This window comes from Acanthaster planci, linkage group LG13 (assembly GCF_054643075.1).
Source record: "Acanthaster planci isolate LZ-2023a linkage group LG13, COTS_SCS, whole genome shotgun sequence".
Taxonomy (NCBI): domain Eukaryota; kingdom Metazoa; phylum Echinodermata; class Asteroidea; order Valvatida; family Acanthasteridae; genus Acanthaster; species Acanthaster planci.
The window spans coordinates 8,336,050-8,480,228 of NC_141789.1; the positions used below are offsets into that span (position 1 = coordinate 8,336,050).

Here is a 144,179-nt window from a genome sequence, read left to right on the forward strand (position 1 = left end):
GCAAATAAAATTGCCAGGCATCTGACGAAGGGTGCCTTACAACTTAACTAACGGATGCTCAGTAAAGTGAATGCTGTGTAAGCCAATCCTGAGAATTCCAAGGACCTGATGCAGATACGGGTAACCCGTCTAGAACACCCCCACCCTCAAACCCAAGTTTAACCATAGGTCTAACCGAGCTATCTAGATAGAGTTACAGCTGAGTATATCATAGAGCTGGGTTTGTGGCTCTATGGTTATATCTAACTCTATGCTAAGAACACTCCGTCGTCGAGAGCTCGTTGCGCGTTCATGCCGGTCATAAACCACTGGAACTGGAGGGTTGCATCAAGTTCTCTCAACCCCAAGGCAAATTCTCCACCGGGCGGAGGCGCTTAAAAAGTACCCCTACAGTTTCTTCTGAAAATAGGAGTTCATGTGGCTCGAGAAATTGTGGGATTGTGTTATTATGGCCCAGAATTAACTCTCTAGCTTCAGGGGCTCCCATTCGAGGGCAAACCGGCAGAGCTATTGAAAAATTGTCCCGGAAGAGCCTGAGAAAGCGGAGGGATGTCATTGGAGATGGCTACTGATAAACTTGGAAACGTTCACTTTTAGGGGGAGTGACTTCGTTTTTGGTGGACAATTAAAAATCTAATCGGTTAAGCTATAAAAGATTTGAAAATCAGTTGAAATCTGAAGGACCCCGACAACACATCGTTTTGTTCGTTTGTTTGTTTCATTTTTCTTTTTATTTGAGAGGGTTTCAGGGACTTTGGTTGGGGCTCCAAATTTTATCGATTTTACATCGCTCTTAATGGAGCTTGAATTAGTGCAGTGCAACCTGGTGGGTGAACCCTAGTAAACATGCCAATAGCCGTGTGCCGTGCTCATTAACAAAAGTTACATCTAAATGTTTTATATTAGAGAATTGTTAGAGCATTGAAATTGCACGGGAAATTGAAGAGATATTGAACTGAACCTCTGGCCTGGACTTGGAGCTTCTATAGTTCGAGCGATTTGGATGAAATCGTGTCTGAAAGTGGCACTATTTAGCCGTTTTTCAAGGCAGGTAAATTTTCTTTATTTTAGGGGTGCTCTGGTTTTGGTGAGAATTTCTCAAAAATTCTTCGGTCAACCCATCAATAGTTGAAAGGAAAATGAAAAAGGACATGCCAAACATCAATTTTGTTAGTGCAGCCTTAACACCTGTGAGAGTTGTATTTTTAAAAGAATTTGAAGTGTCGGGATTTATCACTGTCTATGGGAATTTACTTACAGGGGTGCACCCCGCTCCCTGAAATTTCATTCCGCGATCACGAACCTTAACGGACGAACTCTGATCCAAGGAAAGAAGGAAATAGGTTGCTTAAAAATAATTAAATGGTCATAAATTGCACAATATCACACCAGTGAGCATATAAAACCCAAATTTTCCGGGGCCCGTATTAGTAATCCGTATGTACTACATAGTAATCTGTACTTAAGAATTACATTGTTTTCTTACCGTATCCTAAATACACTTCCCTAAGAATCTACTGTTCGTAAATGTATACATGTATACAGAGAAAATGGAGAGTAGAATGTGCTGTTCCGATACGTACGGATTTCGTATGTACTTTGTACGTAGGCCTACGGTTTTGTAAATAATGATCCTGGGCACTGGTTGCATTCAGAATTCCGCCTTGAGCAGACTGAGCATCCCCTCATCGGTTGAAATGAGCAGAAGCGTATCCCTTCATGTGTTGAAACCTGAGAGCCATACTGGTGGGGAGTGTTTTTTTATTGGTAGGGCCGGACGCGTTCACAACGCATTTATCTCATTGTCATTCGGAAACCTGCAACTTGAAATGGAGTTCCTGAGGAGCCTTGGTCGCTAGGAAATCACACCCTCTCTTGTTGGCGCTCTGTCCCAATGAACTGAAGTTTAGTCATGCAATGCAACATGTGGACTTCTAATCCGTAAATAAGGTTTAGTGATCCGTACGTACGAAATAGTAACAGCGACTTCTGTAATGCCAGTTGCCAAGAGAATCTACTGTTAGTCAAAGAAATTTTTAACGGTGTAGCTTCAGGGTGGAATACTGGAATTACAAGTTTGACAAAGATGTTGGAGTCACGTGTTATTACTTTATTACAGTCAACGTAGGAGTTCTATCAAATTAATTCTCATATGAAACTAAACAAAGCGTCTGTATATATTTAGTTCCTTAACCCCGTCCTTGATGCTGTGAAGTGATGCTGTTTCTTCGAACTGAAGATATAAATTTATTGTGACACCTTTAATATTTCGTATTAAAGGTATATAGGCCTGCGTACAGCGCGAACACCACGTGACTGAATATCGGGCAAAGTCCCCGGTTATCTGACCAGCAGATATTGAAAGATCAGCAAAAATGAGTCGTGTCTTCAGCGCAACTACATGAATATGCATTTTGACGTCAAGATGACTCTCTGAATAATTAGGCTAACTTTCCCAGGCACGCGTTACGTTGTTAGAAAAATATGGAAGGGCTGCGTAGCACCGTGATCAGAACATCGACAAGAATATAATATCCAATTAGTACCCTGATTTGATATTATATTCTTGTCGATAAGCGTTACGTTGTTGTTTGGCGTTGGTCAATAATGTATGACAAATCCACCGATAGTGTAGTAGAAATGCGCTCGTTGACAGATTATCTATAAACCGACAATGTATCAGAAATCTAACATTAAAAGATCAGTATAGGGGAAGTATCAAAATAGGGGAGAGATGCAAATTGCGTGATATTGCGCATGCACACATTATTAGCGCAAGTATCTCAAAGTCTTCCAGTAGAAAGGAATAGTTACCTGGCACTGAACGTGCCTCAATGGTGGGTCAGGCTCTTGAAGACCATTTTTGGGTACAATCAAGATTGTGCTTTTTCAAAATATTGATGTTCTTTTCCAAGCAAACTTTGAATGATTAAGATGTCCTGTAACGACTAAATTTGATTCTTTACATTGGCATGCTAGCTTACTTCAGCGAGTCCGGGAATTATTTTGGCGCCGACCAGATCCTGAACATTTTTTGCGGGGGGGGGTGCTGTTTTGGGGGCCGAAAACTTGGACAGTAACCTTCAATCGTCTTTCTGAGGAGGGAGGCTACATTTTGGGGCTCTTTACGAAGGGGGCTTAAATATAACCCCCCCCCCAAAAAAAAATCATCTCTCTTCAAAAGGGACAGGTTCCTGTTGAGAACGGTCCCCCACCCGGATCAGCCTTTGCTTCGGTGGACTTATAATATATCCAGGTAACTTATGTGCTGGACCCACTTGTGCCGTGTGCCGCTAACGTGCTACTTTGTCTTCTTCTAAGGATGATCGAAACTCAAGGACTGACTAGTTCAGGGACCAAAATGTAGGGATTGGCAGGACGGACAGGACAGACAATGAGGCCTTTATTTACTGGTTTTTGGTGAGAATCATAGTATTTTTGTCTCTATATTTAGTCCAGACTTCAATAAAACAATAAGTGATGGACGTTACCTTCGTCACGGTTGGAGGACTGTATGTCTCAGCCAGACTTTCTGCCCTAATGTCACTCACTTCGGACAACTTTAAGTTGTGAAAGGTAGGACTCCTGGATGGGATGCCAGTACTACCAGCACGCTGATCAGCAGGCGTATTCCCCGAGGAATATTCAGCGGGTCCCTAATCCCATGCTTACTCCTAATAGTTCGGCACCTGCGCTGACTTACGTCCGTTCTGCTCACTGCTGAGTCTCGTCCCTAAACCAACGTCCGCTCCTGTCGACGAACCGATGAAGGTGTGCTCCACTAAAACGCCCCAGCTCAACGATATTTTGTGACCCTGAGGGTTATTTACAGTAAGAGGTGCCACAATCGGGACCGATCATAGAAATTGTTCTATAAATCACGAATTTGCGACCGTGGCTTTCATCTTGGGGTGGCTGCGTTGAGAGCTGAGCTCGTAGTTTTATTACTCTCTAAAGGCAAAAGAGTGAAAACCTCACTCTTAAAAAGTACTGCAATTTGTTTTAAAGAGTTGAAACTACTCCAACGAGTGATTTTGTGCTTTAGGCCCCTATATAGCTCCTCTTTTTGAGTAATTAACACTCTTTTAGAGTTGTTTTGACTCAGTACTCATTTTAGAGAGTTCTTTCATTCGTTTGAAGTTGTTTTATGCAGGGACTCACTCTTTTTGAGAGTGAAATTTGTCACTCTTTAGGGTATTTTCGGAGCAGGGCGAATAAAAAATTGCACGGCTAACCGTGATAAAATTGAAAAGAACGCTGAAGATCTGGCCATAATCTTGAGTTTCTTGTGAAAACGCGAAAGTCACCATGCATCGCTCTTCCCGATTTTGCACTGCTTTCTAGAGGATATATGCTGGCGTCTTGGAGGCTGTTCTTTGCAAGTATTTAACTGTAGTTACAATGAACGCACAACACGTTTACTCGAGCCTGATATCCTAGAGACAGAAAGAAATACCCTAGTGACGTCATTCACAAGGTAGGTAGGATCTGCTCTTTTGACGTTACAGGTGCCTACTAAACCATGGTTGGCCGTTTGTACAAAGGTTCACAAAGTAAAAACCCCACACAGCTGTTACAACACCAGAGCGTATTTTATGATTTTGAACGAATCGACAAACTCTGGCCTACCATACAAGTTGTAGGTGAAATGGCATGTATTTACGGGCATAAAAAAAAGAAATTTTAGGGTTGCAGTCTACTAATTCAAGTGAGAATTTCTTGCCAGCTCATTAGCATTAAAAGCCCCCCCACAGTATTTTTTGAAAAATGAGATTGTTTGGCTTCAAATGATGCGATTGTGTAAATCGTTGGCAGGATCAACTCCCTGGGTCTTTGAGATTTCATATGAGTGCAGAATGGCTAAAAATACGGTTGAAAAATGGTCCAAAGTGCCTGAGAAAGTTGAGGGTTGCCACTTGAAAAATGGCTGCAATCAGACTTCGGAAAAATCACTTTTGGGGGGTGATTTTTTTTGTGGGAATTTAGTTTGTGTTTCAGAAATATTAGGGATGCTGGTATGTATGTTATTGGTCCCTGAACAGTGCTGATTTACACTGTTTTCAACAGGGCTTGAATTAGTGGATTGTAGCAGGAGTGCCCAGCTTACCGACTGGGGGCGCTGCGTAAACTATCAGCAGGCTCGCTCGATTCACGTGGTGCTTTAAGTTCATGCATATTTACCACTAGCGTTCCCGTCTAGTTGTGCTCATATGTTACAGCGCCGAGAAGAACACGTACACAACCCCCAAATACCGTACGCGTACGGTGCATGTGACGTGGGACCCTGGGAACTGTAGCTGTACACATCTACTTTGTAGGTATATGTAGATTTCTTTCCCCTTAATAATTGTTAATTGCTGGTGCTGTTTCGCTTTTCTTAGTTTTAGTAGGCCTGATGTTGAACACGTTGATGGTTCAACATTGTTCACGTGGCGCTATGGACAGTGACATGCATCAGTAGTCAGTGTACATAACATGTACAGTACATGTACATGTACACTGTATATCACTCGGTCATGTCAGTATGTAGGTGTTGATACATGTATGCATACATACGACTACATGTAGGTAGCGTAGGCTAGGCCTGCGTTTACCATGGCTACATCGCTTCTGAAGGCTCCGATCATGGACCTAGGCTATAGCTCTAATGTAAGCCTACCTTTGCTGAAGCAATATTTTTACCTCAGCTTTGTACAGTTTACATGATGTGTGCACTAGACTAGTGCTGTTCATCATGTTCATGGCTAGGCTAGGGCCTATCTAGCCGAGGTGGACTCCCTGACCGTACTACGTTATGGAGGGAGTCCAGGGTATAAATGGTGCAAAATTGGGCAAAAATAACTTCGGCAATAACTAAAATTTGCAACACTTCTACCTTTTCCAAGGAACCAATTTCACGCCTGTAACTCCTATGCATCCTTATCTCCACATCTGGTGGGTTACAAAATTCGACACATCACCACCAAAGACAAAAACGGGAAAATAAAGTTGGACGTAACGTTAATTCTTGCCATTGTTGTGGACTGTTTTCAGCCGTTCTCCAGTGCAGTTCGTACAGTACACAGTACCGGTATGCATGTGCAACTATTCGGTGTACGAGATTCCGAGCAGTGTACACGTACATCGAAACTACATGTTCTGACTGGAACCACCGAAACTGAAGTCTAAACAAATCCTTTGGTTTTGAAAACGCTCACCGCATCGCACAACGGCACGGTGATTCTCAGCCACAAGTACCATTGATCTCCATGCCGAGTACACACAATCGGGCCAGGGGCGAGGCTGTGGCGTGCGTTGGTGACAAGTTGGCCTAGTTACCCGCACGGCGCAAGCTGAGTCTACTATGGCCATTAGGGGAAAGTTAAACTTCATGATTTGTACAAATTCTGGCCATTTTTGAGCATCTATTATATGTTAACAGGTGGACTTAAAATAGACAGACAAAAGGTGTCCAGAAAATTCGATAGAAGTTAAGGGACCCGGCAGTTCTGTGATGAAGGAAGGTTTTGGCACATTTCTGTTACTAGCAATTTACTAATAGGCATATCTGTTGATTTGTTCCATTTTAAAAGTCATACTGAATACATTTTGTAAGAGATGGAGAACTTTTCCAGAAAGCGCTTGCTAGATAAATTTGTTTAAAATAAACTAGACTGATCTGAGAGTCAAAAATGGCATTTAACAATCTCTTGGGCCTGAATTTAAAAATGAAAAATCACCTACTTTGAGGTTTAAAAACTTCAACACCGTCTAGCTAGTGTATATCTGTCCATTGCTCTAAAATCCAACTCGTCACTGCCAATTACCAATTCAGTCTGCTGAATAAAAAAAGGAAAGGCTGATCAACAGCACGATTTGTGTATGATCGCTACTTACCGCACGTGCGCGCGCCAGTACTGCCTCTGCATACTTTGTGCCCCAGCAATATAGCATCACTCTCGCCTGTTCATCACAACCATCATGCCCGCAATGTATTCCTCTTTTTATTCCTCATTTATCAAGATAAGTTACTATTTGATTTTAATAAAAATCAGATCTCTGCAATATTGTGTATTTATCCATCTTTAGCCAATAAATCTCTATGAACAAATTAAAGATGTTAAACACTTCAAAGAGAGATCGTTGATGAACTTCTTGCCGAACCCTACATATACAAAGCCTTCTACGCTAACCGAGGTTATTCTTACAAAATAGCAGCTTGTGTCACAAATTTATATTTATAAACCGAAATTTAAAGGAGAACAAAATCTGAACATTTTAGGGGTAATCGATAGTGGGTTAATTGGTCAGTCCGATGCCCCCGATCCGACAAAAACGGAACTGCATATTTTTATATCAGCTCGACGGCACGCGGGTTAAATCCGGGTACCAGTTACGGCCTCCGTGTAGCAGGTAAGCAACAGACCTTCACTGGAAATTGCGCACGTGTAGTGTGTGCACGCAGCTTGGATTCCTGTACTGTACGTATGTGCACTTTACAACTGCACTCGAGAATGGATGAATTAGGTCTGCAAAAGTAACGTTGTCTCTCACTTATTTTCCTCGATTTTGCAGTCCATGGTTCGTTTTATTATTCCTAAACCCCCAGACAGATAGATAAGGCCTCTAAGAACTTGTAAATGTGTAAACTTAGTTTCTTCAACAGGTAAACCAAGAGCAAATTAGAACCAAATTTGTGGTCGTTTTGCACACAACTTTTATACCCCGGACATTAGTCGTAATGAAATGAAGGCAATGTCCAGCCTGGGCTAGGGCCTTTCATGCCTATGGCCTAGGTGCATTTGTGCTAAAATTGCAGGCCTATATTAGCAATGGAATTCTATTTTGGCCTGATTGTCGAATTAGTTTTCAATCTGCTAAGTGTACTTTTGTTTTTAATTGTGAATCTTGTGCTCTTTAAGTTTGGTGGCTATGACCATTCGAAACTGTTCACTGAACATTACGCTGCTCTGGAAACAGACGTTGGCATGCTTTCTGTGAACTGGTGAATGGTTCGCAAGGCCGTGTTCTGTGACGTTGTCAATTAGACATCAACATACAGTTCAAATCTTGTCAACAAGAGTGTTTCAGATTTGAAGGGGAAATTTCTCTTTTCTTCCCATATGGCAGGTTCCTCAAAATATGGACCATTAGATAATATTCAACTTTGGGGTTCATATTTCCTGAAGTGAACAGCAGTGAATTAATTCCAAATGTCTGATGAAATGAGGAAAGTTTTGACTGTCTGGAACAATGATGACTGTGCCCATCTGTCAAATCAATTGGAATGGATTAATTAAAGTCTCGAACGTCAACATTTTTGAGTGAACAAACTGTTGAAATCCAAACCAATAAAAGTTACCAGGGAGTGATAATCCCCGCAGGTATTTTACACAATGGTGAAAGGTGATAATATTCACACAATGTACACTGACCAACTTGTACATGGTTTAGCTAACTTGTATGCCAAACAAGTTGTATGCCAACCAACTTGTACAGTGATCAACTCTTATGTCAAGCAAAATAGTCATTTACAAGTACCAACTGGTACATGTAAATGACAGAGTGACTACTAATACACTGTATGTGCTCAGTTGTTTGGTTCAATGAATTTTATTGTTTCATTGCTGGCTGTATAAAAATGTGCAACTGGATCACGTCAATGTACTTTGTTTAAAGAATTTTTACTAGGACTGTTGACAGTAATCGTGGAACTTTTCAAATATATGCCTTTTTGTTGCAGATTTTCTTTGAGACAAGTGACAGATTACAAAAAGCACATAAAGCATGCTGTCCAGATTGTGCAGAAGCTTACTGCAAACCACTTCAGTTTCATCTGTGGTCAGGTTACAGAGTGGTGCAGCAGTAACATCTCAACAGGTGTTTGACAGAGAAGCTCGTTATGGTGCACACAATTACCAGCCACTACCTGTGGCATTAAAGAAAGGCAAAGGTAATGTAATACACTGTACTATATTACGAGTTTTGCTGATCTAAAGCTACATGTATGATTATAACAGTTAAGGCCAGTTATGTGTATGCATAGAGTACATGCTGGCACAGCTTTTGTCATGGTTTCTGTAACTGACATTGGTAGTCATTCCAGTGTTCCATTTCATGAAATTGACCATGTACGTAATATCCATGTATCTACACGTAGACTTACATCAATCAGAAAGCATTACTACATGTAGTGTCTGCAGTGATCCAAAATTAGCATCGTCCAATGGAAACCTTATAGACAGTCCGTCTTGCTTTTGAACATGTATCGATATATGTACACTACATGTACAAATTACAGCAAGCATGTAGAGATTATTTTCTAACTCAATCATGCATGACCAAGTAAATACTGGTAGTTATTGATAATCACCAATTTGCACTTTGAGACTTACATGTATGTGTAGTGAATGATATCCATACTATGTGCAAACCTACATTGTAGCAGATAGATAAAACTCTACATAGGATGTCACAAGACCACTTAGACTGATGACCTACCCACTGTGCTTATTGTACATCTATTTGCTTATTGGACCTTTCTGGTGTGGAAAAGTTGCAGTTTGACTTTTTATAAATACCTCAGTCTGGTAACAGGTTTTTATATCGTGTCTTCAACTAAGATCAAAGCAATTTCATTATCATTACACCTGCTGGTTGGGGCCATGAAACATTCAGAATGCCATCTCAGCTCCCTGGGAAGTACATGTACATGTACATGCATACAGCTTGATGCAGCCATTTTGGTGCAAACCGGCCAACTCGGCCACAATTATTACAGTATCACTGCTCTCACAGGTACATGTACATGTACCCAGTTACTCTTGGATGGGGAGAAGCAATGGGTAAACAAAGTGCCCTGCCTAAGGGCATACATGTACATGTATGTGCCATGACCCATGGCTGGATTCAAACCCGCAACCTGTGACTTTACTGGCAGACTACAAATCCAATGCACTTTAACCATGAGGCCACAGCAATCTGCAGGTCAGCCCAGGGTGTCTGGTGTACCTCATATACCGGTAACTGCATTTTTGGCGAGCTGCAAAGCAAGTGCGAGCCTTCCGGTATGTAATACTGATATCCATCTTCTGTCCGTCCGTCCATAGGGGCGTGCGTCTGGCTGGCCGTCCATCTGAGTTTACATAAATGTTAAAGTTTTTCCTTGCAGGTCCATAGGAGTTAAAATGAGCCATTGAGTGCTTGTTTGCTTCTTGTTGAAATTCCATCAGTAGTTAAATAGTCTCATATGGCATTAATGCTTAGAAACTTATGAATTTAATGAAAAAGTTATAAAAGTTGAATGTTAAAGTTTTTAATTGTATTGTGTACTTGCCCTGTAGTACATACAGTACATATGTACTGAGCACTCCTGTTATGTACATGTATGTATGTATAGACAGTGTTCAGACACATACAAATCATACATGTACAGTATGTGGGGAAAATGTAAGGGATGGGGGGGACTCCAAGTGACAGATTAGGATGTTTGTTGGGGGAGGGGTTCCTGTAGGAGGAGGATCATGGGGACAAAGACACGTTTGTAGAAAGTGGATGAAATGCTGGATAAGGTTGGCGTAATGGTTGGGCTGGATTAGTGGGATGATGGGACAGCCAGAGTAAGAAGTGAAGGGTCGGAGTAGGGGATGAATGGGATGATGGGGAGGGTGCAGAGTAGGAGATGGATGGGATGAAGGGGAGGGGGTAGAGTAGGTAATGAATGGGATGATGGGGAGGAGGTGGATTAGAAAATGGATAGGATGATGGGGAGGGGGTGGAGTAGGTAATGAATGGGATGATGGGGAGGGGGCGGAGTAGGTAATGAATGGGATGATGGGGAGGAGGTGGATTAGAAAATGGATAGGATGATGGGGAGGGGGTGGAGTAGGTAATGAATGGGATGATGGGGAGGAGGTGGATTAGAAAATGGATAGGATGATGGGGAGGGGGTAGAGGAGAAGATGGATGGGATGATGGGGAGGGGGTGGAGTAGGAGATGGATGGGATGATGGGGGGGTGGAGTAGGTAATGAATGGGATGATGGGGAGGGGGTGGAGTAGGAGATAGATAGGATGATGGGGAGGGGGTGGAGTAGGAGATGGATGGGATGAAGGGGAGGGGGTGGAGTAGGAGATGGATAGGATGATGGGGAGGGGTGGAGTAAGATGGATAGGATGATGGGGAGGGGGTGGAGTAGGAGATGGATAGGATGATGGGGAGGGGTGGAGTAGGAGATGGATAGGATGATGGGGAGGGGGTGGAGTAGGAGATGGATAGGATGATGGGGGAGGGGGTGGAGTAGGAGATGGATAGGATGATGGGGAGGGGGTGGAGTAGGAGATGGATAGGATGATGGGGAGGGGGTGGAGTAGGAGATGGATAGGATGATGGGGAGGGGGTGGAATAAGATGGATAGGATGATGGGGAGGGGTGGAGTAGGAGATGGATAGGATGATGGGGAGGGGGTGGAGTAGGAGATGGATAGGATGATGGGAAGGGGTGGAGTAAGATGGATAGGATGATGGGGAGGGGTGGAATAGGAGATGGATGGGATGATGGGGAGGGGTGGAGTAAGATGGATAGGATGATGGGGAGGGGGTGGAGTAAGATGGATAGGATGATGGGGAGGGGGTGGAGTAAGATGGATAGGATGATGGGGAGGGGGTGGAGTAAGATGGATAGGATGATGGGGAGGGGGTGGAGTAGGAGATGGATAGGATGATGGGGAGGGTGCGGCGCAGGAGATGGATAGGATGAAGGGGAGGGGGTAGAGTAGGTAATGGATGGGATGATGGGGAGGAGGTGGATTAGAAAATGGATAGGATGATGGGCAGAACTCTACAGGCACCCAATACTTAAGAGGAATTTTAATTATGCACCATTTGTTAAACTCACAGATGCACTACTTACATGTATATAATCATCCAGGTCTAGTCTGACTGTACTAGCTGGACCCACATTTTATAGGCATTCCTCTCTCCTGTAAAGAACTGTGAAGCCTTTGTACCTGTATCTCCCTTGGTGGCAGTCTTTGTTGATTTACTTTTAAATGACAGGCGCCTTTCAAAACACAGTCTGCACACAGCACCGATTAGGTTTTTTTCCTAGAGTACAATGAATTGTATTGCTAAGGTCGATAAAAAGCTTGTACATGTACATCTGTATTGCAGTCGTCTGTCAACCAATCTTGTAAAAAATTTTGATGAAGTTTTGTTAGTATTTACTTGTTTGATTTAGTTACCATATTTGTATAACTTGGATGTCTCTTTCCTGTAATTACAAAAAGAAATTCAAATTCATAACAAGCAGTGAGCCATGGTGGCTTTGCCGTTCTAGTTTTCCCAGTCTGCCCATGTGTACAATTATAGCTGTCTCAAGAGTCTTTAACTTAATTTTGCCTTCTTTTGGATTCATTTGAGTCTGAGAATAAACTAGAAATAATGATGGGTTTTTATCAAAATGCATCCTCTAAACAAAATCTTTGATTAAAATTGACAGTGTCACTTGTAATATCATGTGCAGGCTGTCAGGGGCCAGGGTACCACAAGTACCATACGTTGCCCCTCAGAGAGGGGGTAATGCACTAATTGAAATCCTCATTAAACAAAAAATTAGAATCAGACCTCAAGACTTTCACAAAACAATAGCAACTCCTTACACTTTGGTATAGGAGACCCACAAGCCAGTAGTCATGGTAGTACTTCTAGTATCTTTGATTCTTGCAGTGACTTGTATCCATTGCATTGCAATGCCGTGGATGCGATGGAGTTCCTAGTGAAGTGTTCTTTTTTGTAGATGTCCTATGTCCAACAGACAAAGACCTGGTTGATTTAATGGAGTACTTGATGCAGAGATGGTTGAATGATTTACTGTGGAGTTCCTAGTGAAAGTGTTCCTTTTTGTAGATGTCTTATGTCCAACAGACAAAGACCTGGTTGATTTAATACAGTACTTGAGATGGTTGAATGATTTACTGTGGAGTAGGGTTGATAAACAGATTTTTAAATCTAAATCAGATTGTTTCCTGTCATTGAGAGAGCCCTATTTTCTGCTGACGTGGCCGAAGCAATACAATGGTGGAGCAGCTAAACTATTACAGTTTTTGCCAAAGATCAATAACCTACATGTAAGCACTTTGCACTCCAGGACAAATTTTAAAAATATGTTACAGTTGGGGATTTGTATTGAAGTTCGTTGGGCCAGCCAAAGAAGGATTGTCCTAAAAAGGTTGGGGAGGGGCTTTTTGATATTACCACTGCCTTTTTTCAGGAACTGAGCCTTCAGTAGTATTTAGAGTAATCTGAGAAGTCATTTGACACAAATTTTGTGAAAATTGAACATACCGTTCTTGCGCAGTGCCTATTTTTGCGAGACAGTTCAGCCGAAATTGTACATACATGTACTGGTACTACAATAGTATGTATTTTCACAAGCCTTTTGAAGGAAAGGAAATGAAATGGACAAAAAAATCACCATTCTCTCATTAAAAAAAAAAACACAAAAATTCTTGTCCTTTTATGCCCTCTTGCCTCCCATGATCCACCCTGTAATTGATTTGTCCCATTCCAACTTGATTGTTTTTTCTTTGTATAAGTTTTGGTTTGCTACCATGTGTTATTGCCAGATGAACTTTGTGATATTTCCACTCGTAACAAACACAATCTGGCTATACTTGGGCACAGCTTGATTAAAAAAGGTCAAGTGCCTCAACTCATCTCGGTGTCCTTGCTGTGGCTGCAAATATGTACATGTAGCTCCTCCATGTTTATATTTGAGGCCGTGGTAAGATGTATTGTACAGAAATGACTCTTGGGAGAAGTACTGTTGTAGTCTTATTTGGTTGTGCAGGTGTATCAAACATTTACTACGGCACTCTACCCTACCTTTTCTGAAAGTCAGAATTTCTGGCTGAAAATAATCCCAATAGTGGTTAAGAGCACAAAATCAGAGTGGAATTGCTCATAATCCTCGTCTTGTTTAGTGAAGATTTGAGAGATACGTTGTAGTGCTACTTCACTGATTTGTAAGAATCAGGTTAATGTACATGTACTGTATCTGATTCCCATTGGATGTTTGCATGTACCATGATACATGTACATGTATTTACCAGTATTTAATTTACACATGAACAATGTTTATGCATGCCACTAGCCTCAATCTACGTGTACAGTGTACATACATGCACATATCAGTAAATGTTCCATACATGTACATGTATGTAGTGTGTATGTACTTGTCCCTTACTGTTCAATTTTCTTTGTTTCAGGTGTATTTGTGTGGGATTGCGAAGGCAAACGCTACTATGATTTTCTGAGTGCATACAGTGCTGTTAACCAGGGCCACTGTCATCCCAAGATTGTGGATGCACTCCAGGAACAAGCAGCAGTTCTTACTCTAACATCACGTGCTTTCTATGCGGAATTGCTAGGGCAGTATGAGCAGTACATTACAACATTGTTTGGTTATGACAAGGTGCTGCCCATGAACACAGGTTTGTTATTTTCTCAGTGGATGTAATACAGTGTACCCGAGGTCATCTCTCATTTTTGTCATTTGGGTGTCATGTCTGTGAACAATAAGACAAGCTCAACATCAAGGACAATGAACACCAATATTTCCTCTATCATTGGGTTGGCATTTCAAGACTGTTACGGCTGTTAGGATTGATTTGTTTGAGCGATTTTTGAAAATGAAAGGTCTTTTCATTGTAACTTCGGTCTGATTAGATTATCTGCCTGAGTGAAGTTTCACACGTGTGGTACATGTACATGTAGGCATGAAGGTCATTGTACATTTAGATCAGCCAATATTCAAGTGATTCTGGCAAAGTTCACCGCAGACATCAACTCTTAATACATTTCTCTCAACCTGTCACCAGAGGGTGCTTGAGTATTTCATGATGTCACCGGTCAGAGTTTTGAGGAACAGTAATTGACCCCAGACTTAAAATACAATTGAAAGCAAATTTCTATTTTACCATTTTAAATAATAAGCACCTCTGGTTTCAACCAGAAGCAAGGGTCGGGTTAGGTGACTACTGGTGTGACAAAAAATGAAGACCTACATGTACATGTAATTACTCTATCGCTTGCTGCAAAAAGGAGGTCCTTGGAACTCTTGATGGATGTTGTATATACCCGGTATATGGATTTGTAAAAATTACGATGATCAAACTTCAGTTACTTGTAATTTCAGACCTAAGGATATCGTTATTATTATGTCATTGTTATGGAAAAATGCATTGCAGTCCTTGTTTGGCCAAATTTAAGGAAGATTTAAGATTGATAAGTGACCAAAGAGGCACCTTGGAAACTGTGCATAAAGTCACTGTGTTCAAGTGAATATTCAAAATGTTATAATAAATCATGGGATGTCATAATAACCTGTGTGTCTGTCTTTACCAAGGACCTTTGCCGTTTGTTCTTTGACTGTGTTTAGATTCAGTTTTGTATGACTTTGATTTTATGCCAGGAGTAGCTTACTGATGAAATTTGGGATATAAGACCAAAGCAGGGAAAAACAGGCACAAAAGTACAAAAACAAGACACCCTACTTACAGGTATTAATAATTGAGAACACCAAATGACAGAGAATTGTGAGTCAGTGGATGGTCATTTTGCTTTGGAATTCTTGTGTAGATGTATTCACTAACATATCCACAAATAACACACTGGTTTCTGCATATTATCATACTTGATAGGAGTAGAGGCAGGTGAAACTGCATGCAAATTAGCAAGGAAGTGGGGTTACTCAGTGAAAGGAGTTCCCCCCAATCAGGCCAAGATCATCTTTGCTGAAGGCAACTTCTGGGGTCGTACATTGGCTGCAATTTCATCTTCTACAGATCCTAGCAGCTACGAAGGTTTTGGTCCTTACATGCCAGGATTTGAGATCATTCCATATAATGACTTGGGAGCACTAGAGGTATGGTATGGTATTAGCCTCTCTATAAACTTTTCATCTTTAGATTGGCTTAATATTTTATTTGAATCTTTCAGCCAAATTAATTTAATGCCTCTGTGTCTGGTTACCTTCGTCATAGCAAATACATGTACCGGGGTAGTGCTAATAATAATCAATGGAAGGAGAGAAATTCAAATGTCGTCCCAAAGTCTTACATTTTTCTCCCGTTTGTTGAGGTTTCTATTTGTTTTCATATTTTGGCACTTGCGCACATATTATATTATATGGTTGGCAAGTGTGGCCGCCAACACTGTGGGTAGAGCAGGAGAGGTGCTCTAGCCATAACCTGGCGCGTTGAAGGTCAATCAAAGCTGTATTAGATCCTTCGTCCAATAATTCAGCCGGGTTTTCTCGAAACTAAGTGAAGTTTTCAATGCCCTGAGGTTGAAAAGCAACAGTTCCTTTGCCTTTAAGTTTGGCACTCATGTCAAACTATATTAGTACAGAAACGGCGTGTATGAGCTCATAGTTGCACCCGCATGGAGATTTATATTGTTACATCATAGATTTAAGCAACTTTGCCAACCAGTGGTAGTACTGCGCATGCGCCTGCCTTATTTGCATATTTCATGGGAAAGGTCCATTGTGATAGTCAACAAATGGCATTAAAACACATTTACCATCAGGATCCTTTCTGCTGGTAATTTGTTTAACTGCCATCATGTCATTTGTGAAGAGAAATGAACCAGAATCAAACCAAACTCTGTATACCCGATACCCAACAGTCTACTTTTAAATATACATATGTAAGTGTAGAAGGAAAAGCATCAGAATAAAGCTGATATTGTCAAGATGTCTCTTGTTTTCTCACTTTTTTCACCTTTTATTTATTTCAGAAATCGTTAGAGGATCCCAATGTGGTTGCCTTTATGGTAGAACCAATTCAGGGTGAGGCAGGTGTGGTTGTGCCAGATCCTGGCTATCTGCGTGGTGTAAAAGAGCTGTGCACCAGGAACAATGTTAGTATGCATGTGTATGCCAATACGGCCGTTTCACAAAAGTGCGCCACTAAGAGTTTGCAACGCATTGGCCAATCACAATGCGCAAAATTTGTCGACCCAGTGCGTGTTTGGAAAGGGTCGACAAATTTCGCGCGTTATGATCGGCCAACGTATTGCAAACTCTTGGTGGCGCTCTATTGTGAATCCCCGTATTACATGTCATCACTGAAATGTAAATTGTACCCACAGCAGTGTCAGTGATATTGAACAAGCACATGTACGTGTAGGTCAATTGGGCTAGCCATGCTATAAATTTGCTTGCCCAAACTGGATCAACACTTGCCCAAGATTTCTCAGAATCCACGATTATAATGGTTATTTAACTTAAGCCTACTGCACGCACACCGTCTTTAATTAGGCCCCCCAAATATTTGTGCTTCTGGTTACATGCCTCTCATAAATAGGTTTGGTTGGTTGGAAATTTTTTTCATGTCAATTTTTTTTGTGCTGATTCAATGGCATGAATGGGGACGACAGCTTCCAAAATTATCTCAAAAAGTAATGAAAACCTGTCATAATCTATGTAAAAATTTCTACAGTCCACAATTCACAAGAATTATGGACAATTCACCCAGTGCTACTCAGACAGTTCGGACAACAAACAGGCCAACAATGTCCGTGTGTCGCGTGGTAAGCATGTGTGATGCATTCAGACCGGCAGGTGATAAACATTGTGCTGCGGCAGGAAATTGTCGAAACACGCTCACTTCAAGTACGAGCAAAACAACCTCAAATTAAACTCATGAACACAGAAAATACATACACAGACAAGAGACCAAGTTCTGTGAATTAACTTGCAGAAATCCTATCGATGTTTTTTCGAACTGCAGCTTTAGGGTTGCGTGCGTGTACAGCCGATGTAGAGTAATCAACTGGAACATACAGTACATGTACATGTATAGACTGGTTGCCACATTTCCACCATGCTTTCTTTTGCATGGGCAAGGTGCGGTGGGAACCAGCGCAGTTTCGTTTAATGCTTTGTTCACCACCCCAACAGCAAAACGCAAATGTGAACTCGGAAGTTACTTTACAAAAATAGCAAATGTAAGTAGGAAAACATGAAAACAAGTGTTGTAACATGAGAAAAGGTCGTTAAAAGGCTGTTGCATTTTGTGAAGACAGAAAAGACATTAGGATTTGTTTTTTATGTATTTGTTTGGTTTTTTAATTTGTTTTTGTAACTTGCCGATAAAAATTTAGGGTTGCACTGAAAAATGAGGGTTGGTCTGAAACCCCAGTCAGCTGAGAGAAAATGGTGTGAATTGGCAGATGCACCTATTGGAATGTCGTACACATGCATGGGGTATTATGGGATAAAGTTGGCACTTACGACTGAAACATGACTGGAATACTTTTGCTCTTTTTTATCATATTGGAATTATAATTGATGTTCAAAGTTAAGCTTTAGCACATAAAGCAATTAGTTTACTAATAGAGGTAAGCTTTTACAAATTTGTTCGAATAGGCACAGACAGTTAGAATTTTAATTACCCGAATAAAAATTTGATAGCCCCGGGCTATCAAACAGGCGATTCGTCGCGGCCTGTAGATCAGCATGTATTCTATTTTTCTTTCAATTCCAATGTGTGATAAAATTTAATCTGACTTATTCTTGAAGTCCAGCTTTCCCATTACTGAATAAATCAACAGGAATAATAAAACCAATTTATTAAGAGAATTGCACCTGTTCATTGGTCTGTTGTTTTGTTTTTATATATAAGGTGTTGATGATTGCTGATGAAGTTCAGACAGGACTTTGCAGAACTGGTAAAAGGCTGTGTGCAGACCATGAAAATGTCCGTCCAGATCTGGTGCTGCTTGGCAAGGCTCTATCAGGTGGTGTATTCCCGGTGAGTAACAGGTTATTTCCAAAGAACTTTCTAATCCGGGCTCTGTCTATCCTATCCAATCACCTACTGGTTGTCAGGTGACAAACTTGGATTTTGATGAAACATTTTTGAATACCTCAAAGACATCATATGAGCAGAGGAAACATTGAGTCATTTTTGAGAAATGATCCTCTGTAAAATCCAGACTCTTAACAGCTTGTTTGAGATTGACATGGCACAGAAAGACTCACCAGTCCCTTTAACTTCCGTGGTGTTACCGGTTGTCTTCTTTCTTCAGTTATCACAACTTAAATAATTTGCAAGAAAGAAACATTTACATTGTGACATTTGTGATAATGACATAATTGAGTTTGATACAGAGATTTTTTTTACACGTATGTTGGTGTCCGCCTCCTTTGTTTGGAAAAGCCGATTTTGCTAAGGAGCAAAACCACACTTACAAAACTGATAAGGTAATACAAAACCCCAATCAGCAACTCCTTTGCATCGAAACAATTGGCAAACAACAGACGTGGCTACAGGTGACGCCTGTAAACGCTATGGACCTTTTGTATATGAACCGGTTGACATGCGTACACATGCCACAGTTTTTACCAGGGCAGTTGAAAAATGGGGAAACCTGAACTACTAATGCCTAAACTCAAGAGCTTTGGCTCCCTATGTACAGGTATTTCATGGGCGACGACTTCTACAGAACCAAGGAACAGAAATCATATCAGTCTCTAGGTTTTGATTTTGGACAATGCTTTGTTCATCAGCACATTTTGACAGAATTAGGTACCAGAGAAGCACATGTATTTCATTCATGCTGATTTTGTTCTGTAATGAATCAGGTTTCTGCTGTACTAGCCGATGATGAAATAATGCTGTCCATCAAACCAGGAGAACATGGCTCAACATATGGCGGTTGCCCAATAGCATGCAAGGTGGCTTTAGCTGCACTTGAGGTAAATATAGTTTTTTACTTACTTGGTACTCATCATTCTGAAGTACCTTTACTGGAGGGTATTTTGTATGTCACTATTATGTTCTATGTTCATAAATATCAAAAAGAGTACGAACACTCTGGCCTAGAAACCCAGACATGTCAACCCTCCAAATGTGGTCACATGCTGTATTCTCTGGGATTTTGGAAATATAATTTTGTGAAAAACAATGTTAGAGTTGAGTCCACGACCTCCAAGACCGAGCCACTACTATTCAAGAGTGAGGCCAAGGCCACAGTGTCCAAGGCCAAGGCCAGTTATTACAATGTGTATGTTACATAACTTTACACAATTAAAGATTGATTTCTCTCTAAAATATTTTTTAGTGCTAGTGGCTGGCTTATAAATTTTATCTAAATTTTAAAAAAGATTTATAAGGCACATAACAATATTTATCTTCTTGTTTTGACTAAAAAAAGGAAACCAAGTGCTATATTCCATTAATAAGCTACTTTCAATATACCGGTACATTATGATACTGGTAAACAAATTTGAATAGACATACATGTAATCATCTCTTGCTTGTCAGAGGTCAAAAAGCTTCATTTAATATATTCCTTGTAACAAAGTAAGAGGATAAGTTTATCCCTCACCACTACAAAAGAGAAAAACTGTAATAGCTAAAATGCATTCAATACATTAATACAGTACAGGCAATGTACAATAGTCGATGTTGATGTTGACCAATCACAATGCGCGAAATCTGTCGACCCTTTCCAAACGTGCATTAGGTGGACAGATTTCAGACTGTGATTGGTCTGGCTGTCTGTCTGTCCTAGCTCAATGACTATAATGAATCATGCTTTAAACTCTTGATTACTCACTAGTTTTAACAATACATATGGCATTATGGACCAATTGTTTGCAGTAACAACTCGTCACAGGATCATCTTATTGATGCAAAAATCAACGGGCATTTGGAGCAAAAATTGTTCCAAAATTTGGGACAATGTTGGCTTTCTTCTCAATAGGGGCGGCATGGCAAACAGTGCTCAACAAAACTCCCCAAAACATGGTTGCCCCTTGGCAACTGCTTTCATGAAAAGTGGCTGCTGAGTGAGTGTTTCAGCTTGGTAGCCCAGACGTGCACACACAATGGTTGAAGCCTTTTAATGTGCGTGTTAAAACACTAAGTTTTTGAAGACTACTAACTGCCTGTATATTCATGCACTTGAACTCATTGACGATGCTAATGTGGTAAACATTTGCACCATTTTATTAAGAAACACAAGGCTATATTATCATACGGTCCATTTTCCCAACTTTCTGATACTGTAGTTTAAATCTATTCCGGATAACAACTTTAAACAAGTGGGTGAACAGCAAAGTTTCTTCATGCAAAACAAATACATGTGTGGATGAATGAGCACAGGAATGGACAGACCTACTTGAGATATAAGCTAGAGTGATACAGTGAAAGGCGTTTTCCTCTTGATGATGTCAAGAAGGACTGCTTGCTTAGACTCTGTTAGTTTTGAATCAACCCGAAGTAAAATATAGCATATGGCAAGAGAAGCATTACAATAATCAATATTGTAATAGAAAAAGGAACAGTTATTTGATGGACAAGCAGTGGTATGATGGATGTGATGTTCATACATGTAAATGTACTGCACTTCTTTGTGTCTTTGTGCATATAGGTCTTGGAGGAAGAGAACCTTGCTGAGCATTCTGAGCGTTTAGGGGTCATCCTGAGAGAAGAACTCAACAAACTGGATAAAGACATAGTAACCTTGGTTAGAGGCAAAGGACTTCTCAATGCTATTGTCATACAGAGAACTGAAGGTAAATGTAGCTATCAAAACCTAATCTTTCTTCGTACATGTTGTTGAGAGGTTGGCAAAAGAGGGGATTACATTGCATGGACAGGTAAACTTTAATTACCTACATACACGCTTGTAATCAGCCATATACATGTACATATAGCCCCATTGCCAGCTTCAGGTATAAGGAGAAGACCACAGTACCAGTTGATGAGGGAATGGGAAGCTACAGGCCAGGGGCCTGGCAGTCTAGCCCTCCCTTCTTTGGTGATGGGCCCAGGAACACTCCTGGTAAGTGGGTAGATATGTGAATAAAATGGACATTTTAAAATCTTCAATATACATGTAAGATGGTTTTAAGATGTCTTGTTGCTTTGTTGGCTGATTAAAGGGAACAAATCAGTCAAGCTGCATCCATTAGGATAAAGGATAAAGTTATTTCTTGATATTTGGCTATTCGATAGTTCAGATGACTGGATTTAAATTTGCCTGTTCTATTTTTTGCCAAACATTTTGTTTTGGTATCGCCAGTAATGGTTCTGATGATCCTGTTGAGCCAAAAATTGTTTTACCAGAGAATTGGTGGAGAATCTGAAGGAGAACTTGGCGGAGATAATTTTTCCTTTGAATGTGTGTTGTAGGGGACAAGGTTGAAGGTTACTCGTTTTGGGCAGGTTTCAGAAGCTGTTGTGCAGGAGTAGTGCTGGACTGGACATTCTGTGGTCCAAAGGGGCATATGGACAGAAAATACATGTAATGCCATGTTGGTATCATCTCCACAGGATTCATGCTTTTGTTAGTATTTTCTCAACTGTCTGAAAGCTTTCTTGACATGCCCTCTTTATGAAATATTAAAAAAGTAATACTGGTAAAAAAGTGTTGTTTCTGAAACTTCACATTCCAGATAAACATCTGAAGTCACTTGCAGTTGTCAGTTGTATAGGGAATACTGTGTTTAACAAAAACCAGCTTGATGCCACTGATACGTCTAGGCTGATGTATGGGACAGGAAGCTGTCTGCTGAATGGAAACTTTGAATAGTACATTATTTGTCCAGATTTGTCCAGTATTTGTCGTTCTTTGAAGGAGATCAAAGCTGTGCCCATGACTTGGCAAGGTTGTGTTGAACAGGGTGTTGAAAGTGTTTGTGGTTGTGCTGTCTGTTTATTTACACAAAGGGCAATTTTTGACCCAAAACTCAGTGTCTTGCATAATGCTACTGTAGTCCATTTGGCATACGTGTACATGTATTTCTCTTTGCCACCTTGTTGTAATTAGGGTTGCATGAACCTGGCACTTTAGTTTGAGCTGTCATATTGTACAGGGAGCAAGGGTGGGGTGTATGGCAGCAAAATATCTTTCTCAAGTTGGCATATGACTTTGACATCTTAAGGGTTTAAGCAAAGGAGTTTTGAAATCTTTGCATCATTTCCAGGGGCTTGTGGTTACCTTTTTTGATGATTGAAACTACATGTATCTTCTGTCAGCTGGTCAGCTCAGTTGTGCATCTGATCATGCACAGGATTCTACTGTTTGTTCCTGTAATTTTATATATTGAGGGCTTTTGATGGTGACTTGATAAATTATTAAAAATTGAAGTCTTACTTGCAAGGCATCAGTAGCCAATATGGTTCATAGATTCATACATTGGTCTGTGAAGATGACCATGTAGACCATGTCTGCATAGAGGAAGGCTACAAAAGCTTGCTTGGCTGGATCATTACAATGAAAAATTCAAGTCTAAATTTAAATTCAAATTTATGATGTCCACATCATAAAAATATGAATAATTGTGTTCCATTTAGCAATTTAGTCACAAAAATCTTACATTAAAAACAACACAAAACATAAGACATATTAACCATATATACTGAAGAAGGATAAAATAAATTACTGAAAAAGGATAATTCTCTTAATTTACAGATTAAAACAAAATCGGAGCCCTATACTGAACCAGATTACTCCCCATGTGTGTTTACGTTATCTGCTGTGTAGTGGAAGACTTAAACCAGTTAATGGAGTTGGGAACAAAAGATTGACAAAAATGAAGAGTGCTTGTTTGTGGTGGGAGGTGTCTGATACTGGGTTGATTCAAAGCAAAACAGGAAAGTGGATGGCATGGATCTCTGATTGTTTCACTTTATTTAGCAGCAGTTAAGGTTATGCAGGGATAATGTATATGTATATGCACCTGTATTTGAATAATGTACATGTACAGTTTACTTGCACATACCAGTACACAGTATGAATATACATGTCCATAAATGTCACTAATACCCATCATTTTGGAACAGGAAGTAAACAGAAACTATCAATTCTGAAAGGAGTTGGATTTACCTGAAGAATGAATTTTTAGGGTGTTAGACAGTTTGTGTTCAGTGCAATCAGTGGTTTGTAGTTCATCATCTTAGCTGTTGGAGTGATAGTAGATCTCAGTGGATTGAGGTTGAGAGTGCTTCATAGGTCTCCAGGGTCAGCTGAATATAGTTAGTAGGTTACCATACTGGAATCAAGTGGTTTGATGAAGTAAACAGCTTGTGTGTCAGGTAGTGTTGAAACATTTGCCCAAACATGTATTTCATTAAGCTAGTGCATTTTTGCAGCTTCTACAAACTTATCAATTTCACCTTTTGTTTCTGCCTGCTGCTATGAATGACTCTGCATTTAAGACAAAACATTGAACTGTGAGGCTGCCCCATCAATGAAGATATATGTTGAACTTTAGGAAAGATGCTCTTCATGTCAGTGAGAATTTTGGAGAGGAAGCAGTTCACAGTTTGTCATGATCTTAAAGCAGTTGCTGATGACAACATATAACTGATCGCCTTCACCACTCCAAGCCATACCAGTGAACACAGAAATCTGCTTCTGGTGTCAGTGTGCTGATTGCACTTCGTCCTGATATTCTGTAAAATTTTCTGCAAAATTAGGGCTGAGTCAGTTTGAATAATTGACTATTCAACTATTCAGTATTCGACCTTCAGTTCAGTCGAAAATTTGTTTGTACTAGCGGGTAGACCGTTAATGAACAAACCATAAATCAGTCACAATAATGCTCACAATTTTACATTATGATAACTATAAAAGCTTCTATCTTTTATTTCAATTTCAAATACTGTCTTGAAGGTTTCATCATAATTTATTTCAAAAAAGTTTGCATCAATGCATCATTATTACAAAGACTACTATCTTGGCACCTTCATATTTTCTTTTTGAAAAGCTATTTCCATATTCTAGGACGGCTTCTCTGTTGGACTGTTGGGCGTATCAGCTATCTCAAAGTGTCTGGAATCTACATGTACTTAAAACAAGCCTCCATTGTGTGATTTTTCTCATTTAAAAAGGGAAATTCTCTCTTTTTTTAGAAATTTCGCATTTTAATATTCAAATTCAAAAAATAATTCAATATTTGTTAATCAATCGAATATTTGAATATTCGGTATAGCCCTATGCAAAATACATTGAAGTACAGCAACTATATTATCCTTTGCTTAATTGACCCTCTCTTCTTCAACCTCATTGCTCTGCTTATGTTCAACAAAACAATGAAAAAATTTAGGGAGGTCATTTTCCAACTCAGTGACCAGATCCTCAACAATGCCCTGCCTGATGACTTTAACCATTCTTCCCAACGTAGTCTTCCACTTTTGCCATTGGGCCTGCTTCAGTAGATTTTCCCCTGGAAGTTTTGCAAGAAGTTGGTGACAAAAGGATCAAGTTCACCACTTGCCATATAGTTGTCAGCCATGCAGTCATGTGCCTTAGCATCACAAACACACATCTCAGGAAAGTCACTTTAGTGTTAAAGTGAGAATACATGCACCTCTGTTACTTCCTTATATGCACTATACATGCGTTGTAGGTGCAGAATAAGATTATCCCCATATCGACACAGACATACATTTCTTGGGGTGTCACTTATTTTCACGAAGTTGTGGCCATAGCTCAGCAAATTTAGATTTGCAAATTTTCACATTTGGATTTTCCTCCTTGAAGCATTGGTAAACTTCTTGTATGGTCATTCCTTAGGAACACTTCTACATGTAAATTATTACATGAATCTTGTGCCCTTCTTTCATTTCATATTGGTTTATTAAAATCCATTTTCGAAGTAAAAAAAACTGAATTACAGTGGATTTAACAATCAAAATAAAAAAGATTAAACAATTAAAATAAGAATAAAAAAAAACAGAATTAAGTAGTTACAAAAATATTCAACATTTATCATTACAGTTTATACTCACAAAAAATAAACCATATAACATGACTAATGACCAACACTCATATAAGAACACTACTAAAACACGTCCGTTGCAATTTACACTTCAAAGATGAAATTATTGTGATCTTAAAAATTTCAGTCACATGTAACCTTTAAAATTTCACTCCCATATAAAAAAGGTGTAATAGAGGGCATTTCTTAAGAGGAGCACAATCCAAATATTTCTACTAAAAGAACTTATTAGAGGGGCATTCCTTCCCATATTTGTTATGCAAGCGGATTAAGGTAGGAAGCGCACTGGTGAAATAACGTTTTGTGCGGCAACAAATTTCAGGGATGAATGGTTTATTCTGCAACATTCTTGTATGTTGAGGCGGGAAGAATTCACGAAAAAGGTCAGTGTGGTCAAAGGATAATGATATTTGATTACGCCTGATTGCCAAAGAATCTAAATTGAAAAGCGATAAAGCTTGGGTGTATGACAAATACTCTACCCCAAGAATAATCTTCAAGGCACGTTTCTGTACTCTTTCAAGCCGAATCACCTGGTGCTAGGTAAGTGCTCTGTTCCACACAGCAGGAGCTGCATATTCCATCAATGGCCTGATTTTTTTAGGGAGTTATTGGTGAACGATGAAGTCATCCTTATACCTGGTGACTTCCTGGATATGTCATCTCTTTCATAAAATTCCTTGATGGTTGTTATTGTGTCTTGTCCAAAACTGTGGAGTGATTTACCTTAGCTTTTGGTATTATTTCATATTCTGCTTTTTAGCTAGTCTCAGGACTCAACCATTGTTTGCTTCTTGGGCTATTAGGTTGTGATCTCCTGACTCTGTTGACCACTTTTGCAAGCTTCTGTGGTTTTTTGATGATTTGGGGACATCTTGGAATGTGTTGTCTCCTGTATTTTTTTTCCTCTCCACATCATTATGTATGCTCTTGGTTCTTCGCTCTCTCTTCATGGTTTTACTTTGTGTCAACTTTCGCTCCTTTCTTGTATCTGTCTTTTTGAATGCCCTTTTTTTATAAGACATTGTCTTATTTTGTCCTTGTTCTTTTTGTCTATGAGCTTGAGTTTGTACCATTCTGATGTAAAAGATGACTAAGCAATAGACCAATTGCACCTGCTTAATCCCCAGACCTATAGTGGGTATCAACCCCATTTATGACTTTTTGAGATATGCATATAAAAATAGAGAAAGGAATGAATTTTCTGGTTATACCACATTTATACTTGTAGGCCATGCCACTCTGAAAATACGATGTGAAAAAGACGACGAGAAACATCCCTGTGGTCATCAAAAATACTTTTTCAGGAAAAATGGCTTTGAAAAAAGAGCACGTGCCAGTGCTGCAAACGTTAGCCACAAGGTGTTGTGTGACCTCCATAATCGTTCTTGATCTAAATAACCACAGCAACATTATATTTATAGGCATCTATTGCCATGACTTAACAAAGAAAACTGAAAAAATTTCTTCAAACATTGTTTCCTGGAAGTATCGATGTATACTGTTATTTTTTTGGGAAAAGGAGAAATGGCAGCGGAGTTTCAATTTCATGAATTTCTGTTGACATCAGACAGGCTTATGTTGACACTGCCTCCCAACTTTGTTTCTAGATTTCGGAACATTCCTTTTCATATTAAAATTGGTAGTACATGTACCTCTTAACATAGAGGAATAAGAAGTTAATGGAAGCTTATTCAGTCAAAAATCAACCTTCCTGTACTGACAAGTAAGAGTCATATTCTTTGCTAACCAAAAATTCTGGCACTTCAGAAAGCTGTCTTCCAGCCAACGTATCAGATCTTTGACAACACCAATCCTCAAGATACGAATCCGTGTGAAAAAGTGAATGAAATAGGCCGTACACCATCAAAATCACTTTTTCATTTAAAAAAAATTCCCACCCTAAATTTTTGAAGCAAAAACTTTAAAAGAAAAAAAGGATACTACTCACCTACCCAACCTTCATGTATTTTTTTCAATGTTCATATTGTCATGGTAATAGCAAGGACAACTGCTATTTTGTTTGACCTTAAGTTGTTTAATTTTCTTGAACACATATGGCGTACATGTATGGAAGCTACTTACTCCCCTAAACTGACAAATTCAGCTATCTAGGAGTGAAGGAGTACCAGACATTGAAGTTGGAGAGGAATGTATCTTTGCATGGCATACAGTGGACATGTGCATGTGAGTGCACTCTTGTTCATGTGCAGTGGCAACAGACAATTCATATGCTACAGAGAATAACATGGTCAGCATAAGAGAACCCTGACTTGAATCTTGGGATGAATCGTGAGCTACCTTGTACGTGTATGGGTGTACATGTGAAGCATCAATAAAAAAAGACAGCACCCCATGTGTGTGCTTGTTTGCCGAGTCTACATTTTCATTGTGTCAAAGAAAAAGATTCTTCAGGAGGAAGTGAGTGGATTCAATTCTTAAGACAATAACTTTACTTTTCTCGGCGATGAAGGAGGAGGACGCCATGGAACCTGTCTGCTTGTGGGGCTGTGGCGGTCCTAAGCTCTGTACAGCTCTGTACTCTGGCAGCTGCAACACAACACAACACAAGCAGTCAGTGAGGCTTGAAGATGCAAGAAATACGGAAGGGCTGCGTAGCACCGTGATCAGAATATCGATGAGAATCTAATCTCAAATCAGTGCTCTGAAATATGTGATTGCCAAGCTTGCCCTGAAGAAGGGTATTTAGTTACCGAAAGCTCGGCAATCACATATTTCAGAGCACTGATTTGATATTAGATTCTCGTCGATAGGCTTGAAGATGCATTGCTTTTCTAAATTTGAAGTGCTTCTGCGGACGCTGGAAATTTGTCTAGGCAATCTTCCAAAAATCCTTGGCATAGTACTTATTTATCTTTGACAACTGGGAAGATGTAAAATCTACCCTTACTGCGTTGTCCGCGAACACTCTGTCTGTTGGAGTGGATGTACATGTACATGTTCACGTAAATAGGAACAATTCATCCTCTATCCAGCGGTGTGCTAGAATGCCATTGTGAATATTCTTTGCACTCATTATTGGATCCATTAATATCCACTTCAGGTATAAATTATATGGAAGTTCCGATGCTGCACATGGTTCAAACATTGAACATGTCACTCATTTTTTTAAGAAAAGCTGCTACAAAAAGTTTTCTGTGGCAGGTATACTTCTTTATCATTGTACTGTCACAAGATGAGGGAGCTTTTCAGTTGCCCCATTATCTGTCATCTACTGGTAAATGGGAAAATACCATTGCCAAATGACAATACCCACTCTTGTCTTGATAGATCATAGATCATCATACAGATGGGTGACAAGCCTTGATGAAGGCGCTGTAGATGATACTGGTAACTGCATTGCCTTGTTTAGCTCTCTACCCTTTGCTTTGCTGGCTGGTTAAAATAAAACCCTCAAAGAGCTTGATGATTTTGGCCCTTCTCATAGCTGGAGCGGGGATGGTAGATTCTACCCCCTTAGAACTTGGCCTGGGCATATATGTAAATTTTAGGGAAATGTGCTAATGAATACTAGATCTTTATTTCTGCCATACATATATGTAAATTTTAGGGAAATGTGCTAATGAATACTAGATTTTTTTTTTCTGCCGTACATATATGTAAATTTTAGGGAAATGTGCTAATGAATACTAGATCTTTTTTTCTGCCATACATATATGTAAATTTTAGGGAAATGTGCTAATGAATACTAGATCTTTATTTCTGCCGTACATATATGTAAATTTTAGGGAAATGTGCTAATGAATACTAGATCTTTATTTCTGCCGTACATATATGTAAATTTTAGGGAAATGTCTAATGAATACTAGATCTTTTTTTTCTGCCATACATATATGTAAATTTTAGGGAAATGTGCAAATGAATACTAGATCTTTATTTCTGCCGTACATATATGTAAATTTATTTGACCTTTATTATTAGTGCCTCATAATATGAAATTGGTTATAGTTTTATTTGAAATTTTTTCACATCATAAGATTCTTTGATGGATATGCAAATCAATTGATCCTTCAATCAATCAATTGATCTATAAATCGATCAATCAATCAAACGATCAAATCCAGATGATTGGTCAGAAAATCATGCAGTTGTAATCCCAATCACCTAGAGTTTATGTAATGAATATCCTTTCTAGTGTAATATTGTTATTTTTCCCCCAGCATTTGATGCCTGGAAAGTGTGCTTGAAGCTTCGTGACAATGGACTATTGGCAAAGCCTACCCATGGTGACATCATCCGCTTTGCTCCCCCACTTGTCTTGACTGAAGAACAGCTTTATGAATGTTTGGACATCATCTGCAAAACAGTGTTATCATTTCAGTGAAATATTAACACTCATTGGACTTCCTGTTTAAACACTCCCTTAAACACAGAAGAAATGTTATATTTGATGGACCATGATCCTTTTTACAGGTAGAAGATGCTAGTCTGACAGTTTATGAGTAGGAACTTTGTAGGTGGAGTAGAATCTTGGCTCTCAATGATTTGGAAACCTTTTAGAAAATTTGAAAACATGTTTTGGTATGACAGGTAAATATCACACGTGTGTTGTTAAATACATTTCCTATCCCTAACAGTCCCAAATCCTCCAATTTCAATACGATTTTACGCACACCCTAAGGGGTTACAATTAAACTGACTTCGTAACATTTTTTAGCTTGGCCAGTTACATGTAATGATATTTACATGTCGATGTATGTGGACATATTTTTCTTGTTTTAATGTTGTTTCTCTGAGAAGTGTATGTGAAGGAAACTTGTGTCTCAGCCATGTTTCATGGGAATGAAGTCTTTTTATGACCTTTGTGCATGTGTATCACAGTTTATGTTCATGATCTGTCCATTAATATCATTGCATTGTCTTTTCTTTTCCAATTAATTAGTGTACATGCATACCTTTCATTTATATTTTTGTCATTGAAGCTTCTAGGAAGCACTTCTGTCATACATTGTTTTGGGTAATGCTTTCATCAAATGCTTAATGGCGATATTTTTCATAGTATATCTTTATGTTGTTTTATTTTTGTGACTTTTTCACTTTCTATAACAATCATGTTGTGGTTTGTAATTCAGTGATTAAAATACATAATGTAATCTGCCTTAAAAAGAAGACGGCATTAAAGTTTGTTACGAAATCACTTTTGCAAATATTCACGTATGCACAAAATGGTCACAAGCATAATCACCCATACCTGTTTTACAAAGTGTGGATATTCCTCCAAAATTCCTCCGTATTTTGTCACGGATAATTTTGACTCCAAAATGCCTCTGAAACTTTTTCAGAGAGGGGAAAACATTGTGTGGACGTGTACGAGTTCACACGCCATCATACCCTACATTACATGTATTGTGGACTTCTTTTATGTAGAGGTCCACACTATGTATGCCATGCTTGCACACCCAATATTGTGTCAAAAAGTGTCAAGCAATTGCAGGACTTTGGTCTTTTAGGTTTTATGTATTAAACTTTGATTCACAGGTAAAATCTGAAGGTCACATCAGCATAAGTATTGCCTACATTCTAATGCAAAGGTATATGGCATCCATATTGCCTGCATTTAAGACCGTGTGCTGACCAACCATGTAGGGCATTGTGCCAGTGTAGTTAAATCGGCCACTAAAGTTGTTGGACGCTTTTCATTGTTGGACATTTTTTATTATATGAGATATATATTGACGTTGGAAGTACGGAAGGATGTTTAAGTTGTAGTTGCTTTATTAGATTTTTCATTTTAGTCTTTTCCTCCTTCATGTATGTTGCAGTAACTGCTTTCAGATGTGTGGTTTGGAGTATGTTATTTTGAAGCTGACTTTTCAGGATAAATTTTGTTAGGAAAAACTTTGAATGAATGAGTTGCATCAACTATTTCAGGCAACATTGGCATTCACTTGGAAAGAAATCTTTAAAGACTGAATTTTGGGGGTAAACCCTCTTCCCTGTTAAACTTTGCTAATGCTTACAGTTTCATTTGTATTCTTTATGTTATGCTAAATTTTTATTCTCTTTTTCTTTTTCCCTATAAAGAAATTAAATAGATTTGACGAACGCCTCCTCTGTCACCCTGTATGCATGTTTAGTATTATCGTTCTGTTGCAAAAATACCTCACATCCGACACCTAATGCTTCACCTCCAGTACCTACAAAATGCATTTCTAGTTCGTATGCGCAAGCTTTTCCAGGGAACAAAGATCATTACATCACTCCAAACGCTGCTCGCCCAACTCGCCCTTTTTTTCCAACGGGCGCACTGATGACTTGTCAGTCATGAGGCCGTACTTCGCAGATAACCTTGTTATAAATGTAGGCTCTAAACTGGAAACTTGTGTTATCGAAAATAAAAACAATGAAGAACAAAGGTTTTGGACAGAATATTATAGCGGGTTTCCTGGCTTCCGGTCTCCCCGCAAAATCATCTTTTTTTTTTTTTTTACTGAAGTCGACCAGTAGGAAGAATGCAAAACTCTTAACTGCTCCATTCGGGCACAATCGAATAGTGTTTTAATACCTGGCTCCTGGATCTCCTAATCCACCAGCCAGTTTTTCTTCCAGACCGATCCGGACCTGCTCACAATAACCTGTTTCCAGATCTTGACAGGCTCTATCTCTCTGCTTTCAAACTGTCCTTCAGAGCAGCAGGCTTTGCGAAGGTTCAGCCATGGCAGGCAGTAGGAGAGTCTCAACTAGCAAAAATGACGGGAATCACAGCACTTTTTCAAATGGTGTTCACACAAAGAGGTCGATTCCATTTCTGCATCATTTATGGTCAGCGAGACTTGCACTCTCTGTACAGCTTTGGCATTGCAGTTTTCCTCTACCCAAGGCTACAATTTTATTCCACGCACAAGCGTAATCGCAGCAGCGGCCGGCTCGTGAGGCTTTAAAAGGCGCGCACAAGTGATATCATAGACCTGAAGGAGAAAATACAAATTTTCTCCTTCAGGTCTATGGTGATATAGAGGGATCCCAATATGACGCTTTTAGCGTCGATCTGCGCACTTCCGCGTTTGAAAACGAGGCTGTATGTGTCAACTTCAAGTCTTAATTCGATCAGACGATTGAAAGTAAGGACTTAAGAAACAAAATACATAAAGTTATGTTAAATTTAGACTTTTCAGGCTGGAAATTTTTGTGTATAAGTCTTTCAGGATGACTCAACACGTGAAATCAAAAGAAAAAATAATGGCAATTTACTGCGAACTAACGAACCTGCGATGGCCGTGTATCTTGTGCAGTGGGCGTGGTTTAAACTGAATTGGTATCACACTTACGAACCGGATACTGCATGTAGGCCTACTGTAGGCCTACTGGCGGGCGCGCGCGACAAATTTGAACACAGAGAGCCTCGGTTTCGATGCGGATATGCGCAGACGGCGCTAATGTGAAATCCATCTATTAAAGATCATAAATCTTGCTTAGGGTTTGGCTACAAAATCGCCTAGCTTAATGTGAAGTGCTTAAGTTCTGAGTGGTGAGTATGTCGTTGAGGGGCTTGGTTAGGTAGGTTTAGGGACCATTTGGTGATGGAGTAAGAGTTTCTTGCAGAACTAACGGTCAGTTCCAAGGATGAATCGTTTATCTCGTAGTATGAGTTGTATTAAAGTGGCGTAGTCTTGCAATAGCCCCTTAAATTTATTCAGGTCCCAGTAGTTGCACTTGCTGCACACAGCACACGTAACAGACACAGATCGGGCAACGTAAAAAAAGGGGAGAACAATCGAAAAATAACTGACGGTCGTGCACCAATACTATTGTAAACAATGTATGCAATCATTTTATAACGCCTTATTGTCGTTTCTGACTCCAGCCTGACTCTGGGAAAAAATACTAGCTACTCTACTCACGGACGTATATAAAAAAAAACCTGGACTTGCAACGCCTTTGTATGAAAAAGAAGCCAACCAGCGGCCATCGAGCCGAACACATAAGTGTAGGTTGGTTCCCTTCTATTGACGTCAGGAAGAACAAAGGCGGGCATTGTCAGGAAAGCTTTGTATTCGGCTCGGTAAAATGACCGTGAGTGGATTAAATGACTCTATAAGCTGATTGCAGAGCGAGTCTAGATTTCATCGTACAGGTCCGTGACTCTCCTCTGGAGGCAGTCTAGTCACATGATCCTCCCTTCATCAGCGCCCTCTATTTGGTGTATTCGTTGGGCTTAATGGTGAAAGAACAGTTAAATTAAAATCCAGCGGCGAGGGACCATGTCCATTACAACGGCCCACGCTGCACCATGTGCCCAAATTGTCTCAGATTTATTCGTGGATAAAGCGATCCCTTATTCAATCTATTTTTTTAGTCTTCAGTATAAATCAGATGGAAACCTTTCTAGGAAGACTTCTCAGTGTGTGTTGTGGCGGAAGTGTCCTTTTTGAGGGCGTGGTCTGCATTGGGGGGATCCCGTGGAGCCGACAAAGTTGATTAGCTTTATAATTGTAGGCAACTACGAATGAGAAAGCGCAAAGCTTACCATAATAAAGAAACCAATTTGAATGTACATATGCGATAGCAGTTTGCCTTTGATTAAATCGAATTCCCGATCAACCTCTTTCTGAGGCCTTCAACAAAATTGAATGAATGAAACGAATAGTTGAAACGAGTTTGAATTAATGTATTTATCTACCAGAATGTCAAACCACGTAATCGAATGAGTTCTTTAGATTTTCAAATGCTTATATGAAGAAGCATTGTTTTGAAACGAATTTTAAATGGGCCTCTTACTAAAGTGAACGCTAGTTTGCTGAAATTGGCCAGAAAAAACCTATAGTAATTTTCATTACAATTATGTGTAATACAAAGGCCGTATCTCTGTTCGTTTATCTAATCATAACAGAGTTGTTTTTGTTCAGAAGCAGCACAACACATCAGAATCACACTCAAAGCAAGAAGTACCAGTGCGCACCAAGATTAAAGAATCACTCTTGTCACTAGAGGAAACAAGCAATGTGGAGGTGACTCGCGATCACCCTTACTGCAAGTCACCAGAAAGCTACCTTTGGTGGCAGCAAATCGTATTGAATAGCTGCAGGATGAAATAAAGGCCCTCTAGAATAAAACTCCCCGTTTGGCTTGCAGACTAACTCCCTCCCGGAGAGGTATGGATGGCCAAGCGGAAATCAGTAGGGTGCTCTCGATAGTTTGTTTGTTTTTTGATTGTACGTTCCGCCCTGAATCACGTTCACCGTACAAATCTCTGCCCAGTATACCTCAAATGTTTGTCTTACTGGGTGTTATTCACAATAATTGTGAGTACACCCATGTATTTCTTTAGTCTCTATAATACAAGATGATTTTGGAGTACATGTTTTTGCCTATTCTGGGATAATCGTTGTAACGTTTTATGTTCATTTCAGGTATTGCCCAGTACTAGCATATCCAGCTTTTGGAGTAAGGGGCAAATTCAAAACGCAAGTGCACTTTCGGGCTCATTCAGCGTAATAATCGGGGAGAAAAAAATATAGACTATTTATTTGATAAATAAATATACCGACTAGTTTCTTTCCTAATCGCCTATGAAGTAATCTCAGTTAATAATAAGAATAATAAGTCCGTCGCCAGGGGGGCAAGTTGCCCTCCCCCGTTGGATACGCCACTGTGGCCCCGTGGGTAAGTGTTGGTAGGCCTATATTCCAGAAAATTTATTAGCGTTTTATTTTTTTATTCCCCATTCACCATGGTTTCCTGTTCCATATTCCCAAGTTTTCATTACTGATTTCAGTTCCACCTTTCCAGTTATTTAATTGCAGTTTCTTAAAGATTGGTATTTCATCCCAAAATAAGTTTTCCATGTATGGTCCACTGCAAGCCTTAAATCCATGATCATTTCTAACTATCTGAGCATCAAGTACAGACAGTTTTCCTCGATGAACCAACTGCAACGCTTGCGTTTTAAAGTTGTTCGTGAACCAGCGATGTGTAGTTGAAGGAACCTCTGTTAGCAGGAAAATTGCGCCCTTTCTTGGTCCCGCTGGGGGCCGGACCCTTCGCCATCTTGAGGAGGAGTTGCAAGTACAATCGAGGGCAAAGCAGATCGCTGGTTAAGTAGCAAATGGTCTAGAAAGAAAATCATTCTTGACAAGAGAAGAAGAAATTTAGACAGGTTCCCCTTAAGACAGGGATTCAGCCCACCGCTGTTTTCATGGCTGATGACAGAAGACAGACAATTGGAAAATCATCTCCACAGCAGACATCATCAAAGGACAAACGTAGAGTCTTCTGTCCACAATGCAACAAGCATGACCACTTAAATGGTTGCACTGAATTTAAGCCACTCACGCACAAGCAAATGTGGCTTAAGGAAAAATCAACATGCTCGACACGTTTGCGTACCCATTAACTTGAACAGTCTATCCCCACTAAAAATCCCCAAATCCCCAAACCATGCAACATCTGCAAGGAGATCCATGTGTGTACTGCAAGACGCTATTCAGTAGGGGGCCAGCAGATTCTCAGACACCGTTGGAGTTACCACCTAGATGACTTATCTGGACCTTGATGACTTATCTTCGTCTTCACAATGTCACGTTAAAGGCCGTTGAAAAGTGTACCCATTGACGATGGCTCCATACGAACAATGGTGCTCAACCCTGCACTCCAGCAACTAACCTCATCGGGGAGAAGGGTATCTTTCTATCGACAGTTCAACAACTGCCTTTCCGATACGAAGGTCAATTGGTAAATATCTAACTGTCCCCAAGGGCCTTTCCTGACACCAAGTACACCATTAAAGGAGCTTTCACCACCGACAGTTTACGCCTGTTAAAATACACCTATCCAATACAGCTCTGCAAAAGCGTTGGCCACATGTCACCTACGCGGAGTTGCACGCGGCCTCTAAGTTTGATCAGTAATGTAACGCAGTTGATCCTAATTGGCTCCAACTGCTCCAATCTCATCATCCCACTGTAACCTATGGAAATGAAAAATTCAATGAGCAGCAGTGCTTCAAGATCACTAACTGTCAAGAAATCGAACCCCATGTCGAGAGATTGTGGAAAGCCGATGTGATCCATTACATGTACCATTGAGAGGATTGTATCCCGTTCCAAGCAGGACCAGTATGCATTGGAACTGCCTGAAGAAAAAAAAACAGTTTGCACCAAAGACGGAGATGTTCTACGCTATGCCACATCCCTACGTAGAAGTGAAACAATGAGTTCCATGCTTGTAAAGAAGTAGTTCTCCTAACATGAATCGCACCTAAGATCCACAAGGAAGTGGATTTTCAGAAGTTATTTGATTCAGGCTACGCGAGAATCTTTAATAATGGAGAAACCAAACGACCGAGGAGTCCGAGACCAGGAGACAGAGGAGAAAGATCCAGGGCATAGGCCTAGAATTGGCAGACCAGCATGTCTTCACCTTCTCTCAGTGCAGGAGAGACAGCCACAAACGTATCGGCCCATTCAGCCACTGCACAGGAATCTCCACTCACAGTGTTACTGCATAGTCTCCTGACTCGGGCTCAGTGATGAATGTCTTCAAACGATGCCCCCCCCAAAAAAAAAACAACAAAAAATAAATAAATAAATAAATAAAAAAAATAAATAAATAAAACAAAACCCAACCAAAAGTGATATTTGTTTCTCCTAAAACGATTAACAGGGAAATCGTTTAAAACTGAAGATTTTAGTTAAATCCGATGATGTGTTTGCGGAGATTATCTTGATTACAAAAGACGACGTAGGCCTATATTGCTTTTCCGTTAGGTCTATTGAGATTACCATATGCTGCAATGAAAATGTCATTTTATTCCCTAATTGAAAATGGCTTCCAAATGAGAATTTCAAACAGTAAGTGTCTATTGAAGCTTAAACAATAATTGTAGATAGAAAAGAGAACCAGGCAGCTCTAGGATCAGCAGACCGTAAACTCAGCTCCTGAACCTTTTCCAGTGCTTCTTCAAAACACAATTCAACAGCATGATGCGAATTGCACATCAATTTCAAGCGGACGGATAGGCCCTAATCATTGACATTGAGAGAATTTCAATTTTTGAATGAGTTCCTGTAATATTTTGGGACTATCGCTGTTGTTTGATTCCTAATGACTTCTCCATTTAACACCGCCATCGCCCAGGAGGAGACAGACCTCGATCTTTCCTAAAAACGTTACTGTCCTAACTATTTTGAGTAGACCTAAACTTGCTCTAAAATTCTTCGGCAACTGACTGTGAATTGGGTCTAAAATACGTTAACAATAGACTGTGAAATGCATTGGGTGTTCAAGACAGCCGAACATGACAGCATTCGTTTATTTCCGCCATGAATGCGCGCTGGTGCACTGGCAACATCCTTGTGCAAGTTCACCATAGGCTATTGTACTTGCCTACTCAGGCAAACAAAGCCCAGGCGGAAGCGAAAACAAGTATTGCGTATGGGAAAATACGTGTTGCACTGTGACCTTCAACAATGCACCAACAATCACACACACTGGTCTACCTTTGAAAAACTGAACTCTTTCACATGGTTTCCGCATACGTCAGTCGTCAGATCGGCCATTAGGCCTACATGTACACTGAGGATATTGTACGTGATGACAAGTCGTTCATTTGATTCTACCCTGCACAGCCGCACATTCTGTGTAATCAGTGTTCGAGAGTTTTGTACCATCGTGAGCAAATACCTCAGTCGAAATCAAGAATTAGACCAGTTGAGCATCACGTACGGTAGTCCACTTGTTGAATTCATTGTGACTTCTGGTAAGTTATACAGGTTTGCAGTTTCAAGCTAATAACCTGGTTTCCTTTTTTAGCCATGATGTCCTACTAAAAATTTGCGCTTTTAAAACGCTATCTTAATTAATTTAATGTCATTGACGGAAACTTGTGAGTTGTCCTCCGAAAACTGTTGTAAGGTCAGTACTGCAGGGTCATATGGATTTAAACAGACTCTCATCAATAAAGATTAAACCACCCTGGCAGCATTTGGGAGGACTTAATTAAGTTGACAAAGCATAATAATCGCCAGTAGCATTAAAAAATTTAAGCCAAGACTTAGCCGTAAACGTTAATTCACATTCACTTATGTTCAAGTCAAATTAATGCGGGCTCTATCATTCTTGTTAACGTGTGTAGTGACTTGCTTTGCGTAGTTTCATATTGCATCATGATGTCGGATCCTTCGTAATGTGAATTAGCAGTACTTCCCCTTTGATGGATTTCAATGGAATCAATAAATCTCACAACTACGAGATTTGAATATCGAGCATGCCAACATTTCTGGATACCGCACTTTATAAACTTCCTTGGCAATGATGGAGACCGTGAACAGCGAATACAGGGGGCAGGGGAGCGAATTGTGACAAAGAAATTAGATGTGGTGACTCAACAGTAAACTATGCATGCCCCCGTAATCAAGCATTACCCTTTCGGTTTTCAGGAGAACTTTTCACGTTTTATGATAAAGAGTAATTGTAGGCATTTCCACGAAATTATCCTATTTCAGTGATGAATCATTTAAAAAATGTTTAAATCAAGGCGGTCCAAATGCCATTCAAATTTAATACGGCCATTCTGAAATTAAGTTTAGAAACTGGAACATTTACATAATCATAAAGATAATTTTGTCACAGGAACACTCGTACTACTATTGAAGAAACAGATTCCATAAAACATACATAGGCCTACATGCAAAATAAATTCACTAAAACGAAGTAATAATCGTGTTAGTCCGGTGAAGTCAAAGATCAACTTACACAAAAAACATCAGGAAAAGGAGATTGACAAGTATGAAGTGCAGAAGTCACTTGAAGAATTACTAACAAACACATTTGCTTGGTTTAAATGGAACAGACTTTACTGTGATTGGTTTAGAAGTACAGGGGAAAACACAGAGGCAATCGTAGTAGAAGAGTTGGGCAGGTAGTTGGATGTTTAGGTTGGGATCTATTCGTATGGGAACTTTCCATCAAGCAGGGTTGAAGGTTTTATGTTTGGCGATTGAATACGGGTGAAAACAGGTAACTTCAGATATTGAAACACCGTGAATCCTTAGCTCACACCTACCGACATAATACCGAAACAATTCACGTAGCTATTGAAAACCTGAGATTAACCATTCCAAACCAAACTTGTCGCATTACAGACAACACTTAATTTTCACTCACTCCTTTATAGAGTTCTTAAAGAGAATGCACTGATGAAATTCGTAGTTGTTGTCTATATATTTTATAGTCTGTTTCCCAGCCTCTAGTCTGTATACCAGGCTGTGTACGTAGGGGCGTGTACAATACATGCATATTTTTGGTAGTGAAATTTGCACAGCCAACGACCTTGAATGCAGGTCATGCTAAATTGACATGATTTCTTTTGCATGTATCCGGATACAGTAGCCTCGTATAGCTGCCGCTGTGATATGAAAGTCGTAAACGAAATTTTTGAGTTATAAATTCGTTCCAATCGAGAAGTCCTGCATTTGCAGGAAATTTTATTTTAATTTTTTTTTGGGGGGGAAGCAATGTGAGAAATATCTCTTCTTCATATGAAGCCTGGTCAACCAGTTCGTCAAATTGAATTTGAGTAGTAAAAAAGAGTTTGAAAATTCCCTTTCTTTGCTTTGTATAGAGAGATGTATACCTTATGCACAGTTTTCGTGTGTTTGTAATATGTCACACGGTAAAAACTTTAGCGGTAATTATTTTCATACAGATATTGTTCTGAATTTTTATGGGTATCCTTTCAGGGTATGGAGCACGAACGTCTGAAAACATTTGCAGACACTGAACATCTCCACTCAGGCAACCTTACCCTAGGCGATCAAAAGAAGGATGGAATGCAGATATCCTTTAAGGTAACTATGAACTTCGCCATTTCTTAGGTCTTAGCGAAAACCGAAAACCCAGGCTTCTGTAATTTATGAACGGTTGATGCTACCTTAAAAACGAACTAATCTAACCAAAAATACATTTGATATATTTATTGAAAAGTTATTTAAAATTAGTGACCAGTCCTCCGACTTTGTTAGTAAATATATTTTGCAAAATAGTGGGTTTCTGAAGGACCACTCCAATGTGAGTGCCTCTTTAAAATAACGAGGTTTACATAAAAGACTCATGCACGAACCATTAATGTTGTATATATTTGTTTTCAGCCATAAGATTGTATAATTGTATGGGTGGTTATTAGTCCTGGGCGGGTAGGGGGCAGAAGATTCGAAGGTGGGAGGGGTCTGAAGATTCGAGGGCGGGATGGGGGCAGGAGATTTAAAGGCTGGGTGGGGGCAGGAGAGTTGGGGGCGACATGGGGCAGGGGATTTGAGAGCGGGATGGGGGCAGAAGATTTGAGGGCGGGATGGGGGCAGGAGATTTGGGGGCGACATGGGGGGCAGGGGATTTGAGAGCGGGATGGGGCAGAAGATTTGAGGGCTGGATGGGGGCAGGAGATTTGGGGGCGGGATGGGGGCAGGAGATTTGAGAGCGGGATGGGGGCAGAAGATTTGAGGGCGGGATGAGGGCAGGAGATTTGGGGGCGACATGGGGGCAGGGGATTTGAGAGCGGGATGGGGGCAGAAGATTTGAGGGCGGGATGGGGGCAGGAGATTTGGGGGCGACATGGGGCAGGGGATTTGAGAGTGGGATGGGGGCAGAAGATTTGAGGGCGGGATGAGGGCAGGAGATTTGGGGGCGACATGGGGGCAGGGGATTTGAGAGCGGGATGGGGGCAGAAGATTTGAGGGCGGGATGGGGGGGCAGGAGATTTGGGGGCGACATGGGGGCAGGGGATTTGAGAGCGGGATGGGGCAGAAGATTTGAGGGCGGGATGGGGGCAGGAGATTTGGGGGTTGGATGGGGGCAGGAAATTTGAGGGCGGGATGGGGGCAGGAGATTTGGGGGTTGGATGGGGGCAGGGGATTTGAGGGCGGGATGGGGGCAGGAGACGTGGATGGGGTAGGAGATTTGGGGGCAGGATGGGGGCAGGAGATTTGCACCCTGGATTCTTTGGAAAAATAACGAGGTTTACATAAAAGACTCATGCACGAACCATTAATGTTGTATATATTTGTTTTCAGCCATAAGATTGTATAATTGTATGGGTGGTTATTAGTCCTGGGCGGGTAGGGGGCAGAAGATTCGAAGGTGGGAGGGGTCTGGAGATTCGAGGGCGGGATGGGGGCAGGAGATTTTAGGGCGGGATCGGGGCTTGAGATGTGGGGGGTGGATGAGGCAGGAGATTTGGGGGCGACCATGGGGGCAGGGGATTTGAGAGCGGGATGGGGGCAGAAGATTTGAGGGCGGGATGTGGGGCAGGAGATTGGGGGCGACATGGGGGCAGGGCATTTGAGATCGGGATGGGGGCAGAAGATTTGAGGGCTGGATGGGGGCAGGAGAGTTGGGGGGCGACATGGGGCAGGGGATTTGAGAGCGGGATGGGGGCAGAAGATTTGAGGGCGGGATGGGGGCAGGAGATTTGGGGGCGACATGGGGGGCAGGGGATTTGAGAGCGGGATGGGGCAGAAGATTTGAGGGCTGGATGGGGGCAGGAGATTTGGGGGCAACATGGGGCAGGGGATTTGAGAGCGGGATGGGGGCAGGAGACTTGAGGGCGGGATGGGGGCAGGAGATTTGGGGGCTGGATGGGGGCAGGAGATTTGGGGGCAAACATGGGGCAGGGGATTTGAGAGTGGGATGGGGGCAGAAGATTTGAGGGCGGGATGGGGGCAGGAGAATTTGGGGGCGACATGGGGGCAGGGGATTTGAGAGCGGGATGGGGCAGAAGATTTGAGGGCGGGATGGGTGGCAGGAGATTTGGGGGTTGGATGGGGGCAGGAAATTTGAGGGCGGGGATGGGGGCAGGAGATTTGGGGGTTGGATGGGGGCAGGAGACTTGAGGGCGGGATGGGGGCAGGAGACGTGGATGGGGTAGGAGATTTGGGGGCAGGATGGGGGCAGGAGATTTGCACCCTGGATTCTTTGGACATTTGTGAAGAAAGTGACAAGAGTCTACACTGTGGCACTGGTACTAGTGGACAAAAAAGGGACCTCTTGTTCAGGAGAAAAATTATTTTTCCACCTCCAAGCGGGTCATGCCACTACAACAAGAAGCAAGTCAAGTATTATGGTACATAGAAACAACTTGAAGGAAGATTAAACTTGAAATAACAGTGCAAAGAGTACCAACGCACAATACCTTAAAGTTCAATTCAGAATATTGTCTTCTTTGCACAGGATAAAAGTCGCCGATTCTATGTTTTGAGATGTTTCCGCCAGAAATTTCTCACTTTGAGTGGTTACAAGAACATGAAGGAATATAAAGCACCTTCTGGAGGTCACCATAAGACGGTGGAACAGATTGTTGTGTCACAAAATGCTAAGGTAGGCCTGTGTGGGTTCAGATCATGTCTGTAGCCTTATTACGTCCCGGTTGTTCCCAGTGCATCCGGTCAACGGAGTCCGCTGTGTATGGGGGGACTCAGCTGTCATTATTCATACATGAAATAGCAATTAAGCCAACATGACCTGGATATAGAAAAAATCGTTTAAATACTCTGCAGCTTACGCATAGGAGGCGTTTATATAAAGAGATTGGTGGTGTATATGGGCATGTGGTGTATATCATAACATTAAGGTAGACCACAAACAAAACGTTAAAATATTTATTACCAAAAGACGGCATTTTGTTTTAAAAATGTCATTAAAATGCCGTGCGATAAGAACATGTTAATTTCGAGCATGGGTGTAATTCGCGTAATTTTGTGACAGCAACTCACCAAGCAAAATATTATTAGAATTGTTATTTCTAGGTTAAGTTTAAATGTCTATATTTCCTTGAATAAAGAACCAAGGTTGTTGAATAAGTGCGCAGCACACCTGTCTTGCTCCTGCTCTGACAGCAGGATTACGACCAGAGGGTAATTAAGCGAGCATATAGCAAGCCGGAAGAATACTTTTCCATCACGTCGTCATCTAGTACTTTTTACGAATGAGTCCAGGAAGTTTTTTTTTCACACAATAGGAGGGGTTACCACATGTGGGTGTCAGTTTGGTAAAGCTTTTTGATCTTTTTGTTATGTCCTGAACTGTACACGTCAGATAAGACCCCTACATGGTTGATACTTTTTAGGAGCCTTCGAACCCTTCAGACATAGGCTCTTTATGTGGGAACCAAAGTGACATGGCAAGACCCTGTTCACTGGCACTATGTCCTTATTTTTCTAAGTTTTCAACAATCAATATGTATTGAATAGCGCTGTATAACGAGAATAAACATCATATTAAACTGGAGCTTCTGCCCACCACTTATTTTTCATGAACATGGATCTCAATATAATTAGTACAAATTTATGGCACTTTTGATCACCTTAGGTAGGCCTAAGTGAGTCAGACTATCGGATTGTTCTTCCGTGGCATTAATAAAAATGAGGACATCAAAAATTAATAAATGATGGTTCCCAATTTTCAAAATATTTAGCCATGTCCAAGATATGAAGAAAGTAATCTCGTTTTCCTTTTTTAACTCTATATATAGAACAACACTGATTATGATGAAAGTAATAAAAATAGAACGAAACTAAAAAAAAAACTAAAAATATAGAACGAAACTACGATGAAGCGCCGCCACCTCGACACCAGACTGGTTGTGATATACGGCAAAATGTAAAATTATAGAACGAAAACGTAATACGAAAACGTTAAATATATAGAACAAAAACGTGAAATATTTCAGACGAAGCGTCATCTACCGACAGTCTCGCGGACCTCGTGCAGCGTGCGCGCCTTGGCCGACACGAAAGAATTACACGGACAACACTTGATGCCCGTGCACAAACCTATGAGACCTGTCTTTCCAAGTAAATGCTTCGGATATTTGGTTGCGTTTCTGACAGCTCCTGTGACTTTTTAAATAAAAAAGTAGTGTTATCTGTGACTCTTATATGGACCTTTTTTCACCGATCATATCAGACTGGAAACTATACCTGTACTCCTCAAAGTACGGCTTATTCAAGCATAAAAAGTGCAATCCCATGCATAACAGCCAACATAGTAAAACCAAAAATTATATTAAAAAACCCTTTTGTCCCAGCATCACGTTTGGAACCAGACTTTTTTGGCCGTATAGAGATATTTTGGCTCTCTTTTCAATAATCACAGTCATTTGCAAAAGTATAAGACCACCTTGGTGCATCAGTGTAACATCAGTGTAGTGCTACATACCCATTTGAAGGAAATTTTTTGCAAAGGCAGGTCTTGTATGACATTTTGTCTGCGAGGCAGCATGGGCAAAAAAAAGCCAGTCTAAGCAATCAGAAATAAGGGAGGGCACACTGAATATTAGACGTTAACATGTCAAATCATGGAAATGTAGTCGCAAATGTTACATATAACATAAGTTGCCATGATTGATTGGTTTAAGTTTGGTTTTCCTTCAGGTTAATGCATTTTCTATGGGTGGTCCTAAACTTTTGCAAATGACTGTATATGGGAAATACATGTAGTACCGTACCGTTGAATTCACTGTAATGTATAGCTAGCTCATGCCCCTTTTTTCAGCATTGTGGGCGTGATCGTATGGCCCATTCACCCCTTCAAAAGCGGAAGGGTATATCCCCTGTGGCATACGCTGTTGTTGTATGTAAAAAAAGGGTAATATGGCATTAACAATGTAGGAAAAATATATCTCCACTTCTGTAGTCGCTGCCCCCTCCATTACGACCCCCTTCATATGTTCTGTAATTTGACTGTGTGTAGTTACTCCTTTTTCTTTCCTTTTATCAGCTCCAATTATTATCTTAGACTTGTTTTTTTCTCACTCACTTTTGTAGATTCTCAGCATGCAGCTACCATCCAAGAAACACAAAGCGTCTCATGTGCTTTGCATAATCCAAGACAAACAAACTGTGTATTTAGAAGCAGATACAAGGTTTGCTGAATAATGTTAAAACTATACCATTGTAATATTAAAAAGTGATATTATTTTTAAGAGTTTAAATATAACCTCGGGAGTGTTTTGTCGTACTTTGTTCATTCAAAGGTCATCTTCGTATCTTGAAGCATACCCCAGTTAAGCTAGTTTTAAGAGCATAATGCAATGAATATTGCAGTCTCCGTAATGTTTTCTCTTGACAGTGCATAGTCATTTCATATGAAGACATGATACACGAAAGAATTCTAATTCTTATGCATGTTAGATGTGACATCACGGGATCGTGTTTGGCGTGACGATGCTAAAAAGTTTTCCTAGCTTGGTACCAAGCACTTAAATTCTAAAACAAAAAGGAAAAATAATCCTCAAAATCCGCAAAAGTATAGTAACTCTTTCCTGGATGGCATCATTCCTGTGTCATAAGCATAGAAAGTTCGGCATAGCCTGCAATGTTTCAGCATTCGTGCGTAAAAAGATTGTGAGCAACTTTTGGATTCGTTTTTAATGTGCAGTTTCTTATAAAATGTTATTATTTTGCCGGGTAAAAGCCGCATGATGGACCTCTCGACAGATCAGTGCACTTTAACTATTATACCTTCATGGAATGGAAAATAAAAGGTACACTTTTTATCCTACTGCGTTGTTTTATTTCATTTTTGAAATTGCATCAGTGAGGACTTAACTGCCTGGTGCGATGTCTTTAACGACATTTTCATTCGTCTGGGCTGGAAGCAACCCCCGTCTTCCCCTCCACCCTCACCTGCGCCTCCGCCGCCTGATCGGCCAGCTTCTTCAGATGACAAAGTTCCAAGCCGAAGGAAAGTGAAGTCAGGACCACTCAGAGGCAGCGCTTTTGAACTGTTCCAGGTATATATAATGAGCCGTGTCTGACAATAATCATTGTTGTTAGAATGGAGATGTAGAGGATGTTTTTTTGCCGGGTAAATTAAGACCATGTACCGGGGTATAGTATGTTTGATGGGGATAGACAGGTTCGATGGGAGCTGCAGGCATATTTGTATTTTTTGAAATCTTCTTGTCACTATTTGTAATCGCTGTCGTAAAAACTTTAACTTTTAGACTAACAGTCCAATTTAATTTGATTTCTCCCTTGGGAAACTTTGTAAAACTGGAACAAAGAAATTGGCTTCAATTTGTTTGTATAGGACATGATTATCTCTCTCTGTAGCGAGTAGTTAGTTTTGAATTTATAAAGAAGTGAACTTTGCGGTTTAATTGCCGAAATGTCTACTGCAGTTTGAGTTGCTAATGAATGACTGGTTGTTGTCAATACTTGTATTGCTTTTTAAAGATTCAACATCTTAGATGTCGATATTTCAGTCGTTACAAGAAGGTGTATTTTTCACCCTGAAATCTCTAACAGAATGGTGAGGAGTCTAATCAGTTACGCTTCTCTTCACCCCCGATAAACATCACAGATGGCGGCTCGGCAGCATCAGCCTTTGACTTTGAACGTCCAAAGAGTTCTCAGGCTGAGTACTTCAAGGAATTTTATTCCTTCTCAGAAACTGCAGGTCAGCATCACATTTCTTTGAAAAGGCTGCCCATAAAAGGCAGATTTGTTTTTTCGTAAAGTTTCATCCATTAGCGATGAGGCAAACCAACACATAGGCCTATTACAGGGTTAGGAAACTTTAATTCAGTTACCGAGTGAGTTTGGGTTTGTGATTTTTACCAATGTTTTCGTTTGCTCACTCAGTAACTCTACCGCTATGAAACAGTTTGAAAAGAAAATGTTTAGCGCTTCAACGCAGAAGACTGTCTTGCTGATGTACCGTACGTTTTAATTGGAATTCATTGTCGTCCGAAGGCGGTTTAAAACCTGACGGAGATGTTAATAGAGCTATTTATTTAACCTGTTTATTTAGTTAAACTGATACTTTTTTGTCTTAAAGTCCTCAAAGAATTGTGATTTTGTAAACACAGATTTCGCGGGATACGTGAACGTACACAAGGTCGTGGACCGTCACGGGTTGCATGAAAATAGCCAAATGCACGAGGAGCGTGTGGTCGACATGCCAAACATTGGTTATGTAAACCTAAGAGGGAAAGAACAACACCACGAACGTGTACATCCTGGGCCTCCTCCATCACTGCCACCCAGACCAAATCGACATAAAAGGGGCAACACATTCCCAGGGACTCATCTCCCAACACATGACTCATCAGTCAATCAGTACTCTACGAACTCTGGCGATGATGTTAATGATGATACTCGCCCCGTTCGTGCCAATAGTGAGCACACTCCTAAGATCAGCGTGAATGAGTCTGAGCCTCCTATTTCGCCTTTGACTAGTAAGAGGTTTCTACATTTGCACGAAGATTCTGACGTCAATCGCAAGATTTCTTTGCCGCAGCCACTTAACAGTAAACCTAGACGCCTTGGCATTGTAGTTCCTCCTTGCACCATGTGTATTTCACCTCCTGACTCTCCTGTTATGTTGCGAAAGACTGGGTCCTACTCCAATCTGTCGCTCAATCTCTCCAGTAGACCACTGCCTTCACCAGTACATGGCGACTCCTTTGATGTCAAGTAAGTCATCAAACATATAAAAACCTTGGAAAGCACAAAAATGCGGAGCAGAAACATAAGCGGATGGTAGTTACCATTTAAAAAGCCATTAAAGGCCCCACTAATTGCATGAGCATTGTCTTGGAGCTTCAAGGAGGAATCCTATTCGCTTAGCATGGTCTGATATGTACACGTATTTTAAGTTTTCTGGTTTTGCATAATTTTGGTGAATTTGTGGAACTATATATTTTTGAAAGTTGTTTGGCACGCGACAAACTAAAGAAATATTTTCATTTCTCCGAAGCATACGCTGTGTTCATCTTGAATTTTTTCTGAATTGGCCGCAATGAAAAGATTTTCCTTCCGTTTTGAAGGGGGTGGAACTCAAGACAGGCAATTTTGTCGGTTCCCAAGTGTGCAATTCCTTTTGTATTTGCTGAAAAAGGATGCCTACCATACAGAACATACTGCCTGCCTAGAGACGGTTTTATTGCATTTTTATGAGCTCAATTCGATGCTTTGCCCCCCCCCCAAGACAAGGGTTTGGTAATTAAGATCCAGATTGCATGTCATCAGGAAGCTATTACATGGATAAATTTAATCCAAGATGGTTGCCATTGATGCAAAAGTGCATGAAGGTGGCTTTTTATTGCATACTTGATAAATTGGATGCTCCGCACCTGAAACGGTAGGTTTTGCCACTTGGACCAAGATATCACGTCGTCTGCAAGTTTTGATGAATAGAAAACCCCTAAGGCGGTCACCATGCTTGAAAAATCCAAAATGGCTTCGACATATGAAGAATCATAAGTATAGATATTCGCCGGGATTTCCTGCATTTTCATCGGTGTCTGTCGGATGCCTTATCCCTGAAGATGTAGGTTTAGCAACTGAAATCAAACGTTTTGCAATCCAAAAGACCAAACAGGAGCAATTAAAGACCATTTTATATTGGCAGTTTTAAAAGAGTCTATCATGACCGCTGTAAAACATGCATTATTTGATTCGACGTGTTTAAAAATAATTACATTCTAGTTGGCGGCATTGTACTCTTACCCTTGGAAAAATTTGTACTCATTGGAATCAAGAGAGCTCGCCTGGAAGCTATGAGAAACAATATACGCAGTATGCTGACTATATGGAGTTAGGATAAAATACATACCAGCGGATTTGGTTATTCGCATTAAAACCCTCCTATGCTAAGATGCATTCTTGACACAGTTGTCATATCAGTCAAAATCAGTCAAATTTCCCATACGTGTCTGAGTATTGGGGGAAATCGATTGGAAGGCATTTTTGACTGTTTTTGACGGTGAAAACAGAAGGAGGGTTTTTAATAGAGCCACTGAATGCCTTGCCACTGCAGTTATGAGTTAAATCGCAAGAATGAAGGTCATAGGTCTTAAATGAATTTTTTTCTCCGGTGGCCGCCATTAAAAAAAAAACTGAGATGGCTGTCATAACAAAATAACTGCCGGAAGTGGCCAAATTGCATTATTAAAAGCACTGCAATCACGATCCTCGTTGCTTGTTTTATGGCAGACATTTAGGAAAATTCAGAGATGGCCACTACATATACTTCGAAGCAAATGGAAATCTTTTCTTTAAATTTAATACACAATACCAAATTGACAATTCAAAAAACGTAGACGTTGGTAAATCCCAAAACTTTAAACAAAATAATATGACACACCTGACTGTCATCTTGCCTAGCGTTTCTGTCGTTTGACATCCCTGATTAAAAAGTGGTCGCGTGCCTAGATTTGTCAATAGGGTCACTTGTTTATGTTGGGAACTACACACTATGTACATGACAGAGTCACTTTGATATGCTGCATTTGCAAGTTGTCTCACTTCCTTCTCAATAGCTCTCCGTCGTATTGGAAGGAATATATTCTATTTACATATTTCGATTTGTTTTGCTGGAAGGAAATATCCAGGAAAGACAAACAGTGAGCCATGCATGCAAGCATAAAATGTCCTTGACTTGGTTAGCAGCGCTGGAATTAAAATGCACATACCTCTTTTTTTCGTTAAACCAAACTGTAAATCAGAATTGTTCATTATATAGCACGCTGCGTTGGGAGATGAGCCATAAAGACGGCTTTCCTATCGTCTTGAAGAAGACTGATTTACAGGATGCACTGGGACTTGTACGAATAGCCGATTTTATATGGTGAGTGTACCGTAAAGGTTCGTAAAGTAAATGTGATAGTGGTATAATGTGAATTTCTCCTATCAAATCTTGTTGGTCGTTGTATTTTGAATGGGGTTGTCTCATAAATTCCTCTTCCTTAATCTAAATGGAAATAATCCTGTGACGAAAAATGAATTATGTGTTCCATTTGTGCACAAGTTTTCAGTACACGAAATATTCGCAGGTGAGTACTGAGACATTTCATAGTATTTTTTTTTTAATATAATCGTACATTTATTCCGTAGGATTGCCGGTTGGAAAGCAGGGAAATCTGAAGTAGCCAACAAACTTCATGTTGGAGATCAGCTACGGCAGGTCAATGAACAAATAGTTGTTGATCCGTCGGTCAGCAATTCACTGTTTGCGACATCTGCTGTAGATGAGGTAACGCTTATTTCATGGATTGAGCTCTTGCGGAATATTTCGACTATAAGAATTACCTGCCTTTTTAATTATTTTTTTGTTTGGTGTAGATATTGCTGGTTATCAAACGGTTACCTCACGCCAAAGTACGTAACCTTCACCGATCTTCGGTGGACGAAAGCTGGGGGCTTGAAGTCGAAGGCAACAGGGTATGTTGTTTTGTGTTTTATGGACAAGAACATGTTTCTCGTAAAAGTAAAGTTTGAGTCCACTTGGTTGTGTCTCTATCACATAGGCCTACATGTTTTGCTGCAAAGAGATCATTTTTTGCTAGCTCTCGTGTTGCTGTTTAGTAACGACAGTGATGCCATGTTAAACTCACTTTAAGCCAAAAACGGTAGATTCTGTCAAATCTGCTACATTTTTGGATATTTTTTCCCTTCATTGTTAAAGTTTGTGCTTTTGTGTGTGTGTTTTCTGTTTAAAATGATGTAGGCCTATTACGAACATTTATTACCAATGTAGGAATTGTTCAATAGCTGTTCGTAAACTGATAGCTTTACAAAAGAATGCTGAATGCATTACTGATAATCACAACGCCAAAATGTTCTTTTTGTTGGGATACACAACAGTAAATGTTGTCAGGTTCATCATACAAAGTCTCAGCGCAGGGTGAGATGCTTCTTGTTGGCAAACAGACAGGGGTGGGGTCTTCCCCTTCCCCTCATTCTAATGTAATAGGATTGTAATATTCGATGTCATGATCTTCCTGCTAGGTGCTAAACGTTTCTAAAAGTGGACCTGCAGCAGAAGCTAAATTAACAACTCGAGCCCAGGGTGCGTTTAGCGAGAGGTTGTGTGACTGGATCATTACAGAGATAAACGGGGAACCAGTGTCATTACTCAGCAAAAAAGACCAGGTATTTCCTTACAAGAAAAGATTTATATTTGCATTTCATGCAATCAAAGAGCTTGGAGGTTCCATGGGATGAGTTTTTCGGTGGGATATTTCATTGCTGACAGCATCATCAACACGGAATGAACCGATGGGTTCATGTTAGCTGGGGTCGCAAGAAAATGTACGTTCACTTACCATAGTGATGCAGCTACACTCGGAATCTTGCCATTCTAAGTTTGGACACATGCGTAAAAAGTACTTTACTAGTTAATCAAAACTAAATGCATAATGGCGCCACAGAACCACTGTAAATCAAAACGCCGATGGGTGCTTTTTTCTGCTGTGTAACGCTGGGACCTGATTTGTTTGTGATCACTGTAATTGCTGTTGACAGGTCAAGGTTCGAATGGATAGTGCTGGTCTCCAAATGACGCTTGTCATCCAACCTGATGATTTCATCAAGAAACTTAACTCGGAGCTACAGAAAGTCAGATTCGCCCACGAGTACTTTCTCGGGCCGGACAGCCAAGACCAATGACCATAGCTGGGGATTAACTTTGCCAATGCTTTCGTTTCATTTACAGCCATACAGCAAAGACTAAACGTAAAACAAATGGAAAACTTCCGAGACGCTTGGTGGCAGCACTCATACCGGTCCAACAAGTCCATTGTTGTTTCTGTCACTTTTTAACTAATGTGCGCATTTTCATTATGATGCAAACAGTAGAGGACATGTCACTTGGGACCTTAAACATCAAATACCCATTATTCCACTGTACTAAATAAACGCTCAAAGAAAACAAAGCATAATCGGTTAGAAACAACAGGTGGCGCTCTTTTGAAGATTGTAGCCGTGCATGTTTACTGGAAATTCAAGATTATGGTCTTAAAATCAATTTTCTTTTTAATTTTGTAAAAGTTAAACACGAAAATGAATATTAACAGCCTTTCCCCCAATATACTCCCCTCAAATATTAGTCAAGCTCCACGCTCAGGTCTGAATGTACCCCCTCCTCTATTCACAGTCCTACAAGTGGAGGTTTTTGTGGACGAAATGCCCGGAATTGAAAGCCACAATTCGTGAGAAACATCTCTTCGATCGGTCCCGATAATGTATCAGAAAATATAAATTACTTCGTGTAATGCACCTCTGTAGACCGACAACAAGACCGTAATTCCAGGGAAGGCGCCATTTGTAAAACAATGACAAACTGCTACATCATCCCCAGGGATTACTTTATTTGGTGCACTTCTAGGAAAAGTGATGAACGACGTTGGAACAAACTATGGTAAATGAGTCCAACAAACATTAGGCTTACAGGTCATTGCGCGTCTTCCAACGTTTTCATCGTTTCTCCACGCATTCAGGTAACAATTGTAGCCCGTTTCATGACAACAGAAGAAAGTCCAGAACAAGACTCTCAAAGGGTAAACCTATTTTGGGAGCACATTTAACACGAAAAGACTGAATTGTACAAAGGTGAAATCATGATCAATTCCAGACATCTGTGTTATTTAATGACGATTAATCAAAGTTTACCAGTAAATTGTGATTTGACATACGTTTTCTCGAGTTCATCTGTAAGGGCGCCGAGAATGTTTTCCAAAACATTAAATAATTCGCGAATTTTAATAAGCACGAAGTTGAGGCTATCAATAAGAATAGTAGTGAACTTCAATATGAAGAAATCTTATGGTTCTTGGTATTTATCGAGGTTTATTGAATGCACGCAATGAATATAGATGGCAGTGGAAGTGTTACAATCTCTTGAGATCGAAAGAACCAGCGCGTTTTTGCAAATATTGAACAATAGCAAAACTATTCATCATGTACCTAAACACAAAAAGTTGAAGTCACCGTTGGTTGTGTTTATTCCAAGTTTCCGATTTGTGTCACGCATTCCAACATCGCTGTATTTTGTCCTCTGTTAAACTACTTCCTCCCACGGTTTTATGTTTAGTCGGGCCTGGTCAAATTTTCGGCACCTAGACGTTTATTTTATATAGACGTTGTTGGTATTGGTATTTTTGACCGATTTGTTGCCACCAAGCGTCTCAGTAGTCCTCCATTGCATATAAAAGGATCTCTTGATTCAGTAGTAAAATAATCCAAACAAAACACAACAAAAACTCACCACAAAGAAACTTCAGAAAGGTAGTGTGGAGAAAGGTTAGTTATTAATACAATAATAAATGCGTATACACCCCGGTACATGCCATGTATGTACCGTAGTAGATATGTTATTGTACATCTCACTACAACTGGAGCTGTGTTTATTTTTTTTCTTCCGATGCAGGCTGTTTCTCATGGTTTTTTTTGGGGGGGGGTTAAGGTTTTATTTGCTTTTGTTTTAATTTCTTTGTGAGGTTTGTGTTTTTATTCTCCCTGCGCGAATAACCTGTTCTCTCCATATCAATGGGAACATTAATTTTTGTAGTTACACGTATCTGAAAACGCTTCCCGAAACATTGTTGAAATATCAAAAAATGTTGATACCAAAAACAACAGCAACTTTGCCCTGAGAATAGATCACAGTGTATAGATTAACAGATGTTATCCACTGATTAATAGTTTGAGTTGTAATATTAAAACGTAGCAAGATGACGTTTTGAGGATCCTTTGTGTGGTGATTGTATCAGTAGGTGTGAAAAAAGCAGGGATACATACGCACGCAGGATTATGCAAAGAAGGGTGACGTCCAATATCTTTTTAAATAATTTTACAAGAATGCAGCACGATGAAAATAATTCAGAGATGTTGAAAATCTGTCCACAGGATAGCAATTCCACCCACTCCCTTGTTTGTTAGTTCATTGTTGATGACATGACCTTGTCCCTTGTCCTGTAGCATGCGGTCTCCGTTGAATGAAGCATGTTGTAAACGATTGTTAAAACGCTGAGTTAGAGTCCTTTCCCGAGTCCCGAATTAAACCTTGATGTGGACTGGTTGCGTGACAAAAAGTTGTCTCACTTTTGATACGCGACGACGTGCTGTGGTGGTAGACTAAACACTTGCATGCATAAAGTTGGATTGAACGAAAACTTTCGATTAGCCATCACGTGATACTCGTGTCTGTCTGGATGTTGATTAGCCACTCGTACCCTCTTGCCAGCAATCTCTGTGTCAAAGCTGAGATCGTGAAATTTGTCTTGCACAAAAGTTATGGTTTACATGGCGGTCTTGAATGGGCGAAAAAACACCAGCCACCTCCCTCCAAAAAACGTTCCAGCGGGATCAATCTCCAGGAAAAAAAACATGAATGAGGTGGCGGTTTCCCCCAAAGGTATGGTTTTCCACGACCAAGGGTAGTCCGTAAACTGACATTGAGGTAATGTGGCTCTTTAAACAATACGACGTTGTGGATTCATCGAAAAACTTAAAGGAGTAGGCTAGTATAAACAATATGCACGCCTGTGCGACCACAACACTATGACATTTTTGCGTCCCTTTACACGTTGGCACGAGACGAAAACACATTCTGTTGAGAGGTGTAGGACCCAAACAATGATCATAGACTGAGTGGAGATTTTGTTGGAAAAACAGAAGGTTTAAAGTGTGGAGAATGCAGGTTTTGGTGATGAAATGGGTCTTCCGCTTTGCAGCTCGGAAAGGAGAGCCACGTTTGACAGTGCTGCATGTAACAGCCAGCAATGAACACCATGCCATCATGCTTTGAGGAATGATAGTGAGATGGCGATGTTTTTCGCGTGGAGAATTTTGTTTAAACTTCGAATAGAGTCTATTTCACTTGATGTATCTGACAGATATCTTACTCTTCGCTTAGTTTATAATGCATTTCGGGCGTACTAGAACAGCAGCTTGCGCGCACAAAATACTGGCGCCGGTAAATCGTGATGTGATATTTAGAATTAAAGTTTGTTTTCTAAGGTTGGTCGCCATTTTTTCGAAAACAACAGCTTTCTTGGCGGAAGTTTTTTACAGATTGACTGAGTCTGCTATTTACTTTCTTGCAAAGTAGATGTTACTTTAATAACTAGTCGACAGTCCCAATTTGTAATTGTTTTTGCCTATGGTGTATTGCACCTTATACACGCGTTTTACATATATTTATGTCTTCAGTGGAATTGAGGATCAAACAGTGCACAGTCTTTTCGCATAATTTTTGTTGTAGACTCCATCCCAGATTAGACTTGTCGAGCTTTTCCTTTTTAAAATAAGACGATTTTGACCTTGGTTTTGGGCAGAGTATGATATTACTCATAGTTTAAACCTATGCAGAGGATGTCTGTTGACAGATGCTCTATTTTTTGGTTTTCATTTAGAATTAGCAAAACATGGAATATTTGAGCTGATTCTAGTTTATGTTTGTAAATCTCAGTATTTTGTTTCGTATACAATGATTTATAAAGCTGTAAATATTACCTTTTGCTGCCGTTGCAAATGAAATAAAATGAGTTCATGACTGTAACAAGATCGTCATATACTTGTCCCTACTAAACTAAAACCAAACTTAATGTTACAGTTAAAGTTGATCACGTCTTGGATTCAAATATGTTCACAGTATCGATGCTGTGGATAATGGAAGAGATAACCATGTATCAAGACTACTAATGTAGTGTCTCGTTCTTCTTTAAATTCACTCAGTCATTGCAGGTTAAGTACGTTTTACCCCATCATTTTGCAGTCATCTGCTACAATACAGATACATGTTTTTTCTCGTAGTATCAAAGTGCAGTTGCCTGAATTGAAGGAGCAGCTTGTTATATTTTCCCGCGTAAAATCCTCACGGCAATCGCACACTTCCCAACACAGAGAGTTACTGTCGGCGTCCCCCGATGAAAATAAATAAATAGATTTTAAAAATGCAGAAAAAAGATGTCTGAAAAGGAAACAAGAAAACAGAACAAGTCTACAAAGGTACTGGGGTTTACATGCCAACTAAATTAACAAGTCTACAAAGGTACTAGGGTTTACATGCCAACTAAATTAACAAGTCTACAAAGGTACTAGGGTTTACATGCCAACTAAATTAATTTTTTTTCCAAGCCATGTTGCACCACTGTTTGATTGGCGGAGGGTATTACGTAGCAGTACGCGCGCATGCGTCAGATCAGCATCTCTTTCCGTTTCGCATGTACCCGTAGCCATGGGGGCGGAGGCGCAACAGAAACTATTGGCCCTGTGCCGTGTAAAGAGAGAGCTGTGACAGTTAAGTTACCGTTACATTCTTCCAAATACAGAAAATTCGTCCTATATGAGTAAAGCGACGTTTGGGTCTACTGTGCAGTCCAAAGTGGTCAGAAGCTGTAAAAGGATTTTAACAGTCTCTCGCGATTTCATCTCTTTATATGTATTTGCTCACGCTTGTTCTGTCGTTTGCCCCGTGGAACGCAAGTAGTGACACTTTGACGTTTCGAAGCCACAGCCTTCCTCCACGCCCAGCCCCAGCCCCGGCCCCCCAAAAGAAAGAAAAACATACACCCCCCCAAAAAAAAGAACCCTGGGCGTGTCATTTAATAAAAAAATGCACCAGGCAACTCCACAAAAAGGATAGCAACAATTTATTGGACAAGTGAAACATTGAAATGTACACCAGGTCAAGGTAAGACTAAATGAATGGCACGATGCATATCGAAAAACTCGCCTCCAAAGTCTGAAATTTACCGACAGTGTGAAGTATTGTTTAGTTTGGTAGACATCTGCTCCTATGTGTAAATATAAAATGCTGTTTATATAATTACATATCAGAATTATCACTTTATAGAATCACCTAGGGCCTACATATTGTATTCATTGTACTGTATGCTAATATGTAAAAGTAACTAATTACAATACTGCAGACATGAAAATTATAATTAGAAAAAGACTGCCTTTTAATAGAAATATTTCCTAAATAAAAAGTGCTAAGGTAAACTGTATCTTGTGATTACAATGTACATTAAATCAGCAGGCGAGCTTGCAAGGGTCGGTATGCCGGTTAATTTTTTTCTTACCATATCCTCACTCTTCCACAAAAATCTCCTGTTAGTATGCAGAGAAAATTGACAGTAGACAACGCTATTTTGGCTGGGATGCATAGACTGGTTGCCGCACTTACATTATGCCTTCTTTGGCAATGGCGCAGCGCGGCGAAAACCATTGCAGCATTGCTTTAATGCACAAAACATTGCGCACGTGGTTTACATGTAGTAAAAAACGCGAAGGAAACTTGTGAAAATAAAGGAAGTTTCTTTTCAAAAATTGGGAATGTAAGTAGGCGAACATATAAATACTAGCCTTTAGACGGGAAGACAGTTGTTGAAAAGTGTTTTCTGAAGACGGAAAAGACAACAGGATGTTTTGCAGGTTTTTAAAACTTGTTTTTCTAACTAGCCGATAAAAATTTAGGGTCGCGCTTAATGATCAGGAAACAGAGGTAATTTTTTGGCCTTATGCACACAACCATACCCTCAATTGTGAAGTTTTTGTGTGATTGTCGCAGGAAGGAATTTTTAGGGTCAAGATTGGTTGGAGTATAAGTCGTAATTCCAGTCACATTAGGTTTCCTGCAAAATACTTTTTATAACGTAACGTATGTGTGTTCGACACTTGGAGGTTTTGCTGAACAAATGGACTGAGAGCCATCTACACGTTTTATTAACTGTCCGTAGTTCCACTGAGTATACATGTACAAGCGGGAAACCCGACCTCGCCTGGTGCTGCGACACATGTCTCCTCCACCCGGGTTGCGGGGCGACATTTAGCCAGCTACCAGCCTGGGACCCGGAACAGCTACCCCTATACAGCTTCTTCACGAAACTTGTTCGTGATGCAAAATGAAACATGGTTTCTGGGCAGTGTTGTACCTGTTCGTGTGTATAATGTACATGTACATCATGGAAGCTATAGAAACTAACTAGAACTCTACGCCAAACATACAGATATATGAAGGAATAAAAAGGCTGCGCCAATCATAATTGCTGAGATAAATACGCGCGAGCTACAAAATGGCTGCCGCGTCAGATGTGAACAATTCGTTATTCCCACATTTTCCGCAACTATAAGACATAAGAGGCCTTTGAAATATGCAAGATGAACAATTTTAACATTTGACTTGTTGTCGAGGGGCACACACTGGTAGTACGCCCGGGTAAAATACACAATGGTGCAAAAGGAGGGTGTAACCATAAATATCCGATCGGATATCTGAGGGTGTGACTTGCTAAAATGCACACGCGCGTCAACTTAATGAACATTTGTCTCAGGATAGAGAGCCATTGCCGTAGCAATGTCTCTTTGGATTAGTCTATACAATCAACAGTATGCTGACAGCTGTGATTCCAATCTTTTAACCCTGTGATGGCGCATCACAGACCACACCTTGATATCCGTGATGACAATAGCACAGTGCACCGTGCCTATCTTCAATGCAGTAACCTTGGTGATTTGTGCAGTTGTTCGTTTCTCGCATAAGAGCGACGCATGGTTTAGACGTGATATGGGATGTGTTTGAACCCGACCCTTGACCAACGTTGCTGGATCCTGGGCCGACCTGAGGCAGGGTATTGCTACCGGCGGAACTTTCATCAGTCTGAGAGCTGTCGGTTCTGGTATCTTCCCCTGTGCTACCCGTGCCAGTCCCAGAGCCAGTGTAAATAGAATCCCTGTCAGAGTTCATTCCTGAACTAGTGTCATCAATATGCTGACAGGTGGAACCTCGGAACCCTTCATAGCAACGACAGAATGCACTCGTGCCATCCTCAACACAATACCCACGATGATTACAATACTCCGTCTGTTCCATCATTTCAACACATGGCCTAGTATTGTTCCTTGCCCAAGCTGTTTCATCACCAGTACCCGAACCACCGGAACCAATATTCGAACCAGTATTTCCAGAACCAACACTACCGCTTTCTGGGCCTGCATCGGAACCTCTGTTGGAATCAGAGACGCCATTTGAATCGTCTTGTGGACTACCGATAGCCTGCGCACAAGTTACACCCATAAACCCTTCGTGGCATCGACAGATCGCCCCTGTGCTGTCTTCATGGCAGTACCCATGGTTGTTGCAGTTATTTGTTTCTTGCATCATCTGAAAGCATGGTCTGGAGTCATGGGGCATTGCATGTGATCCTGATGATGGGTTTAAACTACTTGAGCCACCTCCACTAACTTGTGGAATGGAATTCTCACCAACCGAGTTACCGCTGTCCCCTGTGCCACCTGCAGATTCAGCTCCAGGTGAACCGCTGTCCATTTCACCATCAGGATTGTCTGTCGTAGTTGCTACTCCATCTGGGCCTTCCCCATCGGTCTCTCCATTTCCTGTAGATTGATGCATTCTGGTAATATAGTGTCCATTTGGTTGGTTGAGCGGGATAATAACGAACAGGAATCATCATGCTCAACCAACAATTATGTCAAATCAACACTTTTCTAAGCGCTCTACACAATGTCCTTCACATGCCATGTATTAACTGTGGAGGGTCCACACAGAAATTCACAGTATTGAAATTGTTCCTTGCAATATTTATCAGGTAACTAAAGAAACAAGTTAAAAAACAGAGAACCTTCGAGTAAAAGAAGACTGTTTGGCTCTGATGATCTGAACTTTACCACAAAAATGTCCATTGGACTTGCTATTGATTTTTCTTTGATCCATGACGCCTTTTATGAATTATTTGTATTTTGTCTTGGATGACCAGACATGACTGCGTAAAATCAAGTACGTGATTGTCTGCTAAGCGTACGTACACTCGCAGGGTCTATGCAATGAAATTTTGATATTGTTCTTGTAAACGCTCCTTTTTCCCGAATTTCTATTTTCACGTACCATGGGACATGTTAGTGCCTTGTTCGCTTTTGATATGCTGATGCGGATTCGCATATTTATGGCCAAAAGTATAAAGTCATGCAAGAGAGAAACTCCACTGTTGCCGATATTCCTACATCAACCTTTGCCAGAATTTGATTAGATATTTTCTGTCGGAAGATTTATTTTAGTGACTTGTTTTTGCTTAGCTTCATGAAAATAGGCCAGTGAGTACGTTTTCTCACAAATGTTTTTAATAAGCAAATTTTGGGTTCTCAAGTTGAACAGAATCCCTCAAAATGAAAAGTGTCTTCCTGTCAGGAAAAAATGGCAAATGTTAAATGTAATTTCAATAAGAGTAACCAGAAAAGGGTTTTCATTTTTTTCTCCTCGCAATTAGGAGGAAAGAAAGAAAGTCCCCGAAAATACGTATTATGATCCCTTTCAGCCCAGCATCAGTCAAGAAGTTAATGAGGCATTACCTTCAGTCGGCCGAGATTGACAGGTGCCTCCAGGGGAGCAAGAACACATACAGCTGAAGCTTCCATTCCTTCCAGGCTTGCACATGTTTCCTTCTCCACATGGGTTATCCATGCATGGATCTTCAAGAGGTTAGAAGCCAAGAAATTATAATTGCAATACTATGAGATTCGTTTAGTTTTACCGCAAATTGAAGGGCTGGAAAATTCTGTGGTTTACACTTTTCACAAGACAAAAATTCGACCCGGTAGGCATTGTATCAGTTGTGTAATGTGTATATTTCAACCTGTTACTCATCATCTTTCAATCTTTCAAATTACTCATATCTTTCAGCCTTTACAGACCACATATGCACAGACCTCATCACTCACCATAATATGTAGGTTAAACTAAATACAAACCAATGTGGTACGATCCTTTGTTTGTATTTAACACATGTATTGCACTTACCGTTGATCTCGCAGTTGGGACCCCTTAAACCTTCGGGGCACCTACACATGAAGTCACCTCTGTTCCTGAAGCCAGAGAAGCACTCGCCACCATTCTGGCATGGATTCATATCGCATGGTACTGTTGATATAAAAACAAATGGATTCAGGTCACATTGAGATCATCTACGCCACAGGCACATTACCCGGGATTCAAAACAGGACTCATCGGATTTAAAAAAAAATTATGACAATACAAATCGGATCAAATGTTCTAAGCACGCTTGAAGCGACCATGGATGTCATCTGTAGGAACATTCGTGGGAGAGTTTCAGGCGAACCACCAATAACAACACCAATAACTACCAATAACAATCAACCTTACTGATAGAAAGTAAATCACGTCCAAATGTTCTTACATATTTGACAGTTAGTTCCGCCGTAGAAGTTGGTACAACGGCAAATGTAGCCTGGTTCTGAGTCCGTGCTGGGCTCGCAAACACCGCCATTTTGACATGGATTATTATCACATGCCGACTTCAAGAGTTGCAGATCTGAAAACAGAATTTCACAGTATAACTGAAACATAAATATACATAAGAAACTGTGTCCGTGGATGATGCTAATTAAAACACCCATTGGGGAGAATGAATTCTAGGAGATGTCCTTTGGCGCACCAAGTGAGAGGAACTACACATTCAGCGATGTATCCAATGTCTCTCAAAGCGACATGTTGCCTTTGTCGAAATTAAAAATGCCAGAAATGGTGCCCCTTCCTCTGGGAAGGGTCGAGGACTCTTTTACAAAATAAAAAAAAAATGGACAGCCATTTTTTGAAAAATATTCAGTTTTTCCCCAGGTCATCCCGGAGCTCAATATGTCACTGCTCACACCGACCAAATCTTGTTGACAGGACAGTGCTTGTTGGGAGGCACTGTTGCTTGCTTGTCTACCGTTTCCCAAATACAAGGGCATGACATGAATACATAAAGAAAACTTTGTAACGGTGATAATGAAACAAAAGCACTTTGTTACGATCAGCTGAGCGTAAAACGTTCTGAAAACAGACGCGTCCACAAAGCAAGAACTGCCTAATGTTTTCAGTGGTGGCCGAGTAGAAAGTAGACAACGACAGAAGTAGGAAGAAATATTCGCCGAAGGGAACTAGAGTACATTTTTGTAAAAAAGTACTTAATTTTAGTAAACACCAAATGATTTGAACTTGAAAGGGCTGCGCCAAAAAATATCCATGCTCATTAATATCGACCATTGGCATTCTTTTCGAATTTGAATATTCGCACGCAAAATTGACAATATGGGAAGGGAGAAAATTTATATTTCATAAAATTACATACTATTACAAGATGAATCAAAACTGCAAGCGGAAGCTAATACATGTATGTCCCAGCGTAAAATACAGAATCTAGTCTACATTGTGAAAAAAAAATTAACCAGTAAAAGTCATAAATGTGCAAGTCTGTATTATAAACTTGGTTTGAATGAATAAGGTCTAGAGCGGTTAATTCCTGTCACAAAATGGCAGTCAAATGAAAAGTTCCCTATGAGTTTGCCTTGAATCATGGTTTAAAAATCGCACTTGATATGGCAGCATAGTTACACTGGATCCCACTGCTACTATTGAACTATAATAGATGGGCCGAGAACCATGGAGTCTCAATGGTACATGTACATGGCCAAAGTTAAGGCAATTTAAATCAGCAAGCGTTGTTGAAACAATCAAAACTAGCAACATTTTTAACGAAGATTTCTTCGAGTTAAGTCGCCAAAGCTAATCCGTCTTTCTATGCCGGCATTTTATGTTTTTCTTATTATTGTTTTCAACGTAAAAATCCTTGCCTTTGTATCAATAACACAAAGCAAGATCAGTGTTTCACGTGTTGCGTGGGTACCCCGTGGCCGGTCTACTAGGTTCGTGTGACGTCACTTCAGTCTTAACCACGCCCACTGCACATAGAGCTACAGGGAACCATGGAACCGGAAGTTAAATTAACGTACAACTTGAGTGTGTTCGTTCAATGGGAGTGTGCAACAGTGTGCGTGCGCTCGTACGACAAAATCACGAACTGGGCGTTGCTGCTCCCCGTGTAGTGGAATGAGAAACTGAAGGAATTTCATGTTGATAACAGGTTTTGGATCTTTTTTATAAGTCCTTTATTGATGGCATCCTCACTTTTTGTTTCATTTGGAACTTAGATAACTTGACAAAGGAAAATATCAAAAGATCAGAAAGGCCAGGTAGGATTGCTCAGCGCATTATCCACTGTAATTTACCATCAAGTACTTCATTGTATTAACAGCTGTCTTCCTGAAGCTTTCACAGATCCGGTATACGTCTCTGTGTTTCTATCTGTCACAGGTTGTCTGTGTCTGTGAATAGGTAGCTAATTATCCATGCCTAAGTTAGGCCTAATAAATATTCGCCCTAATTTTACTGTGGTGTGTTTTCCCAGTGGAGTGAACCTCACCATGTAAGGATGGGTAGGCCTATGCGTAATGGTTGAGTGGTTAAGCGTGTACAAGGAATGTGTCTTTTTGTTCAGTGCTATGGTTAGATAGCCATGACATTCTTGGGGTGCAGTCCAGTCAATTGAAATCAAAGCTTGATGGTAGAATCATGATTTTGCAAGACCGTCGAACAAAGTGTAACTTTTCAAACCTGATCCTGTGTGTCAGTGACAGAATTATTGAGTTTGATCAACATCCTTTCACAAGCAGAAACCTGTCCACCATTTCATTCTGATAATGATGCTTCTAACCGTAAGTTATTTTTTTTGTTCAATTTTGTCCCAAAGTTTATCGACTTCCAATTTAATAATGTAGTAACTTTTTCATTTTCTGCATTCAGGTTAAATCATATCTCATAAATGGCACGTAAATATACAAATTTTGAAGTTTGGCATCGTCTCCATGGGCGTTGTGATCAACTCTCTCTGTTCCCTGACCCACGAGAATCTGAGAGGTAGTGTAACTACCGTGTCCTTGTGGCCGGGAAGTACAGAGTGAGGGTCTGCCTGAGCATCAACATCATTTAGAACTGTGCTGAACTTTGACCCCTCAAGAACATTTTGAAGTCATTAATATGCCGTTTGCCATGTTGAAAGATTAAGTATACAAAGCACTAGAAATAAAGATCTCAAATGCTGAATTTCAAGTTGGACTGAGATCAAGGAATTTAGAGAAGAATTTTGGAATTGAATTTTGTGATTTGTGTTTTAGGTCATTGTAGTCAGCAAGCAGTTTGCAGGAGTTTTATATTTCAAATCTTTGGAATTAAATTTTGTGAGAAAGGGAGTGGATTGATCTCTGTGTATCATCATGGAAACTCAGAAATTTTAAGAAGTATTAACGGTTTTGAGGATTTCTAATATTGAACTGAGTTCTAATCGAGAGTGTTTTTAAAGTACATTTTGTAGATTTAAAGACTTTGGAAATTTGTAATTAAAGAAAAAGCCAGTCGGTGTTAAAACTGGAGATTGACAATTTGTACGCTGCGTTGGATTGCATACAAAGGGATATTCTGAATTAATTTCGAGAGTGCCAAATTGAATTTGAATTGCAAGGAAGGGAAAGTGGACACTGTGAAGTATAAAACATAATCTGGACACTGACAACGATGTAAGTCTGAAAATGAATTGAAATCGGAAGCTGTGTTCTGACAATAGTTAACTTAAATCGGAAATTGAATCAAGTGAATTGTATGTTAAATGACAATTCAGGTTACTCTGTGTGAAAATTTCAAAACAAGTTTGAATTCCCAACTCTATAAGAGCAATTAAATTTGGTAAAGTCAAAATTTTGCGGAGGTATAGATAACTGTATGCACAGTTCACCAACAATGGAGCAATCATGCCGTCGCGTCATATGTTTCGGAGGCGATACAGTGTAACTTCATGAAACAATACACAAGAAACCGACCGTCTAACATCCTATTCGGTGGACCCGCGCATGATAGCTTACGACATTTCCCTTACAGTTTCTTGGTTAGTTTGTAAATTTACAAACTAACCAAGAAACTGTAGGGGAAATGTCGTCGTGCGTTGAAAATAGTTGGATTGAAATGGCAGCGTGTGGTATCCCCTAAGCAGTGGCGCACCTGGGGGCCTCGGAGGCTTGACTCCCCAGGTTTTTTCCTTAAAAAGGAAGATACAATATATACCTACATCGGAAACTACTAATTCTGATTTAGCAGTAAATCCAAATCCTTTGTGGCGCGACTGGGGAGGCCTGGACATCATGAGATATTTTTGGGGGACGATTCCAGTCTAAGCTCCGCCCCAACGACAAATCCTGGGTGTGCCACTGTCCCCCCCCGGAAGTTGTGGGCCATTATTTTTCGTGGAGAATCAGCCTAAGATGAGTATTCCCTAAAACTCTGATGTCTGTGGGGCCGAGAAAGAGCATGACATAGCGAGCTGCAAGAAATATATCACTTGACTGCACAAAATACATGCTTGTATTGGAAACTTCGCTACCCAGACTTACCACAGAAGGTGCCGGTGAAGTCCCCTTGGCATAAGCAGTGAAATGTCCGATCACTGGTTCCCCGCTGATCCTGACGGAAGCACAGCGCACCATTACGACAAGGATTAGACGCACACGGGTCATCTACGAAAATTGATACAGTAATGTAAAACGTACACCTTAATTAATTAAAGAAAGGGACATCAGCCATGCAATTAATGCTTTCCTGAGGTAAAAGATACTGCCATAAATCTCCATGACGTGTTCCCCTATGATGTAAAATCTCTGAATAGGCTACGCTTGTAATAGATTTCATAATCTAAAGCAATCGCTCATTTGGTTTGTGACCACTATCTTAACGAGTTGACTATTCGCAAGGACAAAAATCAATGGTATTCATTTATAAGTAACAATGAAACTATGGGACGAAATCCGCTGACGGGTGATATTGTGTTTGCGTTTGAGACTCATTTGGTCCGGGTATTTTAAATATAGAGGATGACATAATTGCTTGCCAAGGCACCATTGTGACCCCAGGCATGCCAAATAAAGATATGACATGAAATTTCTCATTCAAGATAAAAACTTCATAATGACGATATCCTGGCGTGTAGCATTATGCATTATATTCCTCTTACCAGGGGTTTCGCATTGCGTTCCCACGTAGTCTGGATTACAGACACACATGTACATCAAGCCCATATCAATACACGTTCCACCGTTGAAGCACGGGTTAGGGCTACAGGCTGAATTTGTTATATCCCCGGAAGCTGTAAAACAAGACAGAAGAACAAAACAGCGAAGAAATTTTCTTCATTTGTAAATGTTTATGGCGGTGCAAACAAACACGAATATATTTCTTGTACCGTGTTGTTAATTCATTTTTTACTTCGTTTCCAGTAGCCTTATTACACGAAAGGTTTACTCTGGGAGATAGGTCGGCTTAATTAGACTTTATGGTGGCAAACTTGGTAAAAAATTCAGAAATTGTAAATTTAAATGTAGCATTAGCCTTCTCTCATGTAAAAAGTGATGCTGATTCCAAAAAAGGCAGTTCCATTGACCCCACTCCCATAGTTTTGAGATATTTGTCATTTTTTCTCCAAAATGTCTTTTTTAAACTAAATTTTATAAAAATTCAGAATTATGAATTCAAACGTTGTGACAATCTTATCCTATGTAAAAATTGGTGCTGAATCCTAAATAACTCTCTCCACTAAAACCATTTCTGAGTCAATTGTCACTTTTCACCAAAAATGTCCATTTTCTCAAATTTGATTTGAAGTTAGAATTAGTAAAACTTATGCGAGTCTTAAAAGTAACCTTATCGACCAACTTGCTTGTACGCAATTTTTATATTTGACATTTCAACCAAAATCTGTCTAAATTTGCATTGAGTTTTTTCTTTTGCTCTCAAACACCCTTTTTAGCATATTTGGCCCAATAATCAATAATCATACCATATGTTCCATTTGTTGTTCTTATAACCCATTATACGGTTCAAGCTTTTCTTTAAGATGATCAAAATGACACAGTCATTTCATAATAGTCCAATAGTCCGAGACTCCGAGTCTGTCAGCATTTGGTCTATTTGCCGATTCAGAATTAAAACTCAGAACTCAGAAACTCAGAATTAACTTCCGTTCCATGTAAACGGCGATCAATGCATGTAACTCTATATCTGCAGCACATGTGCAGTGGGTGTGGTTTAAACTGAAGTAACGTCACACTTACAAACCGGATAGACATTAGACAGGACATCGCGTCCAAAATGCATCCCGCGTATGCGTATTTTCATGAGGGTAAATAACAAGCGTTGCGAATTTTGTTGCCTGCACTTTCAAACGAAGTTTTTCAAAAACTGGTTGAGGTTATTGTACTTCAATTGTCACATTTTGAAGAAAATCTTCAAAAGAATAATGGTTTAGGTATGCACAGAACTGAATTGCTGGAGATCGATGGTAAATCAAGTTTGAAAGAAGGAGAAGCTTTTGACATGTGAGTCGCACTTTTTAGTTTCAGAAAGTTTCGTGTACTTTATGATGCTTGACTTCAAGCCTGTAGTAAGACATTTAAGACAGTCTGTCTAGCCTTTCTAGCTTTGTATATGAGACTTCACTACTTTAAGTTAGGACCGTCTGAAATGTTTCTTATCAGCAAAAGTGGTTTCAAAAACTGAATGATTGATTTGTCATTTATTTCCCCCAGTTTTCACTGGAAAAATCTCCAAGAAAGCCACGATCTGTGTTTGTTGGATCTGCAGACGCATTGAACCCAAATCGTGTGGCAGACTATGTGATATGAGTGATAGAATGAAACCAAAATGAGAAGCAGAGTGCTGACGTTTCTGTTGAATTAAGTAATGTTCTTCCTTCTCTATATACGAGAAGAGGACCATCTCCATCAATAGAATTAAAGAAAACACAACAGATCTTCTCCTTCATCAATTCTGACCACTGAATGAACAGGATACAGCATCACATTACACTCGTAAAGCGCCGCCATCGTTCGGCCGCGCATTTTGTGCACAAACAATGCGCATAGCTCTACTTCAATCTCGACTCCGTGGGCTGCGTGCACGTTCCTTCACTAGCCCTGGTCGTGTAGATGGTGAAAAAACGTTACATTAATCAGATGAAGGGAATTAATTGAGGTGATAAGTAAATTAAGGCCACATTCTTTTTGAAAAAGTTTCAACTCCAGCATTGGTTACTAGGGCTATTCACCTATACTGAATCAACAATGGTGGAATGCATATGTACGCAAACTGTCGCCCAATCCCACTTCAATGGTCGAGTGTTGACCAAGATAATCAAGGGTCTAGGTACGCTGTTTGCAGGAGGCTGCCACGCCCATTGCTAATGGATATAGTCCAACAGGCAAACGTGCAGTGGCGTAGCTAAGATTTCCCTAAGGGGGGGGGAGGCATCGACATCTAATGGGGCCAGCTTTTTATGGTGTGTTGAGTCAATGTTTTTGCACAGATATTTTCGCCTCGCTCAGTATTCCTTGACTGGAATTGTATTTACAGGCCAACAACACATCTCAAGGGAGCGAGTGAATATTGCGAACTTTCAAAGTACGATTTAAAAAAAAATATTTTGGTTGTGGAAGGAGCAGGCGTTATCTTATTTTAGGTGGGGGCACCTGGGGGCACCAGGAATTTGCGGGGGTGGCACATGCCTCCCCCCCCCGTGGCTTCTCCACTTTGTTCTTACGTGGATGGGGATTTCTAAAAATAGTGTCAACAGATTATGATACATTTGCATAAGCAGCAGACGGTTGTAGGCGATCAACTCGGAAATGTTTGTTTTTCTGCAGCTAGCTCAAGCCACTTTCTGTTAAGATATTTCCTGTGTTTAGAAAAACACTTCATTACATTTTTCTACTCTCGTTTGGATTTGATTGTGGCCATAAGTTCCCTTGTAATGCTACAGTTTTCAACTTCTCATAGTTTTTGACCTCTGAGAAAGATCAGTGCGTCAAAAACATCTTGAATAAAAATTACAAGTTGGACGTGCACAAGACTGAACCACTGACTATAATAAACCAGACACTGCCCTGGTTTTAGATGCGGAAGCTAGAGAAAGTGTATAACGGTGTATTACTTACGGAAGCAGTAACCAGCTGCGGCTAGGGATAAAAACAATGCTAGCTGGGCTTTCATGGCTACGTTGTCTGCTCTGCCTAGTACAACAAAACAAGTTTTGTTAGCGGGTGAATTTCACTTCAATTCAGAAATACCCCAGGCAGTCTACCATTTCCATTAGTCGAATAAATGATCATCCATGTTACCGCGTTACTGGGTGAATTTATTGTCCAATAAATACTGGATAATAGTGATTTCGAAGATAACCTATCCCCAGAATTCAACGATAACACTTTGTGGGAACACCGATTTCAAGAACATATATCTGAAATGCATAATTCAAGTTCTGTTTGTCCGACGCTTTAAGTGAAAAAAATTGTCCCAGTTAATCAAAAACGGCTGCGTATTTTCTATAGTTGAGCAAAAACGATAATCAAGGTCGAATCTTCCGGAGTGAGGTACAATGCAGCATTAACATTTTCACGATAAAGCGAGATAAGTTTTTGTTGTGAGAATTTCCACGTACCTCCAATCAGTTGAAAAACTTTCCAAAGTCTTTCTTATTTCTCAAAATTTCTGAGAAGACGCTGATATTAAACTTAGAGCGGGATGTTAAGGCTGCACACAATGACGAACACTTTGGGATTCGTTCCTCTTCTCTAAATTCCGCCTGGCTTTTTGTGTTTTTACCACTTTGCTGTCCTTGTTAATTCCAAAATACAAGACAAGCAACTAGAAAATGAAGTGAACTTCAGTAAGGACTTGGGTGTATGCAACTATGCTAAACGTCAACGATGTGCCTCATGGAGAAGACTAAACATTTCAAAGATTAAAACATTTCTTGAAATGAATCAGAACATCTGGTCAGTGCTTAAAGGTCATTACAGCAAAAAATATCATTTTTGAGAATACTCTAAGGGCCGTCTGAGCACTGAAGGAAATGTTGTATTAGACTAGATTTGTTTTACTTTTATTTGCTGAACCACGGGGTCAATTTGTTTACATTTCAACAAATTTTCTTGCCCGATTTCATGTTTAAAATAGTAATTTTCAAACAGTCGTTTTAATGCAGTTTTTCAGTAAGGGCCTTTTAGCACTGATGTACCTCGGATTTCATTAAAATCAGAGCCGTCTCAATTAACATTTATTGCATGATAAACCCTGGATAAAGTAAAAATGAAAACTTTCGTACGTTACAAGCTGCGGTAACGTTCCAAGAGTTGTCTTCCAAAGATCCGCTTTCAGAAGCAGTTTTTCGCTCGAGTGTAGACGGGACAGATGCAGAAGCTTCAAGTTAATTCGCACATCTGTGGCGCAAACGACTAACCTTCCCTTATGGCATAATTTTCAATTCTACAACTTACGTAACATTTCTTTACACAGGAGATAGGTTTCACTTTCTGGGTTGGTCCCTGGAATTGTTTTTCTTTTGTTGTTGGAGCCATTACTTGCGTCCGAGGATGACGCAGTGCCTGTTTTTCCCACTAAAATCAAGGACATTTTCTACGCCGAGCCTCCACCCTTAATCGCTGCCGTATGCCAGTCTTCGTTTCTAAAGAAACCAAAGTGTTTCATAAACACGAGTGAATAGAGACGTGCTCCGATGTTCCACTATTGTTCGGAAAACTATGACAACGACGTGCAAATTTTGCAGCTTTCCTAGGCACAAGTAAGACGGAGTTTACTTTGGTCTTTGACAAAAGCCTGCCTGTCTCGCTGGATGTTTACTGTAACCAACAGGCACAAGGAAGATTTTAGAAGATTCTTTTTTCTGCGACTGTCATATGTAGGGACGCACTTAAAGGGTTTGGTAGGGCCATGCAGTTCAAGAGAAGGAATTCAGAATTCTTTAGAAAGCCGACTTACTGATGCTGTTGTAAAGATACATTTTTCAAATCCAGCTGTGTTCATTGCAACTCCCTCCCTGTATACATGAAAGCAGGAACTAGACTCCTGAACAATTTCATATCTCGTCGCAAGCACGTTAAGCTTCTCTAAACAAGTCAATCTCCACAAATACACAAGTAAACTTTCCAGTGGTTTTGCTTACAGAATTGTCACACGTTTCGAGACGTTGAGACGTTGAAACGTTTTGAGACGATGAAAAAGTGACTCAGCAAACAAATGTGCAAGGCGATCTGGGTGGTTGTCAATATTGGTTGTTCAGCTTTACTCCAACTTCAACTATTCGAGATTTATTCCAGTGGTATTGATTCAGTCACACTATTTACACATCTCGAACACGGACGTATATAAAAAAACCTGGACTTGCAACACCTTTGTAATAAAATGAAGCCAACCAGCGGCCATTTTACCGAGCCGAATAAAAAGCGTGGGTTGGCTCCCTTCTATCGACGTCAGGAAGAACAAAGGCGGGCATTGCCAGGAAAGCTTTGTATTCGGCTCGGTAAAATGGCCGCGAGTGATTCAATGACGTCTATAAGCTGATTAGGGCATTGCGAGTCCAGATTTTATTATACACGTCCGTGATCTCGAAGAACAGGGTCTTTCCAAAATAAACATACCTGTACATGTAAAGTGAAGTTGTTCATATCAGCCCACCACAGATGGTCGTGTGCTAAATAACTTCGATGAAATAAGGTCATCTTTTAAATTCGAAAGTGTTTTGTAATGAGGCCAACATAGTTCATTGGGAACTGTCACGATTAATCTTACTAAAATTTACATGTTGAATCACCACCTGTCTATATTATAGTGGCTGTTTGACTATTTGTTTTCATTTTGTCTCTTTATATCATTTCAGAAGACCGCGGCTCATACTTCAGGCGAGTGTGAAAACGAAGCGGATTTGACGTCACCAAAGAATTGCGGCAGAATTTCACTGGAGATGAAACGTGTTCAACATTAATTTGCAGCGTAAATTTTAATATGACGTCGGAAAAATTTGAGTTCATTTGCGTTTGTGTTTGCTTCACGCGAATATGAATCGGCCTTATAACGCCTTTTCCAAAGTACCGGTACTTTGTAGGGGGGGGTGGGCGAAATAGTATTCATATTTTAGATCGGTTTAATTATGTCATTGACTTTTCAGTCCTGAAGTAGCTTAGAAATATAGTAAAAGAGTGCGGTAAAAATGAGTATAGGGCCTATGCATTACCGATTGGTCGGAATAGCATCTCGTACTACCGTCGTAGTAAAGTAGCGATGGCAGAAACGATTTTGCCAACCAGCTTCATGATAATATGTAGATGTTGGTGGTCACGAAATATGGGTCAGCGCACATGGAATCTCCTTTTTCCGAAAAATAAAAATCCTGAAAATTTCTAAAAAGCCAAGCAACACATTCTCACATTCGATAACCAATCGACTCTATAGTTGTAACAAATTTTCTAATAATAAGAGTCATAATGCATTTGTTTCTTTTGAGAAAGCTGAAAATCTTAAAATTACCAAAAACCCAAATTAACCAACACAGCTCGACCTCCGCCGCATGGAAGACTGTTCACACAAACACATGTCAGTACCTTTACAATAGAATATAAATGACTGCGATGTACACGATGTAGGCTATGCATTCGTTGAATCAACTATGAGAATATGTCTGTGATACAGGTTCTGGCCGTCAATATCATAAGTGAGGAGCTATTTTTAACGCGGGCCACAGAACTTGGTTTTCAATAACGATCGTTCGAATTCACTATATTACGCCCGCACTCCATTTCCGATTGAGCGCTATGTGCAATAATTCGCCCGGGTATTTTATTGGCATGTTGTTGGTCGAATTAGTTATAGGCGACTAACGACCAATGACTTGAATTAAAAGGAATGAACAGTGACGTCGTTGGCACTTTACCGGGGGGACGAACTACTCTTTTTCCAGTGGCAAACTTTCCAGGGGGCAAAGCACTCATCAGTTGTAACAACTGCAGGTAACTGACAGAAGATGGTAAATTTGGATTTTTCTTCAAGCAAATTGGTGATACATGTGGTTATTGCCTTTTATCTATTTCCCCCCTACTTTTTGCCTTCCTCTTTGTGGTTTTCATTTTTCAATTTTTTTAATAAAGTGAGGGGCGCAAGCACCCCCTTGCCTCCCCCGTGACCCCAAAGGGAGGACAGACGGAACATTTTATTTGAAAATGATTTAATAGCTTTAAGGCTCTGAAAAAATAACAGAAAATCTGAAAACAATTCAACGACATTCAATTTCGTGAATGATATAATTTTGTATACAAAGCTTTGGCCCTTGATCTAATTACTAACAGTGAGTTACGTAATTATGCCTGATTTCTTCGGCCTATTCTTTCTTAGTCAATTTTGAATCGCAACAAAAATGACATCCAAATAACCGCTAATTCAAACCATCTTAACAATACATTCTATGACGAAATTGAATGTCGGTAAAACAAAATCGGTAAAATAAATGACAAAAAACGAATTTGCTTTTCCGCTTCAACGCTTTTCTCGGAGTGAGACAAAAATGACGATAAATAGGACGAATGTGTCTTTTTTCGTGATTCACAATGCTCTGAAAGTGAAATCTATAGAAGTGATATTTAGAAACTGTAATCAACATTTAGGCTGAGTAACCACTCTCTGACGAAATTAAACTTTCGTTTAACAAATGCAAGAAGTGTTAAACTAACCGGGAAAACCTATATAAAAATAAATTAAAGGAACTATGCAACTGGTTGAGAACGGCAAAACCACCGTCAACTAGGGTTGCACATTTCCCGTGATGGAAGATCTTTTCTTTCCTACCAAGTTCCAGCTTTAAAGACACAGATACAACTACACGTATAAAATGAGACACGGTATGCTTAGTCTTAACATAACATGATTTATATTGTGACCAAAGTTTTCAAATCTTGTCAAAATATACAAAAACTAGCTTGGTTAATATCTTGAGTAGAAGTGTATAATGGAAAGGCTTTGTAAGGAACTATTGTACAACTAAATGTTAAAGAGTAAATACACTATAACTGAGCATACGTTCGTCCATGTTGCCTCAAAGGCTTGCAGGTAAGTTTAGCAGCCGTTTATCTCCAGTAACAAAGCTCAGAAAGCACAATGGAACACCCAAGGCCACGCAAAAACACTTTCATCACGAAATTTGTACAAGGCTGGCCGCGTCAAAATTCTCCGTATTTAATTTGCACTTCATATCCTTTGTTTAACGTATTTAAATAAAGAGTTAGTACTGTAATTCTAATGTACACAAATTTACATGTGAGAAGAGCCCTCAATATCCCTCTTGTGAATTGTGCGCCGTTATGTATCCCTCAGGTATGTACTTATATATTGCCGTGAAAGGTGATTAACCTGTCTCATTGCGATTAATGTAAATCTAACTGTGTGCCATCTGCAAAATAAAAGCTTTATATTAGTAAAAAAAATGTTCCCTTGCCCTTTTAATATCATAGATAAAACAAGACGTCTAACAAATACCTACCTATGATTACGGATCCGATCTACAACCTTATCTGATCTATTAAAAATATACAGCTTTGCACCCTTCACCAGTATACTACAAAAATAAGTGTTTCTATTGAAGTAATTAATACTTAGGTTTCAACTTGTCAAAAGATGCAAAACAGACCTCTTTTTCAAAATACTAAGGCAAGTGTTTGCACATTTGTTTGGATTGAGAGTAGTTGTGTTATTCAATACTCAAGGATTTGTTACACACAAATATCCAGTCAAGACCATGTCTAATCCCTTGACTCCGGCTTGTGACAATGATCCTTAGGAAAACCATCTCCATTGTTTGGACCATAATAGCATTTAACCAATAGCATTTGGAATACGAAATAAAATCAATCACATTTTGTTAAACTGGGTTTATTTACCCATAAATGTTAAGGATTTGGTTTATTTAAATTTCATTTTTCAATTATTTGCCAGATATTTTGGGGGATAGTAGTAAGTGATCGCATCAACCTTTCAAATATTCATGTTTATAATTTGCATATCACAGATGTTTATCATAGTTTAAATCCGGTGGCCTCCCCTCATTGCTCCACTTTGAGAGGAACCACTCTGGAGAGACCAACAATAGGTAGGATGAGCAGGACTCCACCCACAGAATAGCAGACAGTTGGTCCCAGACTCCAGAACCCTGTACATACAAAAGAAAACCCAAGAGCTACACATTAATACACGAGTATCTTGGAAAATTCCATGTTTTTCCTATTTAAACTCAAACTTTTAAAAATATTATAAAGATTCTCCCAACAGCTACTGCAATTTCTACACTATTTAGGCCAGTAACTCAAGCACCTACAAATGCATCCATACAATGTGTATGCACATGTGTGTGCAAATGCCAAAGCAACCCTGCAGTTAGAGACACCTCTTGCCACTACACTCCTCATTCAAATCAACACCAGAAGCACACTCTCTCCTCTCCTTTCTTCCCTCAATGTCATTCTAGCATCTGCAAGTGCCATCAAAGGTAATGTAAATTGTGCATGAATAAAAGAAACTCATGTAGGACGTGAAGGAAGATATTGCAGCTATATGTTGGACTTCTTTTCACACTGTCTTTAGTTTCTTGTAGGAATTGGGCTAAGGTTGAAAAATTGACTTTTTCTTTGGGAGGAGGAAAAGTATTATTCACCTTAATTCTGGAAGTACTGGGTTACCTTGTTTACAAAGCCAGTTTCTAAAAAATTCTCACAACTGCACAGTAATAACAGAGTATTAAATTCACAAATCAGAGAGAGTTTTCAGGCACAAGAAAAAAGGTGATCTGAGGATTGGCAAGCAGATATGATGCATTACTTCAGTATGTATCAAATAGATGCACTCTGATCCAATGGAAGTCAAAGATAGAAACATTGCATAGATCTAATATGCAACAAAAATACGTCCCAAATATTTACCTAAATGCAGCTTAAGTACATGAATTTGGACTGATTCAAGTGCTTGTAAAACACAGCCAATTCATCTACTTAGGGCATGATTTGCTGTAAATGGAAACAACCGGATGATCATCAAGCTCTCAAAAGACACTTCAGAAAAAAAAAAAACAGCAACATACAATAAAACTAGGTGAAAACAATGCTGCATGTATCTGCATCCAATCATAACCTAGTTTTCAGTCCAAATTCTTGAGGCAATGTACAATGTAAGACAGGAGTATGTATAGGAAACTGCACGTTAAAATGCTTTCTGTCTGGCTTTTTCGGGCTTGAACAGAACATGCCGTTTCAAGGGTGCCTATAAAATGCACATGGCAGTTCTACTCAATGTTTTGTTTTTTGAGAGGTGTATTTCCTGACAGAGAATTTTATCGAGTTACATGAACAAAGTATAGTATACAAACTTCTGAATCTGAACCGTACAGTGGACAAGGCATCCATCAGGAAACATCACACCAACTTTTTAATATTTTTGGTAATGATACCAAGGATTCCACTAAGGCACCCTAAGCACTGCACTAGCTTGCAAGCCTGAAGACACCTCTATAGAGGGGATGATGAGAAGCAGTTACAGTTTTACAGGTGGAAGGAAAACCCCAGAGGAATACTCTAGGTAAAGCCCATGGAAACAGGTAGGGACTGAAAACCCAATGCACATGTGGACAGGGCCGGGAATCGAACCCAGACCGCAGACGTGGAAGGTGAGGAAAGAACCACTACGCTAACCTGACTCCCTTCAAATGACACAGCAACAGTGGAAACTTTGACAATAATAAAGTGGTATGGTGGGATAAAAACCTGAACAAATAAGGCAATATGTAGTACTCACACATAGACGCTACAACTGGCCCAGATGCTCGTGCTAGTGCCCCTAGTGATCTGAAAATACCCATAATGGTGCCCTTCTGGTCCACTGAACCTGGGCAAAAGCAGTTGTGAAGAAACTACATTTAGTCATTGGTGAGGATTGAAAAAATGTAAGGAAATCATATTTTCAAGGCTTGTTCAAAACACTGACATTCATACATGTATGTGAACGCATCCTGAGGATTTTCACATTATACAATTCACTTCTTTTGATGGTTAGAAAAATTCACTGGCATCTTGGGGTGAGGTACATGTAACTACAGTGAACCTTACACTCTGCACAGTTCCCCTTATTGGTTTCAGTTCACTCACTTGACAATGCACCTTGGTATACTGTCTAAGTCTCTCCCTCACAGTAACAGCCATTCATACATGCCCCAATACTAAATTAGTAGAGAGCCTGTCCCATGGGCAATTTTAACAGATGACAGATCTACAAATTGATCTTGGTCCATTGCCATCCCAAAAGGCCCCGTCCAACATAAATATATATGTAGTAGCTGATGATTTCCATTACACATTTAAGCTCTTCGATTTTTTTTCAGATTGAGAGTCACAGCATAAAAATGTAAATTTATTCAAGTCAATATATATCTATAGAATTAAATTAAGAAATGTTTTATTTGGAGCAATGGACCAATGACTGAATGTTGACATGTACATTAAAGTGAAACACTAAGACCCAATATGCAACATAAGACTTCGGAAGAAAGACAATTGAATCCTTACCATATGCAGATACAACAGTAGTCATACAGGACACCACAGTACCTGCAGCTGTAGAACATCACAAACACTGAATTATATACATGTACACAGGTTGTTATGACAGTTGCTGATGTAAACTGTACTCCTCTTGGATGGAGAGGAGGGAAGGTACACTGACAACTTAACATTCAGTCACATGCTCATTAATACACAAAAAAGACTCACTGTCTAGTTATTTAGACCAATATTTTGGTGAGGTATGAGGTGTAGTGGGGTAGGTGTAACATAACAATTTGACTTGGTGTGTAATCAGTTGATTTTGTTCAAATGCCTGATTTTAGGAGTTTGATTTTTAACAACCAGCATTGAAATGGCGCAACAGTTTTTTAAGAAAATGGCCTTTAAGGCTTGTTTTTCCATATTAAAGCAACTCTGACATAAAAAACTAACAAGATTTCAACTCTGGCTGGGGTTTGCTCAAAACTAGCACGTAAGTGCTAATAACTTATTTCCAGAGATGAATAAAAAGTTGAACTGATGGAACACTTCCTGATCTAACACTCTTGTCTGGATAGAAAGCTGAATTTTCTCTATCTCTGGCTGCTCTCCCACTGACTGTGTACATTTCACTTTGGTTACAGTCCTGTCATAAACAGCACTCACAATATGGTGTAAATACAAGATGACACAATAAAAACATGAGATGGTTTCTGTTACAATGCTCTGAATCAGCATGAATGGAATGTCCAAGTCATAGACCAGCTAACAGTGTGTGAGCTTAGTGACAGTCACATGAAAAATTGTGCTTAAATGGAATGCTAAAAATATGAGTACTATAAACCTCAAAATAAAAACATGGAAGTAGAAATTATATATAGCCATAAAGAGAAATCTAACTCAATTTTGACTATTTCATAGTTTCCACGTTGTCAAACTTCACATCATTGTGGAGGGTCACTCATTGGCTTTCAGCCCTTCCATGTTGTTCACATTATTTTAAGTGGTAGGAGCCAGGGTACCATGCATGCAATGCCTCGTGTCCACCACACTGTGCATACAATGCAACTCAAACTATTCAACATCATGAGGGAAAGTGGACTTTGCCAATTACCAACTAACATAACTGTTTATTTGTCCACACAACCTCATACCAACATACATGTACAGTAAATATCTACATCACTTTAGATGGTGTATCAGTCCATGTGTTAGTCTGTTAATGACTTCATGTACAGAGCCTTAAACATGTATGTTGTAGGTGCATGGTGCATATTGTAAACAGTGCATATAACTTAGAGCATTGGTTTCAGCGCTGCATAAATATAGCATTGTTTAGTCCTTCTGTTAATAGGAATCAACTGTAGCTTAAAATGAGTGGCAGAAATCAAGCCCTTATTTTCAGGACACAGGTGTGGTAATATTGTTAAAATTTAATTTGAACATGTGGAGGTCTAGGGAATACATACCAAAAGAAAACAATGCTAGGCCAGCATAGAACGGCACTGATGTCTGTATGCAGCCAATGATGATGAAAGATGGTATCAGAACCAAAATCCCCTGAAATAAGGTAAAGTTAGATTAAAACTCTTAAATGATCATAAAAGATCTAAAAGAAATTTACATCTTGATGGCAGTGTGCACCTTCCCCGGCAGAAATACTCATAATGAATTCATAATGAACTAGAATTCCCACTTTTAATACTTTTTGTAATAAGGACCAAAATTCTTAACATTGAAAAATTCACTTTGCGCGCACACTTTGAGTCTCTCAGAGTTTAGGCAAGTTTTGGTGATGATCAACTCACAAATAAGATCAGGATTAGGTAATTGTTGCTAAAATTTTCCAATTTCAAAATAAAGGAGTCCTGATTAGCATCTCAACATCTCCTGGGCTGTTGAAACTATCAGACTTATGCAAGGAATGGTGGAGTCTGGTTGTCTGTTACAAAATTCAAATTGAGTTATGTTTATTAATGGGTACAATTCATGTTAAGATTTAAGACACTCAATGAACTGTGTGTCCATAAGACACCAACTTAACACAATCCAATACTTTTATTTCACTTACAATAATTGCTATCCGTTTCTCCTTGCCAGGGCTTATTCGACGCACATAGCCACCTGTCCCAAAAAGAAATGGTAACAGAAATGTATCACTCTTGGGGAAGGTCATTCCTCCAAATAAAAACACACACAAGTGTATGCATCTTTTTCAAACAGAATGCAGAAGAATCAAGATGTGTGGGCTACGGCATTGTGAAACTCATGACGCAGTCATTTTGAACGAAAAGCACCATTGGGTCAGAATATTTGCCTTATACATATAAGTGCTTGCAATAAATTCAGTGGCAGGCATATGACTTCAGTAACTTGTAATAAACAGGCCGTAAACGGGCACACCATCAGAATGCATCCAACTGGTCTCTAAAATTCATCCTCTACCAACTGAAATTATTTGGAAAAGATCAGTTACAAGGAAATATAACTGGTAGCACAATTATGACCTCCAAATTGTGGTTTTTCTGCGACAACCAAGGGAACAAATTATCAGTGTCTAAAATGAGACCAAAATATGAACCGTTGGAGCATTAATCATAAATCTAGGCACATACATGTAAGTTCCTTTCAAATACTTTGATAAACATCTGCCTGGGTTCCGGCTCTGCTGTATGTGCAGCAGGTACTGCCTGTAAACGTCAGCTGGCCAACTAGCCTTTGACACAAGACTTCTCATTTTAAAATTATCTTTGGTGCAAGTCTACGGAGACTTTCTTTATTTTCAGTATTTTCATGGTAGATTGCCCTTTAAGCAAAAAAGAACTCATCGCCTTATTGGAATGAGCCTTTAAAATAAAGAAATGTAACAGCACAGAATGATTGAAGGTCACTTGATGTTTGATATTTGAACTCTAAAAACTCACCCTGCACTAGAGCCATGACAGCACCAATGAAGACAAACATCTTACCCTGCTGCATACTGACAATCACAAAAACAAAAACAAATTTGACTGTATTTGACTGTATAATGACTACCTCTTTTTGAATGTGCTTAAAAGAAACCTTTTTTTACATACATCGTATACAGTGGATGAAGTTTAATAATTTTGTCGGCTTGCTTCAATCACTTTCCTGACAATTTGGAAAAAAGCTTCTTTCCCATACTTATGCTTTTTTTCAAGATAAGTCACGTGAAAGGCATTTTATCAACTTTATTTAAATAAAAAAACTCAGAAAACCTTGATCTTTGTGTGTACTAAAATTAACACACATACAATTGAGTTCCTTGGATCTGAAATGCCTAAACTCTGAATTGCAATACGTTTAACTTTATAAAGGATTTGGGCACTCCCAGAATATTACATCAGTCCGACAACTGTGTCCTCATACCTTGTGTATTGAAATCTTTGGTGAACCAGGAATGTGAGAGTGAACTCTAACCCTGAAAATATGAAGAGATACATGAAGTAGCATAGACCAAGCAGACGAAGCATCCGCAGTTCTGGAAAAAAGAAAAATACAATCAAAAATTTGAGGAATGTACATGAATGTTGATAAGTATCATTCTTTTTGGGTGAATGACATACACATAAAAAAACCCAAAAAAGAAACAAACAAAAGTCAAGACTAGATCCAGTATCACCAAGATGTAGATTATGGGGACCTTTCCTTGTATGGTAGGTCTTTGTCTTAATCTCACAGGCCTGTGCCGGGTGTCTGGGTACCCGCCCATCGATATCAAAACCCAGTTCCATTATTTGGGCCGGGTACCTCTAAAAAAAATTGAAGAAATTGAAAACAAAAATAACATGTAAATGAATTGGGAACAAAAATCCATGAATAAAAATGTCTATGAAATTTAATACTGAAAGGCAGAATGACTACAAAATCACTGTGCTTAGATTTTGAAAATAATTTTGAGGTATCTCCAAACACAAGGTTGACTACTGACCATATTTTCCGTGGAATTTAAGGATTTTTGTAGCTGTAATCTTACTGAATAATTTTTGCATTGCAGATCTACATGTAGGAAAATGACTGTACCAAACCTGTGAACAAGAGGCCGAAGAAATTTTGTCTTTTCAGGCGGCCGCGCTGTTGATGTACACTTGCATGACTTTACCAGAGGCATGGCTGGAGGGGGTTCCCCCCACGAAAAATCATTGACCCCCACTGGCATATCCTGATGTGATCACGATTATGTACATGGTTATGTCCAACATCCAGTCAGCCCCCCCCACTTTAGCGTGAACCCCCCCCCGTTCACAGAATCCTGGCTACGCCACTGGACTGTACATGCAACTTACAAACCCTGTCGGCCTATGATGACTTTTGTGCTGAAGTAGTAGTGCTTACTGTTTTGAGTTAAGGGTATTTTTGTTAATAAAACAATACCAAGGAAAATTACTTTCTGTCGGGATCGACAATGGAGCAAGAGCAGACCTGCGTAATATACCAGCGGTACTGAGACTTCACGTGTGCAGTAAGTAGCAATCACGCACAAATTGTGCAGTTGATCAGCCTTCCATTATCAGATGGCAACCAAAGCAAAACATAAACCAAAGAGTCAGAGAACCTGTTTAGTTTTTGATATCAAGAAATGTGCCGAGTCGTTCTCACATTTAGTTTCAAATTTACTTTTAAATGAAAGAAAAAATAAATTTTCTCAGTGATTCAGCAGAATGGTGGACGATGAATCGAACCAAAAAGCAGGACGGATGTTTTGTGTACAAAAGCATTTCAGATCTAAGTGTTTCTTTTGTTCGAAAAAAGGAAAATGTTAACCGGTCATAATACAGTCGACGAAGTACTTACACAGTAACATCTCTACAACTCGAACTTCAGGGAATGGAGTTATCCTAAACATCTTTTTTCTATTTCAATAAACCCCTTTATCGTAGTGCCTTCGTGTGGCAAAACTTTCATATTGCTTAGACTTATTTACAGTGTGAAGCACTGCACATACCCTAGTCCTGTTTTTCACTTGGGTTTTGCTATGTGTGGTCACATGACCTTTCCTTTTGCTGTTATATGGCCGCTGAAGTGTCAGCGATTGGATTGCCTGAAGGGGACTGCAATTGGGCCCCGCGACAGCAATCAGGTTAGCTTCAGTAGCTTGAAAGCCAGGATTTGTTGCAGTTTCACGTAATGATGGTTTAGGCAGCATGCATACATCTGGTCACAATGAGAAAAAAAATGTGCTTGGCAGTGGTAATGACTCTAGACCCTTGACTTGTGTATGATACTTAAAATGCCATTTGAAGCATTTGGGTGGCGTTATTATTCAGAAACGTCAAAATAAGCAGATATAGTGATGTAGGCAAGTTACGGAGGTATTTTTGTACATACAAGCCATTTAAACACATAACATATGAAGCACTGTTCAGGTCCGTACGTGACACAACGGAGCATTCATCATTTGTACACATACATTCCATGTGTACATAGACATGCGACATTCGGGACATTTCCTTTGCACGGTAGCTGGGGCATAAGTGGCTTGCAGATCTGTCGTCTATTCGTCAAAAACTTGTTTTCCTGTTTATTTACAAAAAAGATTTTGCAAATTGAAGGTAACAATTTTGTTTGATAAAAAGGTAGGAGAGATTTACCCTGACGTTTAGAACAATGTGCTGCTTGCTTCCTATGTATGAAAAAGAGCCAATGTTTCGGGCACAAGGTCCGCTGGGCAATGCCATTTGTTTAAAGTGTTCTCTTTTAACGGTAACTGGTTACCCGATGTTGACAAAAAAAGGGCACCTGGTTCTAAAAATACCTATAAATGCACACCCCTATAGTCTCAGGTATACCCAGTAGAAACAAAACTCGGAGATCATCTCACACAGTTGTCTCTGAGCCAACAGCCAACTCCTCCAACTTCACTGCATGTAAGACAACTGTTCTGAGCAAGCAGCAATGAACAGGCACTGCCAATATCTCCAGCAGGCAGTGAATCTAAGAGTCTTCAAGACAACTCGTCAATCCAACAAACTAGGCCAAGGGAGTCAAGTCCACTCTGTCCAGACAAAAGCACACAACATCCTTGAACCCTGCTGAGACCAGTCTATCCACATCCCAACAGAGTGAACTACACAGAAAGTGAACCCATCATCATGAAAAAGACAAACTACAACAGTGTCAAACATGTCAAACTTTGCACTGATTTTGCATTTACACCTTTTCAAAATTATGAATTTTATTTCCTGAGTATAGTAAACAGGGAGTATCCCCAATGCAGCATTCTTGTGCAAATGTGTTCAACTTTAATCCATTCTTCAGCATTGCCTGGCACTTGGCTCCAGTTCAGAATAATCTGATGTTAATCTGTAATAAATCTGTATCTCATGCCATCCAGCTCCACTTGCCCTACATTCTTTGGCAAAAGCAAACTTACCGGTATTTCCAACACTACCAGTGTAACACATATTATCAAAACTTGTGTGACCCTCAGTAGGGTAGTATCCTGGACTGAAAAGTCCAATGAGCGGGTCAACCACTTTCTGAACCTCACTCTTCACCCCACTGATCAGTTTTGATGTCAAAATCTTTATTTACCAACGTTTGCACAGATGGAGCATGTCTCACTGCCATTCATCCATCCCTCCATCCATCATGACCTCACTCTCTCTCTGAGTACACAAACCTTTCATCTGCAATGGATCCCTGTTCTGACCCACATCACCCGTGCTTCATCCTCAAGGATAAATTCTAGGAGCAATACCTGTGGTGTGTATGGCATCTGCTTAGCCGTAGTGCTGGCTAATTTGTTCACATCTTTCTCCAGATCACCAAACCTTCTACACATTCCTCATCTGGCATATTGGCCATATAGTTCAAAAGACTTAATCCTACAGCAGGGGAGTGAACCTGTTCAGATTTCAAATAGCTTGTTTTCTATTGAAAACACCATGGAGTGCTTCAGGTATTACATCCAATTATATAAGAAGTTACCAAGCAGAGAAGTTACCACCTTAATTCTTGGGACAAGATTTATGAATGCAAGGGGCAACTGTTTCAGCACACATGTACAGAAAATCTCAATACTTGAAGTGTTTCAAATAGTCCATTGGTAACAAAGCCTATTCCTCTGGAAGGCAATAAACCTTTTTCTTTATGTGCATTTGCTAACAGTCAATGTTCCTTTCAAGCTAAACAAGATTAACTTGGATCATGGCATTAGAAAAGCAGTGTTTCCAAAGTCACACTTGAGGGATAACTTGAGCTTAGGAAAATGCACCTCCGTACATTCTGACCCTTAAAAAAGATTCTGTAAAAAGTTCATTACCAGATACTTTCAATTTCTTGACAGCCGAGAAGAGAAACAGGGAGAGTGGACTGATGAGATCACATGCATCCTTGAAGCTACTGCCAAATGACTTCGCCTGCACAATAAGTCAGACAAATCATTCTAATTCAATCATACCTTCAGTGATTCCAAATGAAAATCAATTACGGAGTCAATAATGAACACTAACCATAATTCCAAACCTTCTAATCTCACGTAAGTTTCAACAGAAATTTACAAGAACAGATGACAACATGACAAAAATATAAAGTGCCATTTATTTTGTGTCCAACTTACTCGTTTGTGCATTGGTAGTGTCTCTTTGAAAAGCAAGAAGATGAAGACAATGTCAGCCACAGCTAGTATGATTGCAAACAAGGCTGGCTTGACGTACAAGGCCTCTCCCTTACCACCTGCTGACATAGCAAAATAGGCTCCAATCATGGGCCCCATGATAAAGCCCAAGGAGAAGGCAATTCCTATGAGTGCCTAGAGGAGAAAGAGAAATGACAAGGATATGAGAGTAGGGAAAGCATTTGGTATTCAGCTGACAGATTCCTTATACATGTATCTACCAGTATCCAACTTTATTAATAATATGAAATAGATGGACACCCTCTTTGCAAAAAGCAACACATCAATCGTTGGAGAACTGAAAAAATGGTACAAGTATAAATAAGTTAATTCACCTGTTATGGATTACTCTGATATTCTGTCAGTCAGCAGGTTGGTCGGTTCATGTATGGCTTGAAATTAGTATGCCCTGACATTTCATGTTTTTTGTTAATGCTGTAGAGGAAATCTGCACTGCTACGGAATCACTACTGGTACTTCCTTAACAACAGCTATCCTTCCAAACTTGATTTGAAACCAAAATAGTCAATGCAAATGTTGGTAACATGAACAAAGTAGTGACCTCACAATAAATAAGTACATAAAATATAATCCACGGCAGAATTTCCAAACAAAACATATTACTGGTAACATGATACGATACCAATAACTATAAAGTTTTGTTATGAATAGATGTATTTCATTGAATTCATGCTGATACATACCTCTACTGTCTGGCTTCCAATAAAAATGTTCTGCTGATGACTGTATTATCTTCAACAATTTTTTTAATCAACTATGAAATGTACTGCATGCACATAGCAATCCAATGATGTAGCAACAGTGTTTCAGTGTAAATCTCAAAACAGCAGAAAGTGCTGCAAATGAATCATCTACACATGTAAATAATGTAAAGCATGTTAATGTACATGTAAATCCTATTGTGTACAGTGTTATGAACATTACTGCTTTCAAACATACGTGTATAACCATGAAAGTTTCATCAACATCTGTACTAGTTGCCGATCTATGCCCTGCATACCGGTACATGTAACCACTGAGGCTGGGTTCATTTGTATTCTTGTTGACCTACCATTCCTTTGCCTCTGGTACTGGCTGTGGACACATCAGTCACAATGGTTGTGCTCAGGCTGACGTTACCTTTACTGATGCCTCCAATGACACGTGCAATGACGAATAACGTAAAGTTGTGTGAGACAGCCCATACGCAGTAGGAAATTGCTATGCCTGTCTGCATAATGACAGAAAAATATGCCAACATATGACAGACCCAAAGTACTTCTGATTCACAAAGGTCACACTCATGATAAAGCACAAAGGTCACACTCATGATAAAGCACAAAGGTCACACTCATGATAAAGCACAAAAATCAATTCACATGCAGCCTTATAAATCTTCCTCAGGTTCAGACAGTTCACCCATTCCTATTGATCCAGAGCCCATCATGTGGGTAGTTTTTAAGTCTGAATGCCACATGATCACAACAGTTTGTAGATACTTGGCAAATGGTGGTGTGTAAATTGGCTGTGAGCTACATGTTAATGTACAGTGAATAATAAACCTCCCCAAAATTTGCATTATGTGCACTGTCCATCATACTTCGTTGTATTTGCAACCGACAAGCTTTGGTTTGGAAATGTACAATTCAGAAGTGCACAGATACAGGTACATGTACAAGACTTTGGAATATTTGGTTTCTCCCAACACTTTTGGTAGTTCAGTAGTTAAACACAGGTTCTGCATTTCACTGTTTGTTATAACACTGTTCCACTGTAAAAACGGGCAAAAAAAGGGGAGGGCAATTTAGTAAGTGTCAGCCACTCTTTTGTGGCAATAAACACGCAAGCTCTTAATATCATACCATTGTCACCAACATCAGAGGTCTTCTACCATATACATCTGATGCAGCACCAATGACAGGACTGGCTACAAACTGCAGGAACGAGAATAATGACCCAATCACACCTGTAAAAAACAGAAACGCAAAACAAGAGATACATGTAATATCTCACTAGTGCTGGCAATATTGATTTTTTTTTTCAAATTCAATTTTTTTTTCTGAGCAATAACACCAACAACATGATAAATTGTTTGCAAACTGTGCTGGGTTTAAGAACTCCCAGATATTGTACATACAAGTGTTGTAATGCACAGCCTGCAAACAATAACGTTTCACTACCTACTGCATGTAGCTGACAGAGATTGTTTGGTTCATGCTTAACCTGATAAAAAAAGAACCTGATAACAATATCTGCAAATATTTCCTTGAAAATCAGTCACCACTGAACACCTGCAGCATGAGCACTGCAAACCATGTGGAAACAGTTCATTAACAGGAAACACTGTGGAAACAAGCTTGAATTTTTAATTGGTGATGTACCGGTATATATGCCAGTAGTTGGGGCAAAAGGATGTCATACACCCGGTTTCAAAGAAAACTCAGGCTGAGGATGAAAATTGCCAACATACCGGTAAAATGCGGACATAAAAATGATGTTGAGGAAGTCACAATATTTTGACAATATTTCTACTTCTACATGTACATGTAAAATATTGGTGATTTCAATTTTTGGGTTAATATCATAAATATTGTCACAATGCTATCATCATATTTGGCGGTTATACATGTACATCTACTGGTACTGTACATGTACATCCCATGTGTAACCTGTTAATCCTGGTTGCACTATGGATCATCTATGCCAAAAATCTTGGTTTTCTACGTCTTAACTTGATTGAGCAAAATGCAAAATGTAATTAATACATATTGTCATGCGTCACATACTGTAGCATGCCTTTTACTAATGCTTGATTTACTAATCTGCCTCATATGAGAACAAGAGATGCTACAGGTACGTTTTACACAGCATTGATGTTCCTGAAGTGAAGCTCACCATGTGTTTCAACACGGAAAAAACATTTAACACTCGTAAATTTCCTTTCAGCAGCAGTTAAAGATGGATGGAACAAAATTTACAAATGTACTTACATGTAAAGGCAAGACTGTTTTGCCATCAAAATGGACATTGTGTTTTTCTTTAAAAATAGAAATTGCTCTTTTGTTTCAATAAAGTTACATGTATGTGCGTGTATGTATATTAACATGTACATAAACGGTACACATACCAGGGCTCTCAGAATCGGTAGTCCGACGTCCCGGGACAACCAAAATATTTTGTCAGGCAACCAAATGTTCCAGGCTGCCAGCCCGATGGGCAAGCACCTGTTTTCAGCAACACGTTTTTTTGTCCGGCGTTTTGGACATTTCAGCACCATGCACAGAAAAAAGATTGCAAAAAAAGACCAAAAAAAAATCAACATCCTAACCTTGATGTTGCACGACTGTACATGTTCGGGTAGGTGCACCGTGGTACGTATGGTCGAATTGTTGGCATGAACAACGCAGCCGTGTCTGTATTCAGTCGATTTCCTTGTTCCAGATTGCTAAAACTATATTCAGTCCCATTACAGCTCAATTATCATCAAATTCCAATGAAATGGGGTCAGGAGTCTACCTTGTAAATGTATATTTTCAAATTTTGAGCTTTTAATTTTTCTTACAAGATCGACAAATGTGACGAGGACACTCTTCCTAGTTCTGGATCGGTTTATACAGTTCTGGATCGCTACACATAAAAAGGAGTCAAGCGTAAGCCCATTTCTCTGCCCAAACCATTGTAACAAGCATATTTTCTAGTAAAGCAAGTCTTATTTTAAAGGGGATTTGTTTACATATTAAAATTTCAGTGCATCAACATGGATGGCCTTCATAAATGTTGACTTGACTTTGCTGCTCATCGAGCCGTCGACCAAAAATCCTCCCACACCGCAGTTATGGATCCCAAGTGGAGCCATGTTGAAGAACCCATTACGTCACGTACAAATCTGTTGCGCACGTGTACATGTAGTTGAGTTCATGACGTTCGTACATGTAGGCCTATTTGCATGCGCGATCCGAAACTAGGAGAAACATTCATGAAATCTTGCGTAGTGAGTGACCTAATGACGTGTAATTTTTCTGGTGTTGACTTTTTGTGCTCCCATGTTTTTTGACAAACAGGAGACTTTTATGTTACCTTTCAAAAAAGAAAGTCGTCTTAGCGTGTAATGCTGCAGAGCAATAGTTAAAGGTGGCATAGGCCAAGGCCTATTCATTTCAAGCGATAGGGAACTAGGAAAATGGCTGTAATTACTGAAAGCTTGGAGACCATGTGTGGCTAAAACTTCCTTGTTGGGCAACTGAAAATGAAGTTTGGGCTACCAGATTTTAGACTCCCCTGCCCGAAGGGCAACTACATTTTTAAAAATTTCGTGAGCCCTGCATAGCCTACATGTACATACCGGTACAGCTGATGCATATGAAGGATAGGCTGTGGAATGTTCAAGGCATGGTTAACATGTAAAAGCACCATGGACAGAGGATGAATGCAGTGCTAACTGGCCCCCATGCTGTGTTCTGTGCTGTTCTTTATTACTGTGTTCTTCATTATACATGTATGTACATGTACCGTACATGTAGCCTTCTTTTGGGGGAAATATGGACTGAATTCTTACCCCCAAACAGTACAGAATTATATTTCTGAGTGTCAGGAATTCCAAGGAGCTCCCTGAAGCTGTCGATTTTGGACTGCAATTCTGGCAGAAGACCACCCTGTAATGAAAACAATTATAAAAAAGGATAATACAGTAAGCTAGTTAAAGAATACGTACATGTACACATATGTAAGTAGATAATTAATACAAAACCTTGAGATAAACAGAAATACATTTGTGTGCATGTATTTGGGTCAAACCTGCAACATCGTGTCCATGACGCTTTTTGTTGACGAAAATCCCTTTCACCATTCCGTTCGGAAACAGCCACTATATTTGGATCATGCCATTACATGTATGTTCTACAGGTGATTTTGAATTCGCAAAGTTTTTGCATTAAGAAGATCCTTTCCTTAAATAAAATTTAACTTCACACTGATCCAATTTATTTTCTGCTTTGCACCTTACACTCAGCTTCCTGTAATTTCAGCTTACAATGTGAATTTCTGTTGGTATATTTGTAGCAGCTTATTAGCTTTATTTGTTCATTGATGGAGACTCCCACAGCATCTGCAAACACTACACACAAGAAAATTGGCGTCTGTTGAAGAATGTGATGTGCGAAGTGAAATAAACTCTTATACGATGGTCGGTTGACCATCGTAAAAGAGAGAACAAAATTTCTGTTTTCTCAAAAACTAATGCATTCTGGGCGGAAAAATTTACAGACTTATTGAGGCCTTATTGAGGCTTTCTTTCGAAAAACATACTCAAATTTGGGGGATTTTACCAATGCTGTACACTACCTTTAAGGTTGTTGGTTGAGACACAAACTTCAAAAACTCTGAACACCATTGGTCTTAATGTCAATTTGTGCTAAGGGCTGCTGTTACAACAACTGTGATTGCTACCAATAAGTTTCAGTTACAGTTTAATAAGTAAGCCAGTAAGCATCTCCATTAACACTTGCACAAGGCTGGGACAGAGCCCATAGGACATCCATCATGACTAAAGCAAGAGTGAACCAACCTGATCATGTTGAGCATAGTAATCCAGCAAGGATGGCAGAAGAGGTAGAATCATGGTGAATGCAAGTAGGTCAATCAACAGGCTTAGGAACACAATAGAAATCATCCGGTGGTTGTCACTATCATCCCGCCTCTTCTGTACATCCAACTGCCTGGGAGTAAACTTGCAGCTGGTGTCATTACTCTGGTAGTTGCCATTGGCATTGTGCAGGTGGGCATTCTCTTCCTGCATTGTACTGTGTCAACTCCGCGTAGGGTTGATAGTAATACTTCAAATCTGCAATTGGTTCGATACCGGTAAAGATGGGGTGCAAAAACGTTACTGTAAATGTCCATACTGGTCTGTTATGTTGATGTGAACTGAAGATTTTTATTTCACAAACATTCTTGTGAGAATTAAATGGAAAAATCATTTCAAGACACATCACTGAAGCAGAATGAAAGGTGTGTGATACAGTGTTCTGGTAAATACTACCCTTTTGAAAATGTACCGGAATAAGAATCTTGAGAATCAAAACATTTTAAATTTCAGTAATTTTTTGACATTGGAATATTTTGTAAACAATGGATTCTGTACTATCATCACTAGAATTCAGAAACACATTCTGTAAATACTGGCTACAATACATGTACATGACATGCATTCAGGCGATGGACGACGGAAAGGCCACGGCATATATACAGAACTGGAAAATGGCAGAATTGGGACACAACAAAAAGCAAGAGGCGACGGACGACAGGCAATGGACAACAGCAGATATGAAATTCCATAGCATCCAATGCACTGGTTGCCTGGCTACAAGAAATGACGGATAACAGTGGTATTTCCCATAGACATGTGCCGCGTCCACTGCTTTGTAAAATGTGTGTAATTTTGAGTATGCCCGGGGATGGATAGCCACACTGATACGTGTTAGTTATTGTCAGACATTGAAGCATTGTGTGCATTCGCATGTGCTGCTCCCTTCATGCTGACCATGACGGAGGCCCAAGGGTTATGAAACTTCTGTTTATGCACCCAGCTGTGCTCATGGAACACAGGTATGCTCTGATTACTGTTTCTGCTGCGATCGCCATTGTTGCTTATAATATAAAATGCTCAGGCCATGGTCTCTTCTCATCTGCTCTTCAATCTTGTCAGTACTTTTCAGTCCCCCGCTGCAAGATGGGCTATGGTAAAATAACCAAGCTCTTTAAGGGTTTAACTAAAAACGGCTTTTAAGCAAATAAGATTTAAAAAACTGAAAACATGTGAACAAGTTTGGCTTATGACCAATTGTTTTTCCATTCTTTAATTTAAAGATTACAAAAAATGCCTGTCCATGTCACAAATGTTACTGTTTGTATATTTAATTGAACAATCTTTCAATTAATTAATGTTTATCTGTACTTGACTTGTCTTTCCATAATTTTGAAATTATCCAAAATTAAAAAAAGAGTCTTCCCCCAGATGTACATTGTACATTAACTCCCTAGGGTGTGTACAAAATTTGAGGATTCAGAACTTCAGGGCTGTTACAGTTTAGCTACATGGATTTTGAATTATATTTTCAAATTTAAGACACAAAATGTCCGTCCCAGTGAAAAACATGATGTTCATGGTGTCTTCGCAATTCCTCCCTGGAATTTAAGAAAGATGACAGTTTCTTCATTTTCTTTGAGAGTTCAATGAAAATTAGCGTGGTAGGTCCTCAGTTACAGAAAAGCAAACATTTTCTAGGTTTGTTCAACTACCGGTGCAGTACATGTACAGTAGTTTACAATTATACAGTAACGCAATACTACATGTACAGTATGTACATTGTAGGCCTGCATGTCTTCTAAGATGAAACCTCCATAACTTCATAAATAGCGATGGGTTATCATAACCTTTCGGATGTACACGTACAGTGTACATGTAACAAGCAGAAACAGGGAAGGTGTATGCAAACAAAATGTTATGCAAGGACTTTAGAAATTAGCCTGTATGCCACACAGGAAGTACATGTACATGTTTGTACATGTACAGTACGCTTCTACTGGTACATGTACACTGTTACCTTAATTGAAATGCAAATTGGAAACTGCCAACTGCAGTGCATGGGAAATCAAGTACTGTACTTGAAATACATGTGTATTAATTACAACTCACATGTACTGGTACCAGCAGCAAAAATTGGTTCTACCTGTCGCAGCGCAGTGCACAGAAGAAATACATGTACATGTATATGGTAATCATTTTCTCTCTCTTACGCTTTGCTTGAATAGTTGGATGCCTTCTTCTGTTCTGTCTTTGTATTGTTTTATGGTAAGGATTTGCGGATACACCATGAGATCTACATGTACATGTATGTACATATCTCTTCAAGAAGAGGTAAGGTTCTGAAGAGAACCAGTGATGAGATAGATCCCATGAATCCTTACCATACACATACATGTAAATGTATGTAGTACTTGCACCATGCTAAGTTTCAAATCTTATTCCTATTGTTTTGTTTGGAGTAGACTTAACTTGATCACAAAAGGATCTTGTAGTCTTCATACATGTCCATCTATGTGTGATGGCAGAGTAAGTTGGCATAACCAATATAACCGAAACTTATCTACAGCGATTTAAACATGTCCGTCTTTAAGGTTTGGAAAAACCTTATTACAGTTCCAGAACTACGCATACACACAAATTTAGGGTACATTGTTCATGTAGGCTGCCTACTCTATTCCATAATACTTGAGTTAGAGATGGTCAGAAACAGAAGTCTTGCCCTAACTGCCAAAGTTTTTTTACATAATTGGCACGACTTTTACAAAAACACCAACATGACAGACAATTACATACCGATATCGGTACATACGTGTACCCATCCACAAATTTGTCAAAAAATAACATACATTTTCATAGGCGCGGCCTATGTGTAGTTTTGTGCACATAGGCCTATTTTAAAGCATTCATTTTTTTTGGCATTAAAAAAATTCGGAAAATCGGGTGAAAATAAAAATTTCATCAGAACTTTGAAGCTGTACATAATATTGTGATTTCTGAATAAGAAATTCCATTAATTGTGGAATTTAAGGTAAAAATATTGCTCCATAAAGACACGAGAGGCGAAAAATAAAGAGCCCCAACTTAGGGCCGCGCCACGTTACGATGATAGTACATGTACATGTATAACCACAGAGCTACTAACCCAAGGCCCAAAATTTATTGCTAACGCGTGAGGCCTACATTATCCACTCGATCTTTTATCTAATTCAAAACGCGCAGCCCTGTTTTCTGTACTTTCTACTCACATTCTTCACACGAGGGGAAGACTTACCACAAATATCTAGCCGACCAACTGACCAAAAACTTAAAAATCAGTTTTTCGATGCTGCAATTTCAAATGCCCTTGCACTCGTCAAACACGATCAGTATTTTGGCGAAGCATCCTGCACTAGTTTCCGCATTGTAGCATGGAGTGCCAAAGGTCAACTAACACTTGGTATTATTGCGTCCGTGTCAATTGCATGTAATTGGCTGCGGCTGGAAATTACACTAGACTCTATGGGAAATAGCTGCAGCCATAGCCATAAAGTGCTTTATGGTTCAAGCTAGCTCAGTACAGCCAAAAATTCGGACTCGGGGTTTTCCGATTCCGTTAGGAACTACATGTATATAAAACTAATTGTTCTAGGAAAATTTCTAGAAAATAATTTTTGGTCAGATTTCCGATTCGCACTTCGACATTTTTGAAACAGTTTATCAAAAATCATTTCGTTGACTGTGCAGCAAGGGGGAGAGTATCGTTGATAGCTCGCTGTAGTACAGCGGAAGGAGCCGAGTCGAAATTTACGCAAGATCCACTTTTAATTCATTGAAATTCTTATTTATTAAATGATTTTCTCTAAATTCAGAAAATCTTCATTACAAAATCAGCTGTTTACAATAGTTCTTGCGTGGTTACTTTTTATTCGTGAAAAGGTTTAGTCGCGATTCGGAACTGGGTAAACCGGTCCAGAACTAGCTAGGGTAAGTGTCCGTCCGTCACTTTCGTCGATCCTGTACGTCCAAATTAAAAACTTGCAATTTGAAAATATTTTATTAAGTATCTCAACACACAAGGTGTACATCTTACCACATTTCACCGGGATTTCATTGAACATTGTGAACGACCTGTGACTGCAAGGTTATCACTTCCTGTTAGCGAAGCTTTGTTTAATTTTTTGTTTTGGGGGTTTTGTTTGTTTTGTTATTTGTTTTCCAATGGCAATGCTTTGACACTGGCAAAGTGTTGGCTATAAACATGGCTTGGTTCAATCACAGCTTCTCACTAAGTATCAGTGATCACATCCCTCTGGGCGACATTCAAATCATTGGTTATTTTGATCAATTTGTGGATGAACTAATAAAGTGTAGTTAGAATATTTTCATCAATGAGGAAGAAAACTGAAAGTATCGAATGATAACCGCCGCTTGTCAAAAGCATTGAGCGAGCTCCCATAATAAAAGAGTTACCTATTATAGCTCTTCGCGTCGTTAGTTGTGACCCCGCGTATGACGTATTTTCTTCACTAACATTTGTGGTGGCAAGCTGTTTATAAAATGTTCCGACAAACAGCAATTCTGTTTTGTTATCATTGAGCATGGATCAGTTTGTTAGTAAAAACACGGGCGTCGCTAGACCATTTTGAACGGGGGATGCACGTTAATTTGCAGACAGACCGTCACGCAAAACGAGTCTACTGTATACCCCTTGTTTTCATCTTCATTCTCAGTTCTTCTTTTTTTATTTTGCAGACAGACCATGATTTTGTCGACAAAACTAGCCAATGGGGAAGTGTGACACACCCCCAGCGATGCTAGTGACTAAACATTCTTGAACAAATGTGAGCAATACATAGTTGTAGTGTCGATAGACCTGTAGTCTGTTGATTAATATTTGGGTTGAAGGAATTGAGTTGTGTCATCAGCATAACAGTGACAAAAAGAGACCTGAGGACGTGTGTATCAGGTTGCTGGTATAAAGAGTAAAGAGAAGGGGCCCAAATAAAAACCCTGTGGGACACCAGATGAAATATCAAAGTTTCTAGAAATTTACATCACCCATGACTATCTGTTGCTGTCTGCAACTGAGATAAGACTCAATCCTGCATAGAACAGATCCTCCGATACCGAAGTGGGAAGAAATTATGAACAGGGAGGTTTTCGACTCAAGGGGGAAGTACAGTAATTTATGCGATAATTTTTGCGAGCTCACTCAATGAAAATGCCCACACAGTTTCTTTTTTTTTAAAAGGAGATTGCTAGGCCAAAAAAGGTAGCATGGTGTAAAAATAGGCCAGGATCCACTCCCTGGTTTGGAGGCTTCCATGCATAACTGTACGGGGGTGTCTAAATCTGCTTTAAAGTTTCTGATGGAATGTTATCTGGCCCTGCTGCTTTCCGTTTTTCAGTTTGAAGATTAATTGCCTTCCTGATTTCAGGTCTGTCACAGTTGATGGGGAGATCAGCCTGCTGGCTGGATATCAAGGGGTTCGTTGGGCTTGGTCGATTTAACAGCTCAGTCCTCGAAGTGTTCCGCCCGTCAATTGAGCGGGTCTTCTTTTGCCATGACGGTCTTTCCTTCTTTATCTTTGACCGGCCTATCTGGTATGCTGTATTTGCCTGACAGCTTCCTGGTGGTGTCATACAGTTGCTTCATGTTGCCACTGCAAGCCTCCTCTTCAACTTCTTCAGCAAGACTGTCTACGAATCTCCGTTTGTCGGCCACGATTTTCTCTGTTTGGTCTGTTTTTTTTTTTTACAGTAAGAGGTTGTTATTAGCCCCTTGGCACCCCTTTACATGTAGGACCAGTGGGTTACTCTTCATCTGGCCATCCTCCATTAGCTGGCCTCGCCTCTACCTTTCGATCGGTGTTTGTTTGGGTGGTCCCACCAGTACTTTACACTCCGGCCAGCATAGTAACGTTCTAGGGTTCACTGAGGCGCCCAAGCCCACTGACCAACGACGAGGTGATAACCCGATCAGTGTAAAGTTAGGGGGATGCCATTTAAAAAAAAAATGGCAGGCTTGAGAGCTATAACTTTCGGGGTGGATTTGTTTTGTGTGATTTGTTAAAAATGTAAATGTAATTGGCTAAACCACCGAAAACTGAACAGAAATAGAAAGACTACTGAGTAGACAATAATTAAGTTTTTGTTTGAGAAACTCCGGTAATGTCGGCTTGCCTATCAACAAGCCATGGACTTTGTTGTTTTTCATGATTCTGCGCTGTATTCAATAGGGCATAAGCGCACTGCACCCACGAGACTAACGGTTCGTAGGCGATAACGGTAGGCGTGATAACGCCCTCTGGGGAGGCGGGTTCTTTAACGAAATGTACAACAACGGCTTGAAACCAAGACAACTGCTAATTCTACACACCGCCCTCTACCCCATAGTGTTGAAGGAGGAGGCAATATACAGGAAAAGATCAACGGTAATGCGTTTATGGTAAAAGAATTATACTATTGGGTGACCGATGAATGGTCCCAAATCAGGATGGATACGAGTGAGGATTTATTCAGGTGAGGCAGGAATTTTTTAAAGGATTTCTTCAAGTATTACCTCCAATTGTTTTGTGATGAGAGTTTCACATTCGTGTAACGAAAGAATACTTTTATTTGGTGACACAAAAAGAAAACCAAACAAATCCAAGGTACTAGGCAATTCTCAATTTTTTCAATAAAAAGTCCAAGGAAAGCCCCACAGCCACTTTTTCTAAAACAGACAGAGACCACATAACTTTTCGGTGTATTCAGGCTTCTGTGGTGTCCAGCAGCTTGTCAAGGCATGAGGAAAAATGAAAAAGAACACGTTGAGAGAAAATTCTGACACATTTGGACCATCACACTCATTTTTTTTTTATTTCGTCGGTACGCATTTGGAACTGAGACCACATTTTGTACTACACGCGTGGGATTCCGCAATTCCAGGACATGAGTGCGTACTTTCATTATAGGTCCAAATAAATAATTGCGTGTTAATGTACAAGTGTTCTTCTCGTTTGGGATTAATTCAGTAATACACCCGAACACCACCCACACTGCTGTGTTATGCAGAAAGGAACATGTTTTTCAGAGTTTTACACTGCCATCCTTAACATCTGCCTGAATTTATTTTGAGGGTTTAAGTCGCCCATCAGATATTTAAAAACATAGGCCTAGCGTTGCTTTCATTCTTACGCAACGTCCTGCATAATATTAACATGGTATGAAACAAACTTGTATTTGACAGCCCACTGTATGCTGTGAGGTTGGACATGGCCTTTTTACACCTGGAGGACTCCTCACATCCCATCTACGCCCCAAAGGTGGATCTTACGTCCATTGAGTCCTCAAGGGAGATGCCCTTATTGATCCAGCATCGCCGCGCACTGTGTCATTGTGATTGAATATATGTTATTACTTAACGCACAAACTGCAATGTAGTGTATGATTTTAGAAACAGTCGTTTTTATTCAGGGAGCACATGACTAATGATTGTTCTATACAAATGAAATTACATCAGTCAAGATGTAGCTAAATTCCCGCAATTCGACTTTTCCCTCTACTTTCCTCTGCAGTTTTTCCAAACTTCAAATTCATTTCAGTTAAACACAGTACAATTACCCTCGTAATATTTGCTGTTGAACCTTTGTGGACAATTTCAGTGTCATGAAATTTAGTCCAAAATTCAAATGCAACGTGGTCAGGATTCCGGAAATTGGCAAATTTTGAATAACCCAACATGCACGAATTGATAAATTCTGATAAATCATCATTAAATCGACTCACAATGCAACTACAAGTTTTTGAAAAGAAAATAAGTCTCATTTTTGCGCGTATTTCTCATTTTGAAATATTTCGAACAGATATTGGTGAATCGGGCCAAAATAGAACTTTATTGGAACTTTGTAGCGGTTGCATAAAGTCAAAATATATGAACGGGAATGATGAGAGCTTAATGAAATTTCATATAATTTTTATTGTGAGATTTAATATAAAAGTGGCCTAGCAAGGCACTACATGTATTTGGGCAATAAATCAAAGTACGTCATGTTAGGGGCCGCGGCACGATAGGATATACTCAAAATAATTATTGGCAGGATAAATAAAATGTAGACTTAAAAACTGGTACCAGTTTGTTTCTGTTGATTTATTTACTAAAGTTTGGCTGTGGCGCAGCTCGTGATTAAATTATTTCAAACTTTGATGAAAAGGCTGAAAGCAAATCACTTGTGCTTTGCTTTTCTCCTGAGTTGGACACATTTAATATGACACTTTTCAAAGTTGTTTCTCATTTTTGGTAAAATTAATAAAGCTATACACTAGATCGCTATTAATATAAGAAAAATATCAGTGTTTACAGCTGAAAATAAATTGACATTGATAAGTGTTTATTGATTCAATCCAGTCGAATCACTATCGCCTGAACCGCTCTATTTTTGGTTCATTGTAGTCGGTGACGTAACTAAGGGGGGGGGTGGAGTGCATTGAGTCCCCCACTCGATCGAGGCCTATGCTCGCCGCTAGATTAAATTAGAGAAAGAACCGATCCCCGAAGAAAGACCCAAGCATGGGAAGAGAGGGCCCCAAATGGCCCTGCAAAATGCACCACAGTCACGCCACTGATTCATAGTGCATACGGCCGTGCGGCCGGTGGAGAGTTTTGTCTACATGCAGCAACTTTAAAATGACGCTAGGGTTTCCAACGGTGTTTGGACACCGCTAGTGTACGGCGGATCTAGCATTGTTGCATACAAGCACAGAACTAAATAGCCCAATGGCCAGCTGCAGATTAAGTCTAACAACAGTCCAAAGGAACGTCAAACCAAATCATGTTGATCAACTAGCTATTAATTTCGCCTTTTGACAGACCCACTATTGCGGTTGCTTACTAACAACCCCTCCTTATCAACACCCTGTTTCAAAATACTGATAACCTAAAAGCAGAGTTTTTTGTATGTTTTGTTTATACATGTATATTGTCACTCTGCACGAAGGAAACACCCCCTGTACGAGTCTAAGATGTTGAATGCGGGTGGGATCACGCGGGCAACAATCGGTTGGATCTTTGGTCCGGTTTTCTGTTATCTGGCAAACTGGTGTTTGCCTTGCAGCGCCGCCAAGGCGCAAGGCGGGACGGCAGGGTGGTATGTGATGGAGGGGCTGATCAATTCAATCTCTGAGCACCCACTTGAGTGGGTCTATAGTTGACTGATTGCGGCCGGATAGGCTCCGCGTGTGTGAAGTCTTTTTAAGGGCACAATCGATTTGTATTCCCAGTTTTAAAATCCTGGTATTCCAACTTGACAGAGCAATGTGACACTGAAAAAAATAAATGTAGGCCAATTTTGACGTATCTTAGAGCAACTCCACAATTTCTCTTCTTTGGAGTCGCAAATCAGGGCTTTAACTTTCCATTGTGTGTGTGAGTTTGTTTCTGCATTCAATTGGGGACCCTGAACAATAGAGGACAATAAGGTCCCCGATTGACAGAGGGTCCCCGATTGACAACTGTGTACAAAACATATGGGTGGTCTTCTAAAATAGTTTAAGTACAAACGAAAGAGGAACAATAGGGGGTCCCCAGTTGCAGGCAAATACACACTCACAGGTGTGTGTGTGAAACGTGGAAATGTACATCGTCCTCTTGAGTGTCGGGAGCGGATGCAGATCAAACAGTTACATGTACGTGCATATGGTTATTCATGCAAAGGCGGATACCGAATCAAGTTTTCGGGGAGCAAGAAACCATTCAGGAGGACAATGTACTTCATATCGGAAAAAAAGATGATTCCCTGTAAAGTTCGTTATTCCCAGAATGCAATAGTGTGGAGATAATTTTGAAAAAGATATCTTCATCAGGTGGTTCAATGGACAAAGAAAACAAGACAAATTTCCTCTTGCGTATTCACGATGACAAGCGAGGCTCGAAATAGGTTTGGTGAACCCAGCACCACAATAGGCTGCAATCTGCCATTCCCTCACTCTTCCCCTTTAAGCGGTCAATAATGGAAGTAGTAGATACACATCGTATGGGTTGTACTTTTTTGCCCATTATATTAACTGCCACCGAAAAGGGGACTTGTTTGACTGACGGGGACGGGTCAACAGTGCCTTGTCGAGAAGGACTTCAACTCCCCCACCGGTGTTCTGCGGGGCAACGGCCAATACTGCCGCGGTCTTATCGGCTTGTCTAGTCGGATCATTGTCCCAGTTTATTTTATTAATAACCAGCATTAATTCGGCTATCTGCATGGTCCGCACGTGCTGTCCTACTTTTTCCTCAATGGATTTGTGTTATGCTCACACAGATCTACTGCACAAAGACTTATTGACATTTTGATGTACCGGCCGGCCGTTATTGTTGCCTCGGGTTACATGGGAATATTCCCTCTTTCAATTATTAAAATCCAGATTACTTGTGCCAAATTACACGAGCATGATATAACTATCCCTTTTAATGTTTATAAATAGCCACGCTTTAAGTGTGATTTTTTATTCATTATTTTGTCGTCTATAGTCAACGCTTGAGCGTGACAATCATTGGGGTACAGTGCTCACGAAAGTGTATCGTTTCTCCACGCATGTTTGAATGTGAAAGAAAGCCCTATATAATAAGTTTAGAGCTAACAGGACGTGCCCCTGTTTTAACCATTGTATTAACATCTTCTAAAATAAACCTCAAACTAATTAACCTCTAGTTGGTAGAGATAGTACGCATCTGACGCTCCTTTGAGTACCGCAACGTCTACATGTTGATCGCACTGAGTTTTCATGAGCTTTTCCTTTTCCGTCTTGTAGGTTGTTGGTTGTAGTTTGACGCCATTGCCGCAGAAATTAGACCTATCTTATACCCCTTTGCACAGAGTTGGGCAAAAAATGGCTGCGTCAACAAACGTTGTTCCTTCCAGGACCTATATATTGTGTATTACATCCTAACTGACAACAAAAGTCTTTGCTTGAGTAGGTTGAAACCTTCCAGTTTTACCAAGCACTGAGAAAAATAATTTCATCAAATGGCTGAGGTCGGATAGAAAGGCTGCCACTCGGGGGGATCCCTTACTTTTTGCACCTTAGGCAAGAGGGAAAATTTTCAACAAAAACAGTTTTATGAGATGCCATGTGAGGGGGCTACATGTATGTGGCATCCTACATCATCTTGGGACAGGGTACGTCGCCACCCTCCACTCTTCCTTATCCCAACATTAGGATTCTCAGCTCCTCTGTGTCACGCAGACCAACGTCAATGGTCAATGTACGCAGCTCGCCTCCGCGCCTCGTGGCATGGCAATTCCCTGAGCGGCTCCTAGAAGATGACGTCACGGGCTGCTAGCTCCGGGTGGTCAACACAGTGGCCCGTCACAGCCATCCTCCTTCCCCTGATCTTTGCCGGGATTATATCAGGCCTCCATGTAGTTCGATGTTACTGATGCAGTCTCTGCTGGTGACCGCAGAGCCATGCGCAGCATCCTGTGTGGACACTATCAATGGCTCCTCTGCTGCGCAGTGTGACGGTCCATGACTGAGCAACTGACATAGGGGGGAGGGGGGCTTGAGGTCTTCGCTGAAGTTCGCCTTCCACGTTTTCTTCATCGAGTGTACCACACGTGATGCAAGTGCCCTCCTGACTTTCAGCTCCTCTGTTGAGGCGATTGAGTGCAGCGGTACCCCATCGCCACTAGTGACTGTTGTATCCTCAGCGTTGATGCTCGTGGAGCCCGATCGCAGTGTTCTCTGTTTTTACCGCAAGCGGCAAAATCCAAATTTTTCTGCTGTGTTGGATATTAGGACAATATCGTCGAAGACGTGAAGGTCAGTCGTCTGAACTGATCCTGCTCGCCGACTACGTTTTCGTAAAAATAAATGGAATGTTCAGTCACGGAGCACTCAATAAAAAGTACGTGTTGAGATCATGCTACAATGGATGTGAAATGTCCTTGTCCACCTTTTCTGAAAATTTCTTTCTTTGGCATTTACATATTCCGTTGGCTTTAAGCGCAATGTTCGAGACACAAGACCATTTTTTTCACCTTTGTTTCAACAGCAACCAGTAAAACCGGCCTCCATTTCCTTTGTTCGATTGTCACCAAGTCTTTGCTATTTAAGCATGGAACACGAACTACATGTACATGCATTGGGGTTTGTTTCAACAGACACTCGCATATGAGCTGCTGCAGTCCCCGTTAAAACAACAAATGACACAAACCTTTTTATCGCTTTGCCTTTAAAATTGCTTATTGACATGAAGCTAAAATTACAGTGTTCAGTAGTGCATCAAGAGATCTGGGTTGCACCAGGTCGCCTGCTGACAAATTTTATGATACTAGTGTGGTAAGATGGGATCGAAAAATAATTAAACGAATGTTAAGCTTAGAACATGACACTAGCTGACAGGTTCATCCAACAGCGTGGTGCATTAATGTATAGTGTAGATCATGAAGTAATTGTGCTCAAATTGATGTTTATGGTGAATGTCTGAGTTGGCAGACTAATGCCTTTACTCAAGCATCAACACCCCGTTTGCAGAAAGCTTGCTCCGCCCCTGATGTAAAATATTGATTTCTATTATGAGATCATCAAAGTGTAAAATGTCAAGAATTATACGCATTGTACGGCTGCTCTCGAGATGAGAATCCAAGCACTCTTGTTACATCATTAATCACTACACGCTAAGAAATGTCCCTACGTTTGAAAAATATGCCTAAGCCCTGCAAAAGTCATGCAAAAAGGCCCATGGGAATGTCTGTACTCACAGACCTCATTGACAAATCATTTTTACATTGGTAGCAACAGCACTTGTGGGAATTTGCCAGTAGCACCACAGTAGCACGAATGTACACATTTTTCATGTCGTTTCAGCCACGTGGATAACAACACTAATTTCGAATTTCAAAAAATGACAGGATCCATTTCCAGTCCGGCCGTTGGGTGTACATATACCTCATATGTATCTAACTGAAGGGAATATCATTTTACTTTGATTGATCTCTTTCCGTCGTTCACACTTTGTGCAACGGATGGGGAAATTATTCAACCACACTCACCAGACCGGATAAGGTTCAACATGTCAAAAAAGTGTCAAAATACTGTATCTTTATATTTTTGACCTAACTATGTGGGTCCAGCAATCCCCTGAGAGCTAAGAAGATCCCCTGTGTAAAATGGAAGATGATGTTTAGCTGTCCACACATGAAGATAAAACAGTTTTAATCTTGGGTCTCACTCAACATATTTTCTTTTTGCGGAAATGACTTCGAAAAATAGAAAAGTGCAACTAATCTAGTTCCGTTTTTGACCTTTAAAATCCAAAATGTATATGCCATTTTCTGATGGGTGTATTTTGCGAAGGAAAGAACTAATAAAGACGTTTGGAGAGTCATGACGCATGACTTTTTATAACTGCTAAAGTTTGTCTCGTTTTCCACTGGGACATTAATGTGGCAGGGCGCCGCCACACTGATACAATGACAGCTGTTTTTAATTTCAATTTTTCGTTCACTGTAGAGATCACGATTTCGATAATTTGTTTTCGGGTAGCTGCATTTTCAAATGAAGATTCCAAGACGGAATCCCAAAATGTCCCAAGTGTCTCTTTTACCAAAATGTCCCAAATTTGCTACTGGGCTTTCTTTTAGCCCGATTTCCGGTGAATGGGTGTTTCCGAGTCTTGCAAAATTGGAGTCCTACTGCATCTGGATCTGGTTTCCCTAAAACGGGGGCACTTTCAGATCATGGCAATATATACCTTACCAGTAGCTCTACCGATGGCTTTTTGGATCACAATAGAAGCTTTCGGAACGTGGCAGCTACTGACCAACGCTTCATTGGGAGTTGTCATTGGTCATCTTCCATGGAAGCTAAACCAGACCCGACCAACACTCTATTGAAAATCATCATGGGTCATCTTGAAAGATATTATCAAACCGTGGCAACTTCCTGACAAACGCTTTCAGTATCGAGAGTCGTCTGGTCAATACTGAAAATATTGGACAATGGCAGCACCTAACCAATGAACACTTTATTAACACTTAAAAGCCATATATGATGTCTATGTCATCATATACAGCGACTTAACAGCTCATTCTTGTTTGTGCGTCGTTTTGTTAAACAGAAGAATCAAGAAAGTATAATCGAATTCTGAAAATACACAGCAGAGCCCTTGTCTCAATGAAAATGGTTACTGTTCTCTTCAGCGTGTTCCAGTGTAGCTCTGTCAGCACCTCCTTTGAACGCAATTGCAAATGCAAAATGCGCCTTTTATTATTTCAGTCAGGTCTAGTCATCAGACTAAAGCATATACCTCTGGATCGACGAAAGTAAATAAGGTGAAGTAAAAAGCATCTCCAATTGCTTTTATTTTATTCTAGCATCTTCTTCAGTTTTTAAAATTGTTTTAAAATTTTACTAGTGTTCTGACTTTTGAAAGTATCAATATGTTAGATTGCACCTGTTGGTGAATTCAGCTGGATTAGTGAAAGAGGTTTTTACATGCAAAAAGCCATTCACCTTTTATTTCACATTAAAATAATTGGTCTTCTATTTTGTTCTGAGACACAGAACGTCAAAGCTTGGCTGCAGCCCCTGCAATAAACTGCAATTTACCAGCAACCTCTTGCGCGACAATTAAAAGGCAATCAACACAGATAGCATCATCAACGTGGATCGATTGCTAAGGGTCTTGTTTTCAACCTTTAAATGTGTCATCACCTGGTGCTTAACTCTTAAATAACTGTTAACAGATTTACCCATTAGGCCTATATAGAGGGAGGTTCCGCAACAGACGAGACAAAGGTTGGCTCTTATCGGTCCCGAAATGCCTGGGTAAACATTGAAAGCAATTTGCGAGTGGTGGTAAAATTTGCTCAGCACTTTTGTGTGAGTGAATCTTCAGTCGTCTGCAAAAGACAGTCCATTGCCTGAAGTCTCTCAATTGTTTGTTAAACTTTCTCTTTATTGCCATCTCACTATCGTATGTACCAATAAAGCTACCTAAAATGGACTATCAAATCACTAATGACTGATCAACTCATGAAGGCAGTTTTAAAGTTTTGATTTCGTGGCTATTATTTGTTGTCAAATTCTCCTGTTGACACACTTCTCGTGGTCTTATGGCCTGATAGAATCTGCCCAGTATATTTGTAATGATGAAGTGTGTATACAGTCCATCTAAGCAGCCCCGGGGTTTTCTCTGTGATTGGTCGCCGAAATAAACAATCAAGAATTCTGCACTGCGCACACTATAAAGTTGGATCAAAATTTCAACTTCTGATATCCAAATGTTTTGATAAATTTGAAAACAGCTGGAAAAGACTATATACGGACTCAGTTTGCGGACTCACTTATCCTGGTTCAGGTAGTCACGGAAATCACTCGACCTAATGTTACCAATGATTCACCAGGTTCCACAATAGATCTTATTTTCTGTGGGAATCTTCAACAGGTTGTGGACGTTACCTCCTCTCCGAACCCTGTATCCAGTGATCATCATGCAGTGCATTTTTCACTTAGCGTGCGTCGTTCCCCACCACCTCCGTCAGTCACCAGGCAGTTCCTCTCTTCTCAGCTGGCAGCATTCATCAAATTATAGCCTCCCTTCCTTTGGGGAAGGCATTGTGACCCGGACCAGATGGTATTGGTGTGAGATTTCTGCGTAACAGTGTATGTGTATTGAAATCTGGTGACAGTTGTGATATTAGCAATTATAGACCTCTGGCCCTTACATCAGTTGTGTGTAAAATTATGGAAAGAATTATGTCAACTGCTGTTTTGGCCCATTTGGGGGATAACTGCTTGATTTCTAGTTGTCAGAATGGTTTCTTGCCACGACGATCCTGCGTAACACAACTGCTCAATATTTATCATAGTTGGGCCTCCGTACTCGATGCTCGTAGGCCTCCTAGAATGGATGCTGTGTTTCTGGATATAAAGCTCATGATATGCCTCATGATATTCTTCTTTCTAAGCTCACTACTGGGTTTAACATATGAGGTGCCCTCTGGAGATGGGTGAGAGATTTCTTGGTTGGACGTCTCCAGAGGGTAACTTTTCTTGGCAAAACCCCTGAGTACGTGGTCTGTGGTAAAATCTGATGTCCCTCAAGGTAGTGTCCTTGGACCATTACTTTTTAATATTGTTATTAATGACATCACTTGTAATCTTGGCTCGCCTTGTGCACTGTTTGCTGATGATATTTTGCTTTACCTCTCAATACACACAATTTGGGACGTCTCTCTCCTTCAACAGGATCTTAACACGCTGAGAGTTTGGAGTGACTCCAATGGTATGGCCTTCAATACTTCCAAGTCTAAGATAATGCATATTTCTCGCAGACACAGTCAGTCTCTTCCTCATTACCATCTTTTGGGTGTTCCATTTACAGTTTCGACCATCGTCAAATACCTTGGAGTTACTCTAAACGACCAGTTGTCGTGGAATGATCATATTCACAATGTCACTTCTAAGGCTAACCGTATGCTTGGACTTTTGAAAACTGTGACTTTCAATTCTTCTGTAGCCGCTAAATTATGTTTGTATAAGGCACTTGTTCTCCCTGTCTTAGAGTATGGCACTCCAGCATGGCTGCCTCATAATCAGAAAGAAGTAGATCGCTTGGAAACAATTCAGAAGCGTGCTACGCGATTTATACTTGGCCAAAGACGTGGTGTCATGTCTTAGGCCTATGCCAAAAGATTGGATAAACTTAATTGGTTCACATTGTCCAATCGCCGTAACTATGGCTGTACTTTCTTTTGTTTCTGTGTCTGTTTAATGTCATTAAGAGTGAGTTGTGTAATAGGGTAATCACTGTAAATACTCATCGTTCTGATGTGACTGTATTCAGCCATTTATATGCCAGGACCCAGTCACTACATTCATCTTGCCTCCATCAGTTTCCTCGCCTTTGGTCCAGTCTTCCTGAACATGTTCAGGATTCAATCGTCACTAACTCGATGCGTTCAATAACACACTTAGAGACTGTGTTCTTTTCCCAGATGTTGGGACCTAGGCATGTTTTGTGGAACCCTTGTCTGTAATAAGCCTTTTGTGGATGTTTTTGAGTATGTCTGTTTACTCTTTTCTTGTACTTAGATTTGGTAATTCTTTTATTTTGTTTTCCTTTTGATTTATAGCCTAATTGTATACCTTTTATATATCTGTTTTTTGGTGAATATTTTGATTTCCTTATTTTTTAAAAGTATAATTCTTTATATTATTTATTTTTCATTTTATTTTAAATAAGCTTAATATTTTTAAAGAATATCTTATTTATTTTAGTTCCCAGTGAGACGCGGGGTGACAGGTCCCTGTTAAATTTTAAATTTTAAAAAGGTTAAATTTTACAAATATAATTGTGACAAACATTAACGTGTCATGAAGTAATGAATGAACTGGGTCATTGCATTAATATAGAAAATTCCCCCAATGAGATTGAAAGTACTAAGAGGTTGGGACCCCATCAACACATACATGTACATATGAAATATTACAAAGCAGTTTCACCTGATATGACGGTTAGAACCCATAAACAATAAACCCAAACAATAATGAACTACATGGAATACCAACCCGGTTTCGTAGAATGTTTCCATTCAGTGATTTTATAATCGGTGTAAAAATTAAGTTCCGTATTAGGTGTCCATAGATGATATGATTATTTTCCAATGAATTAATCGAAATAAGGGTTAAAAATCATTGCAGCACAGGCGGTCACTGGGTTTGCAGAGTGCATGCAACGGCGCGCGAGGGGCACGTGGCACGGAAGCGATAACCCTTCCGCGCGTTGCCACGGCCCGCGTGGCAGCGATACAATAGTGTAAACTGTCCCGGGGGAAATGTGCATCTTCGCAGGCAGCTTGATTCATGAGCCCCAGATGATGACTCCTGCAGCGCACAGATTGTGGTGACAGCTGATAGGTGGCCTTGACTGGCCAAGTGATGTCGATTTATCTCAATAATGCACTCGACGACTTTCGATTCGAGAAATTTTGCAATGCCCTCATCACGTCCACCATTGTTGAAAAACTTTTGATTCGGGAGACGATAAGACACGTCACCTCAGGCAAGCTCCTCCGACGATCAACTCAAATATCCATAATGCAATGGCGCTCATTTGAGGAAGTTTACTCAGTTGGTTCCATGTTCTTATAATATTGATGGGCAAACACTTCGCTGATAGCCTTCTCTTCAAATAATCTGACCTATGAAACTGTTGACAATTCGTTTTCTTGTGGTTTCCAAATGGACTATGTATTTGTATGACACGTTCAGGTTGTGAAAAGAAGGTGACTTGACGTCGATCTGTTGAAAGAGCTAATTCCAGACTTGAAGCACTATTTGGAGACAAAAACTTCGAACGTTTCTGAAGACTGGAATTGTTTAGCCAGTTTTACTCTGTGCCTTTGCTGCATAAGGGGACAGTCATAATGAGTCATTAAGAATCTAGGCATACATGATCTACATGTACAGCTTATACTCATTAGGCCGAAATGCAACTACATGTATTTTCAGCCTGTGGGAGTGTGAATGATAATTGAAAGGAATGTGGTCTCAGAGTATAAATATTATGCCGTTCATAACATTGAGTCAGATTAATTGAAAAGTAAACCACTGCTCTCTGTTATGCGTTTCACACATTTTTCCCAAGATACACAAACCTAAGCTCCAATCAAGCATTTTTTATGGTTGGGTTGCCTCGTCCCCTTTTAAACTTAAAGGGTACCCAAGCGGTGGGCCTACATGCTCTGAGCTTTAGGAATGACTTATGTGGTCGGTTAGTCTGCATTGGGCTAGGCAATTATACCGAATGCATACCATCTCAACAACCTAACAATTTGAAGAGTGAAAAGAACAACTCGGATAGAATAATATGACCGTGATGGCAGCCACGTCAACAATCAATAATGATATTGGCCAAAGCAAAAAAAGGCAAACTTTATATTACAGGAAATTATAATTGTCATAACTTGCAACATTCTTCAACATGTTCTAGGCCTTTTTCTCCTCTGACTTTTGGTCATCACACAAAACTGGATTAATACATTTATAGGCTGTCGGGATTCAATTATTTATGCCGCTCAGCGCGGACTGACTAATACACCGGCGTGGGTTAGTGAAATCTCTGAGCAGAACGCCGCTCCGAAACCCCGGCCCCCTGTCGCTGACAGACGGGGCGGCATGTGGTCTGCCAACCGCCCGTGGTGGTAGCCTGCAGCACACCTCATGCATAAAAAGAGTCCTCTTGCTCCAACCATGGCGCTCCATGCTCCAACTCATACTACTGCCGGTGTGATAGATGATCTGTCCTAAACTCACTCATGCGACGCAGCATGAGTTATCAGGGCGCAAATAGGGCCCCCTGCCACAAAGTACAAATCACACCTAACTTTACAAGGGCCTTAGTGTATGACAGGGAGTATTGATATTTCATGAAATACTTTTTTTTTGGGGGGGGGGTTAACAAATAACATTTCAATTTGTTTTGGTTCTTCCCAACAGGATCTCTCATAAACATAACAATGTGCCATCCGTTAATGACATGGTTGGCCAAATGATATTGTTTTACATCCCACCCCGATGCGTTTCTCAGACGAATTTAGAGCCTGGCTGCGTGGTGCCCTAACTGATTTATTTAATTATTTATTTATTTGACCCTCTTTATGCTTTGATTGTCACAACATAATTTCAAACACTACAGCCTCATTATTGAGGGCGCACCTCAAAGGCTGTCTATTGGGTAATAGTTTAAGTTTCTGCCTTGATTTGCCTTTATCGCAACAGGTCGACACAAGATGAAACCACACACCTATCATATTGCATAGCCAGATATTCACCATAAAAGTTCGCAAAGCAGTCAAAAACTCGCCCAAGACACGTCTAGTATATGGCATTGTACAGAATGTTTTAGAAACGCAATCCAAATAATGGATTGGTACATTAAAGTTACATGAGGCCGAACTCAGTATACAGTTGTATCTGAACGAGCTTTGAATTGATGCCCTACTTATATCTCTGCAAACACAGATGAGTGAGCACCATTGATTTTCATACTATTTTTTTTATTAAATGCATCCAAATCAGAAGCACATGCGAGTGTAGCCTCAGTTGTTGGTAGTCAGTGGAATGGCCACCTAGGTCACCTGATCTTACACCCTGCGATTAATTTTCCTTTGGAGACATTTTAAGAGCATTTTTTTACAAGTCCACATGATGTTGCTGAGATATGCACCCGTATTGTGAACGATGTCCACGTCTTGTGGAATAATCCAGCAGTGGTAAGACTTGCTGTCCGTTTTTCGTTTGTTTGTGTGTTCGGTGGGTGGGGTGTTGGGTTGCTTGTTTGTTTTTGTCTGTTTGTTTGTTTGTTTATTTTATTAATTTTTTTATACAACCTGTAGAGAAGGACGTGTGTTTTTTGTTTGGGGTTAATAGTCGGTTTATTGTCACGTTGCAGGGTTTCCCGTATCAGATCATATGCACCCAACAACATATTCAGCACACAAATAGTAAAAAAATGGTGTGTTAAGGAGACACATCATAGAAAAAATCCAGCAGCCTTTGCCAAAAAACGTAACTGTCTTGTGATAGATGCCTGGTAGAATTTTCGAGTTATTTCGCAGTGGGGTTTAGTCATAATTTTGATTACATTGCAGAGTTTTTGACTGGATCAGCATGATAGGATTGAGCTGTCTGTGCTTTAGTCTCCTCTCAAGAGATCGCAACTGGAAATGGTGGAGGTATTTGAACGACCTTGGTCTTTTCAAAGTGTCGATTTTCATTTGTCTTTTATGTTTATACTTGGTGACACTGTAGCCCCATTTTGCTTGGCCCGATTTTCATTTAATATCTCCTGATGGGAAGAAGTCTGAGGGGTTCCGAAACAGATGATAATTGGAAGGGAAATTCACTTTCATAATTGCAGACATAAATTCTGCTGGGAAAAGGTCAAATCGAAGAGCAAATATTCTTTGTCCATGATTCACATTCTAGAGGAAAAACGTCGAGACTTGAAATGAATACGTCACTCACTTTACCTGTCTCTAACACCTGTGATTCAGAGATTTTCTCTTAAACTTTCTTGAAAAAAAGCTTGGATGACGTGCAGTAATCTGTCTGTTGCAGCGTGGCACTAACGCAGATAAATATGCTGTTTCCTGTGCTAAGATATTGAAAGATGGTTATTACTAATATTTACGTAGCTTTATTATCGTAAAAGGAAAAAAAAACAGCTGGTCACCATTTGCAATCTAAACTTTAAGAATAGGGCTCATGCATGGTTGATGGTTACTGAGTCGTCTTTACACCATACCTTGTCGTGTGCATTGAACATATGAAAACACATCGAGCAGCAAGTTGACACTGATATGAATTAAACAGCCAGAAGCTCCTTTTCTTGACTCATTTATGAGCCTGCCAGTGTTCACACTCATGCAACCCAGCTGCATCGTTAAGTACCGGTGAATATATTTGGAAACTGAAATCTGAAGGACGTTTCAAAGTGATCTTTGTTTCGTTTCTCTTAAAGTGTAGCTGCTATGAAATTTTCTTAGACCCAATTTTTCTGCAACTTTACACTCCTCTTGAATGTATGAGAACTCTCTCATGCATCCCTATTTAGTTACATGCATTGAAAAGTGCACTTTGGAACACTTAAAATTACCCATGCTTTCCAGGACGACTGAGGGTGCTGTTGCTGTGATGTCACCCAAGGAGGACATAGTTCAGTGCATAGGTTTTTTTCTGTACAAATTGTTCAAAAGCCACAATTAGTTACTGGAAATGTTTCTGAGAAAGGAATTGAAATTTGCTTATTGCTATGCACGTACACAAGAATGAATGAATCAGGAAAGATGAGAAGAGTTGTCCACCAAAATCTACAAAGTGCAGGACTTTTTGTGTACAAACCAATGTAACATTCAGGTTTTCTTCCTGGAATGACATCACAGTTTTGCTCATGAGGATGGAAACACTCATCAGCATAAAACCAAAAAATGCGTAAAACACCCCATAAGTAGTGAAAAACGTCAAAACTTAGGTTAACTGAGACACAAAGGTGCATTTGGAGAGTTTGTCTCAAAACAAATCGATTGCAGCTGCTCTTTAAGCAACTAGTTGCATGTGTTCAAAATGTCAAACAGAGGAAATGGCCAAATACACCGAACAGTTCGCACACTATTCAAGCCCGAAATGCTTCTGGCTACCGAAAAAGTTTGGGTCTTAACGATACGCGTCCCAGACACGCACGCGCACTTCAATCAAATCACTTGTATGAAGGAAGTCATAATAACGTCCCAGATCAGCTCCGTTTCTTCCGGCCCTTCAATCTATGTACCCTTGGCCTTCACGCTAACTTCCTGTATGTCATGGAGCACTTACGGCTTATCCTGTCCGGTCCGATCGATAAAGCTCAAGCGATGAAATGAACAGCCTACATTTACTCTCGTCAGGATAAACAATTGAGACAGAACAGAAGAACAATGTGCTACACATAGTAGCTCCCAGTTCCTTCCAAGTTTCTTTTCTCCATTCTCTAGTTTGGGACAGGCCTGGCCACGTGGGAGTATACAAGTCATATAGGCTTACCAGTGGCGTAGCCACGGGGGCTTTGGGGCACGTGCCCCCCCCCCATTTCCGGTGACCCCTAAGTAGCCCCCCCCTGAGTAAAATGGATGAATGGATATTGAAAAAGGCTAACAAAAACTTGCGATAAAAAACACACCACTGAAAGCTGGAGCCCCCACTAGACGCTGAAAGCTGGAGCCCCCACTAGACGCTGAAAGCTGGAGCCCCCATTAGACGCTGAAAGCTGGAGCCCCCACTAGACGCTGAAAGCTGGAGCCCCCACTAGACGCTGAAAGCTGGAGCCCCCACTAGACGCTGAAAGCTGGAGCCCCCACTAGACGCTGAAAGCTGGAGCCCCCACTAGACGCTGAAAGCTGGAGCCCCCATTAGATGCAGGTGCCCCCTTTGTGCCCCTCCCCCACTAGTGAAATCCTAGCTACGCCACTGAGGCTTACTCTTGGTGAAAATCAGATCACATTATATATCGAAATCAGTCGGGAATCCAGGTTGGAGTCTACTGGAAGTTGGGTCGGGTCAGATTTTCAAGGGCGTCGTCTGTCAAGGCTGAAGTTCTCAAAAAAAGGGTAAAGTTGGCACTTCTTTACCCTGGCCCTTTCCACCTCGCCAGCATCATTGTAGTGCAGTCTTTCTACGACTCGAGAAAACACACAGCCACGAAGACAAACTTTCACTCACTTAAAATCAAATTTCATTTGCTCACAAATACTTGGACAATTTGGCTGTAGGCACCAGCCAAAGTTGCATGATTGTGGAAGATTAAAAAACTAGTACCAATCTGCAGTGGGCTGGTCAGTGAGGTTTATGGACTGGACCCTGTTTATCCTGTTGGTTAGAATGGAACGATGTGATACTTGGTTGGTGTGGACTGTAGTCAGTAGGATGTCTCCTCAAAAATAATAACATAGAGGGCTGCATGGAGCGCCCTAACGGGACATTTCTGCTACATGTATCTGAATTCAATCACAATAGAAGTACAGATTGTGTACTCATGCAAATCACAGAGGAAAAAAAAAAGAGTTGTCCTCAATGAGAGCACACTGTGCAAGTCCTCTGTGGATCGATGAAGTAGCATCTTCTTCCTGTGCCAAAAACCTAATAATCTGTGGCAACAACAACGGCCAGACTATTCCACAGAGGATCCGCGGCGGGCTGGTTAAAGCGAGTCCAGCCTGGTTTATCTTAGTCCCACCCCCGAGAATGTTATGAATAACTTTGGGCTGATTTTGGTGCCTCGCTGTAATATGAACAAAGGGGTCTTTCAGACGCAAGGCTATCTCCGGAGATAGTCCCGGAGCTAGCTAGCTCCATCTGAAAAGTGTTATCACTGATATCACCTGTCGCAATGCATTATTTGGTTTGCCAAAGAACGAGCTGGGGAAAAAGCTCGGAGGACCAACAGCAGAAAATTCATACTGATGACGTTCATTATGCTCAAAGTCATGTTCATTTTCATGGCCTTGGCAAATGCCAGAGTAAACCCATGCAAAAAATTAAGGGTGGTTAACGTTATTCAGGATCATGAAAGCACGGAAAGCTTACGGCTCTAACCAAATTCATGCCAATTTAAAAGCAACTATTACATGCCCTCTTTGTGTTTTAAAATTGTCTGCTTTCTTTACTTTGTTTTACAGAAAACAACTCCAAGGATATACTCACTACCATTTCTTTTTTTACATTTCTTCAGGCCCAACGACTGCACATCGCCCCTTTACTCAGACCGCTGTAATGTTGAGCTTGCTATGGTGAAAGGCTAATTGATTGTGTAACTGATGTTTCTGACTGATTGACTCACGAGTCATATATAGCTGCCGACTCATCTGTGTGTCTTGCCTGCATTCGGCAATCCCCGACGGCCTGAACTAATACTAGGAAACATTCCTGTTGTGAAATCCCTGTTGCTGCAAATAGTGATTGGAAATTAGTGTGCCGCTAGGTTAGCTTGATTAATCACAACTGTGATGATTTCGGGAACCAGCGACAAACTTATCATTTAATTCGCATCAGGTATAGAATGGAAATATGAGCAGTGTACAAGGCCGGTCAACACGCGAAAGCTTCGTATGTGCCATTGTTCACGGGGTGGGTCGGACACAGCTGCCTTTTTATATGCCATATATTTATGGTTTGCATAAGTGCCATTTATAGTGCTTTTCGAGAGAAATTACATGTATTGTCATTTTCGGGAGGCGCTCCCGACTTTTTTCTTTCATTTCTTGTTGAAAAATCATGGATTACATTCACTCAAACATTTGTGCTGTTGCAGTATTTGTTTGGAACTGTGCAACTATTTGTGAACTTCCAACTGTCTTGCTTGAGTTTGTTTTGGGATTAATAGCCTGCATTTAAGCCTCACCTTTATGCGATCTTGTTTTATAATTGTGTAGGGAATCGCATGTATTGAGAGTAGTTAGTTTTTATGTTTTTCTCTTTTTGTGATGGTTGGGGGCTCCGTACTCTTTCTTTGTGGAAAGAAATACAAAAATTAAGCTTTGCAACACCTGCCATACAAAAGGTTACTATGTCTATTCTAATTCGAGTACTATATGAAACGTAGTACTTGGTTATATTTCTTTGACAAATTAAGTAGGGGTATTGTGTTGTCATGTACAACAGTTCTTTGTGAATTTAGATGAATCGTATGTGCCAGCCAAAAGTGCCAAAATTATTTTAGAGAAAAATCACCTATCATGTAGATAGTTATGTTATACTTGTACATGTATGTGTGCAATAACTGGCCTTGGCTTTGGAGACTTCGGCCCAGCCTCGGCCTCGAATGGCAGTGACTCAGTCTTGGCCTTGGCCTCGGAGACCCGGGACTCGGACTCGGCCTTAGCCTTAAAGGTTGGAGACTCGACTCCAATACTGATCGTTTGATTTTAGAGGGCTATACATTAATTAAATTCGGTTTTTGACCCAGGAAAATTCATCACGCGAATAGATGCGGAAGGACTGTGGAGTCACCAGCACTAGAGTGAAGTCGCGCATTAAATGCATTGCAGAATTGGACAAGTGTATACAAGTAAATATGTTTTCACATCAAATAAAATAATTGTCAAGTCAATGACACTGCCAGCAAAGAGTTCATTACACCAAAATTAAGGTGAATATTGATATAAATTGATCCAAAAGTAATTAGCCCTAGGCAGCAGATCAAATACACGAAGGTACCGCCCCCCCCCCAAAAAAACAAGATGATACCACCTGCTGTATCTATGCACTGTGGTGCTCACCTGTTACTTGGCATAACGTCAATATGGAGCCATCTTAATCTCTGAAGTGTCTGAGACTAAAGAGCAAGAGCTTGTTTTGAGGGACCTTAAGACTAAGACCCCCCTGACCTTATAACTGCCTTCGCACTGCATACAGCTGTTTGATTATTCTAACTTGTTGTTGGGAGCTGATTGGAGAATGTAGGTTTTCGAATTTACACTGAAAATGTTCTGAGTATGTATAATGCACTGAAAATGTAAAAAAGGAAAAAGAAAACACATGGAAGTTGTATTCGCCTTTGCTCAGTTTAAAAAAACTGTTTACGATCTGTTGCTGGAAGCTTATGAAAATTTACAAAATTATTAACGGATACATACATTGTACAGGTTTCCTCAACCCTAGTAGGTTCTAAATGACACTTCACAACGTTGGTTGCTTGTTCTGCACAAAATATAATTTGTCAGTGATGTCATCCTTTCTTCCGTATTGTAATTTTTTTTATTGTAATTATATACTCATACATATCAATATTATACTGGTACTCTACAGTCCTATTGAACGCCGATGATGTGTAACTTACACACATTTCCAGTGTTTTTATGGTAGGCCCATATCCGACAGTTAGAATATTATGACTTAAAGTTAAAACTTGTCATTTTTATCCAGCCAAACACCAGAAACAACGAAATGGTTTGATTCTGAACACAGCTACCCCAGTGACAAAACAAAACAAACAAAAGACCCTGCCCTTAGACACGCCGTGCTTTTAGTCTATTCGCACGTATTAATACACGCCAGTCTCACAATATAACCCGTTTAGATGGGGGGGGGAGTGGCGTAACTAGGATTTTACTTGTGGTGTTTTTTTTAGGGCAAGCTTTTGTTGGCCTTGTACAAAATCCATTCATCCAGTTTTTTGGGGGGGAGGGGGACCTGGAGGGCACTGGGAATTTGTGTATGGGTGTGTGTGGCAATTTAGGCTTTACGACATTTAAAAGAGGAATCTCAAGTAACCAGATAGTGTAAGAATGCCACCTGCCAATACTTCGATTGCTTATTAATCCTTCAAGAACGGAAAAAGTAACCCACTGATTATTATGGCACCGATAACAAAACTGTAAGTCACTTGTCAATATTGCGCAATATATCGGTAATAGAAGTCTCAAGTAATAGTATCTTTCGGGTTCGGATCACCATCTCTACATTACAGTGGATTTTCTTGGGTTCGGGGTGCCAACACTAACAGCAAGGACGGTGGTCACAGTAGGCCAGTTCAATAACACCTGTTTCAGACAGGCGTTCGGGATTCGCACCAAACCAAATTAAAAGCACATTTTGAATTAACTACGGCAAAATTTCGACGTCTGAAACAATTAGGAGCGACCAGGCATGCTAGCAGGGGAAAGATCGACACTTTGCGGTGCTCAGAACTACATCTAATTTACGTGCACATGCGCATGAATGGAGAGTGGAGGCAACAATCTTGAGCGGCCGATTGAAAATGTACAGTGACACAAATTTTAACGTCATTTTCTCTCAGCTTCTGAATCTTTTTCAATAACTGTCTTCAGAAAACCCCCTAAATCATTGTACATGTTACTTTCTGGTGAGAGGAATGTTTGAAGAACAAACAAAAAACTTGAAAAAAATTGTTCTTTCGAAGCGCACGAGGTCGAAAGAAATCAGCAGGGTTTCGTTCTGTGTGAACTGTAAAACAAACCATTCTCGGTCAATTCATTGACGTAAAGTGGCGAAACATCTAACGTTAGAAGGATAATAATAGTTGTTGGTTTGTTTGACGAATGCCATAAGGGAGTATCTGTGTTATTTCCAAATAACTTTCCTTGTTTGAAGCCCTTTCCAGCCTGATTCACCTTTTAAGGTTGGCGCCTATGTATACACGTACAAGTGATGCATAGTACCCTGGAGGACAAAACGAGCTAATTGGACATGGTTGGAAAGGAGCCCTGTTAACTTCTTCAGACCTTGTGCGCTCAGGGAGCTCGAGAACGCAAAGATTGTTTTTCATTTAGTGCAGTGTCAGATCCTTTTAGACCGGAAAGAAGTATCTATAATGATTTTAAAGGATTTTCCGAAGACAAAAGTGAAAAACAGCAGAAGCTGAAAGAAAATGACGTTGAAATAATGTGCCTGTACATATTCAATGGGCCGCTCAAGCTTGTTGCCCCACTCGCTATTAATTTTATGCGCATGCGCACATAAATCAGAATTTATCAGCGAACTGGTCTATGCCTCAGAAGCCTGCCTCTCCCACGTGCGCCTAACGCCTCGAGGGACCTACCAGAGTTTTTCGTCCAGTCAGCATTACGTGGACCTGGTCCGGTAGCCCTAAAGCGACTGTGATGTCCCCGTGTGTCATCGCTCGCAGCCAGCAGGAAATCCTTCATTCGGAAAAAGAAAACCCAACTATTGCTCAGTCCGGAAACATTGATAACGGCTCTTAATTGAAATATAGAGTTATTAAACGCGTTCTTGAGTGATGGCAGGCTTTGCTTGCCTGTGCGCCAAGCTGACGCCGGTGGGTGTTATGCGTTTAGGACAAGCAGGGCCACGTGTCATACTGGTAAAGGAAGCGAGAAAATACTTGTGAACCTAGACGAAAGTTTGCTGACTGAAGAACTCATGGATCTTCTGAACAAATAGCAGTTCGTCATTCTCGTTGACATATTCGTCGTTAGAAAACCCGTGATTTCTTTTACAACAATGATATAGGCCGTTTTCCAATACTCAACGTCGTCTCTGTCTCAGGCTTCGTCTACGAAACCAATCCCCGATTGTGGGCATGAAGCGTTTAAATTAAATTGAAAAGGTAATGTAATGTTTGGCTCTTTTGCATCTTACTTGATGTTTTGTGGCACAATCAGGCTTACCACATGTGTATTGCGTTTGCAACTTCAAAGTCAGGTAGTAAAAAAACAGTTGAAGCCTGAGACGAAGCCGAAGTCGAGTATTGGAAAACAGTCCTTATTGCAATCATTGGCCTACAACGATCATGAAAGTTATAAAGAAATATTGGTCTTTACCTAGGGAACGATGTTCATGATAAAGATGCCTACATTGTATATCAAATTCACGCAGAATCTTACATCAGACTGGTGTATTTATGGTTTTAAAATTGCTTTCCCTTTTTAGCGATATTGCAAATATTTCAGTCGTTGGGAATTCCGGAAAATTCTTCACAATCCGCTTCAATGTTTTTGCTCATCACAAAAATGGCTGTTTGTGGGTACATGTGTGTGTGTGGGGGGGGGGTTGATTCGATAGTCCATTCCTCCCTCAAATTTGGGCGGGGGGATATATACCCCCATCCCTCCCCTCGCCAATTTACGCCCATGGCCATTACCATAATCCAAACAAGCTACTTAATACGATAAACAAAAACCCAAAAAATGCAGAAAAGTATGACGAATAATTATTGTGCACAGAGCTGTGGAAACATGGCTGTTCTGCCTTCAGATGACATCATGATTCGGCTCATGAATATGGAAATTTCATTAGCCCAATAACCCAAAATGCTGAAGTTTCTTCCTTTTACTGCAACCAAGGAGATGGAAAGTCAGAGTAATATTGCATGAAAGCTTTCCTGTTCGGATCATGAAAATTATATTGAACGTTTCCTCTAGTACCTGAGAAGTGAATAAATAAGAGAGAGCGTTCACAGTATTTGTAGTTCAATCAAACATTCTGAGAATATGGTGAATTCCTCTTTGTTAAGCCAGACGTAGGCCTATGTACAAGGCTTATACGTACCACAGTCACGGTCATATAGGAAAAAAAACTACTCACCATGCCACCATATCTGAATGCACAGGTGTGGATTTCCTCCATGATCTATTCGATCACTGGGGGCATTTAGTGTTGTGAATACCGTGGCCCAAAGCTATGGTTTACGACCCAGTCCTATCATGCGGCTCACTCGTTCAAAGCCATGCTCAATCCCTACATTGGTCGATTACCAAAAACGTTAAGCCACAGATAAAATGTTCAATTTCGGCGAAGCTCAGAAATTTCGAAATAATTTATGCATGCCAGCTTTCTTTGATAAGAATCCTCTCTGTCAGTTACATCCATGGTGTTTACATTCCCAACAATCAGTATGGTTGTAACTGTCTCGCCATGTTACATCCAACCTTGAAGGTTGATTGGAACTATACTTTGTGAAAACAAGTAAAACGGCGGGAGCTAAAGAAGATATAAATTATACGTTTTGCAACAACGCCTCTTTTTTTTTAGTTCATTGCAAATAGTCCAGCTGTTTTCACGGTACTCTCCAGTCTAAGAACTTGTTTACCAGCAGTCTTGCATTAGACAACCTTGAGAAAGAAACGTGCCGTCTCCTCCTGAAATAAAAAAAGGCCCTCCCCTTGCAGTTCACTTAAATGAGCCTGTTAATCAACCCCGACAGGACTAGATAAGGGTTTAGCAACAATAACTTCCTAAGAGCGCATAACAGGAAAGCAACCCATTAATACAGGGCTTGAATCGCGTCCTCTTCACTCCATCTATTCCCGGCCGCATTGGCATAACAACATGCGCTGTGAATTTACAGCAGGGGTACCAGGCTTATGACTGAGCCCCGGTGAGCTATATAGGGAGAGTGTACTTGATCAGGCGAGCGGAATAATCTTGGCGTGCTGCATAGTGTCCAAACTGATAGAGTACTTCCTTTTGACTGCTCCATTGAGGAAGGGGCCGTAACCAATCAGCTAGTAATTAAAACTAGCTAGTAATTAAAACTCGGGGAAATTGGAGTAAAATAACAACTCTGCCCATTGCAAAGTTCACGTATCATATCGTTTGCGGTTCCATCATTTGGAGTTTAAATATACAACCAAGATATCCTTCCTCAATCAGCGTACATAATGGAAGATAACAACGGCTCTCATAGGGAGTTACAGACCTATAGAAAGAAAAGCGTGAACATCCCACTTATTCTCAGTTCCGCACACTGATTTCCTAGCTGAGCCCACAGCATTGAACATAGTTCGCAGCTCTTGATTTTGAATTTTCACCACTGATTTCAGTCAGTAATATTTCTTTTCAAGACATTAATATTAGGGGTGTAGAATGCTTGTTATACCTTGTGGTCAGACCAGGTTTTCAGGAATCAGTAAATACGGCCTGATCAAAGTACACAGAAAATGAGTCAGTGTTAGAATACTGCTGAATGCATTGCTCCTTTTTTCCTATTTATATGATCTTTCATAAGAATGATTCTAGCGGTTCCAAGCAGGAAAAGAGAGGGCATGTTTTTAAAAAGCAACTACAGCGCGTATGTTTCAGCAGGAATTGTTTCAACTGCGCATATCCCATTTTGAGAGAAATTTGCATACGTAATGAGGGATAGAGATATGCAGTCATTTGGAAATGTTTATGACCACCTATACAAAATGCAATAACCTGAAGAATGACCAAGCAACCATGGCATCTCATGTTTATTTGCCACGTGTAACCTTAGTGTATTGGTTAAACAGATTTTGACTACATTTCCATGATTTGAAATAACAGTCTAATATTTAGTGTGCCTTCCTTTATTTTTGATTACCAAGACTGGCTTTATTTTACCCATGCTGCCTTACAGACAAAATATCATATAAAACCTTCCTTTGGAAAAAATATAAGACGCTATACACTGATGTTATGCACCACTGTAAACACTTGTTCAGCAATCATTCAATGGGACAATGTATAATGCAGGCCGAGTGACAGAAACACCAATAAAATTCCAGGTGGTCTTAAACTTTTGCAAATGTCTGTATAGTGCCATGCAAGCAGCTGTTTAATTTCATGACTGTGTCTTTCGTTACTTTTTGGAAATAACAATATCACACCAGAAACATTTTCATGTTTGGCTTAGGCAGTATTCCTAACGTATTTTGAGAATCAATAACAGAGTGGACAAAACTAGTGATTTTTGTCCAAAGCTCTTTTCATGAGCAATAGTGTGTTTTTTGTACGATTTTTGAAGGTTTGAAATGAAGAATTCGACTTTTTCCTGAAATTTTCAAAAGTGAGCTGTGGTGGAGAAAGGTGTGAAGGTTTCCGATTTTTAAAAAGTTTTTGACTGGATTTTTTAATCTTCCCAACTGAACGCATTTTCATATGGACCTTAACTCACTACCGAATACGTTAATTCCAGCCGAGGTATGCCGTAGCGTGCATTATTCATTAATTATTCAGTGCTTCACGACTGAAAGACGCAGACAAAAGCATGTGAAAATCACAAGAAGTTCATTATTGAAACCGTGGTTTAGTTGCCATGATAACAATGCAAGAAGGCGTAAAACTTCATATTTAATAAGCCAAGCGTTAATTGTATTAAACATGTGAACCACAGTACGTGTACAATGTACACTGCAATGCATAAGATACGTCAGGGCACACGTCCAGTGCAGGTAATTTTAAGTGCGTATCCAGTATTGGTCTCAGTGGGGTGCTATGCACGGTATAAGTGGCTGGACCGGTTTTGTACACGTGTGATACGTAGATCGCGCTGCGCAGACAGTGTCTAAAATAACTCATGAAAGTCAAACAAAAGAAAATCTAGCTGGATACACTTGACTGTAATGTATATTTTATATTTCGGTCTGTCATGTGCAGTATTTTGTTCTGTGAAAACGTCTTAAAATGAGATATTTTATGTAAAAAAGAACAATAGATCGGTTGAAAATGGAAATAATTCACGACCTTAGCAACCACTGATAAATATCCCATTCATGTAGCATTTCTTTTCAGGCTAGGATTATGTGTTTTTTAATCAGTTGAAGTCTTTTTGAGCATATAAACAGAGTTTCAATGCAATTATTTTGTAAACTGAAATTATAATAATTATAGTTATAATAATCATAAGATTTACCGAAGACGAAAATGAATTTTAAAAAAAGGAAGCTGAGAGAAAATGACGTTGAAATTTGTGCCACTGTACATGTTAAATGGGCTGCTCAATGTTTGTGCCTCCTCGTGCCATTTTTGTGCATGCGCACATAAATTAGAGTTTATTAGTGGAAGGGTCTATTGGAATCACCATTCGGTTTTTGAGTGCAAGTTGTGCCTGCGCACAAGCTCACCTGACAAATTTCTTTGCCGGTAAGGGTGCACTCAACTCGCAATGAATGGCATTTATGGCAGCGGTTGAGGCACAGAAATTGTGTTTTATCCAAGAAGGTTGAAAACCTTGATGTATTGCCAGTTCGCTCTTCGAGTGATAATTTCAAGGGAAGTAGCGACCGACTTTTCTTTATGTAACAGTTCACATGCTTCTTGTTTTTGCCTGGTGAGACTTCAACCTAGTGACTCAACCAGCTCAGCAGACTGCACAGTAAGCCCGTTCGTCCATGCCCCCGCGTAGGCTTATAGACCTAAGTGATTCTCTGATGACCTGAACGAAGTGCTGTTAAGAGAACACCTGCGTGTGAAGGTTTCGAGACAAGCCAAAGACCACCTCTTGTCAGGACATTGAAAAAAAAAAGATTCTGTGGCTCGTAATAGGGTGATGTCATTTCCGCGTAGTAATGCCAACTCCATCCAAACGACAGAGAAAGTAAAAAGGGGAAACTTTATGTTAATCAAATCCTGCTTGTTGATTGATAGTAGAAGAGTGTTACAGCCATCAGCAACTTCATCTGCTGATATAATTCTTAGTTCATAAATGTAAGTGCTTTTGACAAAATGTTTTACACCCCCTTCCGTCTTACGACTTGTGCACTTCATAAGTGTCGTTCTTGCTGGGACGATGCATCCTGATATATTGGGATAAGGTCTGCCATGAATATCTTTGGGCAAAGTGTTGATTTGGCTCAACTTATTTTGAAAGATATACAATTCTGTAAGTCTGGATACATTCGACAAGATAGTACTTCGGCATTTTCGAACATGCTGAAAAAGTGCATGTGTTACTTGACCCTTTTTACGACAGTGATTCACCCAGGGTGTTGGCAGGTACCTAGGAGTAGTCTGTGATCTTGTTTTGAATTTGTGCCAACTAAGTGACGGTCGCGAGGGCGTGTCCTCCATCCATCGCCCTAGCATGATAGTACTTTGTTATCTTAGGAAAAATTCCGATACCAAAAAACCATTGTGTGTGTTTTCCTTCCTCCATGGTAGAACTTAGCATAACACCAAGCTTTGCGTGCATTGAGTTGATATTTCATCTCCCCTGGTCCAAGCCAAAACGAAGCACCCATCATCGAAGCTTGTCATTTATCATATTAATTTTCGGCAGCTCAATCCACTCCTCCTCCACCCATGATCCCCCACAGGTACATGTTTACACTCCTATAAAGACCACACTTCGCCACTTGAACAACCGTCAATTGGTGGTGCGATAAGCTTGATCATTTATTTCGCGGGCGAGCTGGTGGATGGAGGGCCCAGGACGCCAGGCGCTATGGCGCGAAGAATAGACCCGTCTGGCTGGGCTATCTCATCACCGCTTATTCGCCGGTTGGTTTGGAATGAGACCTATTGGAGTGTGGTGGATGATGAAAGGGCCCAACAGGGGTTATCAGGTAGACATGACGGCTCTATCGTCCGTCAAAGCTCACGTGAATTATTGTAACTTGTATCAATCTAATTGTATTGTCATTATTATCAGACGATTTCACAGACTTGAACACATAATATTAATAATGGGCGGAGTAAACGTATGGATTGAGCACATTAACAAATGCCAGTATGAACATGGTCTCAGTTTGGTAAATAAAGTCATTAGAAAAAAATGATGAAATCAGAAAATTGGGTTTGACTGAAACATCAAGAAAGAGCGTATTATTTTACCTGTAAAATGATGGCATACTGAAAAAACACGCACAAGATTTGCAGTTGACCGCAGTATGTGGCAAGATCTGAAAAGAGCGAGACTTAGCAGAAATAACTAAAATGGAAGAAGGGTAGCATGCTGTCGGAGCCGGTATGGGCATGCGGATGTATGCATGTCAACTGTCATCCAGCCAGGGGCATATGGGTACAAGTGCTCGTATGAAGACTTCTGCTCTGTAGAATAGCCGTGCAACATGGAACGTCTGTAGACGGAACACTCAACTAATCAAATTGGCAAATGGAAAACAACATCAACATAACATAGAACAACAGTTTTTCAATTGTCTGAGGTTTTTCTTTGGGGGGGGGCGAAGCAGATGAGAAAATTGTTTCCAACACTTTTCCCTTACTGATAAGGCAGACACCACAGCATGGTTCTACAGTTCTCACAACTATTTTAGTCTACCACAGATATCCACAGCATTCTTGTTCGTTTTTCTCATGGTTAAAAATCGCAAATTTATCACCAGGGTTTCTTTATAACGCTGACAACTTCCAAAATGATGTACCGTGGAAATACCCGGCTTTTTGACATCTCGTATATGTGAACTAGACAATGTGTGCGAAGTGTGCATTTGTGATCTTAGTAAACCAAAAAAAAAAAAAAAAACCCAAAACAAAACAAAGAAAGGTAACTAGAGCGGGGCGCACTTTGGCCGCTTTTCTCAAACAGTTTTATAAACTCAACTGATACCGTCCTATTTATTCCAACCAATGTATGATATGCACTGTATCCGTATCTCTCATTTTTTTGTAGTCGGTGGAATAGAAGTTCTAGTTTCTGGAGTGGTTTTTGGCGACAATGGGCACTTGTGGTTATGAACGGAGTAATCGACTGGCAAAACATCGTCAATTAGAAAGAGCAAAGACCATTTTGATAAGATCGGGAGCCGCGGAGCCCAGCCTAATTCGGTGTCTATGAAAGACTTATTTAACACAAATCTGTGGGGTCTGTGTTGATGGTGTCCACGTAGTACTATCCTCATATTATCTTTCAAATTAAGTCCAGTGCACTTTAAAAAACCTTGTTAATTCAAACTTACCTTTTATAACGTCGACTTTTCTAAGCAGAGTAACTGTACACACTTGTGCTGAAGTCTGTCCCCTACAAACATGGTCGTAAATACCGGGAGGGTGGTGGTGGTATATCCCCCTCCCATTTTTTTGGGGGGGGGGTGAGCTACTGAATCACCTCCCCCCCCACTTTTTGTAGTGAGAGAAAAATAAAGCTGATTGTGAGGTCTTTATGGACTTCCCAACGACTAAAGTGTATTCAATGTCACTCAAAAAAGGGAAACAATGAAACAAGCCATAAATATGTCATTCCGAGTTAGGAATCTGCATGAATGTAATACATAATTTACATCACTACAAAAATATCAAGAAATAAAACAACTGAAAAATAAATCAAGCTTAATATAAAAATGTTATTATTTGGTGATGCATTACTTTGGTGATACCCATTATTTGTGTGTTTGTTTGCTTGTTAATTTCCAGTTGGTAGGAGTAAACTTGAGGGTTTGGGGGATCTTTCAAAAGAAGAGCAGTTTTGCAGGCTAACCTTGTCACCGTGGATGATGTAATAAGCTTGCAATAACGCAAACACGGCGGAAATGTTAAGATACTGTAAAGAGTCTGATTAGTTGAATGCTTATTAGTCCGACCATAAAATGAGAGTCACTCTCAACAAGACCCATATAATCGGTAGTTCGGATGCAATTTTCTGAATCTTAAGTGGGTTCCGCCAAGGCAGAGCTATATGCTCCCCAGAGGCAAGAGACGAAGGCAACGTCCGCATGGTACTGTCTACTGTCAAAATAAAAAAGTTGTTAATTTGCCACCTCAGAGCTTCAAATATTATTCCCCTGAGAATTAGTCTCTTACCACAGATTCTCTTAATTTCATTGACATCTGGCTGTCGAAACAAAACAACCATAGAGGATGGACACAGGAGTTGCAATTCTGGCACTTCAAAGTGCTCAATGATCGACGCCACCGAGTCAGACGAATAATAGAAAACAATCCAAAAATGCCTGATTACTGCCTGCATCTTGGCCGGACAAGCGGGGCCTGTAATATCCTGTCAATACTTGCGGTGTTTTGCTTGCAATTAAATACAAATTATTTCTTTGACCAGGAAATAGAGAGAGCAAAATCCCTGATATTAGACCTACTTTTAGCATCGTGAATATATATTTTTTTAATTTTGATACACTGTTCCATTACCCATGTAAATTTGTAATTTTTTCTCCTCCCTCCAACACATCAGTTTTCAAAGACTTGGTACCAATTTGGCTAAGGCTGGCCAACAAAATATTGACCACTTCTGGAAAGCTAAGTACATAAAGAACAAAATGCGCACGGGCAGTGATCATGAAATCTCGTAAAATACTCTTTTGTAGCAATGCTGTAATATAAACGATCCAAACAAAACACAAAGTCTTGTATACAACGGGGCTATTTATTCCCAAAATCACTCCAGAAGAAAGCGTTCATTAGGGGCAATGACTTCACTTGTACATTACATTTAAGGCACACAGCGTAATACAAGCAACCGCGCAAGCATTAAATTTGATGTTGTTATGAGATCATACCATGATCAAAGCATGAATGTTCGATGTCCTGCACCTCAGCACAGAAAGTGATGAGGATTACTCGCGAAGAATTGCGGCGGCGATCATGGGTACAAAGGGATATCGTGGTTGTAATACAGAGGGTGCGTAGCCAGCGCACGCTGTGCTCTGGCTATGGACATACCGGGATTGCCAGAAAGCGTTAATTGGCCAGATGTTAGAGCCCGGGCAGTTCAAACTCCTTCTGTATCCTTCCTCCATGAAACAACTTTTATCATTCGGTATATGAAACAGCTTGGCCGACAAATATTTCGTAAGATCAGCTGGCAATAAATTGGAGTAATGTATGTCAGCCGGTAATCACATTGACAACAAGTTGTAAATTTACATAATTTATTCACCATTATAAAACTCAAATTGACACAGAGTTTCTCCAAAATTATCCAACCGTATACTGTTATACTTATTCGACAGAGATGTCATTTTATCATTTTTATAGAGAACTTCAAATATGTGGAATGTTCTCCAGATTATGGTTTTAACGTGAATAAAAGTTACAATAAATATTGTTCCAGCTCAGGACAAACTGCAAAACATACAGAACAGAGGAGGTAGGGCATCGAAATCGCCCAAACGAACACACTACAAGTAATGTACAATCAGCCCTATAAAGCCAAGATCGGGATTCATTAAATAAATTCATTCTTAACTCAAGGAAAAATATTGTTCACAATTATTATAGATAATCAACTGAAAATATGAAAAAGAAAGACGAATGTCACCTTTTGCCATGCGTGCGATACTATATAACCGAGAAAGAAAGACAGAAACATGACACTTTTAATTATGAAAAGTGTCATGTTTCTGTCTTTCTTTCTTTAGATTATTCTTCACAGAATGTTGCGGCTGGATTATCCACAGTAACTGGATTTGTCAAGTTTAGGGGTGACTTTGATACATTTCACAATTTTTTCCGAAGTGTATAAGAAACATCGAAATTGCATGGTTATTCAAACCATTCACGTAAACTTACGGGACCAGTGAAAATATCGAACTACGTGAACTGTTTTCGAACAGACCAAATAAAGAAATGTAATATCAAATTATACTGCATTCCACTGAATCCAGTTTTTTGCTGCGATATTTTGGTGAAAGGGAACAGTGATTTATATCTACAAAACATATGGAGCAATCTCAGGTTGATTTCTCATTTCTACCCATATGCCTTTTTTCCTGTAAGGCAGCTAGACCTTGGATGTGAGAATGAAGATGCCTATTCGTTTTGAACACGAAACACTTGCACGCATACGTTTAGGGGTGTTGATACTTTTACTTCGTTTGGGAAGGGATTATACACCACTGATAACAACACTGAGAATAATCTCCCATTCATATCTAACAAAAAAACAAACAAAAAAAACACGACGGTTACCATTTCGGCAACTTCTTTAGTTCGGAATTGCCCCGAAATGTAACGTCTGAAAGAAACCCAATCAAGGTACAAGCAACCTTCCAAAGAATTGAATTTAAGAATATCCTTATCGATGATGTCAGAAGCATATCAGGTCCAGTGATGATTTATGGAAGAATGATATTACTTCAATTAAACCTGACTCCAGTCAGAGCAACGAACGAGACACACAAATCTTACATATAAATATCCGAAATTTAAATAGACTAACTTTTACCAACTCTAAAAGGCAAAAACTTCAAATCATATGAACAAGCTTTACAAAACCGAGTCCATTTGTTGCCGACCCTGAAGAGTTCATCGATGCCAAATAACAACTGTTGGAATGGTCTAATGCTCTCTTCCTGAAGAAATGAATGATTGGAGAATAAACTCAGCAGGGTATAATAAGAGACCATTCAAGCGCTGCAGGTTGATGAGTTGTTGATGTACATGTTTAACAAGGCATTGATAGCATGAAGCCCTCAATGCCACCTTGTTGGACTGAGTGAAGACTGTAGCTTGGGCTTGAACATGTTAATGGCACACCGTACATGTGCATCACTGTCAAACGTAGAACACGGCAACCAATATAGCTGAATTAATAGGTAACAAGTGCAGAAGCAAATGTGTTACTGCCCCGTCTAGATCATCGTTTCCTCCCGTTTCCACTTGAGCTCCATATTTCAAGTTAACTTCTAAGAGTTTAACAGTTCAGGCCAGTAACAAGATTCTTTCATCATGCCTCTTTCTCTTCTAACGACTCCCCTTCACTCCCGCCCCCGTGTGAGAACGCACAGGCTGCGCCGTTGGGGAGTACTTGTTCTCGGCTGAAGTCATCCCTTTCCAAATCGCGAGGGTTCTCGTGAGAGTCTGTGCAGTTATCGTCACCCTCCCCTTTTCCTGTCGGAACCTCCTGTGTAAACAGAGAGAGGGTTAAACTGCCATCATAAAAAAACTACGGCAAGGCAATGGGCACCATTGGCTGCCCTGTTCATTTTTTTTTCAATGCACCTCGATGGTGTGGAATGGCTAGCGGACGACAAACGCCAACAATGATATCCCGAGTATGAATGCACGTAAATCCTGGGGAATGGAGGTATATATCCCCCAGACCCCCATTTTTGGGGTTGGGCGATTGACCCCCATAAACCTACTTGGAGAACAAAAACTTTAAGCGGATTGTGAAGAAGTTTTTGGACTTCTCAACGACTAAAATGTATTCATAAGGGGAAAGAACTCAGAAAATCCATAAATACAAAATCTGAATGTAAGATTCTGCAGGAATGTGATGCATATTACTGCTGTACTTCTGTATTATGAACATTGCTCCCCCATAGTGTTATTATGGTGTCAGCAGCCTCATGGTGTCAGCAGCCTCATGGTGTCAGCAGCCTCCCCCATGCCAAAGTCCATCTCCAGGTAAGTCATCTCCCCCCAAAAATCTCCATCCCCACTCCACCCCCTCTTTTCCGGCACAAACTTCACGCCACAGCCAGTATTAGACATACGAAAAAGTGCGAACAGCGATCTCCTTTGGTTTGTAACCTCGAATAACGAAAGGCAAGGCGAACACATTTAAATGCTCTGAATGTCTCCGTGAACACATAAGACGCCCTCAAAGCGAAAAGCATTGACGATGATAAACCAGGAACGTGGACGATCAACAGGTGACGAATGGATGGGGAGCCTAACAGGGGAGCCACGGCCCGAATTCACAGCAGATTGCAATCTAGATGTATACAGCTCCCCATCCAAAAATCAATACAATACTGAAACACATTTTCCAGTATGCTTTATTAGTTCAATAAATGGCTAGACCAGCACCGGCTGCCGGCACAGTCTGTGTACCGAGCAAATATTGACACCAGTGGTCGGCCTCCGATCTGCGGCCTGCACTCCCACAAGCAAGCAGTCCCTGACTTGGTCTTCTGAGCGGGTTGTGGTTGGTCCTATTAATTTGTGTGGCGATTTCTGTCCGGTGTGTGAAAGGACCCATTAAAGTGTTTGCAAACAAGACTGCAAATCGGTAATTATCGCGTCTACTTAAGTCGATGGCTTTGGAGAATGGTGTGGAGTGTTCATTAGTTAACTGTCAAGAGCACATTTAGATTAGCATAAAAAGCGTCGTGCCATCATAAATGTGGCCGTCAAATATTAGGTTTATTGAAATTGTACGGCCGCGTTATTGACATATAAATTCCTACAAATAAGAAGTTCTAGATATGGGGAAATTAGTTGTAAATAAGTCCACAATTATTACACTGTTAACATGACTGAAATCCTTGAAAAAGACCTCCAGAAAAATAGAAGAAAAACAAGAACTTTGTCTATACATTGCTTTTCATTAAAAATATAAAACATTCTGCATGACTAGTTTTTCTTTATATCATGAGAGACCAATAGATATCATTTTCTTCGTTAAGTGAATTTACAGAGAACTATAAGACAAATCATCAGTCAAAATATATCCTCTTCACCTGTTTGACCCGTCTCCATTTAGCTCTCCTATTCTGGAACCACGTCTTCACCTGAAAGAAGCATAAACAATATATGGAAAAACATGTATATCAGTAATATCAATATTCCAATAAAAATAAGACTGGACCTAATGCACGCCATGGGCGTCGTCCGGATTTTTCTGGGTTTGAAAGTTGTCATTAATATTTGAAAAAAGGCCTTGAGTTTGAATATGTCACAGTTGAACACTTGGAAATATTGGAAATAAAGCTTGAATTGAGGCAGTGGAAGGATGGCATTGACACCAATAACTTGACTACTACATGACAGCGGCGAACGCTTCGAAGAATGCCACACACATGATGTCATCTCCTGTCATTACATTTTTCAATGAATAATGAAACACAAGGGGTCACATGATGTGAAACATTTAAGCAATTTGTATCGCTATCCAAAAGGGGCTGGTAAGTTATGTTTAGGTCGTTTTGAGCAGGAGTTTTATGGTTATATCTTTGAAAATCGTGTTTCGTAAATCTCTCTGACAGACACTAGGTTAATGTAAAATCTTTTCTGCACTGGCATACACCCGCGGACGTAGTTGCTGGGAACCTCGATAAAATGTAGCAGCCCTCTACTTTTCACTTTAAAAGTAGAATATTCTAGCTACAGATGACAGCATTATGCGGAGGTGATCATGACAATCCCAGACAAGATGTCTCGTCTCAAGTAGGATTACCGCTTTGGATTCAAAGTGGAAACTCTGTAGTCGTAAATAAGAGACCCCACAGCACCCCCAAGTCAAGAGTGATAACTTAACTTCTACAAAGAATACATCAAACAAATTGTTGAATAATCTTTTAAACCGGCTGGATTTAAGGACTGCTTGCTACCTAAGCAGCCCCTAAAGCACTGAGCAATGGGGCCATCAATATTGACCAAGGGTGAAATGATCCAATCGAGGGGATTTCTTGGGAGGTAAGACCAGTAATTCGGGGAGTGCATTGCTGCCAGGTATTTACTGTTGGTCGCCATGAAGTATCCACTCGACGTACCGAGCAAACACCGTGATCGAAATAGACGTCTAGTACGCAGGGAGTTCATATTGTCCAATTTACACCACACCCAACCCCGAAAGCTATACCGCGTGTCCCGCCCCTGGTATGCCCACTAGGAACAGTAGTAACCCATTTCAAGTTATTGAGCCTGCAAGCAAACTTTGATGACATGGATCTTGAACTATCGCATAAGAGCTAAGGGGACACGATTGGGCGGCACAGAATAGTGCAGCTTCAACCAGCTTAATGTGGTGCAGGCAAGGGAGACGCTATCCATGTAGTCTGCGTCTGTGAGCCTCCAAACAGAAAATGAGTTAATCTTATACCCCAGTGTATGCCCATTGAAAGATCTGTGTAGCGCGTAGGTACGAGGTAAACGGGGGGGAAAATCAAACACGGGTTGTACAACCTACAAAAATGAAAATTAGAAGCAGCAACATTATACTGTCAAATGCAATTAATAGTAAGTATTAAACTGGTTCTGTTGGGTTTTAAACTCATATCAGTTCGTTAACAAAGAGCGACAATATATTGTGTGACAAAAATTCTATCAAACACTTAATGACTTTGCTGAACTCCTTGAACGGAAAAAGGAAACCGATCGTAAAATTATGTCTTTTCTCGCCCGAATTGTTTGTCTTTGTGCCCAGTCATTAACGTGCATATGCCTAATCGCGATTTATTCGCACATTAGTCAGTCTTTATCAGTCAGCGCGCAGCATGGACTACCGACACCTCGCTCACACCACAGACCAAAGAAATGCTCCAACAGACGGGTGATGCACCTCTGTCGAACTGCGCTGACCAAATGTGGATGACTATGCTGCGTGTGATGATAGGACAAAACTGTTCTCACAATCTTAGAAACCATTACTTCTGTCCCAAATCATCTACTTCGTTACTAAGTTCCCTTTGCTTGTTTCACATCAGGTAGTGCCACAAGTGTTTTTTTTTCAGACTAAAGATGTTTCAGTGACAGGAACGCGAAGGGGGTTTCATCAGGAACTGACATAGGCCTAGATTTGCCAAGGTCATATAGTTTCTGTAGAATTGTGTGCTAAAGCCATGCAAGGGGAAGATTACAGCGTGCAGCGTTCCTCAGAAATCCTTAAAACTCATTGCAATGGAACTAGACATTCAGACTTACAAAGCTCCAATTTTGTAATGTGTGACATAACAAATGGAGGACTCCTTTATTAAATTGTCACGGACGCCACACTCGGGCAAGTGACTGTTAAACCAGTGGCGTAACTACCGTGGGGAGGGGGCGGGGCGCTGGGGGTCCGTGTCTTAGTTAGGTGTTCATTTGAAAATTTTGAAATATGCACAACGTATAATTGCAAGCCAAAAATGTGTACTGTACATCCCCAGTTCTCCACAGAAATCTCAAGTAAGTAAGTTTACAAGAGAAAATTGTTGCACGACTTTCAATATAGCCATGCGTCTTGTGTAATCCAGTGTCTAAGTTTTTACTTTCTCTCGAAATTACCTGTCTTTCGCTGAGTTGTAAGAGCTTGGCCAACTTTTTCCTCTCAGGTGGCGAGAGATACTTCTGGCTTTCGAATTTCTTCTCCAACTCCATTGTCTGGTCATTGGAGAACCGCACTTGGCCACCTTTACGCTTATGAAGCGGCCTCTGAATAAAGGGATTCCACAGAAAGGGTTTTCCCTGCACTGAAGTTGGAAAAAAAGCAAAATCGCAATTCGATCAGATAAATCTCATATCTGAAGGAGATCCAACAAATGTAAAAAGTACAAAACTGCCGCAAACTGCCTGGTGACTAAAGTGGCATGTCAATCTGCATGGGATCGAAACGTTTTTGACGTCTTTGACAGTTCTAACAATTTAAAGATTCTTGTGACAAAATACACGAAGTTGGATATGCGGTATCTCACTCAGAAAAATACTTGCGTGCCGTCCACAGGTCAAAGGTTAAAGGTCAGATAAACAGAAATGCAAACAAATCTTCTTTGCTTGGACTTTATTTTCTTCAGAACATCATTCTTGATTTACATTGGAATAAAAGCTGGGGTTGCAGAACATTCACAAATGGGATAATTATCGGAACTTGCATTAAGTTATGTTAATTAGTTGCGCTAAGGACAGCTCGAACAGTCGGTTGTCCACTACGACTTCAGAATACTCTGAAATATCTCTCCACAATTTCGTGACACTAGCATGTTTATTTCAAAGCTATCAGGTAAGTGCTTTCGAAGACGTTTTCACTTTGCTATACTGTTTGGAAAGAATTTCTTTCCAGTCAGGCCTACATCATAAAAAATGGACAAGTTTATCGTTTTTTGAAATCTGCTTGAGCCTTGTTAAATTTATGAAATCCATTGGATTGGATTTACTTCAAACCTTTATTTTATTTCATAGCTGCAGTTTATCGCAAAACTTTCTGTAACCCTTGTAATAGTTAGTATCTAAATTAATGTAATTTGAAAAATTCGTGATTTTCATGTTTTTTGATAGATTTTATAATGTTAATTAAGTTTATATAGCCAGAGGTACTGGAATTTAAGGCCTTTGGGATACAGTTTGCAGGTAAACATTTTCATTTACAGACATAAACACCTCTGGTTATAGTCCTTGTTTTCTGTATAAAATGTAGATTGTCGTGTGGTCCTGATCACAAGTTTTTATGCTGATTAAAGAAATAATATCAATGGGCTGACATTACACTGACTTTTAAAGTCACGTCACGTCATGCCCTCCTGCTGTTTTAATTACAGGACATTACCAATAACATGTTCTTTCGCAGGGCCTACTTTCAACCTGACAAACTGTGTGTGTTGTATGGTTTTACGAACATAAAGGAAGCACCCTTTTACAACAGAAACACGTGTAATAACATTTCTTATCGACCACTTCCAGTCTAATCCACTAGTTGAGGATGCAGTTCCATGGTCTGTTTATTCTTTACTTTTCGTCATCGTACCGGTGCTTCTCTCCCCTAATCAAGAGCTGACGATGTGAGAAAGTGTTCTATGGAATATCGCTATCGAGGAAGTCAACATTGAAGGAAATTGTCAATTTCGCGAACATGTAATAGGCATAAAGAAACAGGCGGCTCGAAGGCCGCCGCGGGGCAACACATAAATGGAAGGTGTACAGTGTGTGAAGGGAATGAAAATAAAAACCAGTCCCAAGAGTATTCAGCTGCTTTACCATGGAGGTGGGATCTAACACACACGGGCAAGAGGGAGGCTGAACAACAGTGTTGGCAAATAAACTTGTGCACAAACAGGTTTCATGTCTGTAACACTTTTAGTAGGGCGATTGTATCACTACGGGATCGTTTGTCTGTGACACGCGGTTTCTTTCTACATAATTACGCCAGGCCAGCCGAACACTCACTTGTTACAGGCGAACCCCTGCAATAATACACTGGGGTCTGCCTTTTTGCACTCCGATCTCCGATTTAAAAGAGAACAGTAATAATTACAAGAGTCCATCTGTGAAGCTCCACAATGATTTTTGACACGACCACCGTCAAAGCCATGTTTCTACAGTTGCCATTGCTCCATATTCTGTATGGTTGTACTTATGTGGAACAGTGCTATTTTAGTAGACTTTTGAACGATCGGGAGAAATATATGATAGTGATCCATCCAGTTAAAACGTATTTAACCATGCCCAATAAAGGCAGAAGTCTCAAGAGACAGTTTTGCCTCTTGCCAATTTCTCAGTTAAAAACAAAGAGGTGGTCCCTGGATAATTTCCTCAAATACAAGCACTAGTCAGCAGCATACAGCAACCTCTAAGTAACAATTAGAGTATGACAATTTCAAAGTTACGATTTCGGTGCTATTTGATATAAAACTCATCAGCGTTGAAGTTTTACAAACTCGGCCGAGTGCAATTGACGGTAAAAACAGCACTGCGTAGAATTCGTTTTTTAGGTTTTCTACTCTAATGAAAATCGTTCACATGTATATAGAACAAGAAAATGCAAATATATTGAAACTTGGAACGGTTGAATTCATCAGATGATGCTACCATTGCAAGACATCACTTCAGGGTGAAGTATTACTTTTGACTGTTTACATGTACATGTACTCAGTTTCTAGTCTAATCGGATAGTTCCTTTGATAAAACTAGGAAAAACGCCCCCATGAATTGGTTCATCACAAGAGTCACGTGACACTTGACTTGCTAAAGATTGGCGGTGAACATATTGAATATACGCACAGAAAAAAACGCAGTGAGATCGTTTCCTTCATTCTTCGTTAAAATAAATTGATGGTTTTTACTCTCCCACCAGCCAACCGGTAGGGCTTGGTTACAGGATCACCCCGCAAACAATTACTCCGCTACACTGTTGGCGCCAAAATCAATTTCGACTGCAACGAGAAACTAGGTTGCCTGATGTTTGTATACCGCGAAAATAATGCGACTTCGAGGCTGTTGAATGAGACCAAGTTGCACATGTCACTCAGTTCCTTGTTATCCCTCGTTTAAAAGTGGAGCCGGCAGCTCACATCGGATGTAGTAGGCCTATACCCAAAAACCCAGCTTAAAAGAACCCCGGCTCTCTCTGGGAAGTGATCTGTACGGATTGTCTAATTCGGACAATTTCCCCAATTTGAGGGTGCGCATCAACAAACGGCCCTTTTGCCCAGCCCCCTGGTAATTTTGCTCTCCCGTACTCTGTCTTCGATGACGGTAAACGAGTTACATTACAACGTCAACGCACTAGCTGACTGCCTCAGTTCTTGATTGCTTACCCCATGCATCACTTCCTCTAGTTGTCCCGGCCGGAGTTTTTATCTCAGCCATCCAGCTGCTACCCCCGAGAGAGTTTTGATTTCCTGCTGGATAGTGGTCCTAGGACGGATGTTAAGTACCAATACACGTATGATTTTCTTTAATCTTTTTACCCCATTAGTAACGTTTTACCTCTTTCGTTTATCACTATATAAATTGCGTTCCTTATGTCGCGGTGGTCTTTATTGCTTGCTTGAACAAAATTATGTAAATCCGGGGATGGGAAGGGTGGGTGATATACATCCCCTGCTTTTTGACCTGATGATGGGCCATAGAATCATGTCCAAGATTTTTGTACCGAACATAATTACCGATATGCCACCTCTCCTTCAATAATCAACACGATCACGCAAAGTATACATGTACTATATGCATTAATTGTAACATGCGTTTTCATCTTCTGCATAGGCTGTGGATATTTCATAACACCCTTTGTAGACTCCTGCTTTCATGAATATGGTGTCAAAGACAGCAAGATTACATTTCTGATCAGGAAATTGTGAACCCTCTTAATGTGTTGTAAGGCCACCTTACTGCCGTTTCCGATATACCAGTGCGCAAAAAAGCGCTGATAAACGCTTTTGAAGCGGAAGTTCAATGTAAATCAGAACTATGCTTTCTCGCCTTTCCTGTATTTTATTTACTTTGGAGGTTCTCACTGTTTACTTTGGTGAGAAAGTTCAATTACTGGATAAAGTGTCATCAGTTGGGCTTTCTTCTCATGTAACACTTCATTATATAGATCACCATTTTTAAAAAAGATTTCTACAGAGCATATTGACATGTTACAACCATGATGAATGATCCATTCTGGGGTTTGTTTGGGGTGTGACTGTTTGCTTTTTGTTTTTTGTTTTAATTTTCTTTCCAGCTTCTTACAGAACATGTTAAATTAATAAAAATAATAAAATCAAGCGAGAAAACGAAACAGTCACAAAACGAATACATGTATAAGTCTGACCTAAAGTATGCACGTTGCTGGCTTGACTTGTTGTGTCGAGCGCTTCTACCCACCTGCTGTTTACATTGAGCACCTATCCCTAGAGTAGCACTAAATAGCAATATTCCCTTTTAACGAAAAAAATTGAATTCGTTATTTAAATTCCGTTATTACTGTCGATTTCCCTTGAAAATGTGTTGTCTAAAGGTGGGCAGCCTTTTATGAATGTGTCATTTCTAGTGAAGTACTTTCCCTCTTTTTGTTATAATTGTTGTCTTGCTTTAGCGGGACTGTTTTGATTTTAATATTACCAAACTAGGCCTTACCTCCATTTCTCAGATGCCAAACTAGGAATGTTGCAAGAATAACATACATGTATTTTGTTTTTTACCTTGCTCTTTTATGATTTCTTAAGTTCGCCGTTTTATTCTTTTGTAAATCTAGTATTTGGTTTTGTGGAGTTTGTTGATTTGTAGTACTGTTTCCAATTCAACCGTAAGGTTGCAAAGACTGTACTGAATAACAAGATTTGAATTAAATTAAATTGAATTTTTTCAATGCCTATAATGCATTAACAGTTGGTAACGCTCTCAAATCAAACAAAAAAAATAAACAAAAAAAAAACTAAAAACTGAATTCAACATCTGCGATGAAGGTTTACAGAAAGATACCGAAATGATCTTATCACGATATTTATGCTTATGCTTAGTTTTGTTTATAAAAATGCTTTTATTTAGAAGTTTACTATCGAAAATATCATATTCATGCGTTTTGGTAAGAATGTTCTTGCATATTTTAATATATTTTTACGATGGCTTGTTTCTCTCTGGTACCGTTAATACAAAAGGGGAAAAAATCACTTGGACCATTTAAACAAAGTTGTATCTCCTCAATAAGGAGTAATCCAAAACAACTTGAACACAATAAACTCTTTATTCTGAGAAATACATGTGGTCAGTTCAAAGAATATCAAATTGTTGAGTTCTCTTGCAAAGAGTAAAACATGGCTTTTGCTTAAGTATTTTGACTGATATAAGTGCTGTCTCGGTAGACAAGCCACCCACAGAGAGTAGGCACCCCTAAAATGTCGTCAAAATTGGAATGGAAGAGAAAAAAGCTGAATAAATATGCTTTTGGACAGAGAAAGTTTAACACACATTGTGGTAAGTTCAAAGTTGCAAAACGAAATATCAGTTCACCATTTGCACTTGAGAAGTGTAGCCAAGAGCATTAGTTTCCACTCGTGTATGCGATGACGTTGCATTTACCTCCAAATGCAAGGCCGGGTTGCCAGGGTTTCTAGGCACTTTGATTGTTTAATCCCTGGTACTACCTGGCTGTTAATGTCTACAAAGCGTAGTAATACGAAGTAATAAGTCCAGCCTTGAGGCTGATTCTGCTAAGTCACCCCTAAATGTTATGACAAGTGCCATTGTAGCTGGGTTAGTATCGCTATGAGCAGAAACGGGCGCTAGAATAATTTCCAAATTCAGCTGTCCAAAAAGAATCCAATTCATAAAGTAGACCTCAGTCTTGCATAACAACTGTGACTGTTGATCTAATATGCAACCTGCTGCTCAAGCAAAAAGTGCTCCGATGAGGGGAATGGCGAGTATAGGGGCTGCAGAAATGGTAGTTGGTTGCTAATGAAAACATTGTGAATTACTATTTTAAACCTTTCATTTTCCAGAAACTATTTGGTAAAATTTCATAAAACGTGATGTCAGTCAATTTTTATAGCTACATTTTTGTAGCTTTGAAATGGATATCAAGTACAAAGAAAGAAATCAGACAGAAGTGTGCATACATGCTTCAAAACGCTTCCAAACATCTTGGCAATCCCTGACAACCTTGAACCATTTTATTTCAATTTCAATTTGTCAGGAACAGTTGGAATTTTTGGAAAATGATTCAAAGACAATCAATTCTTTATCCCAGTATAATATGCCATATTTTCATTTTTATATCATTTTTTTTTTAGTTTTACAGTCGTTGTGCAACAGAAGTTACGACTGTAAAGTAGCGCATTTAAAAACTCATCCAGTTTCTATCAAGAGAGAGGATCAACAGTATTTGTCTGTTGAATTATATCCATTCAAAGGCTTTCTTCGCGCTGCGTGTGGGCGCTCGAAAAAATCGCTGTCTGGACGGAGGAAGGGATTTGAGAAATGGAAACAAAACGTTACTGAATGGATTCAGTAATGGATTGAGCGGTCAACTAGCAAACACTGCAACATGCCATTCATAATGGTTGTAACGTCAAAGGGCCAGGTATTTAAACAACACCACCCATAACAATAGCAACAAAGAGAGTTGATCAAACATATTACACCTTGGCCAATTACTAGGCTTTTCTGGGTCGCTTAGCGGGCGCTGGTCGTTTTACTCAGGCCGGGATGGAATGAGTGACAGGTCTAGCTCGCCCGGCAAGGTTTACGGAATATACAAAGTCTGTGTATACTCAGTTTCAATCCAAGATAATGCATCGCTAAAATGATGTGAGAAGAAAAAGTGCTGCATGTTTTCCCTTAACAATCAGCCAGTGATGTGTTCATGCACTGCGCTCTGTTTGAGGTTGCGGCTTTTGTGTGTCCGGCGTGATTCACCAAACATTTGTCAGGTCCGTTGGGAGGTTTTAGCAAAACATTGGCAAAATCTCTAGTGTTTTCACACAACCTCTGATATTCCACTTCTCACACTTGTTGATTCTAATACACCTTCAATAATCCTCAGCAACTTAACACACGCTGCTTGTTACAACCTGTTTCATTTGAGAGGGAGTGAGAGATCAAACTCAGACTATTTTTCATTGTTTTTGTTCTCTTACAAATTATGTTATTTTTCCTTTTGGATTTTATCTCTGTAAGCTACTAACAGCAGTCTAAATTTGCTCTCCAAACCTGTTTAATGGTTCTGTGCTTAACTAAACTTTGTTTCTTATCATAAGAATTTTGAGAAATTGCAGGAATTCATGGTTAGCTCAACGAATTCAAAAGAAATGGAAAAGTGCGTCCATAAACAAGTGCCCCACCTGTACTTGTTGATTCAATTCCTTCATCCTTTTGTCCACGTTGTTGTTAATAACATAGAACAAAAAAACCCGCTGTCCCTTTGTTAATGTAACAGACGTAACGTCAGGACAAATTCACTGCGTAATGCACCCAAAAGGGCGTTTTATTGTACTGAAAAGAAGAAACAAGTAGCAGAAAAGAAGATGAAAAGCAGCTTCACCGTTCATACGATGTTTATGAGCGTGGCCGTAGACGCGTATGTTACTAACGATTGGCACACTGAGGGGAAGTAACGACAGTCAATCCATCAATCAAATGGCTAAAAGTCCATGCTATTACGCCAATACCGGGGAACTGCCTAATGGGTTAATACATATAGTAAGCTGTATTTTTCCTCAACAAAACTGAACACGGCTTGGCAGCATATTTGACTTGGTTGCCCTGCGGCTATATCTGCACGCCACTCGCTCCAAGAGGAACTGCTGCAGGTCTGTAGGGAGTAAAACAGCTCGAATAGGAAAAGGGTAGTTCATTACTTGCTCTTCCTTAAACTTTACGATGCTCAGGATGGATCCATTCTTCCCTGTAATGAAGTGGTTCTGTGGTCTTATAAAGAATGTTTTCTTCTTTAAAGGGACCGACGTTTCCAATCAGGGTCGCTTTACAGAAAAATATGGTAAACTGTAGTAAAAATAGCAAAGTGAGGTTAAATACCGCAAAGTTCCAGAAGTAAAGCAACTTTTAATCACAAAATTACAGCTTCACAGTTCGCCGTTCAAAAACTGATAGAGATTTGGGTTGAGTTAATCCGAGTATGCAAGCTCTGTCGTAAAGGTTAGGTATACTCTTAATAAACTGTAGAGTATGGACACGCGAAATGTTGATCTACCTGATGAATCACTCTATGAATAACTTTGGGTGGCGCGTTCATGTAATTCGTTGTAATGATCGTCAAATGTTCACCCACATCAAACTTCTTCTAAAATGACTTTGGTCTATGGCCTGTCTTGAATGCTTGTATGTTTGTCTTTCACCTGTCAATATTAAGGGGTAACCTACTAATACTACTAAAAATCTCCCGCTTTTGCATGCAATTCTCGGATAACCACAGGGTCCCTCAATCAAACTGTGCTTCACTCCCCTATGACATGACGGGCCGGAAACACTTGTGACAATGGATGAGACACGGCGGAAAATCTGATTCAGTACGTGCCGCAGTAGCTGATCGCTGGCTTCCGGTGGGGGAATGGCCCGGTCCCCAAAGGTGCCGGGTACCAACGATGCCTGGCACAAACTACGCTGAATATAGTTTGGGAAAAATCTGCACTCAGATTTCTGAAAAGTAGGGCTACTTTCTCCTCTCTGGCGACATGTGATACGGTGTAACTTTTTTTCTTATTAAACGTAGAAAGATTGAAATCAAGACGGGAGGCATTTAGCTAGCACTGCTCCAGCAACCAGGACAACTTTAAACTCCTTCAAATTTTTCGCTTTGAAAAAAACTGAGTGTATTCATCTCCATCTTTTGGTTTTCATATTTGTGATTTTGTTTCTTTTACGACGAAATCCAAGAAGAAAGAAAAAATATATACAGCTTAGGTCGTTCTGATGCATGCTTGATAGTACTAGACCGTCGAGGGATGGATGCCCGTTACTGAATCTGTTGTTTAAACATGTTTTTATAGAAAAGGTGTGCGACGAAAATACGCAGATTAATCGGTTTTTAAACATTGTTTGTCATTCAGTAACTTTGAGTTTGCCTAACCCCCCAACCCCAAATCAACAGCACGATTTTCGAAAAAATTTTCAGATCAAAATTATCATTACATCTACATATAGCTATTTCAAAATTTCATATTACATGTAAAGTTTCAGAATTTCCCTGACAATTATTGATGATTCAATTTATATAATAATTCAATGAAAGTAAAATCGTATTTACATTATTCTGCAAAACACGTTTCGTAATTAGGGACTGCTAGATAGAGCTTGATGTAAAACGAGCCTTGCATGTCGTTGTATATTTCCTGATGTTGTGACCTGAATCGATGTTCATTCGTTTCATTGCAATATCATATTTACTTCCTGGTACTCGCCATGGCAGTCAACGACAGTATTAGAATATCACACGCCAGACATATACTTTCTTGGCATTAGGTAGAAAACTGGCATAAAAATAATTGTAGCTTTTTCGCATCGAATCATTTAGCTTCTATCGATTCGATCATGTAGATAAATGACACAATGTAAAACACCTCCATGGTTTGAAACA

At 40.1% G+C, this 144,179-nt stretch overlaps 5 protein-coding genes and 1 long non-coding RNA gene across 13 annotated transcripts in view; 3 read left to right on the forward strand and 3 right to left on the reverse strand.

The window, feature by feature from the left end:
• Positions 1–5,175: 5,175 nt before the first annotated feature.
• On the forward strand, positions 5,176–31,845 carry LOC110982484 (ornithine aminotransferase, mitochondrial-like). 3 transcript variants are annotated; one of them, XM_022240921.2, is made up of 9 exons: positions 5,176–5,314; positions 8,723–8,932; positions 14,246–14,470; positions 15,680–15,903; positions 16,779–16,901; positions 18,668–18,796; positions 19,630–19,743; positions 21,423–21,567; positions 29,961–31,845. In XM_022240921.2, exons 2-9 carry the CDS (start codon positions 8,767–8,769, stop codon positions 30,122–30,124), a joined length of 1,290 nt encoding a protein of 429 aa, XP_022096613.1. In that variant the 5' UTR covers positions 5,176–5,314; positions 8,723–8,766; the 3' UTR covers positions 30,125–31,845. The 3 variants fall into 3 exon arrangements, with proteins under 3 accessions (XP_022096613.1, XP_022096614.1, XP_022096615.1); XM_022240922.2 differs by having other exon boundaries at positions 5,177–5,318; XM_022240923.2 differs by lacking the exon at positions 5,176–5,314 and adding an exon at positions 5,450–5,649.
• A 6,362-nt stretch (positions 31,846–38,207) lies between these two features.
• On the forward strand, positions 38,208–54,251 carry LOC110982494 (uncharacterized). Its single transcript, XM_022240932.2, has 12 exons — positions 38,208–38,497; positions 40,479–40,586; positions 42,961–43,107; positions 45,555–45,652; positions 46,327–46,522; positions 47,040–47,190; positions 47,603–48,209; positions 50,260–50,364; positions 50,631–50,769; positions 50,859–50,957; positions 51,525–51,668; positions 52,041–54,251. The coding sequence occupies exons 2-12, from the start codon at positions 40,482–40,484 to the stop codon at positions 52,182–52,184; spliced, it is 1,935 nt and encodes a 644-aa protein (XP_022096624.2). The 5' UTR covers positions 38,208–38,497; positions 40,479–40,481; the 3' UTR covers positions 52,185–54,251.
• A 2,976-nt stretch (positions 54,252–57,227) lies between these two features.
• LOC110982502 (uncharacterized) lies at positions 57,228–70,900 on the reverse strand. 4 transcript variants are annotated; one of them, XM_087144971.1, is made up of 9 exons: positions 70,574–70,681; positions 69,908–70,078; positions 69,405–69,479; positions 66,431–66,562; positions 65,814–65,936; positions 61,730–61,864; positions 61,333–61,452; positions 60,885–61,004; positions 57,228–59,915 (listed from the first exon to the last, which is right to left on the reverse strand). In XM_087144971.1, exons 3-9 carry the CDS (start codon positions 69,457–69,459, stop codon positions 58,936–58,938), a joined length of 1,665 nt encoding a protein of 554 aa, XP_087001097.1. In that variant the 5' UTR covers positions 69,460–69,479; positions 69,908–70,078; positions 70,574–70,681; the 3' UTR covers positions 57,228–58,935. The 4 variants fall into 4 exon arrangements, with proteins under 4 accessions (XP_087001097.1, XP_087001096.1, XP_087001095.1 ...); XM_087144970.1 differs by having other exon boundaries at positions 69,908–70,083; XM_087144969.1 differs by lacking the exons at positions 69,908–70,078; positions 70,574–70,681 and adding an exon at positions 70,779–70,900.
• A 2,933-nt stretch (positions 70,901–73,833) lies between these two features.
• On the reverse strand, positions 73,834–94,471 carry LOC110982497 (solute carrier family 75 member 1-like). The gene is made up of 14 exons (XM_022240940.2): positions 94,332–94,471; positions 91,040–91,315; positions 90,032–90,128; positions 87,339–87,442; positions 86,549–86,707; positions 85,420–85,611; positions 85,123–85,219; positions 81,228–81,339; positions 80,762–80,817; positions 79,909–79,961; positions 79,307–79,397; positions 77,862–77,909; positions 77,095–77,184; positions 73,834–75,460 (listed from the first exon to the last, which is right to left on the reverse strand). Exons 2-14 carry the CDS (start codon positions 91,268–91,270, stop codon positions 75,354–75,356), a joined length of 1,437 nt encoding a protein of 478 aa, XP_022096632.2. The 5' UTR covers positions 91,271–91,315; positions 94,332–94,471; the 3' UTR covers positions 73,834–75,353.
• Positions 91,941–108,540, forward strand: LOC147796975 (uncharacterized). Its single transcript, XR_015427506.1, has 3 exons — positions 91,941–92,079; positions 95,792–95,880; positions 106,461–108,540. It is a non-coding gene; the product is annotated as an uncharacterized LOC147796975 (long non-coding RNA).
• Positions 108,541–128,087: 19,547 nt separating this feature from the next.
• The window catches only part of LOC110982500 (hematopoietically-expressed homeobox protein HHEX homolog), an 18,011-nt gene continuing 1,919 nt past the window's right edge, over positions 128,088–144,179 (reverse strand). For all 3 annotated transcript variants that reach the window (XM_087145017.1, XM_087145016.1, XM_022240943.2), the window contains 3 exons: positions 134,675–134,859; positions 132,151–132,201; positions 128,088–130,586 (listed from right to left, as the gene is read on the reverse strand). In XM_087145017.1, coding sequence (XP_087001143.1) covers positions 130,410–130,586; positions 132,151–132,201; positions 134,675–134,859 — 413 coding nt within the window. In that variant the 3' untranslated portion in view covers positions 128,088–130,409. The remainder of the gene's footprint in view (positions 130,587–132,150; positions 132,202–134,674; positions 134,860–144,179) is intronic.

Coding starts and splice junctions, on each gene's coding strand:
- LOC110982484 (XM_022240921.2), top strand. CDS start 8,767: ATGCTGTCCAGATTGTGCAGAAGCTTACTGCAAACCACTTCAGTTTCA. Junction 16,902..18,667: donor AGCTGTGCACCAGGAACAAT/GTTAGTATGCAT, acceptor TTTATATATAAG/GTGTTGATGATTGCTGATGA. Junction 19,744..21,422: donor TGGCTTTAGCTGCACTTGAG/GTAAATATAGTT, acceptor TTGTGCATATAG/GTCTTGGAGGAAGAGAACCT.
- LOC110982494 (XM_022240932.2), top strand. CDS start 40,482: ATGGAGCACGAACGTCTGAAAACATTTGCAGACACTGAACATCTCCAC. Junction 43,108..45,554: donor TTGTGTCACAAAATGCTAAG/GTAGGCCTGTGT, acceptor TCACTTTTGTAG/ATTCTCAGCATGCAGCTACC. Junction 50,770..50,858: donor CGACATCTGCTGTAGATGAG/GTAACGCTTATT, acceptor TGTTTGGTGTAG/ATATTGCTGGTTATCAAACG.
- LOC110982502 (XM_087144969.1), bottom strand. CDS start 70,881: ATGTCCTTGATTTTAGTGGGAAAAACAGGCACTGCGTCATCCTCGGAC. Junction 61,865..65,813: donor CTTCACCGGCACCTTCTGTG/GTAAGTCTGGGT, acceptor TTCTGTTTTCAG/ATCTGCAACTCTTGAAGTCG. Junction 61,453..61,729: donor CGGAACTAACTGTCAAATAT/GTAAGAACATTT, acceptor TTATATCAACAG/TACCATGCGATATGAATCCA.
- LOC110982497 (XM_022240940.2), bottom strand. CDS start 91,270: ATGCAGGAAGAGAATGCCCACCTGCACAATGCCAATGGCAACTACCAG. Junction 81,340..85,122: donor CAAGAAATTGAAAGTATCTG/GTAATGAACTTT, acceptor TCTTTTTTCCAG/AACTGCGGATGCTTCGTCTG. Junction 79,962..80,761: donor TGTCATGGCTCTAGTGCAGG/GTGAGTTTTTAG, acceptor TTTTTGGGACAG/GTGGCTATGTGCGTCGAATA.